The sequence below is a fragment of the Microchirus variegatus genome (assembly GCF_963457635.1).
Source record: "Microchirus variegatus genome assembly, chromosome: 12".
NCBI classification, from domain to species: domain Eukaryota; kingdom Metazoa; phylum Chordata; class Actinopteri; order Pleuronectiformes; family Soleidae; genus Microchirus; species Microchirus variegatus.
The window spans coordinates 20,365,004-20,508,392 of record NC_139813.1 but is presented as its reverse complement, the minus strand read 5'-3'; the positions used below and the strand labels follow the sequence as shown (position 1 = coordinate 20,508,392).

At 40.1% G+C, this 143,389-nt stretch overlaps 12 protein-coding genes across 15 annotated transcripts; 5 read left to right on the top strand and 7 right to left on the bottom strand.

Annotated features, from left to right (window-relative positions):
- Window positions 1-13,710: 13,710 nt before the first annotated feature.
- On the top strand, window positions 13,711-17,254 carry rd3 (retinal degeneration 3, GUCY2D regulator; the record flags this gene model as incomplete). The annotated part of the gene is made up of 2 exons (XM_083899129.1): window positions 13,711-14,000; window positions 16,897-17,254. The coding sequence occupies 2 exons, from the start codon at window positions 13,711-13,713 to the stop codon at window positions 17,252-17,254; spliced, it is 648 nt and encodes a 215-aa protein (XP_083755255.1).
- A 1,128-nt stretch (window positions 17,255-18,382) lies between these two features.
- Window positions 18,383-20,063, bottom strand: LOC310934792 (uncharacterized protein; the record flags this gene model as incomplete). The annotated part of the gene is made up of 6 exons (XM_083898589.1): window positions 18,383-19,216; window positions 19,302-19,391; window positions 19,479-19,568; window positions 19,661-19,722; window positions 19,823-19,972; window positions 20,060-20,063. 6 exons carry the CDS (start codon window positions 20,061-20,063, stop codon window positions 19,166-19,168), a joined length of 447 nt encoding a protein of 148 aa, XP_083754715.1. The 3' UTR covers window positions 18,383-19,165.
- A 2,194-nt stretch (window positions 20,064-22,257) lies between these two features.
- Window positions 22,258-29,783, bottom strand: rhag (Rh associated glycoprotein). Its single transcript, XM_083899028.1, has 10 exons — window positions 29,499-29,783; window positions 26,398-26,581; window positions 25,977-26,127; window positions 25,730-25,877; window positions 24,795-24,961; window positions 24,564-24,701; window positions 24,363-24,484; window positions 23,911-23,984; window positions 23,741-23,814; window positions 22,258-23,311 (listed from the first exon to the last, which is right to left on the bottom strand). Exons 1-10 carry the CDS (start codon window positions 29,674-29,676, stop codon window positions 23,237-23,239), a joined length of 1,311 nt encoding a protein of 436 aa, XP_083755154.1. The 5' UTR covers window positions 29,677-29,783; the 3' UTR covers window positions 22,258-23,236.
- A 16,673-nt stretch (window positions 29,784-46,456) lies between these two features.
- Window positions 46,457-48,700, bottom strand: LOC310934791 (cysteine-rich venom protein-like; the record flags this gene model as incomplete). The annotated part of the gene is made up of 7 exons (XM_083898588.1): window positions 46,457-46,584; window positions 47,566-47,648; window positions 47,808-47,902; window positions 47,990-48,132; window positions 48,300-48,390; window positions 48,517-48,611; window positions 48,691-48,700. 7 exons carry the CDS (start codon window positions 48,698-48,700, stop codon window positions 46,457-46,459), a joined length of 645 nt encoding a protein of 214 aa, XP_083754714.1.
- Window positions 48,701-50,506: 1,806 nt separating this feature from the next.
- Window positions 50,507-53,814, bottom strand: LOC310934787 (cysteine-rich venom protein TRI1-like; the record flags this gene model as incomplete). Its single annotated transcript, XM_083898584.1, has 7 exons — window positions 50,507-50,631; window positions 50,899-50,981; window positions 51,936-52,030; window positions 52,140-52,285; window positions 52,955-53,045; window positions 53,626-53,714; window positions 53,805-53,814. 7 exons carry the CDS (start codon window positions 53,812-53,814, stop codon window positions 50,507-50,509), a joined length of 639 nt encoding a protein of 212 aa, XP_083754710.1.
- Window positions 53,815-58,569: 4,755 nt separating this feature from the next.
- On the top strand, window positions 58,570-68,951 carry LOC310934994 (macoilin-1; the record flags this gene model as incomplete). The annotated part of the gene is made up of 11 exons (XM_083898816.1): window positions 58,570-58,661; window positions 60,731-60,872; window positions 60,981-61,107; window positions 62,407-62,530; window positions 62,773-62,951; window positions 64,096-64,573; window positions 64,657-64,815; window positions 66,093-66,263; window positions 67,228-67,354; window positions 68,062-68,236; window positions 68,761-68,951. Exons 1-11 carry the CDS (start codon window positions 58,585-58,587, stop codon window positions 68,949-68,951), a joined length of 1,950 nt encoding a protein of 649 aa, XP_083754942.1. The 5' UTR covers window positions 58,570-58,584.
- Window positions 68,952-71,825: 2,874 nt separating this feature from the next.
- nrbp1 (nuclear receptor binding protein 1) lies at window positions 71,826-79,933 on the bottom strand. Of its 3 annotated transcripts, none has more exons than XM_083899136.1 (18): window positions 79,407-79,933; window positions 78,912-79,172; window positions 77,924-78,046; window positions 76,640-76,741; window positions 76,455-76,544; window positions 76,304-76,344; window positions 76,060-76,154; window positions 75,867-75,950; window positions 75,720-75,778; window positions 75,394-75,492; window positions 75,166-75,298; window positions 74,937-75,027; window positions 74,779-74,829; window positions 74,474-74,609; window positions 74,311-74,364; window positions 74,136-74,214; window positions 73,489-73,544; window positions 71,826-73,406 (listed from the first exon to the last, which is right to left on the bottom strand). In XM_083899136.1, the coding sequence occupies exons 2-18, from the start codon at window positions 79,131-79,133 to the stop codon at window positions 73,311-73,313; spliced, it is 1,611 nt and encodes a 536-aa protein (XP_083755262.1). In that variant the 5' UTR covers window positions 79,134-79,172; window positions 79,407-79,933; the 3' UTR covers window positions 71,826-73,310. The 3 variants fall into 3 exon arrangements, with proteins under 3 accessions (XP_083755262.1, XP_083755264.1, XP_083755263.1); XM_083899138.1 differs by having other exon boundaries at window positions 74,151-74,214; XM_083899137.1 differs by having other exon boundaries at window positions 78,912-79,169.
- A 1,932-nt stretch (window positions 79,934-81,865) lies between these two features.
- Window positions 81,866-93,433, top strand: capn3b (calpain 3b). Its single transcript, XM_083898328.1, has 23 exons — window positions 81,866-82,407; window positions 85,293-85,362; window positions 85,501-85,619; window positions 86,431-86,564; window positions 86,667-86,835; window positions 87,786-87,869; window positions 87,964-88,055; window positions 88,206-88,283; window positions 88,853-89,013; window positions 89,117-89,286; window positions 89,392-89,403; window positions 89,611-89,819; window positions 89,895-89,931; window positions 90,804-90,827; window positions 91,035-91,121; window positions 91,513-91,587; window positions 91,675-91,732; window positions 91,803-91,870; window positions 91,954-92,022; window positions 92,102-92,180; window positions 92,280-92,396; window positions 92,489-92,547; window positions 93,266-93,433. Exons 1-23 carry the CDS (start codon window positions 82,060-82,062, stop codon window positions 93,290-93,292), a joined length of 2,346 nt encoding a protein of 781 aa, XP_083754454.1. The 5' UTR covers window positions 81,866-82,059; the 3' UTR covers window positions 93,293-93,433.
- A 153-nt stretch (window positions 93,434-93,586) lies between these two features.
- On the bottom strand, window positions 93,587-102,943 carry znf106b (zinc finger protein 106b; the record flags this gene model as incomplete). Its single annotated transcript, XM_083898583.1, has 19 exons — window positions 93,587-94,298; window positions 94,776-94,922; window positions 95,014-95,085; window positions 95,619-95,690; window positions 96,105-96,224; window positions 96,353-96,415; window positions 97,125-97,316; window positions 97,440-97,556; window positions 97,790-97,915; window positions 98,468-98,601; window positions 98,704-98,750; window positions 99,231-99,628; window positions 99,836-99,888; window positions 100,473-100,533; window positions 100,642-100,796; window positions 101,294-101,330; window positions 101,418-101,751; window positions 101,832-102,809; window positions 102,906-102,943. 19 exons carry the CDS (start codon window positions 102,941-102,943, stop codon window positions 94,239-94,241), a joined length of 3,204 nt encoding a protein of 1,067 aa, XP_083754709.1. The 3' UTR covers window positions 93,587-94,238.
- A 2,289-nt stretch (window positions 102,944-105,232) lies between these two features.
- Window positions 105,233-108,480, top strand: churc1 (churchill domain containing 1). The gene is made up of 4 exons (XM_083898798.1): window positions 105,233-105,353; window positions 107,334-107,469; window positions 107,962-108,032; window positions 108,123-108,480. The coding sequence occupies exons 1-4, from the start codon at window positions 105,315-105,317 to the stop codon at window positions 108,210-108,212; spliced, it is 336 nt and encodes a 111-aa protein (XP_083754924.1). The 5' UTR covers window positions 105,233-105,314; the 3' UTR covers window positions 108,213-108,480.
- Window positions 108,481-109,233: 753 nt separating this feature from the next.
- On the bottom strand, window positions 109,234-116,968 carry ttbk2b (tau tubulin kinase 2b). 2 transcript variants are annotated; one of them, XM_083899200.1, is made up of 15 exons: window positions 116,824-116,968; window positions 116,256-116,378; window positions 116,016-116,163; window positions 115,070-115,143; window positions 114,834-114,974; window positions 114,608-114,712; window positions 114,368-114,433; window positions 114,180-114,272; window positions 113,962-114,087; window positions 113,690-113,847; window positions 112,872-113,061; window positions 112,405-112,619; window positions 111,829-112,300; window positions 110,425-111,095; window positions 109,234-110,306 (listed from the first exon to the last, which is right to left on the bottom strand). In XM_083899200.1, the coding sequence occupies exons 2-15, from the start codon at window positions 116,322-116,324 to the stop codon at window positions 109,952-109,954; spliced, it is 2,883 nt and encodes a 960-aa protein (XP_083755326.1). In that variant the 5' UTR covers window positions 116,325-116,378; window positions 116,824-116,968; the 3' UTR covers window positions 109,234-109,951. The 2 variants fall into 2 exon arrangements, with proteins under 2 accessions (XP_083755326.1, XP_083755327.1); XM_083899201.1 differs by lacking the exon at window positions 114,608-114,712.
- Window positions 116,969-119,065: 2,097 nt separating this feature from the next.
- Window positions 119,066-130,313, top strand: mideasa (mitotic deacetylase associated SANT domain protein a). Its single transcript, XM_083898239.1, has 13 exons — window positions 119,066-119,524; window positions 119,923-121,647; window positions 123,586-123,795; window positions 124,218-124,560; window positions 125,040-125,106; window positions 125,334-125,476; window positions 125,568-125,671; window positions 126,158-126,233; window positions 126,362-126,450; window positions 126,902-127,045; window positions 127,152-127,253; window positions 127,752-127,921; window positions 129,302-130,313. The coding sequence occupies exons 2-13, from the start codon at window positions 120,160-120,162 to the stop codon at window positions 129,612-129,614; spliced, it is 3,249 nt and encodes a 1,082-aa protein (XP_083754365.1). The 5' UTR covers window positions 119,066-119,524; window positions 119,923-120,159; the 3' UTR covers window positions 129,615-130,313.
- Window positions 130,314-143,389: the final 13,076 nt, after the last annotated feature.

Here is a 143,389-nt window from a genome sequence, read left to right as displayed (position 1 = left end):
TGTCAAATTTTGGACCAATTTCTTTTTTTCAAAAAATGGTCACATTATGGACGACATAGTATAGAAGGACGTACTACATAGTATAGTATGACGTTTTTGCCAAGTTTTGGACCAAATAAATAGTTTTTCAAAAAATTATTCAGATTTTGGATTTTGGACGACATAGTATAGTATGTCTCTTTTGTCAAATTTTGGACCAGTTTTTTTTTTCAAAAAATGGTCACATTATGGACGACATAGTATAGTAGGACGTACTACATAGTATAGTATGACGTTTTTGTCAAGTTTTGGACCAAAAAACGTTTTTCAAAAAATTATTCAGATTTTGGACGACATAGTATAGTATGTCGTTTTTGTCAAATTTTGGACCAATTTTTTTTTTCAAAAAATGGTCACATTATGGACGACATAGTATAGTAGGACGTACTACATAGTATAGTATGACGTTTTTGCCAAGTTTTGGACCAAATAAATAGTTTTTCAAAAAATTATTCAGATTTTGGATTTTGGACGACATAGTATAGTATGTCGTTTTTGTCAAATTTTGGACCAGTTTTTTTTTTCAAAAAATGGTCACATTATGGACGACATAGTATAGTAGGACGTACTATATAGTATAGTATGACGTTTTTGTCAAGTTTTGGACCAAAAAACGTTTTTCAAAAAATTATTCAGATTTTGGACGACATAGTATAGTATGTCGTTTTTGTCAAATTTTGGACCAATTCTTTTTTTTCAAAAAATGGTCACATTATGGACGACATAGTATAGTAGGACGTACTACATAGTATAGTATGACGTTTTTGTCAAGTTTTGGACCAAATAAATAGTTTTTCAAAAAATAATTCAGATTTTGGACGACATAGTATAGTATGTCGTTTTTGTCAATTTTTGGACCAATTTTTATTTTTCAAAAAATGGTCACATTATGGACGACACAGTATAGTAGGACGTACTACATAGTATAGTATGACGTTTTTGTGAAGGTTTGGACCAAAAAAACGTTTTCAAAAAATTGGTCAGATTTTGGACGACATAGTATAGTATGTCGTTTTTGTCCAATTTTGGACCAACTTTTTTTTTTCAAAAAATGGTCACATTATGGACGACATAGTATAGTAGGACGTACTACATAGTATAGTATGACGTTTTTGTCAAGTTTTGGACCAAAAAAACGTTTTTAAAAAAATTATTCAGAATTTGGACGACATAGTATAATAGTATGTCGTCTTTGTCCAATTTTGGACCAATTTTTTTTTTTCAAAAAATGGTCACATTATGAACGACATAGTACAGTAGGACGTACTACATAGTATAGTATGACGTTTTTGTCAAGGTTTGGACCAAAAAAACGTTTTCAAAAAAAGAGTCAGATTTTGGACGACATAGTATAGTATGTCGTTTTTGTCAAATTTTGGACCAATTTTTTTTTTTAAAAAATGGTCAGATTTTGGACGACATAGTATAGTATGTCGTTTTTGTCAAATTTTGGACCAATTTTCTTTTTTCCAAAAATTGTCAAATTATGAAAGACATAGTATAGTAGGACATACTGCATAGTATAGTATGACGTTTTTGTCAAGTTTTGGACCAAAAAAACGTTTTTAAAAAAATTATTCAGATTTTGGACGACATAGTATAGTATGTCGTTTTTGTCAAATTTTGGACCAATTTTTTTTTTCAAAAAATGGTCACATTATGGACGACATAGTATAGTAGGACGTACTACATAGTATAGTATGACGTTTTTGTCAAGTTTTGGACCAAAAACAACGTTTCGAAAAATTGGTCAAATTTTGGACGACATAGTATTGTATGTCGTTTTTGTCCAATTTTGGACCAATTCTTTTCTTTTCAAAAAATGGTCACATTATGGACGACATAGTACAGTAGGACGTACTGCATAGTATAGTATGACGTTTTTGTCAAGTTTTGGACCAAAAAAACGTTTTCAAAAAAAGAGTCAGATTTTGGACGACATAGTATAGTATGTCGTTTTTGTCAAATTTTGGACCAATTTTTTTTTTCAAAAAATGGTCACATTATGGACGACATAGTATAGTAGGACGTACTACATAGTATAGTATGTCGTTTTTGTCCAATTTTGGACAAATTTTTTTTTTTCAAAAAATGGTCACATTATGGACGACATAGTACAGTAGGACGTACTACATAGTATAGTATGACGTTTTTGTCAAGGTTTGGACCAAAAAAACGTTTTCAAAAATTGGTCAGATTTTGGACGACATAGTATAGTATGTCGTTTTTGTCAAATTTTGGACCAATTTTTTTTTTCAAAAAATGGTCACATTATGGACGACATAGTATAGTAGGACGTACTACATAGTATAGTATGACGTTTTTGTCAAGTTTTGGACCAAAAAACGTTTTTCAAAAAATTATTCAGATTTTGGACGACATAGTATAGTATGTCGTTTTTGTCAAATTTTGGACCAATTTTTTTTTTTCAAAAAATGGTCACATTATGGACGACATAGTATAGTAGGACCTACTACATAGTATAGTATGACGTTTTTGTCAAGTTTTGGACCAAAAAAAGTTTTTTAAAAAATGAGTCAGATTTTGGACGACATAGTATAGTATGTCGTTTTTGTCAAATTTTGGACCAATCTGTTTTTTTCATAAAATGGTCACATTATGGACGACATAGTATAGTAGGACGTACTACATAGTATAGAATGACGTTTTTGTCAAGTTTTGGACCAAAAAAACGTTTTTCAAAAAATTAGTCAGATTTTGGATGACATAATATAGTATGTCGTTTTTGTCAAATTTTGGACCAATTTTATTTTCAAAAAATGGTCACATTATGGAGGACATAGTATAGTAGGACGTACTACATAGTATAGTATGTCGTTTTTGTCCAATTTTGGACAAATTTTTTTTTTTCAAAAAATGGTCACATTATGGACGACATAGTACAGTAGGACGTACTACATAGTATAGTATGACGTTTTTGTCAAGGTTTGGACCAAAAAAACGTTTTCAAAAAATTGGTCAGATTTTGGACGACATAGTATAGTATGTCGTTTTTGTCAAATTTTGGACCAATTTTTTTTTTTCAAAAAATGGTCACATTATGGACGACATAGTATAGTAGGACGTACTACATAGTATAGTATGACGTTTTTGTCAAGTTTTGGACCAAAAAAACGTTTTTAAAAAAATGAGTCAGATTTTGGACGACATAATATAGTATGTCGTTTTTGTCAAATTTTGGACCAATATTATTTTCAAAAAATGGTCACATTATGGACGACATAGTATAGCATGATGTACTACATAGTATAGTATGACGTTTTTCTCAAGTTTTGGACCAAAAAAACGTTTTTCAAAAAAATTGTCAGATTTTGGACAACATAGTATAGTATGTCGTTTTTGTCAGATTTTGGACCAATTTTCTTTTTGAAAAAATGGTCACATTATGGACGACATAGTATAGTAGGACGTTTTTGCCAAATATTGGACCAATTTTTTTTTTTCAAAAAAAGGGTCAGATTTTGGAGGAAATAGTGTAGTGTGACATTGAGGACAATGATTTTCCAAGATTCTTTTACAGGTTTGATTTTCTGAGTTTTTTTCTTTCAGGTCTGTTTCAACAATTTTTTTTTTTTCACCCCAGGTCTATTCATTTTTGTTATGTTTTAATTGCATGTAAACCATTATTTCACTACACTGTCAATGGCATCAAGTACTTTGACCCTATAAATTCTTTAGATTACCACAAGGTCTTATTGCGCTTCATTTTACAGTTTCTGTGCGTCGGCTTATCAAACGGCTCAGACTGTAACGAGCTGTGAGAGTTTTCAGCTCCCGCTGCAGATTCACTGACCTTAGTCCGCAGTCCCTTTCTTGTGAAATGTTACGCTGGACAAAGGCCAATGAAAAAAAGGGGACGTCAGCAAATCAGAGGGGTTTTTGTTCCACCACACTCATGTGATGTGTTCTGAATTTCCTTCCCTGCAGTCACACAAGAGAGGACAGATTACTACTCTGCTGTCAGGCTAAAAATTCACACCCCAGTCAAATGTTGGAGAACAAATCTGTTGCCGCTCATTACTTTGTTTCCAGGAACTCACTCCCCGCTTCCCTCCCACTGTTTTTCTTCTTCTTATCTCCTCCTGACATTTCTTGAAAAATTTCCCACCCTTTTTATTTAATGTGATGTAGAAATATTCAGACCCTTTACTTTTTCTCCTGTCCAGAAGGAGACGTAAAATAACCGTACAACTCTGAAATGTGTAAAATAAAAGTAAACGTCGAAAGCGTCCAAAATGCAAGTTTTAACAGAAAAAAAGTACTGAAAATAATATTTGTAAAGGTGCTCGTTCTGCAGTAATACAGGTTCCTGTAAAACAACAACTTACCACAGCTGTCATAAATGTATTAAATAAATAAATAAATAATAGGTATAAATAGTAAAAAATAAACTTGTTTTTACTTCAGAACATTCAGCAAAAAAAACTGTACATTGAGTTTTACGCCACTTAAATTGAATTTATTGTTTTGTTCTCGATGACCTGAAGCAACATTTCGCTCGGATTAATCAACAAGAACAAAGACACACGTTTCCTGGACCTTAACCGTGACAGATTCATCATTTTTTCATTCATCATGTGACCATTCCTCACATCACTTCAGTGTGGAGTGCACAAAGCCTGACACACGTGTGGTATGAGTGTGTTCCAGGTCGTACTCATGTTGTGGGGACCTGAGTGTGACAACGCGCTCACATAATGGGGACTTCTCTTCTTTATGGGACATATCAAGTCCTCACAATGTAAACGGTTACATTTTCAAGTGAAGACGTGTTATATTGTCAGGATTTAGGTTCATGTTGAGGTCAGAGTTAGGGTTCGGGCCTGTGCAAGTTATGGTTATGGTCAGAGTGACTTTCAAGGACATGAATGTAAGTCAATGTCCTCTGAAGTCATGGAAACCAGACTGTGTGTGTGTTTTGAATCAGTTTGACAGTCAAACAAAGAAGACATTCAGTCTGTGAATGTCTTCACTGCTCGTTCCTTCTCTGGGGGAGGAAATAAAGAGGCCTGATTGACTTTTAATGGTCTACACTACACTACAAGCAAAAGTCCATGTCTAAACTTGTGTGAATTCATTTTACTCCAAATGCATTGCTCCTCACAATCCCATCACATAGATACTCTCTCTCTCTCTTTCTTTGCTGCTATTCTTTGAGGTCCGTTTCCGTGTAATGTTATTATTGATACAGCAGGTGAGGCAGCGTGTTCTTTATTTGATCAAACATTCTTCAGGCTTTTCATCTGGAGAATGTGCAAAGCAACAATAACATTCCCTCCCTCCACACACACACACACACACACACACACACACACACACACACACACACACACCCACGGCCACATTGTTCTTCACCCTAAACCTGCAGAGCTCAGCGTGAACCTCCTGTGACGACTGTTATCTCAACAAAATGTAGAAGAGCTGAGCAACTCTTAGCAGCTAAAACCAGTGGAAACCTGCCATCTAGTGGTGAATACAAGTACTGACGAGGAGGAGCAATTGTTAAGGCCAGGGAGAATGTAAATGCTCTTTTAACCCATCTATGAATACATTCTAAAAATAATAATCAAATAACAAAATCCTTTGTAGGACTAAAAAATAAAAGTTTAACTTTTTATTGAATATTGTATTATGATAACGTTAATATAATAATGTTAACTTGTAGAGAGAAACATTATTATAGTTATTATGCCCATTTGATTTACTAATTTACTAAATAAAAGTAATATATAATTCACTTTGTATTTTGTGGCATTTGGTCATATTTAGCACTTTGTATTTGAGTAATAATAATAATAATAATGATGATAATAATCATGATGATGATGTTGATGATGATGATGATGATGATGATAATAATAATAATGATGATGATGATGATGATGATAATGATAATGATGATGATGATGATGATGATAATGATGATGATAATAATGATAATGATGATGATGATGATGATAATTATAATGATGATGATAATATTGATAATTATGATGATGATGATGATCATTATGATGATGATGATGATGATGATGATAATGATGATGATAATAATGATAATGATGATGATGATGATGATAATTATAATGATGATGATAATATTGATAATTATGATGATCATTATAATGATGATGATTATAATAATAATGATAATAATAATACTAATAAATAATAATAATTATGATGATAATTATAATGATGATGATTATAATAATAATTATTATTATTATAATAAAAATAATAATAATTATTATAATATATTTTATTTAAAAGTGCCTTTCTGTCACTCAAGGTCACTTTACAATAAATAATACACATGGTTGAAAACGGACACAAACATTTATACAGTTAAAACAGACACATAGCGTTATCGTTAAAACGGTTAAAAATATTGCATTAAATAATTGAATTAAATCAACTGTTTGTTTTACAACCAGAAGACTACGTCCATTTTTATATACAATCTACATATCACGATCCTCCCTCCTCACCATGTCAACGCAGGAACAAACATGTTAGCTGAGGATTAGAGGCATTAAAATGACATCACTGACTGCTGCTTTAACTGATCCACAGCGGACACAATGGTCCTCACAACAAACACACGGTGATGATTCACAGCAGAGTTAGTGGTTCAGGCTCTTGTGTGTGAAACACTGACTCACCACAGTCTGTGATGATGTAAGCGGACAGGTCAATGGTGGATACACATGCAGCACAGGTGACCTGCCACTAAAATGCACTCACTTCCTGTTGCCACTAGGTGATGCTGTGTCTGAGACTGAGACTTAAGAATTACATGAATAACATGTTTTACAGCTGACAGCATCTGAAGTTGTTAGGATAAGTTCATTAAGAGGTTCAAAAATAGCTGATGAATAAATAAATATATGAAATGATAGTGGATTTTGACAATATCAGGCAGCAATTTAAAACACAGATAAAATACTATAAATATAATATTGATTTATGATTGTTTGCTGGACTGCGAACAAAACTGTGATATTTAGGCTCTAAAATGTTGAATGTATTCATATATTATCTAATCATAGTGTCACTTTAATAAGAAACACAGTAGAAACACGTTTTCAGTGATCAGGCTCTAATGATGTGCAAATTAGTATAAAACATGAAATATTAAATCAATAAAACTGAGGTTTTGAAACCCCTTACTATGTTTAAGTGTTTTCAAAATCACAACTCATCTGTTTAAAGAAGCTTATAACATATAACCACCTATACATATATATATATATATATATGTATATGTATATATATACACATATATTTATTTATTTATTTAAATGTATTTAATAAATAACAGCAATAATTAAACACTTACAATAACCGGTAACAAAATAAGCAGAGAAGTATGACTTTTTTTAAATCAAATTATTATTTTTTTTTTTCAAATTCTAGATGACATAGTATAGTATGACGTTTTAATCAAATTTTGGACCAACTTTTTTTTTCCCCAAAAAAATTTCAAATTTGGGACGACATAGTATAGTATGACGTTTTTTTTAATCAAATTTTGGACCAATTTTTTTTTTTTCAAATTTTGGCGATATAGTATAGTATGACATTTTTATCAAATTTTGGACCAAATTTTTTTTTTTTTTCAAAAATGTTTCAAATTTTGACGACATAGTATAGTATGACGTTTTAATCAAATTTTGTACCAACTTTTTTTTTTCCCCAAAAAAATTTCAAATTTGGGACGACATAGTATAGTATGAAGTTTTTTTTAATCAAATTTTGGACCAATTTTTTTTTTTTCAAATTTTGGACGATATAGTATAGTATGACATTTTTATCAAATTTTGGACCAAATTTTTTTTTTTTTTTTCAAAAATGTTTCAAATTTTGACGACATAGTATAGTATGACATTTTTATCAAATTTTGGACCAAATTTTTTTTTTTCAAAATTTTTTTCATATTTGGGATGACATAGTATAGTATGACGTTTTTGTCAAATTTTGGACCAAAATTGTTTTTTCAATTTTTTTTTTCAATTTTGGACGACATAGTATACTATGATGTATTTTATCCCATTTTGGGCCAAAAAATGTTTTTCCCAAGAATTGTCAAATTTTGGACGACATAGTATAGTATGATGTTTTTGTCACATATTTTTTTCGGGGGCCCGCGTCTGATTTTCCAAGATCAACAAAACGACAAAATAAGCAGAGAATTAAAATAAAAAATACATCAATAGGTAAGTAAGTAAATAAATAGATAAAAAAAAGCAGGGGGATTAATCAGTCAAGAGATAAAGATGGGAGAGAAATGAAGAAAGTTAAAAAGAGCTCCCATCAAGTGAGTCATCCCTCAGAGAATATTTAATCTTTTCTAATTTTAGATAAGACATGTCATCCCTAAGCCAATGATTAACGGAGGGAGCTTTTGTGGATTTCCTGTATTCATTTTCTTTGTCTTTTTTTATTATCCTATGTTTTAATGTCCTATCATTTTAATGCGATCTGAGTGTCCTGAAAACATCAACAAGAGAAAGACGTTACAGAGTTCAATCCAGGTGCCAATATCATCACAGAGCGACACAAACTGAGACATAACATACTTACAGGGTCCGCGAAAACAAAGAAAGCACACGATTTAGTCTGATAAATGAATCTAAAGCGGACAAACTCACTGACAGTTTTATTGTGTCTCTGCGTGTGACATAACTACACTGAACGCCCTCAGGAAGAGTCCAAAATGTAATAAACACCACCTGTTTAAGTGACACACAACACATTCACTGATATGAGTCAGGCTCTTATAATGTGTCACATATGTGTGTGTGTGTGTGTGTGTGCACAGCAAACAACAGCAGCGTCAGGAGAGGCTGCTTCGCCGAGCGAGGTGAACACGGGATTGATAGAGGGAATCACTTAAGAGGATTTGTGCTGCCTTCTGTTTGGATTAACCTGCCCGCCATCTGTCCTGCTTTTAGAGCTGAGACACAGAACTACACTGCTGCTGCTGCTGCTGCTGCTGCTGCTGCTCATCAAGACTAGAAAAACACTAAGGAGTGTAGCAGGAAATTCATATAAACTCAGACATTGCATTCCATAATTGCAGCGTTTTATGTCTCACAAGACGAAAGGAGTTGGGGATCAAACCCCTGACCTGCCATAAAGAAGAAGACAACCCTCTCTGTCCACTGAATCACAGCTGAAATGTCTTACAAAATTAAAACTACAGATTCAGACCATTAACTCCTGAGGAAAAAGGTTTACTGACATTGTAAATCAAGCAAGTAATAAAATACTCATTTCACTCATTTACATGTGATGACTAACCAACACTCAGTATTTGCATTTGTGCATTTGTGCATTTACTTCACACGCAGTTGCTATTACATTTTAAAGCATTTTGCATTTTAATTATTAATAATATTATTCACTGACAGAAAGTGCTCACAGCAATTTAAGTGGTATGAAATGAGCTGGTTTTGTAACTGTTTTCCTGTCAACAGTGATGGTTGTTTATGCTTCGGCGCCAAGTTCAAAGTTCACGCAGCTTTTTTATTTCCGCAGAGGAAGCAGCAGCAGCAGGAGGAGGAGGAAGAGGAGAAGGAGGAGGAGGAGGAAGAGGAGGTTTTTGTGAACATGTGCAGAAGGAGAAGCATCTGGGGTTAAAGCGGCTCTCACACACCTGCCTACACAGAGAATGAGCCAACAAACCTTGATATCCACCTACACAGCGACTGCACATTCAATCTTCTCTCTCTCTCTCTGTGTGTTTATCCATCATCTGCATCACACACACGGACACTTCATTCATAGTGAGGACACTCATCGACATAATGCATCCTCTTACCCTATAACCCTAACCCTAAAACCAGGTTTTTATCCACCAAAAACACCCAAAATAAACCAAAATGTCCTCACTTCATAAGGTTTATATGATTTTTGGTCCTCTCGGTCTCACACACACACATTATTTAGACACCTTAAACAACAACAACTATCCCTGATCTCTCTAGTTCCTCAGAAACCAGGTTCTGGTCCGGACAAGGTCAGAAAAGGTCCCAAAGAATAAGAAATACAAGTACACACACACACACACACATCTGCATATAATAACAACCTAAATATAACTGCAACACGAACCATAAAACTAAAGTCTTACGCTTCAGAAAAAAGCTCTTTAAAGATGTGTGAAGATGTCCTCACAGCCTATTACAGACAAGTACATGCACACACACACACACATGCTGCGTTTATGTGCTGAGGCCAATGAGACTCATTATGAGCAGGAAGTTCATTTCCACAGGTGCACTGATGCCGCAGCTCACGCTAACCCTGTCCTTTAAAGTGCACCCTTTCATTTACCTCTCCCTCCCTCCCTCTCTCCCTCTCTCTCCCTCTCTCTCCGTCCCCTTTATCTCCCTCTTCATCTCCCTCTCTAGTTCCCGTTCGGCTGATGGAGCTCGTTGTGGACAAAAAGGCTTATGAGCGTCGCTATGGCAACGGCAAATCGTAAAAAAAAAAGAAAGAAAAGACGCTACATAAGCTCTTCATCATGGGCCGTGATCCAGTGGCTCCCATCAGAGATGCTGCTGCTCCTCCTCCTCCTCCCTCCCTTCCTCAAACCTCCTGCAACAAGTAGAGGCAGGTCAGAGAGGCTCCTGGGAGGAGGAGGAGGAGATAATACATTAGGACTGTGAGAGGACAGAAGAGCAGAGAGAGAGAGAGAGAAACCATTTCTCTTCTCTCTTTTCAATCAGCAGCTCTTCTTCTCTTCTCTTGTTTTCTTGGGAGTTTTTATTTTTTAAAATTTTGTTTCACTGTATTTTTTAATCTTTAGTCCAAGGACAACTTGAGAAAAAAAGAAGCGCAAACCCTGAGGTAAGACTATTCATTTCTTTATTTATATTTCATTATTATCACTGTGCGTTCATGCTCAGGTTACAGCGTGAACAGATGAGACGAAAATGTTTTTTAAAAAAAAGAGGAAAAAAAAGGACATTTTTCCTCGTCGCTGAATTATTTTTGTCCCAGGAACAGATGGACATGACACAGGAAGGAAAGACCTGACCTGTCGTCAGTTTGGATCTGCAAATATTCTGTTAAACAACTCAGCACATAGTTTCTTTTCTTGGTCTTTATTGTATGTTTTTATGTCAAAATATAGTAGATATTTCTTGGTTTTCTCTGGGTTTTATTGACCAAAAGTTGTATTGTTAAGGAAATATCCAGCACGCTTATTTAATCTGTAGAAAATATGATCATTTAACATTAACCCAACAAAAAAACGAGTACAAATATAAATATAGACGTACTTATTTACTATAATTTAATGAAATGACCAAATCTGGATTGAGCTTGTTCTCTTGACTTGTTACACAACACTTTCTCTTCTAGAAGGAACAGAAAGTCTTGTTGCCATAGACTCGGTTTGGACTGTACCATTATTTGGTCAACAGTTGTTTACAATGTTGTGCGTCCCTATTATTGTGGTATTTACTATTAAATGTATACAGATTACATTCATTTCATCTCTTTGAAAATTAATACAGCAACAGTTTTGTTTGTAAGTAATTGAATATTTGGGCCAAAACATGGTTTCTTCATCAGGCAGAAGTGTGAGAAACGTACTCGTACTGTTAATATTTATTATGCATTATTTACATTTTAAGAATTACTGCTTCTCCTTTGATCCTAATTATGCAAGTAGTTATTTTACTGACATTTACTCATTCAGTCTGTCTGTCCATGACAACAGCAGTGTTTTTATTTCTATTTTTCAAACCAAACGTTTAGTTTAGGTTAACTGTCAATTCCAGCAACATAAACTCATTTGAATAAGTTCAGATTTTTTTTTTTTCAGAATAAAAGCTCTGAACTCAAGATAAGTAAATAATTTAAGATCACATTTGTAAAATCATCTGATACTGATGCTGTAGTGTGTGTGTGTGTGTGTGTGGGGGGTGTGTGTGTGTGTGTGTCTCAGGTTTAATCAGCTCAGACTTAAGAGCAGGACTGACTGTTGTGAAAGCAGCAGAGACTCTTATATAAATCAGTGAACACATGAATGCAGGATTAGACAGAGTCACGTCACATTTTAGCTTTACATTTGAAAAAAAAACTAAACTTAAATGAATCCTGATTCAAGTGTGGATGCAAATCATCACCTCTATTTAAAGCTGTATATGTAACTTTTCCTTTTTAATGAACGTCACACAACTCAACTCCACACGACTTTCTCAGTTTTTCGTGTCTGTGGAGACACAGCTTAATCCTGCCGCAGACTAGAGGATTTCCAAATCTGACTTTCAACGTTTTAATCCTGAGAAAGCACAATCTGGACGATCCAGTCGAGGACTCGATCAAACGACGTGACATCTCGCAGAAACTCGCGTGATTTAACATGAATTCAGAATATAAACGGACACGGAGGCGGACTCACCGCGTCGTCAGTTAACAGCTGTTGTGGATGTGGATCAACTTACGGTTCGAAACAAAAGTATGCAACATCCGTGGGTTTCTGCTCACGCCCCTCAATATCAAACATGTTTAATACTTCAGGTTAATCCCTCATACTACAGGATAATTTGGCCAGATAATCTCTTCAAATCAGCCTAAAATCAGAACCCATGATTGTCAGAAGGACCACAACCTCCATTATCCTCTAATGGGAGGGGGGGGGGGGGGCTTTAATCAGATTTATGTAACGACTGAAGTATAACAGCTACGCTAGTAAAGCGCGACGGCAGCCATTGGCAGTTGGAATATGGAGCGAAAGTCGTCCTGTCTGAAGCTCTGCTGGGTCACCTGAGGTGTCTGTTACACAGGGCCGGCCCAAGCCTCCATGGGGCCCTGAGCAAAAAAGATTCAAAAAGATTCAAAATACACTCCTGTAATACAAAGATTAGACTTTTATATGTATAACAACATTTTATATTATATAAAAAACACAGCATTAAATAAAATAAACAAATACTCAAATAATAATGTAAATCAACAGAGGCACCCGGAACAAGGTAATAAAAATGGTTTATAAATAAAATATAAAGTTAAATAATCAAAAAAAAATGGGGAGAAAAATTCTAAATAAACTACAGCAATCCAAACTTTTTTTAGTTAATTGCTCTTGGGGGCCCCCTAGTGGTCATGGGGCCCTAAGCAGCGGCTCAGTTCGCTTATGCCTTGGGCCGGCCCTGGGGTTACAGAACAGCACAGGAGTTACATATTGGACCTTTAAGACTTAAGGGAATCAATCCAAGGAGAGTAATTTTTCAATAATGAATGTGAGCATGAATGCGTTTGAATCTATTAGTTTCTTTTAAAATGTTATATGTACAAAGAAAGTAAGAAAGAACACAGTGTCCTCTGGAGAAAACACATTTAATCAACGGAACTAAGTCAACGACACGTTTCTGTTTAGTTATCTGTCATGTTCGCTTAATTTTTATCTGACTCATATTTCAAGCTCTGCAATAATAATAAAAAAAAAGAAGTGCAGAGGCGTAAATGACTGTTTTGACCTTTTCAGACAGTCTCGTTACTTTTAATAAATGCACTAAATCTACTGTGCAGACTCGGAGCTTTTATTGTGAGCTGATCATCTCAGTGTGGTGACTCGCCTCTGATTGGCCTCCTCAGCTCAGTGGACCGCGGAGGAGGACGCAAAAAAAGGTCATGGCCTCCTGGTTCAGCTGGAACGAGCCCCATTACCGGGGCGCCCGGCGCGATCCGGCCGACGTGGTCAGCGACACCCTGATGCTGGAGTTCAGTTGGCAGCTGAAGGAGGCCGAGAGGCACCAGAGGGACAGGGACAACGAGTACCGGCGCATCAAGACCGGCGTGGACTACAGCTGGCTGGCCAGCACGCCTCGATCCTCCTACAGCGTCAGCACCGGGGAGAGGCTGGGCCTGGAGGAGCTCTGCTCCAAGGTGCCGCCGTCCTGCTGTGGACTGGTCATACTCAAGTAAGGACGTGAAGACAAGTGTTGAGACACTTTGTTGAATAAACATGATAAACGTGATGTTGTCCTATATTTCAGGGGTGTCTAACTATTTTTCACTGAGGGCCACATCAGCATACCATCATGGCTACCCTCAAAGGGCCAAATGTAACTGTCATACAGAATAAATGGAACTAAATGGAAGCAAATATAATGTAAACTACTACTGCAACATATTGCGAAATAACTTTCTGTATTTATTACGTATTCAAGTTACAAATATGATGTATTATAGGTGTGGTTTATGGTCAACACGCGTCTTAAAGCAGCATAGACCTATTTTAACACCGATTTTTGAGACCAATTAATCACTCGCGGGCCACATAAAATGACGTGGCGGGCCACATCTGGCCCCCGGGCCTTGAGTTTGACACGTGCTATACTCCAACTAACCAGGGCCGGCCCTATTAGGGATGTGAATCTTTGGGTGTCTCACGATTCGATTCAATTCTGATTCTTAGGGTCACGATTGGTTTCAAAATCGATTCTCGATTCAAAAATTGATACAATGCATAGTGTGTTAAGGCAAATTATGGCATCAAAACAATACAGTTTGTATAAGACAATGTGATAATGTGATCACACAAAGGCAAACTTAAGACAAAAGTGAACATTTATTCATTCAAAACAAATAAAAACTTACTTACTGTACAAAAAAAATAACTTGCACAAATAAAAGCTTAGACTAGCTGATTTTTCTCCCAGTAGTTACAAAAATAAACTGTACACAAATAACACAAACTGGTGTTTGGTTTGTGTGGTTTTTCAAAATAGAAACTTAAAGGCGCCATATGTAAGAACGTGGCCAAAAACGGTTACTACATTCAAATTCAAAATACAGAGGTCTTTTAGGTTTCGTTTTCTGACGTAACTGGCAACCCGTGGTTGCTCGGCAGCTGAGACACTACTGACTGCAATGATTGGTAGACTGCGGTAGGTGGCGCCACATGCCAAAACATGATTTCAAAACATAAATATGATTTGCAGTCTGTAAAAGATTTTTTTAATGTGAATATTTTGTCTGTACTGTTGTTGAGTTCAGTTTGTTATATGAACATTATTCCTGAGTCTCTGTGACATATTAGGAGGATTTTATGGCCAGTTGATTTAGATTTATTACATAATGCACTTTTAATTAGAAAAAAATGAAGAAAAAATGAATCGATTCAGAATCGTGGATGATTAGAATTGTGATTCCTATGTGAATCGATTTTTCCCCCCACCATTTGGTGGCCAAATTTTGGCACCAAGACAAAGTCATCATGCTCTTCTCGTGTCCTACTTTGTCCTTCATGTCCGTTAATCTGCGTCAGATTTCACCCTGAGCTCGTGTTGGGTCTCACGAGTCCTGTTTGTGTTGGACAAGAAATAAGCAGCAGCAGCAACAGCAGTGTGAGAGAGAGAGAGAGGTGATAATGTGGGTGAGGGAAGTGAGGAGCTAATGGGAGTCACACATATCACGACCCGTGCGCCTAGAGGAGCATTGACAGTAGATTTTTAATTAGCTGCGTGAAAGAGGAGCTCTCGCATGTCCCAGTGGGCGTGAAGTGTAACTGAGGGACCGTATTAAAGTTGGATTAGGCTGCATATGATATCACTCATGGACGTTGACCGTGGTCTGTCCTGTAAACCATTTTGTAACCAGAACAAGATTTAGTGTTAGTGAGTTCAGCTTGATGCATTTTTCAATGAGATATAGTGACTTAAAGTGTGGTCTACCAAATGGTTGAGTTGTACCTTAAAGGGTTAATGTTTAATGACAGAAAATTATAGATAATTATTTTATCTACATAATTATATACCATGGTTAAAATATATGAATAAATGAATAAATGAATAAATAAATAAATAAATAAATAAATAAATAAATAAATAAATAAATAAATAAATAAATAAATAAATAAGTGCAGCACCACACAGCACACATTCTCTCAAGGGATATTTGTCTGTAGTATGACGGTCAATAAATTCCTGATTGAGTTGGAAAATCAAACACGTCTTTATATTTCAAGTTGAACTCTTTTTTTAAAATTTATATTAAAAGAAAAACCTGTTTGTTGCTTCCATGTCGTATATTCCTGCTGATAAACCACATCAGATACGACTGCAACCACTTATTTTTGGTGGTTTTAATAATTCAATAATTATGTGGTCATCGTTTTATTTGATAATTTATTCATCAATTTAAAAAAGGGTAAAATGACGCCTTGTACCTTTTAATGAAGCTTTCACTTTATGTCTTAATGCTCTGGTTAGATACACAGTGATTATCGATCATACTCCTCTTCTCTGTGGCTCAGGTCTGAGCAGAACAAAGAAGGTAAATCATCAGTTGGCTGGAAGCCCCGAACAGTGGGAATCGGTTTCCCCAAACAGGCGTTTTTCCGTCTATTTAAAGGCTTGTCAGCTCCTCTCGTTAGGTCTTGTTAGGAGACGAGGGAGCTGCTCACACTGCTGCTGCTGCTGGAGGTGCTGATTACTGTGATTCACGCTGTCATTTGCCATCCCATGCACATTTATCACGTTTTTGTAATGCATCACATGGTTTTTGTGTGATATACCTTTAAGGTTCATGCAGGTTCTGGACGTCCGTCAGCCAGATCTGCAAAAATCGATTCAGTTATGTGTTATTTACTTTTCCCAGTTACAGGAAGCATCTGTGAATGTTCCATGGATGCAGCTGGAAAGTAGAAATAACCAAAAGTTACTTTGATGTGACAAGAAAAAACTACAGAATACAAAAGGATGAAACTTTCTCGACACAAATGTTTTCATAATACAAAGGGTAAAAACATTGTGAAAGAAAAGGACAGTAGTCAATATTTACCCTTCAGTAATCTGTGTGCTTTGTTGTGCCCAGGTTCAGAGAGGTCATGCAGGCCAATGAGCCCGAGGTGCAGGAGGTGTCCGGCCTGTTCCGCTCCGTCCTCCTCGAGGCCCTGGACCACCTGAAGGAGGAGCAGGAGGCGCAGCGGCTCGCTCGCCAGTGGAACAACAAGCGCGCCATGAGCATGTCCCTCGTGAACTTCCGGTCCCGCATCAGGATCAACCCGTTCGGGAGCACGCTGGGCCTGACCACGGCCGTGTCCGAGGGGGCGGGGCTCAGCGACCTCAAGACGGTGTCGGGGGACGTGGAGAGAGGGATGGAGGGGGAGGGCAGAGTGTGGAGCATGCCCGACTTCAGATACAAAGGAGCGAGCAGAAGTAGGGTGGTTTGATGAGGGGTCTTCACGGCTCTGATGCCGATCTCTTGGATGTTAATGCTGGTGTGCACCAAGGAAGAGAGGATGAATCCTGTCATCCATGTTTTGTATGAGACCAACTCAGCATTTAATCTACAGTCATTCCCAGAGACTGTCGGGACCCGCAGATCCGTTTTTTCCAGCCTTTCAGTTAAGAGTCATGCATTTTAATGCATAACATTAAGTTGCAACTCATTTCTCAAACATTTATCTCATGGAAATGGCTGGTTTATTTCATATTAGGTGTTACAAATAGTCAAAAATGTTACACTTAACACAGATTTGCATTTTAAAAAGTGGGTTGTTTGGGAAAAACTGATTTCATCTGTCTTTTTCAGATGAGCGGTACTTTATGACTACTCATTTTCAGCACAAGCACAAAGACTGTGTGAGATTATGACCTCTTACAGTGACGCCTTCAGACATTTTTAAGATTTTTTGGCATCGAAAACACAAAGATAAACTTCCTGCAGCCTGACAGTTTTACTTGATTCACAGGCGTTCTTCTTGCAAGAGAAAATGGTCATGTTACTGCACGTAATACTACAGGAATGAGAAGAGGAGAATGTTATCTTCATTTTATGAGATTTATGTCTACATGTTCCTCACTGTATTCACAATAATCAATTTTCACGTTCACATCATTTAGAGAGTGAGTCACACTCTCTCCACTGCTGCACTATTGTTCACCGTTCAAGGTCAGAGAGAACTGAAAGCTTCCCATCTGTGGTCTCTATCTGCGAGGAGGAGGAGGAGGAGGTGTCGCAGGAGGTGTTGCAGAAGAAAACGGTGCAAAGAAACGTTTCAATGACGCACTTCCACGTAAAAAATCTTTCCAGTAGTTTATTGCCGTTTTTTCCTCACAGCAAAAATACAACAGTACACGATGGGGTTAATACTCCATCATCATTTTTATACAAGTTGGAGACATTAACGATAACTGTGTTTTGTATTTCAAATTAATAAAAAAAGAAATGACTCATGAACGTAGTGATGAATGTTACGAGTGTGTCGTACACGCATACCAAGCTTTTCACAAACTAAACTATGATGTCGATACAAGGTTCACACTGATTCCCACTGTTTTTTATACATCATTTGACTGTACTAATTTAAGTAAAGCTGACAATGATTGACACAGCCACCAGGTTAAAAAAAATATATCTATCACTTTCAAGATCTTCATGTAGTTTACACATCAAAGTCTGTTCACAGGTCCTGGGGGAAGACTACGAGATATATCAGGGGGGGGAATATATAGTAAGTTGTGGCTTCAGAGGGAGTTGAATGAAAATCTCATTCACTTCATTGTATCATGTGACTCATGACGGCAAATATCAGAAATTTGTTCAGCAGATCTCTGCAGCTCCGTCCTTTCTGCACAAAGTTGTTCGTAGCATAAATCTGCGCGTGAAGAATCTGTGGTGGAGTTGCAGGGTGGATAATGGTAACATCAGCCTGACAACAACAACAACCTTGACCCAACGACAAACAGATTATCCCTCTGGGTCTGGTGCAGAAATGTAGATGACCATGTCCACTTTGAATGTGATAATATCAGTGCAACGCTGAATCTGTGCTGACCACATGCAAAGTCGAGATGTCAATCGCTGGCCGTTCATCCTATTTCAACTCTCATGTTCAGTAAAGGCTGAAGGACTGGGGAAACCAGGACACCGACATGTCGCTGTGCTGCGAGAGCAACAGCTCCTTTCCTCCAAAGGACTCAGTGCTGCCCCCGTGTGTCTATTCAGGGTATATTCACCACATCTTCCTTCCTCAGAAATGTCCTCGGTTTGGTTCTCCTGCAACGCCTCAGTCGGTGTTCCCTGAGTTCTGCGGCTGTGTCCAAGCCCGACTACAACACGAGCGGCGTCCACTGTGGCATCACACAGTAGAGTTCAAGAACTCCAGGAGTTCTGCACGATTCTTATCTCGCTGTTACAAAAAAAAGGGGACAGGGTGAGCCAAGGCAAATCAATTCACATAACAGATATGTGGACATTAGTTCATTAGACCTTACCTGTTTGTCTTTCTTTGACTTCTTCACTTTCATCTTTATTTTCTTCCCCGAGATCATGCTGTACTTGCCTTTTTTCTTGTCCTTCAAGTACTGAAAGAAAAACAACGTTCAATCTGGAAGTTTCTTAAATATTGTGCTTCAGTGAGTTTAAGCTCAAAGGTGATAAATGTATTTTACCTTGGAGATCTGTACAGGTCCTGCATTTTCCTCTCCTCCTTTGGCTTTCTTGTCTTTTTTGCGCTTATGCCGCTTTTCTTTTTTCCCTTTCTGTTTAACAACACACAAGCACATTTTCAGGGAGTGACTTAAGAACACCTGCCATCCCCTAAAAATTCAAAAATTGAAGGAAATGAATGTACTTTTTTGTGTTGTTTCTCCTTTTTCCTTTTCTTAGACTGCTTCCTGGATTTACTGCGGGAGTCTAAAACAACAACAACAAAAATAAGATAATTTAATCATGGATTTTATGATGATTATATTCATAAAATGTGCAATCAATTTTTAGAAAAGTTGTCGCTTACCACTGCTACTAGAGCTACTTTGACTGCAACTGGATGAGTGTGATGAAGAGGAGGACGAGGAGGCCGATGATGCGGATGAAGATGACGAAGATGAACTGGAGGAGGAGGAAGATCTACTACGGCTGCGCTTCCGCTTCCCTTTTTCCCGCCCTTGGTTATAAAATAAAGAAAATATATTTAGAGATTAGAGTAAAAGGTTGAAACAAAACCACATAACAATGAAGCTGATAAAGAAACTCATTTGCTCAGTTTCTAGTATTTTTGTAGACAAAAATAATTGAATGTATTCATAATTGCAAATGAGACAATTCACAATCACATAGTGCACAACTATAGTATGTATTAGTATATTATGATATTGTGAGAAAAACGACAGAACACACATTAAGCTAAAGGAAACAGGGAGAGGACAACGATTTGATGGTTTTCAGACCAGTGGTGACGATGTTAAGAGAAACAGAGACAGACGACAGACGTCTGCTGCACTAATAGACTCTTTGATCTGTCTGTGTCTGTGGTTGTCTTGCCTTCGCTTCTTGATCTCCTCCTTTCTTCTGTTCTGGAACTTGAGCTGGACACTCGACACTCTGCTTTAGTCGACTACACAAACACATATGAAAGAAAGTGAAAAAAACAACATTAATAGATATGGTACACACATCTATTGCTAAATAAAATTAATAATTTATATTGACAATTGATTAATCAGTTTGAGTGTTTTATCAATATTAAAACAAGCTTTTTGGACTTTTCAGCTTCTTAAATATGAATAGTTCCTGGTATCTTTGTGAAATTATTAAAACTGTATCTTTCTGGTTTGGACATTTGAGATCATCATCATTTCCAGGTTTGGTAAACACTGATCAACATTTTCTGACATTTTACAGACCAGACACTTGATTAATCAAGATTATGAAAATAATCCTTAGTTGCAGCCCTACATCCATCCAAAAATCATATCTGCATATCAACACCAGTGCTTACGCCATGACTAGTTATTAAAACAGTTGTCAATATGCAGATATTCAACACAACAGTAAGCAATATCACAAACCTCATACATATACCATCATGTTGCAATTAAAATAAACTTATTCACCTTACAATTCTTGACACACTCTTTAAACTACATAATTCAGTATTTAGTTCAGTCTTACGTGCATTAACTTTACTAGAATCAACACGTATGTGTCGACATCTGTGACAGGATCACTGAAATCTCACCTGCGCTGCTGTAAAATCTAATAAAAATACACACATTAAAGTTACGCTATTACTTCAAATTAATATCCTCAGGGGAAACACTAAAGTATGTCATTTGTAATTGTTTCGGTGCAGTAATTGTAATTTATCTGCTGTTTAGCGCGTCAGTAACATGGCTTTACCAAGCTAAAGCTACAAAGTGCTATAAAGATATTAAATAAACGACTCTTATTGATTGAATGAGGAGTGTTGTACTTACCATGGTTTAAACCTCAGGTAGTTAACATGCCGTGTGTTCACTGACAGCACAGCTGCTCAGAGAAAAACCACGAACTTTAGATTTATTCGCGTGTATGTGAGTGTTTTCGCTCGTTAATTAGCATTAGCTCACATTCGGGGCAGACATTTTGTATCCCGTGACGCACCGCGGCAGGCGACGTTCCGAACAAGAGAGTAAGCAGGTGATGGGAAACCGTCACAGCGCCCTCCACCGGCCACCAGGACGACACGCTCTCATTCATATGCTTTGTACAATATTTGTGTCTTTGAACGGATTCTGTACAGTTTGTCGTCAGTTAGGACTATATTCTTGATTTGATGTGAAAAACAGTCATAACTTAAAAGTTTTATAAGAATAATAAACACAAAATACTTGAAATTACATGGAGTGAATACTTGAATGTATATATAATGTAATATAAAATGATTCATTATTATTACATACCATGTTTACCTTTTAAAATGTAAGTTGGGGCTGTAAATAACACTTTTTCAGACTTTTTATACTTTAAAGTTGTCAACCTAACATCACCCAATTTACAATAATACATCATAACAACAACAAACAGGATATTGAAATTCGGGTGGGTAATAAAAAATCAATTTATGTTACTTTGAACAGATAAACCAGCTGTTTGTTGAAGAGATATACTTGGTAAATCAATCATAACTTAATTTTGCGCATGTTTTATACAAGATTTATAGAATAAATGCTACTTAAAATGCCCCAGAAACATCTGCAAATACTCAAACTTATCTCTCGTAATGAAAACATGCCAAAAAAAAAGGAAACACATTTATTAATTTTTACATTTTTAAACGTTAAGATTACTGTTGAAACCCCGTACACCTTTATAAAAACACACACAAACTCCGGTATTGTACAAAAACATATTTATTATGACATTATTAGTATATTATACAAAAAAGGCAAATGCCCACTGTATAAAAATACATGATCTGAATGTGTTTTTTAATGTTTTTTGGCACGTCAACGACAAACCAAATTTTTTTTTATTAACAATAAGTTTCATTTAATTGTAGTCAGTTTCATCAAAGCCCTGATTTAACACTGAAAATAAACTGTCCCCCTGTTCCTAATCCTGTGAAATACACCAGAGGTCATGAGAGATAAAACGAGAATGAAAATGTACAAGAGAATAGTGTAACATGAGGGTGGAAACAGGTTATTTACCAGTGTTCATTTTTTCTTTGGCAGACAAACTGTACCAGTTGCTCTTGTTTGACATATCAGGGCTTCAACGAAACGTTCCATGTCAGTCCATCTAAATACACTGTATATACATGTTAAGAATACATGATGTTAATAGTAAAAAACAAAACAACAGTCAGGACAGGATGTAACACACGCTTTACACACACACAAACACAGAGGTTCTTTAGATAAAAGAGTGTCCTGCGACTATCCCTGCCCACGTCTGGGCTCCAGTGAGGTAACGTGAAGCAGCCGATCAAAGATTCTCCGACTCGTCCGCTTCAGCAGAAACACTAATACCCGGTGGTGTGAGGAAATAGTCACGAAAAAAGAACGTATAAGGAAAAACACACACACACACACACACACACACACACACATACACACACTAATACTAAAATGTGCTTGTTATTAATATAAAATGACAATAGAAACACTTACAAACCCGTAGAGGTCATAAGACTAATACAATGCTGTGGCCAATGACTGTTGTAGGTATGTATATCTATATATATATTTATATTCTAAAGCATTTCAGAGTGTAATTGGGATTAATTCACAGGATTTAAAGGATTACTGCCACTCCAAATGACAAATTTAAGTGTATTTTGGTGGAAAATTGATCAGCGGTCGTCCTGAATCTGAATTGGAATCCTTTACTTGTTGATTTTGAGCTTAATAGAAGATGAAGATGATGATGATGCCGGGGCAGATAATTAAACCTCTGCTTTGTTCTTCGAGTGATCGGCCTGAGCCAAACTCTCCTCATTCTCCTCCTCCTCCTCAGGAACCTGCAAAACATGAAATAAGATGTGTTAATTTTCCTTTGTAATAATAAAATAGTGGTAATAAGGACAAAATAATACAGTAATATAAGGATTTTTCCAAAGATATATCCAAGTAATACTTTGGAATGAGAATTTCTATAAGAAACTATCAATGGAATACATTAACATGGACATATTTACTGTATTATAGAGTTTAAAATCAACATTTTCTATCATTATGCACATTATTACCCTAGAAATAAGACAGTATTATCATCAGTTCTTCATATCACTGTGCTGTAAATGAGTCACATCAGTGTGATATAACCCCCAAGAACAACACATATCCAATAAATTCAAAACCCCTGCATCTACAGCAAAGTCTCCCACTTTTAATAATATGTGACAGCCAGAAGACGAGAGTCGACATTAATGAGGAGCGGGATTTCTCACCTCCCAGTAAAGAGAGTCATCGAAGCAGTTCTGGTCTGGAGGCTGACCCCAGAACGGCAACTTCATTATAAAACCTGGAGAGGAGAAAATTAATTGTTTGATCAGGCCCCAAATTTTAAAGGAGGGAATGATATGAAGTCACACAGGTGTCTGAATGTGACGTGTTTCACCTGTGATGACGCCTCCAACCAAGGCGAAGCCGAGGGATGAAGCCAAGGCGGCAGCTTGCATGGCAGCGTTGCCTCTGAAAAATGAGAGCGGAAGAGACAGGACTGTGAGAGCTGGACAAGGTGTGTGCATACACTCTTAGAAATAAAAGTGCTTAGCAGAACCATATACGGTTCTTCGGCTTGTCCTCATAGGAGAACCCTTTTGGAGGGTTCCACCAAGAACCCTTTTAAAACCCTTTATTCAGGAAAGGGCTTTTAAAGGGTTCTCTGGATCAAAATGGTTCTTACTGGAACCATTAGTGTTACCAAGAACCCTTGAAAAACCCTTTCTTGTGGTTCCAGGTAGAACCTCAGCCCTTGTAGAAGAACCCTTTTGGAACCCTTATTTCTAAGAGTGTAGACATACTGTCACTTTATATTACTGCACACATGCTGAGTAACACGGTCCTCACCCTTCTTTCTTCCCCATAGCAACAGCCACAATACCAGCCAAACCGCCCAGGATGCCAGGCATGCCGTGCAGATTGTGGACGCCGCAGGTGTCCTGGATGCCCAGGTTGGACGCCAAGATTGGCTGCAGAGGAGGAAAAAAGATTGGTTAAATATACTGTACATTTCAATATTAAGAAAGGAAACATCTTATTTGAACTCACAGTAAGGAATTTGAAGCCGAGGGTAGAGACGATGCCAGCCACGAATCCAATCAGCATGGCCCCGAATGGCTCGATGTTCATGTCGGCACACGTTCCCACAGCAACTCCGCCAGCCAATGTGGCATTCTGAATGTGCACCTGTAATAAAGATAGGAAAACAAACATATAACTGGATATATTCTTTAAAAACTGATTTCTAGAAATGGCTTAGAGTAAAAGGTTTTTCCCCACCATGTCCAGTTTTCCTTTGTGCTCCACGAGGCTGGACACGGCGTAGGCAGTGAGCACACACGCCGCCAGGGAGAAGTACGTGTTGACCACAGCCATGAGCTGAGTGTAGCCCGGGTCGGCGATGGCCGAGTTAAAACTGGGCCAGAACATCCACAGGAAGACGGTTCCTGTGTTGGGAGGAAAGAATCCACTCTTGTTTCAGTCTTGTTGTTCAAATACGAAATACATTGTCAGTGCAAGGACTCCCTGTTATATCAGTCACAGATAATTCATACAAAGAAAGACAGCAATGAACTTTCATCGGGACTGGGACTGGGTCATGAACCTGTACCTTCTTGCTGTGAGGCAACAGTGCTAGCCACTTCTCCGCTGTGTGGCACCAACACTGAACTCCTGGAGATCTAATTTCAAGTTATAGAGAGTATGAATTATGGCGCTTTTCCACTATACAGTTGTAGCACGACTTGGCTGCACTATAGTGATTTTCTTTCACATGGCAGTACAACCAACTTAAAGGTGCATTATGTAATAAATCTAAAGCAACTGGTCTTAAAATCCTCCTAATATGTCACAGAGACTCAGGAATAATGTTCATATAACAAACTGAACTCACCAACAACAACAGTACAGACAAAATATTTGCATTAAAAAAAATCTTTTGCAGACTGCAAATCATGTTTATGTTTTGAAATCATGTTTTTGGCATGTGGCACCACCTACCGCCGTCTACCACTCATTGCAGTTGGTAGAGTCTCAGCTGCCGAGCAACCGCGGGTTGCCAGTTACGTCACCTAAAAGACCTCTGTATTTTGAATTTGAACGTAGTAACGGTTTTTGGCCACATTCTTACATATGGCGCCTTTAAACGCTTAACGAAACATTACACGTGTAATCACGTAAGTAACGAATTGAGATAGTTAGTGGAAAGTTCTTACCGATCATCGCGAACATATCAGAGTGATACACAGATCCGTCGTTATCGTGTCCGTCTCGCAAAGCTGGACGGTAAAGGACTCGAGCAACAGCCAGGCCAAAGTAGGCTCCGAAAGCATGGATGATCATGGACGCTCCAACATCATTGGCCTGGAGAGGAAAAGTAGATTTCAGTAAAATTCACTTTAAACGCAGAGGACATATGCGGTGTCAGCACTGATATACATGCACGTGTCGTCGAGTACTCGCCTTGAGAACGTTGGCCACCAGATGCTCGTTGATGGAGAAGATGGTGATCTCCAGTACGGTCATGATGAGGAGCTGCACAGGGCTGGTCTTACCCAGAACGGCTCCGAAGGAGATCAAGACTGTAGCTGTGCTGAAGTCTGCGTTGATTATTCTGTCGGAGGTGAGAGGACACAAAGTTATTAGAAGAACGGGAAATGTGAAACAACCAGAGCAGGAAATGGGACTCAAACGTTCTAAGACTAGCTCCATCTGCAGTTCCCACAGGAGGTTTAGGAGTGTTTTTATGGGCAGAAATGCAATATATCGATACGTTTATCTTTATAAATGTATAATCAAACAATATTAATTTGGTTTTCGTGGCCAAATAAGCCCTTTTGCATTCTTACCAGTAGATGTCACTCATGTTAGGAGAAAGTCTTACTTGAAGATGTTGACTTTGATCTTGCCGTCGTCCAGGTGCCACAGGCCCTGCATGAGGAGCCCCCACTGGAGGCCGAAGGCGGCCAGGAGCAGGTTGATTCCCACGCTGCTGAAGCCATACCTCTTGAGGAAGGTCATCAAGAACCCGAAACCAATGAAGATCATGACGTGGACGTCCTGAAACACTGTGGAGAGGAGAAGGTCAGAGGTCAAGTGCTGCAGACCCAGCTAAACGAGGACATACAATTGAATCAGATTATGAATTGGCATTTGCTACCACTTCTTTCCTATTCATGGGGATATTCTTTTGACTTAAATGATTAATAGTTTACTGGTTTTTACGGGACTTCACGTCAGTCATTTCCTTCCACAGGAGTCGTATTGTCAGCGGTGAACTGGAAAAGCAATTAAATCACAGTAAGAATGGGACAATGTTCCTGCTGTTTCTGTCGAGTTTGCGGCCCTTTCTTATTAAGCGCATACGATTCAGACTCCGGTGTCAGGACCTTCTGCGGATTACTCCCTCCAAGGGTCATAGTGGAGACGGGAAATCACGACTCCTGTTTTCCCAAAAGTGAGAGTTGATGAGCGCCATATGGAAAACATGTCAAGGTGGTGGTGGGAAAGTTCTCCATTTCCTTCACGTACGATGGTGGCTCTATTGTGTGGACTAGACACACTTTTGTGTACACTTTTGATAATCACTGCTCGACCAAAACACGACGAGTTGTTCTCGGAGTATAAATCTTAGATTAACCTTTTCATTAAACCACAAAGAGCTGTTTTTACGGTGTGAAAACTGCCGTGACAAGCACTAGCACTACTTTATCGACTTGGACGTTTACTTGATTGACTAAATTTGGGCCAAAAACAGGTGTTAAAGTTGGTGGAATGATTGTTCCATGATTGTTGTTTGTGGAAAACAATTCAAGTTGCAGGCAATAGACACCCATTGGTTTGTGGTTTGCAAGTTTGGCAAGTGCCATTTTATATTTTTGGAATTAGGAGATACCCTATTTTTGTGAGAGGGTGGAGCTGGGAGTGTCACACACTGTCAGACACACAAAAAAATCAGGGTAAAATCATTACGTAACGCTGCTTTAAAGTCATATTTCACGACATTCTCCAGCGTCTGATCAAAAGTAAATACATCAAATCTCGTGTTGTGAAATGAGTTACTGTAGAAACAATAGGGTTATTTTTCCCACTTTGAAAAAAGGCCTTTCGTAATTCGCGGTTGTGGTCGTCTTAAACTTCTCTGCGTTTTTTTAAAAAGCTGATGTGCACAGCAACAGTCAATGTGTAAAATAATAATTTCCCCCCTGCCTCCCAGTCTTGCTTCTCTTGAAGTGGATTTGTGGATCACTGCAGATACAGAACTGTAGCTGGCGCTGAGCCCAGAGATGTTAGGTAATTCCGAATTCATCGTAATCTAGTGACGATATGGGTGAGCTGAGTGAAGAGGAAGGGTGAATCCCCCCTCAGGACGTTCTGCAGTGCAGTCTGTGGAGCAGCAATGTAATCAGTGCAAAGAAAAATGTAAACATCTAACTTTTTTTTCCTTCAAATGCTGGAGCAATGCCTATAATTGCCTTTGGTGTTTTTCTGCAGATCATCTCCAGAGTCCACTTAATTAATTAATTCTGCACATATTCACATGCTTCAACCTTTTTTTTTTTTACATTACCAAGTTAGGGCTGCATCATTTAAACACATAAAATTATATTTTGTTCACATGCATCGGTCACTTCAACATCTCATAAAGCAAATACTTGGAAAATAAGACGTTTTATGATCCAGGCGTGGTTGTTACACAATCTTATGATAAATAAAATGAATCAACATTACTTCCATGAGCTATTTTTGAGTTTGATTGATTAGATCTATACTGAATACATTAATTTTTTTATGAGAGTTGTTTTGTTGTTATTTTTGCATAGCTGTGGTCCTTGTTGTTTTGACACCGTCACGCCTCGTGGTGTCAGTGGAATGTTTGGACTCATATTTCTGCATAATGGCATTTGGTAGCTAATGTATTTTTTTTCTTAACGTGTAAAAAGTCTAAATAAAATAAGACAATGAAAGTGATCTCAGCGAGACACCTGTTCAACAGTTTTCTGATGCAAAACACCTAGTCCAAATTCAAACCAAGCATCAGAATGGGGAAGAAAGGAAACTAAAAATAACCACTTGTTACAATCATGATGCACCAAGGAGCAGAAGACCACTCTCTGTGTACCTAATAAAGTGGCTTGTGAGTGTGAGTTTGTATTCTGGATTATTTTTTAGGTGACTTTGCTTGGAAGAATCTTTAATAGGGAATAAAAATCAACATTTTCCATCCCAGTTACATATTATAAATCCAGGATAATGTCATTAATTATGACTTAATAGCATTCTTAAATGACCTGTGTATGCACTGGCTAACTCATTCCATCTGACCCTGAAGATATCCTCAGCCTCAGTACTGACTGCTCAGTAATCTCTATTGGTCACACCTGCCCCACCCATGATCCGGACCTCTGTGCAGTTAAAGTGCAGTTATATGAGGCTGCAATGTCTAATGAAGATAAGGCTCAAAGAAACTGCAACCACGTCAACTGGATTCATTCCTCGCGATAAACAAAAACACCTTGACAAACATGCTTTTTTTTACCACAGACTTATTTTCTCCTCCACAGACACTCAGCGCCTGTGATCTCTGCCCCGAGAGACGTACAAATGTAAGTCACATGTGACCTCCACAGTTTGAGACCTGACACTTTTCCCTGCAGGATCCTCACATGCATGAGTGTCTCTGACTGTGAGAATGTGACCCCCGTGACTCCTCTTTATTGAATTCAGCAGACACAAACAGCCCTCAGACTTCTTTAATTTATGTTTGCAAGGTAATTGGAAACCTAACAGGACTCTGATGAGAGACAGTGGCCCTTTTTTTTCCAGGTCAACTCAGCAACTTAAAGACAAACTTCACAAGGATTACCCTTTTTTTTTTTAACCCAAAACTTCCACATATGCAAAAAGCATCACACGCAATTGTCTCATCTATGATTTTTTTCCCCTTGTCTCCTAGCAACAGAGCCTCCATCATCGCAGACTTACTGGGATAGAGCTCCATCGGCTTCTCCTCGTGGTGAGTGCTGTTGGACGGCTCCTCGTGCCCGTGACCTTTGCCATCGTCGTAGACGACAAACACGGCGAACAGAATGATGGTGATAATCTCCAGAATCAAGGCCAGGATGGGGAACTTCAGCCTCATGTTGGTGGCGTACGCAGGCATCCTGAGGCACTAAACTCTTGCTTATCTCGCACACGGCGCGGCCTTCACACACACACACACACACACTTGCGCGCGCGCACACACTCTCCGACACTGTAACTGCCTGGTTTCTAGAGGTTGTGCTGTGTCAAGGGAGGGAAGAAGAAAGTGGTGTCTGGTTTTAAACTGATGTAGATTTGGTGGTGGCCAATGAGACGGCAGAAGACCGAAGCCTGGATGGTTCACACCCCCCTGTCTGCATGTTTGCTGCTGGGGATGGGTTTCCTCTCTGGTCTTCAGAGGGGACAAAGCAAAACACAAGCGTAATGACACTCATCCAGTGAGCGGACACGGGAGGAAACAAAACTTAATGACTGTTTCTTCCCACTCATTTTCCACTGTCCACAGTTGTTGACATATTTATATTATTCCTTTAATTTCATACTAACCTTCAAATACAAAGAAAATCTTTCAAAGGAATTCAAGATTTCCGTCGTTTGTCTCATTTTTAATCGTTGCTGTTCCTCCTTTCAGTGCATATTTGAGAATCTGATCCTCTTTGACTGATTTTTGACACATTTTTAAACCGTACTAGTTAGTAAAAGTCTTGAATTTGGTGGAAATACAACTTTGAAAATTGAGATTCAGAAAACAATATTAGTACTAAAACATAACAGATAAAAGTTGTTTTTTAATGTCGTCACAGATGGAGGCGGAAGCGGATAATTTCACCAAAAAGAGAGAATTTATCATCTTAGCACCAAATAAACTAGCCCGCATTTGAAACAATGCATTACTTAAATAATCCTAATTCTCTCTCTCTCTGACATGTCGTTAAGCTGAGATGTTAAATACCTTAAAGTCCACTGTATACACATTTTTGACAAACGGAAAAGACTCAACTACTCACCCCTCCCTTTCCCGAGGGAACCACCACCGATGGGCTCCACATAGTAGACACTCTGGAAGGTTTGTCCATCTGGGCTTCTGTAGAGAAACATGGCAGCCTCCATAAAGCATTTATAAAAGTTCATATAAAAGTGTTTCTGTAGGTAAAGTGACACAATGGCTGATTTTATGATTATAGACTCATACACTGGTCCTTTAAAGCTGTAAAAATATGGCAAAAACTCTGTTACAATCAAAGCATTGTTTTGTTTTTATATCTGCGGTGCCATAGAGTGATGACATTTTATGTAACTACTGATGCAAAGGAAAGCAGAACAGCTACGCGAGTAAAGCAAAGATGACAGCGAACTTTAGGTTAAGGGATTAACCCTGGTTCTCTGAAACGTCCAACAAATGTTGAAAGAGAACGGTTGGATTATGGACCCTGGACTCTGGGGTCTCGGCTCTACTTGGGTTATTTTGCTTTTCCATTAGGGAAAGTACCTGGTGCTTTTTTTTTAGTCACGAGGTTCCAAGCGAGCCGAGCTGATGCTTAAATGTGACTTAAATGTAACAGACTGCCGGTTCAATGAGGGTCAGAGAGTGTCGTCACTGGAAGAGTCATGAGCGCGACGTCCGACGAAGGAATCAAACCGAACAATGACGAACTGTAGATCTGTTAAAAAGACTTAAAAAATGCGTTAATCTCCAACATTTAGCAAGGACATTTCTAAAATCTCAGTATTTAAAAGAGGAGTCTTGTGAGGCGAGTCGTGCTAGAACTTCCATCCATCCATTATCTACCGTTTTATCCTCCACCGGAGGGTCGGTGGAGGAGATCTCAGCATTACAACTCACACCTACGGTCAATTTAGAGTGACCAATTCACCTGATCCCCAAATCTGCATGTTTTTGGACAGTGGGAGGAAGTCGGAGAACCCGGGGGAAAAACCCACACATGCACAGATGCAAAACTCCATGCAGAAAGGCCCTTGTTCCAACCGGGGCTCGAACACAGGTCTTCTTGCTGCAAAGGCAAGAGCGCAAACCACTACACTGACCGTGTGGCCCGTGCTGGAACTTGTACAGGGTAAAAGCATCAGTCATAGCAGTGTTTCAGTGTGGCCTCTTTGACAGAAGCTCCTCCAGTTGCTTCATGTGGTTTTAACATAACGGGTAATATTACTACAGCACTCATGAGCCCAGCAGGTTACTTCAACTTTTATGTCTGGACTCATTGTTACAGATTATTTACGCCGCTGCCTAAATTTCCCACTGGAACCCGTGTTCTGATCCAGTGAGTTTCTCCCACAGAGACTGGGGGGCCTCTCGCCCCAAACTACCACGGGTTAGAGGTCCCTCAATTTGGGCCAGGAGTTTTTTTTTTTTTACGAATGAATGGAGTAGTTAATCACTGCCAGAAACACATTTCTGTTTGTCTTGGATTTGATTCGCCCTGAGAGTTTTTTTCCCCAGACCCTTAAGGAAATGACTTCCAAACGATGAGAGATATGAAGAAGTCGGAAGCTCTGCAAGCATGCTGTGCATACGTTGAGGAACAAGCCCCTCAACGTATGCACTACACTCTTACAAATAAGGGTACCAAAAGTGTTCTTCTACAAGGGCTGAGGTTCTACCTGGAACCATTTGCTTCTGAAAAACCCTTTCCCGAAGAAAGGGTTTTCTTGGTTTCTTGGTAACACTAATGGTTCCAGTAAGAACCATTTTGATCCAGAGAACCCTTTAAAAGCCCTTTCCTGAATAAAGGGTTTTAGGTGGAACCTTTATAAAAAGGTTCTACCTGGAGCCAAAAAGGGTTCTTCTAGGACAAGCTGAAGAACCTTATATGGTTCAACATAGCACTTTTATTTCTAAGAGTGCACTGAGTCCTGCTGTAATGTTTTGCTGAACTCGAGTGTCACACATGCTTTAAACACAAGGGAGTGAACGGCAGCTTGAACAGCAGAGGATTTGTGGTTCAACTGTCACAGTCATTCACTCATGACAGCAGCAGTTACTCCCAGAAACTCCTTCTTCTTCAAATTTTTTATTTTTTTTATAACCACAGAATGAAAAAAAAAAACATCTCCTGAGACCACGAGGAACATTCGTCTAGATGTGAACCTCCAATTTGCAACCATTAACCAATTATGACGTCTATATTTCGCCTGAGAATGAATTTTTCAGCTCTCCGCTGTAATCAGTCAGAGACTTGACAGAGAGCCTGAGAAGTGTTTACTCAGTCAAGACTGTTTCAGGGACAGAATATTGTTGTTGCTGTTGTCAGAATGTCTTCTCTAATTTGACTTATACAAGAACCAGCTTCAGATTCTCGATTGCACTTCCAGGATCAGGCTGCAAAACCCATGTGTTTTTACATGCTGGTGTACAAACGCATTACTTTTAAAGATGCAGTAGACTGAGATGTTAGTTGCCAGTCTTTAATCTGAGCTTGAATGTAACTAATAATCATGAAAGGCTTTAAATCAGGGGTCTCAAACTGGCGGCCCGGGGGCCACATGCGGCCTCCCCAATCGATTGCATGCGGCCCCCACACTTAATATCATGTTATAATGAAAATATTGCCCACGACCACACCTTCTTTTAAACAGTGTGTAGCTGAGGCACAGCTGCCAGCGAGGTGATAGAATATAATATATATTTGCTTTATAACAGTAATAATAAGACATTTGGTCATAATTATGAATGGCATTGGCCGAAACGGCTCCTGACACGAATTATAATTACAGCTGTCCACGCTATTATTTATGTAATTTAAAATAAATGTTTGTTTTTGATATTAATACATTTATTTTGCATCATAAATAGTATTATTAAGTACCCCCTCTTGACCACAATGGATGCGCATTGGCCCCCAGGTTCATTTGGGTTTCAGACCCCTGCTTTAAAGGTTGCAGCAGCATCTAAAACAACAAACTTGTAAAGGAAAAACTAAAGTGGAATCAGTGGATTTTGCTCATGAATAAATCAAGCAAATGAACATTTGTGCTGTCAACGCGTCGTGGGATTTGGTTGTGACTGCCGAAGATAAAAGTCACTGTGACCTCACTTCTCTTATCTGTGTGTTATACAAATCATTTTTGATTGATTTGATATTGGTGACTGTGAGATCTCATCAACACCTCTAAGAAATCCTGGTCTTACATCATTAACCGAATGTCTCATGAACATCTTAAGGAGATTTCTTCAGATTTGGTACAAACAGCGTTCACAAACGCATTGTCAGCACAGGCGTACGACATCTGGGTCGCTTTTTTGCAGTGAACTCTCAATCTTTTTTGGAATAATCCGGCAGTTAATTCATTAAACAAACACTGATATTGCTGGGAGGAAATAAAAGCGTTGGCTGATTTAGGCTCAGAGAATGAGAGACGGTAACTGTGAAAAGCTCAAGAGGAGGAAAAAGGCTGCGCACACTTTCATCAGCTAAAATCAGCTTCGGATCTAGCCTCCCCGTGAACTTCACATTCCAGGAAGGTCATTAAGCGATTTATCTCAACCCCGCCGTAGAGTGTAGATCTGTGGAAAGTAAACAAGCCATCAGACGCAAATGTGCTTCATCCTTTGTCTCAGATCTCCACGTGCCGTTATGCAACTTACACGACAAGTGGAGTGTGCAGATGTTCCTGTGTTCACTGAGGCTCACGTGGACCGTTGGTGTGATGATAGATGTCCAGTTAAGTTTCAAAAAGCAGTTGTCTTTCAGTTTGCTGGAAGAAGTCAACAAGGAAGTTTGAATACACTGAATAGCCACCAGGGGGCGACTCTACTAGATGCAAAAACAACTCAAATTTGAATGGAGGCAGGTGAGAAATGTAATTTTATGCAAGTCAGAAAGCATTTTCCTGAGCAATTAATGGTCTCACTTGCTATTTTCACCTCTTCTTCAACAGATTATGATGTCAATTTTGCAGGAAAATAGATGCTAAAGCCCAGCACATTTGAGAGGAGACCATGCGTTTACATGCAGCATGTGACAAGCTAGACTAAAATCGAGCTAGGCTTAGTCGGACTAACCTGGATAATGCGATTCATGGTCCGATTACTCGCTTAGTCAGACTAGAGTTGGACTAGTTGGCCGTTCTGAGCATGTAACAACATTTCCTCGCCCGGTCTTTGACCCAGAAGAAGAAGGAGACGCCACATAAACTGTATATGTTCACTGTTCACTGTTGAACAAACGAGAGTGAAAGCGAAGGATAAGAGTCACTTTTGGATTAATGAAGCGATGAGATGTACAGCAGGTTTAGGAAACATACAGAAGCACAGCACCATCCATCTCGCCTTCCATACGCACTAGCTTATAGAGAGAGTCAGACATACACAATCAGATATACAAAAAGCAGGTTATCCAATTGCCCTGTCTTAGTCGGACTAAGGCCTTAGCTGGATTAAACTGAGTATGTAAACGTACTGACAACATGGCGCTGCTCAAATCGCAACATTCTGGCAACTTTTGGTCAGGACACTTCTGTGCAGACTTTTCTCTGAATCACGGTTTTACAGCAAACTGCTTTTTCATCAAAGGAATGTTTTAAGATTTATCAAACATGTGCTGGAAGACGATCTCAAAGGGCTGTTTTTATGATGCCGGCTTTTAGCGAAATACTTAAAAAATGTAAGCATTAAACTGCAGCTGATATTCGTGCATGGATCGTCCTCCTCCCTGTTCTGCTCATTCTCATGCAAAAGTCTCATCAGCACAACATATTATCACTTCTTATCACTGCCTAATGAGGAGCCCCCTTTTTTCCTTCACTCTGCATGACCCCTGCACTCGTGCAGAGCTATACATACATGCGTGTCTGCGGTCGGTTACTCGGGGGGATCAGCGCTGCATTCCTCTCCATAGGATCTCTCCATATAGAGATATGCAGAGTATGTGACTGATTGGAAACAGAGCCCGTGTTGGTCTGACGGACAGAACCCAGGTCCTTTTTTTCCTCCTCATCAATCAAAACTTAAAAGCTATCATTCCCTGACTGGGCGGGGTCACTGCCTATATCACATATACGTATATAGGCTACATTTGTGCGTGAGCTCCGGCTTTTTGCATGTGCAGAATCCTCATAGTGTAACGTAATTTATGAAGCCCCCCCGATAAGTAAAATGGAAGGGAGTTTTCTCATATGGATGTCGGCTTTACCTCGATATGAAATTCTTTGAAGTTTCCTGATGCAGCCACTGGGGGAAATAAAAAAAACGTCTGTTTCTGTTTCTAATCTGTTGCAGCTGCAGCTAGACTTTCCCATAGCTTAAACGCAAACATATTACAGTTGAATAAGAAAAAAATGCTATATGTGTGTCTTGGTTAGGACTGGATGTTGAGCTTTGACACATTTTGTGGTATCGATTGGGTAATTTATGTCAAAAAAATGCAGTATGGAATAAATATGAGAGCAGAAAGTTTCTCCATATTCCACTAGGTCATCTCAAACTATACATGTATAATCCTTTTTTTTTGTCAATACCTTGAGTTGGTAGAGCTGTATACTCTTCAGATCTGGCTGTTACATCAGGACTAAGGCCTTTCTAGCTCTACAAAGAAAACTTGAAAATTTTAGGTAAAAGTAAGTCAGAATATTCACTCATTTTCAACAGCTTAAGTCATGGAGTAAACTGGAAAAATATCTCAACTGACACCGGGAAAGAGGAAGGGTACACCCACCTCTTATCAGCCTCCAGCCTCTGACACAAACATCTATATTCACATAGAATAATTCAATTCAAAGAATTCCATTCTGCACGACTCTGGACTATGGGAGAAAGCTGTAATACATACATAAACATATATATATATATACAGTATATATATGATAAAATTAATGGGTTTTTACAAATTAAAGGCTAAATCCTTATCTTCTCAGGTTGTTCCAAAGTCGAGGGGCCCCTGTTGGTATTTTAGCCGCGTCCACCTGAAGATCTGAGAGCTGAGAGCTGGTTCACACAGAGGTCAACGTGTCAACACGTGGTGAGAACATACAGAAGTTCCACACAGACACGCGGCTGACGGGATTCAGACGGGAACCTTGTTGTTGTGACACTGTGCGTCCCCCACTATAGAAGACATAAAAAAAAGTGACAGTATTTTACAGCATCATTGTAATTACCTAATAAGTGTGCCACGAACCACAGATTATCACCATCATCCGTCAACACGCCAACGTTCTTACTGTACATACAGTGCTGTGAGGGTATGTAGTTAAAACTACTGTCTGCGTATCACCACGGGGAGGAAGGCCAGGGCCACGATTTAACTCAAGGACACTTAAACAGGTGTAAACACTGATTATTGAGGAGTTATGAAACGGCTCCTGTCACTGCCGTAGTTGAGTCATCGTTTTCAAGCGTGCGACAGAAACACTCTCGGGCATTTCCTCTGTGAAAATTAGACAAACATAGTGTATGTGGGCACATGTGTATGAACAACAACAAGAACAATCACAACTCCGTCTCAGTCATGTTAACGGTGCGGTTGTGGTGGGTAACTATTTTTGATATATAGCATAGCATAGTGTGCAGGTGGTTGGTCTAAGAGGGCATGCATCTGTTTCAGAAAGCCTAACATAAATTGTCAGATACGGCATCGATGCCTCCTCCTCTTGCACGAACAAGCCTCGCTACACCGGCGTCTGGCTTCACACACAACTGCAGCACTGTTTGAAGACAGGCTGAGAGCAGGTGTGTGTGTGTGTCTGTGTGTGTGTGTGTGTGTGTGTGTGTGCAGAGGACTTAGATCTATTATGTTACCGCGTGTCGAGTAAAGGGCATCAGTCAAACCAGAGCGCGGACATTTCTGTTTGCGTGAGAGCATGTAGGAGTATGTCGAGTATTCTGAGCCTCTGAAGCTATGCTTGCTATTTTTTAAAGAGTTTATGTCTGTTTAGATTAAAGAGTTAAATGTTTACATTATGCACAGATTGCAATGTTCAGGAATGTGTTTGCAGCCGTGGACAATTACATAACACTTTAATGGCATTCTCTGACTTACAGTCTTATACATGAAGACTCATCATGTCTGCAAATTAAGCCATGCATACTTACTTACTGTACATGCATGCATGCAACAATATGCAGTCTATGTGTGTGTGTGTGTGTGTGTGTGTGTGTGTGTGTGTGTGTGTGTGTGTGTGTGTGTGTGTGAGACCAGCTGGCTGAGGCAAGGGTGGCGTCGTCGTGGGACTTCTCGTTTCCTTCGAGTTACATAGATAAGTACGATCAAAGCTGAATTCAAATTTTTTTTATGTTTGAATGTGAGGGGAAAGTGACAAGAAACAGTGACGGTGACGCGTTGCAGGTCACAAGGGTCAACTTCAGCCTTCAATGCCAGTGCTTTAGACACATTTAACATCAAAAATGATGATATTAATTGTTTACCAAATACAATAATCCTTCTCTTTCCAGATTAAAACGCCTACGGTTCGATTTCAAATTTTTTTTTAATCTGTTGTCTTAACGGCGTCAACGTTAACATTAACGCATGACACGTTTCCATGACGACTGACCAGAAAAAGACGTGCATGACGTCATGTTTACGTGCCGCGGCACCGGAGTCCATCCACCGCTTACCAGTTAGCTCCGTTAGCTCCTTTAGCTCCTTTAGCGCCGTTAGCGCGCCTACAGTGGAACTGGAGCAGTGTGTTTATTAAAGGAAAAGAGCAGTGCTACAAATAACCAGGGTACCTGTGTACTGAGTATGTGTGCCTCTGTTTTTAAAGTTTAGCGTTACTTTAGAGACTCATTTTAACAATCGGGGAGTCACGTAAACATGACCGCACGTGCGTCTTTTTCCGGTCAGTCGTCATGGAAACGCTTAATGCGTTAATGTGCGTTAGCTTTGGCGCCGTTAACGTGCCCAGCACTAAATTCATACATCTCTTTTAGAGCTTTTGGAATCTTATGATGCATTGTGCTAGTTTTTTTTTTTACCCATGTGTCATTTCACTGGACTATGAGTCTGTAATAAGGCCTCTATTTAAACGAAGGCTACGTTTGAAGAGGAGCAAACTCAAAGGAAACCGTTGGACAATTATGACGGGATTATCTGTAAATCTAAATGATCCATAACATCCATGACCACAGTGGTGTACTTAAACGTTTAAGTCTGACTGCCCTATATCATATTTCTGTGGATCAGAACTTTTGACAGCACATCCCGATGTCACGTTGCTGCTGCTTTCTTTTTTTTTAAAACACTGCAGCCATGTCGTAATGGCTTTATCTAGCGCGGCGTTCTTTAAAGGGCGCCTAATTGAGGGCGTTCGCCGCACCCTTTCCTCGCGCGGCAATCAACCTGCAGCGTTATCTGCACATCTTAATAAAAACTTCAATGATTGGGCCACAGCCCAGGACTTCCCACAGAAATAGGGAAACAAAGAAGGAGGGGAGGGGATGGGGTGGGGGGGCTAAAAAAGAAAAAAAAGCAACGGAGAAAACATCCTGACCCCAGCGACTCGGGGAGTGGGCTCTGAATGCACAGGATGTCGAGAGATTTGTGGTTCCAGTGAAGTAGAGAGAGGGGGGAAAAAAAAGAAACTGACTTGTCACGCAAACAGCGGTGCAGAGACCACACAAGTGGGAGGAGCTTTGTATATATGATATATGATTCATGGGTCTTGTTAAACCTGGGGTATTTAAAACATTTACACTATGCACAAGTGGTTGAGCCCCATCAGAAGAGCCGGAGATCCAAGTTAAAAGCAACTCACTAATAAATATGGATTTGGTAAGACTGCATACTTGGGTTTATACATGTTTGTCCACATGTAAGTTATTAAGAGGTCGCGGCAATAATAATTATCCCACATGTGCAGCGTATATACGGTTAATTTACTGTTGTTTGTTCTTCTCAAGACAGATTTACTCCTCGAGCCAAATCTGTGATTCAGCAACGCCCATAAATTCACAGAGACGCGGTTAAGTTGACATGTGACAAACCGTGGTTGGGTTGTACAAACACACGAGTGAGAGGATGTTAGTCGTGTTCTCAAGTATGCGCTTGAGCACGTGCACGCACACCGTATAAGGTTAGGGATTAAAGTGTAAAATACACAGCTGCATTCACCGATTTTATATTTCACATTTGTTATGATTGATTTACTGCGTGCAGAGCTATACTGTATACAGAGGTTTCTCTTCAGTTAAAGATGAAAAGCTGTTTTTAATTATATTTTTTATTACTGACTCTTGATCATAAACACTCACTGTTATATCTTGTGATATATAAGGAAACTTAGTGAATGGAATCATCAGAATGAAATGGCAGACGATTGTGTGCAGATGTGATGCAAACCAACACATGACGAAGGCTTATTTGGCTTAAAATATGACCCACGATGGGAGACTTTGACCAATCACAGGACAGTTTAGAGGGAGAGGACGCTCCTATTGGCTGTTTTTTTTGACAGAAAACAAAATGAGAAACAAATTAGCCCAAAAGAATCTGCCAAATAAATAATAAAAACAAACATAAAACATACTTTCATTCTTCTGCATTTCCAGATTTCAACTCACTCTTATTTTCTTATGTATGATCTGCACACGTGTAAGTGATTTGATCCTTTTATTTTATTCATATGCGTGGTTATTTTTGTCTCTCACTGTGCGATTGTATTATCCAATTCAATCCAACCCAACTTTATTTATAAAGCACTTTAAAAACAACAACAGCTGACACAAAGTGCTGTACATCGGAGATCAATAAAACAAGCAAAACATAAACAATAAAACAATAAAATACTGTATAAAATATATATTTTGTATATATATATAATATATATTTATATATTTTAAACCTATGCACATAAAGTGTGTGGACCTTAGGCTGCCACAGGTAATGTTTAAATATGTAAACATGTTTACAGAAAAATAGAATAAATCGTTATAAATCGAGAGAACACGGTATATATCTGTGTGTGTTCTTGTATGGGTATCTTTGTGAGGACCAAACAACTTATAAACCTAATGAAGTGATGATATTTTCTTCGCATTCTCTCTCTTTTAACCCTCAATAAAATGTTATGAGGGTTAACACCTAGTTTAGGGGTAATGGGGGGAATGTGTTATGTCAGTGAGCGTCCTCACTATGAAGGCTGCACAAACACGTGTGTGTGTGTGTGTGTGTGTCTGAGCGTGTGAGAACTCTTTCGAGGGAAAGAGTCTCAGGACGCAGATCCTCGATATCCAAACCATAATATTTAACGACCTGGAGTCGAGTATCAGCAACTGAGCAGTAATTCTGCAGACGACAGTTTTAAGTATGATGTTTCATTTGGCTGCCTGTGTGTGTGTGTGTGTGTGTGTGTGTGTGTGTGTGTGTGTGTGTGTGTACAAACCCACTTGAGAAGACTTACTGACGGATTTAAAAGCTTCAGCTTAAGCAACTCCCCGCGCTTTCTAAGACCAGAACTTTTGACCTCTCTTCTCTGACGTCACGTAACTGCTGAACAGGGGGAAAAAAGGTATGAGCTGCTCTTTGAGTGATAAACCACGATGGTGATCGACCCTTGATGGTGAAGAGTATAGATCTGGTCCCAGCATCTGTCTGACAGTGGCTAATGGTGAACAGATTTACCAAGATGAGAAAAAAAAACGGAATGTGTGTGTGTGTGTGTGTAAATGTCAGACAGGGCTGTGTGTGATTACTCTGTCAGCAGCGATAAGCACATGTGAATATTTTATTGAGGTAGAGAGAGAGAGTGGTAAAACAACCGTAGAAACTTCATCAACAGCACTCTGGGGGAAACAGTGACCTACTCTCATGCAATATCTGTCAGTGTCATGTATAAAGTAACTTAACCCTTTAAGATACAACTCAACCATTTGGTCGACCACACTTTAAGTCACTATATCCCATTGAAAAATGCATCAAGCTGAACTCACTCACACTTAATGTGACTTGTTCTGAATGTTGTACTTTATGAATTATGCAAACCAGGTTTATTATGAACAGACATATCAACATTTTGGTCGAGGTCTGTATCTGAAATACTGTAGGGACTAATTTAAAAAAAAAACCTAAATATAAATATAAAGTTTGTATAATATATTATAAGATATAATATATTGATTGTCATTATTGTTATCATAAATAAATAAAATAAAATAATAAAAAATGCAAATAAATATTTTTTTTTTCTTGGGTTAAAGTGATACTTGAGTACAAGTAAATTACATTGGTAGAAGTTGAAGTCATTTTTTTAGCACTTTTATGTTTACCACATTAACAATGTATAGAGTGTATTTCTGATTCATTTAATGTTATATTCATTGAAAAAAAAAAAGTGCTTTTCCTTCAAAAAATAAGGACATTTCTAAGTGAGCCCAAACTTTTGAACGGAAAGTTAAAAAAGTACAGATACGTAGACTACACTGCCAAGAAGGATTGATGGATTTCCACCTTTTTTCAGTCATTTCATTCAGGAATATTATTCAAACACATTTGCATAACAAAACGTGACGGGGAACGACTCTGATCGAGAGAGAGAAGCCATTTTAAATCTGAGTGTTTGCAAGCAGCTGCCTTACTTTAGCGTAGTGTGACTGTACTTAATAAAAAGCAGGAGTTTGATGGTGTCCAGCAGCCACACCTCGTTCTTCATCTCTATGAAGACATTCAATGTTCAGTTTAGATTTTTGTGCACTGATCTACTTGTAAAAGTACTGTTTTTTTGTTTGTTTGAAATTACACAGCAGTTTTCAGTACCTTCGTTTCTCATTTAATCACCATGAATTAAAAATCCTTAGAAAATAGCAGTTGCTGCTTCAGAGTCCACCGTTTCTTTTTATTGTTTTAGTTTTGCCATACATCGTGTTTAGGATACACACACCACTTTAACCATTTCCGCTGCTGCCTCGAGACCCGTCCTCCAAATGTTTGCTTTGTGAACGTTTGCTGCAGGACCATTGATTGCGGACGACCATCAAAGTAAGAACAACACCCGAGGGGTGATGGTTGACATGAAGCAGGGGCCTGGTCAACGGCTGTCGTCATTTGAAAATTACAACCTCACTCTCACTCTCAAGCAGGGTGGCAACGACACACACACAAAAAAAAAACATACCGTGGATGCAGTCGTCAGACTTTTGAGTTTCTCGGGACAATATAGGGAAGTGTGTGCCTACTATAGAACCTACAGAATAGAAATCAAGTGTGTGCCATAGTTACAGTTCACCTTCCTTTTGACCTTTGTCAATACGTGTGGAGGAGGAGGAGGAGGAGGAGGAGGAGATCTGTTTTCAGGGGCCTTTTCAGTTCAGATGTTGACTCGTGTGTGATGAAAGCTTAAGAGCCAATGGAGCCTGTTTGTGAGTTTTGTTGTGCTGCATCAAAAAGCACTGAGTGAAAAGGAAGGAAGCTGCTCTGCTTTCATTAGAGGCCTCGCTGAACACTTGTGTAAGTTTATATTTCTACACTTGAGTGCAGTGTGGACAGGCTGTTTATATATATATATATATGCTATGTTTATATAAATATGTGTGTGTAACTTGTATTCTTTTTATGCAAAAACGGAGACATAACTGCACATCTTTTGCATTGTAAACATTCAATACATAAATATTGATCGGTGTTATATATAATAATACAAAATGCCTTCATTTAAATTAAATTGTACAAGGCATACATATACAGTATAATAAACATAAAACGGCAACAGTAGCAGAGAAAAAAACAACGATACAAAATAAATTAGGATAAATGGATCATTTCCTGAATTTCAAAAATTCATTAAAATTATTCCTTAAAAGGTTTGCAAATATTTTCAACGGGTCCTTGTTCAGGGTGATGCCGACTATTATGATGGTGAATTTCAAGTCATTCCAAGATACATTTTGTTTTTGAGACTACAAAATGCCTATATTGTCATTTAAATTAAATTGTACAAGGCATACATATACAGTATCTCATTGTCTCATTTGTGACATTTTCATCAGTTCTCTGCACTGAGGCCCTAAGATCTGCAGTCGTAAACCAAGAGGTTGTTATGTTTTTGTTTTTTTCAGCTTCCTGTTTGGAATCCAAAGGGACCGAGTTGCGTCGAGATAACGGCTCAGACTAAATGAGCTGTCTTTAGACTGCACAGACGGATGTCACTGATCTCCGAGTGTATTTTCGGCGCTCTTGCCATACGAACATGTTTTTATGCGTTTCCTCTAAACTTATTTCCTGCCCTCTGTCTCCTCATCAGCCTCAACTTTTCACATCTTCTAGTTTCTACTCTCCTAAAGTTAGTTTCAGCCAATGGCAGAACTGTCACTAGGTCACATTGTTGTTTTATTTATACAGCTTTAGCAATACAGAACGTGTTCATATTCATGTTCCCACCATATTACAGTATCTGCCCCTGCGCAGGAAGACAAACTGACGCCAACGCCGTAAACATTTTCAACCACTGAGGCTCGCTGCTGGGGTTGATAAGGCCCCACAGGATGGCACGGCCGGGCCTTATCGAGCTTGGTCAAGCCAGAGTTTCTCTGCTATCACTTGATCCACCGGCAGTGAGCGAGAGAGAGAAAACTGTCTCTCTTATCTCCCCTCTGCTGCAGAAACTGACCTCAGGTGACCCATCTGGTGCCTTCATTTAAAAGGACCAATATGGAACCTTTCAGAGGGATAATTGGCAGAAATTTGATATAATAATCAAGGTAATTGTATGGTGATAATTTTTTAAAGGGGAAGTAATATTATGGTAACCCCATGTTATTTGGGGCATGGTAATTATCAATTTGGATTCACATATGTGTAGGTATAACACTGATGGTAGCCTATAATAATTCTAATTATCAAGCTTTGACCTGGACTTTACTTTGGAAACAACGTATTTACTTGATATTTACGTAATACTGTAAATATCAAGTCCATACTGTGTATATTCTGCAAATGGTCGTAATGCACATTCTACATTCTATTTCAACTAAGAAGGTAATGTATGTTTATTATCTTTATCGTTACTGTCTTTCTGCTGAATTAACAAACTATCATTATTATTATATGATTACTAAATTGCATTAGAAATAAGATGGAATTGCCATTATTTACTTAATAATTATATTAATAGCAGCACTGCCTGGTATAGAGGAATAGAAATATGAAAATATTATTCTGCGCTCCTGTTTCTTTTACCATGTTTACCATGTGTACAGTGTGTGTTTTTGTTGTTCTTACTATGCAGCACTTTGAGAGTAGTTTTTTCAAATGTGCTCCAGGTAGAACCTTTTTTATAAAGTTTCCACCTGGAACCCTTTTAAAACCCTTTATCCAGGAAAGGGGTTTTAAAGGGTTCTCTGGATCAAAATGGTTCTTACTGGAACCATTAGTGTTACCAAGAACTCTTGAAAAAACCCTTTCTTTGGGGAAATGATTTTTCAGAAGCAAATGGTTCCAGGTAGAACCTCAGCCCTTGTAGAAGGACCCTTTTGGAACCCTTATTTCTAAGATCGATGCTAAATTGAGTGAATAAAATGAGCAGTGACTGTTCTAAAAAGGTGTGTTTTGTCATGATTTGAAGGTTCAGCGTGTAATTTCTGACATCCAGTGACCAGCCTGAAGATTGCATCAAACATGAGGACGTCTCCAATCAAACCCTCCCTCTCCCAAGCCTGTCAGAGAGCTACAGTGGAAACTCTGGCTTGGCATGCAGACAAGAATACAAAAAGTCAGTCCGCATGTTTATCTTCAGTGAAAGACGTTTGTTATCACATGGAAATGGTGCTAATTCCAACACAATGGCAGTGCGTGTGACATTACGGGCAATACGGTTAGATATCATAACAATGCCGGGGCGAGAGGGGAATTTTTTATCAGCCAAAATGAACAATCTCTAGTTTTAATTACAGATGAAAGTCGGGCTCGCGTGGGTGGAATCCAAACAGCTCAGCCTATCAAATGCAGAGTGAGTGAGTCTAATTCACACGACCACCACCTTATTTGAAGCAGGGGTCTGCAGTACTCTGATGGGCAGCCCAAATATTTTCAACGGATCCTTGTTCAGGGCGATGCCGACTATTATGATGGTAAATTTCAAGTCAGCTAACTGTCAAAGTGTATCAGGGCAAATCGCTAATTTCCTGAATTTCAAAAATTCACTAAAATGATCCCTTAAGAGGTTTGCAAATATTTTCAACGGATACTTGTTCAGGGTGATGCCGACTATTATGATGGTAAATTTCAAGTCATTCTGAGATACTTTTTGTTTTTGAGAAGAAAATCAGTTCACTGTCAAAGTGCATCAGGGCAAATGGATCATTTCCTGAATTTCAAAAATTCACAAAAATTATTCCTTAAGAGGTTTGCAAATAAACTCAACAGATTCATAATGGCTGTCGTGCAGTAAAACGTGACTACTTTTCACTCCTTTTATGAGTAAATAAAGTGCCTCAAACAAACGCAACCTTAACTAAAACACTCTCCTTCTTGTGCCTTCACTTGGCAACATTACTATTTATGGTTCATTCCATGTTTACTGACCTATACAGTTCCCCCCCCCCTCGATTGCCTCCGAGGATAACGGAAGCTGGTGCTCCCTTACCGGTCCCCCCTGGAACAACAAGAGTGGAGACAAACGTTCTGCCACCATGAACATGCTCATGCCAGCAGGTGTGGTCTCAAGCTCTTGGCTCAGGTTTGGGAAATTGTTAGTGGAATTAAAGTTGTTTGCATCATACACACAGTCAGAGGTCTCCTGTCTCTGTGCGTCATGTTTGTCCAAAAAGCTAGTGTGCCAAATTACATTTCCTCTTCAGTCTCGGCCGATTGCTGAGCAGGTCAAAGTGCTGTGCGTGTGCGTGCGTGCGTGTGTGTGTGAGTGTGTGTGGATACACAAAACAAACACACGCTTTAATGCGGAATATGTTTATTGATAACGACTGGCGAGTCGTGGGCGACAGGTGGTGTTTAGATAATCTGTGAGCTACACTTGCAGGAGGCAGGACACCAAGAGGCCACGTTGGCGTTGCTGCAGCCGTGCTGTTTCTTCAAATCTGGGCAGTTACTGTACTTATCAGAGTGGGGACAGGGGTTGGCTGGGAGAGGAATGGAAAAAGAAAAAAAAAATGAATAGATATGTCTGATAATGACTAGTATTTTTTTCTCGCTTTTAACCCTCCCTTGGCTTCAGAAATGCTAACATACCCATAATAAATACGACCCACAGGAGTGTTTCCTAATGCATCATGCCCACCAGGAGCAGAGATATGACACTGACTGTAGTCGAAAATCAAACATTTATTTTAAGATCTACGATTTTATCACCCTATTTCCTCGTTTTGTTTCTCCTGCTACATTTGTGATAGATGAATTTGTGTATTTGTGTGATTATTTTCCTGTCTTTAAATGTAAAATTAGATGTTAAGGATGCTTAAAACCTGACCTACAGAGAGCAAAAATCTTAAATTAATGTAAAAAAACCCCAAAAAAAACACAATGATAAAAAAAAAAATGTTTATCTAGTGTAGACACCTTAAGGTATAGTTGCCAAATAATACATTTAAAAATAAATATTAGGAACGTATATATGTTTTTATAAATAGTTGGTTGTGCCACCTGACATTTTTTTTGTTGTGAAGTTAAAAATACTGTTAAAAAACGAGTTAAAACAGTTAGAATAGTTATTCAATATATGAGAAATGTTCAAACACATTGTTCTGGACTCAAAAATATGCATAACATTTATTTTGAAAATACTTTTTAAAAATACTACTTTTTAGAAGCTTTATTTGTCATTGACCCATATATTAATGTAGTTTTCATTTGTAGGGTGAAGTGGGTGTTTTTCTTATCCCATGAGGCACTTTGATTTACAATAATTTGCAGCAAAAGTGCCACATGAATAAAGTCTGATATTATTTACTTATACAAAGAATAAATGTTGTATTTTCGGTGCTTTACAGATGAATATTTTAATTGTTTTTGACTGCTTTTTTAAGCTTCTTGCTCCTATAAACAGTTACTTTACATTACTGGCGATTCCCTGATTCTGTGTATTTTTTTTTATTGCTACTTACTGCACAGTTTGTTGTCGCAGGCGTTGGGACAGTCACCACAGGAGCGTCCTTGTGTGTAGGGATGAGTGTACTGGTAGTTACCACTGTAACGTAGGCCAGAACATTAAATATTATTAAAAGCAGGACATCAGATCCAAGTCCTAAGAATTAAAGGTGACTAAGTACTTTTCAAGATTATTGTATTAGAATAGAAACCATACTGTCATGTCGTTAAATCGTTTTTCAGAAGTGTGTTCACTTACGGTGGGCAGTAGTGACAGACATAGAAGTACTTGTATCTAGAGTTGGGACAGTGGGCCACGGCACAGCCAATCTGGTTGGACCTGTACCATACAATCTGAGCGGAGGGGGGAACAAAAATAAATAAACTCCATTTAAATCCTTTTTTTAAAAATTCTGCATAGTCCAAGCAGTTCAACCTCACCTGCGTGAAATGTCCGACCACTCTCCCGTTGACCGATCCTTGTCCGTATCTCCAGTCCTTCACCTCGTCGTACCAGGACTGGATGGCGGCGGACCACGAGTCCTTTCTGCTGGACATGTACAGGTTCTCTCCGCAGCCACTAGCTGCAAGTCAGAAGAGAGGAGAGGAGGAAACGTTTAAATGAGATGTAAAGTAAACTGAACCTGGTAAAACTTTCTTAATGAAGCTGTGCAAGATTAAATCCCACGGTATTTTTTTTTTTTTCCAACAGTGCCACTGAAAATATTTGGTGTCATATTAATAAACTTACTGCTGATCACTCTGGAGCTGTCTGGACTGTGGTTCATGGAGCACCTGTTGGCCCATCTCGCTGCATTGTTCGCAGCCTCATTGTTCCAGTTCTGTGGGAAGCAAAGGGAAAAAAAATCACATGCAGGTAAAATAAGAAACTCAAGCACTGGTAAGTTAGATCAATGGAGCACTTTTTTCGCTGAAGTGTGCAATGTACAATGCATTTTTTTTTTTACCATTTTCAACATGTTGCTGGCAGTGGGACTAACACCTCTCCTCAGGGCATTATGCTTGTTGACAATCTCACTCTGCTCTGCAGAGGTGGCCAACACTGCAACATTAAAAAAAAGATGTTGTGAATTATTTAATACACGGAATATTAAAAGACAGTGAAGTAACCTAACACTCACCTGCCTTCATGTACGGTCGTCAAAGATGGGAGGAAAAAAAGGAAGAAAAATGGATGTTCATTTATTGCACATTAAAGCTGTAGTGTGTAATTTTTTAGCTCCGTATGACTCTCTCCTTTTGTTGACACAAAATAACTTTAGGTCAAAGAATTAACCCCAGTTCTCTGAAACATGAGTTGTCCTTTTAGTGTACAAAAAGTTCAAATATCTCTTGAGGGGGGGGGGGGGATGATTTGTACAGTTACAAAACAAGAATACATTTCACAATTTGCTCTTAAAATTGCCGCTTCTTTTTTTTACTCACCTGCTCTGCCCAAAGAGCAGGCAAAAGGCCGGCGGCGCAAAAGAAGGCGAAGGCGTACATCGTCGTGGTTCAGTCCAGGACTCTCTCTAGCTTCCAGCGAGCCACAGGTGTCATATTTATATGCAATCTCACACACACACACACACACACACACACACACACACACACACACACACACACACACACACACACACACACATTTAACACAATCTGTAAAGGCTTTTTATAGATAGCATTTTGCCAACATGGCGACAAAATGGGTGAGAAATCCTTGAAAACTGCAGGTTTGCGTGTACATTGTGACAAAAACAGTGCTGAATTTGGCAAGTGAGGCCCTGGAAAGACACAGAGAGAGGGATATTTACATAAACGTTTCCAGTTAAGTGTTTAAAAAGTTTAATTTGCCTGAATGCACAGGTTACAATAAGAAAAATATTACAAAAGGATTGCCCTAACACAACCATATTGTTAGTGTACTGGACTTTATTATCAGTGGTGTGTATTTTTAGCCACTGGCAGCAGGTGTGGTCTCAAACTCTTGGCTCAGGTTTGGAAAAACGTTAGTGGAATTAAAGTTTTCCCCTCTCTTTCACTTCTGTCTGTTCTGTGAGTGTCAGCGTTGTAATGTAACCAAGTATAAATACTTTGTTATTGTACTTAAGTACAAAATGGATGCGTACTTTACTTTCGAGCAACTTTTACTTTCACCTCATCACATTTCCTGAATAAATTGTGTACTTTTACTCCAGTACATTTCCCCATAACTGTCTTTGTTACTACCAAATACAATCAGAAGAAGAGTTGGTATTGTGGTCTGTATTTATATCGAGCTTTTCTAGTCTTGAGCTGCTTTACACTACAGTTTTCACCCATTCACATCCTTCAACATGGGGTTAAGTGTCTTTGCTCTTGTGAGGAATTGAACCCCAAACCCTCCAGTTGAAAGACAATTTGCCCTACCACTGAGCCACCATAGCCCAACTATTAAGGAGTGATCCTAGCTGGAAAAGACCCAGAGTTATACCTGAGCAACTTCCCTTTTGCATTCCTCCAATAGACAAAGAGTCTGCCTTTCCAGGCCATGTTTTCGCACCTCTACACACTATCTATCTATCTATCTATCTATCTATCTATCTATCTATCTATCTATCTATCTATCTATCTATCTATCTATCTATCTATCTATCTATCTATCTATCTATCTATCTATCTATCTATCTGTGTGCCGTGTTTGTCCAAAAAGCTAATGCGCTAAATTAAATTTCCTCTTCAGTCTTGGCTGATTGCTAAACAGGTCAAAGTGCTGCACGTGTGTGTAAGCTGCAGGTTTTTGGTGTGTGTGTGTGTGTGTGCGTGTGTGTGTGTGTGTGTGTGTGTGTGTGTGTGTGTGTGTGTGTGTGTGTGTGTGTGTGTGTGTGTGTGTACACAAAAACAAACACACGCTCTAATGCTGAATATGTTTATTGATAAAGACCGACAGGTCAGAGCCCATGGGCGACAGACAGGTGGTGTTTAGATAATTTCTGTGTCGCACAAGCAGGTGGCGGGACACCAGGAGCCCACGGTGCCGCTGCAGCCGTTATTCTCCACCAACTGTGCACAGTTATTGTACAAATCAGTGTGGGTACAGGGGTTGGCTGGGAGAGAAACGGAAAAAAGAAAAAAAATGAATAAATGTCTGACAATGATTACTTTTTGATTGCTCTTTAAAGATAAGGAGTGGGTTAAATTAGCTTCATGATACCCATGTTTGTTTTTAACCCTTAGTGCTAAATTGCCGTGGGAATAATACACAACTCCTTATATGGACATCCTGGGGCTGTGTGGTCACAGGTCACATATTCAGGGTTTCAAAAATGCACTTTTTTTTCTTTCATCTTGATTCATTTCATATCGCCACTTACTGCACAGTTTGTTGTCGCAGTCGTTGGGACAGTCACCACAGGCGGCTCCTTCTTTGTAGGGATGAGTGTACTGGTAGTTACCGCTGTAATGTAGGGCCAGAACATCAAATATTATAGCAGGACATGGTGTCTTTCTTACCCCCCCCCCCTTTTCTACACCCAAAGATAACCCATCATTTATACGGAAGGTAAAAACACAATGAATAATATTCATTTCCTATCATGAGAACGCCGCCATTTGATCCCAGAAAAACTTGAAGCTGACTCATCTGGTATAGGTTTGTTAATTTATGTCCAGGTTTTTTGACTCTTTTGTAGACTCTTCAAGCATCGAACGATCAAGATTTCGATAAACTAGTGCAGTACAAGTAGGAATGCTAAGCTAATGCTAATCCAAAAAGAAAAAAATTGTGTTGTGCCTAATGAGGTTGCACAGTGTTTGCATTATGTTAGTCCTAAGATAATGCTAATCATAGCCTCGCTAGCTTACCTTTGGGAACAGGTTCGCCAAGTTAGCAGCATGCTAATGCTAAATAAATATGTGCTTGCGTATTGGTGAATGGACACCGATTTCGTCGTTTCAGTATAACACCATGTTCTGCGTTGAACCGTGTGAAAATGTCTCAGCCACCGTGAGGATGGCCTCTTCACTCCCACCTCCCCGCTACAGACAGCGCAGCTGCTGCTGATGAGCCGCTGACTGCCTGGTGTAGCGTGATAAATTGGCAAAACTTTAAATTACTCCAAAAAATTTGAAAATCAAGGATGCACACCATTAGACCATGCTCAACCCATATCCAAAATCTTAGGGCGATCTGACTAACGGTCAGCGTGATATGCCTGTCACAGACACACAGACAGACACACAGACGCAACTTGCTTTATAGATAGATTGACACACTACATGTGACAAGAGGGAGCTTGTAGGAAACCTTTCGGACATACTGTACAATACTGTGCAAAACTGGACAAATCATGTTATTCAGAAATATGAAAATAGATACTGTCATTTCATTTCCAGAATTGTGTCCACTTACGGTGGGCAGTAGTGGCAGACATAGAAGTACGGGTATGTAGCGTCAGGACAGTGGGCCATGGCACAGCCAACCTGGTTGGACCTGTACCAAGCAACCTGAGCGGACAAAAATAAACAAAATATAATGACTCCATTTAAATCCCCATAGTTTTTTTATATTCATCACCGTCCAAGCAGCTGACGGTAAGACGCAGTTTAACAGCACCTGTGTGAAATGTCCGATCATTGATCCTGCGGGTGTTGCTCCTTGTCCATATGTCCAGTCGTCCACCTCGTCGTACCAGGACTGGATGGCCTCGGACCATGATTGCTGGTTGCTGTGCATGCGCAGGTTCTCTCCACAGCCGCTAGCTGCAGTCAGAAGAGAGGAGAGGAGGTTATGGATCAACAAAGTCTCCACACACTGACACACGTCTGCAGACAGATTCCTCTCCACTTTCTCACTCGTTGTTCCTCATCTTTGGCCGAAACATTGTTGTCACTTTAGGATGTTTCCGTATTAACTTTTTTCTTACATATAGAACCTTTAATCATATTTTAAGTATGTATCTTATATTTAATTCAGTCCAGACACATGAGAATAAACACATACTACCTATATTAGTCTGCTTTTATTCATTGAATTTAGTGTCTTTACTATATGTACCATATCAGAAGTTCTCATTATTACAATTTTCAATACAATCTCTTAAAGGAAAGAGGTTAAAGCAAGTTGAACTGATAAATGAATGCCCTGTTGTTGCTGTCGTGTGATCTGTTTCTAATATATACTACAGTATTTGTAACTACTGTCTCCCAATTGCATGTATGACACTGATAATGTAACTCTGTCTTAGACATTGGACTAAAGGCACGTTCTTAAAGAAATTAGATTTTAATGTCAGTGTAAAATACAGGCTAATAAAATGATGTGGCTTTATTGTTAATACTGAACTTGGTAAAACATTGGGAATAAAGCTGTGCAAGATTAAATCCCACAGTGCAGCTGACTAATAATTGGTGTTATATGAATAAACTTACAGCTGATAACTCGGCTGCTGCTGGGGCTGTGGTTCATGGAGCATCCATTGGCCCAGGTCTGCGCATTGGCCGCAGCCTCACTGCTCCAGCTCTGTGGGAAGCAGAGGAGAAATCAGACACCAGCGTAATCTGGCATATCATCTACACTGCCGTTCAAAAGTTTGGGGTCACGTAGAAATGTCCTTATTTTTGAAGGAAAAGCACTTTTTTTAATGTTGTTAATGTGGTAAACGACTATTCTAGCTACAAACGTCTGTTTTTTAATGGAATATGTACATAGGTGTATAGAGGCCCATTTCCAGTGTTCTAATGGTACATTGTGTTTGCTAATCGTGTTAGAAGACTATTGGATGATTAGAAAACCCTTGTGCAATGATGTTAGCACAGCTGAAAACAGTTTTGCTGGTTCTTTGACGAAAGGGCAAAATTATTATTTTGAATTTAAAAAAAATCATTATTTCTAATCTTGTCAATGTCTTGACTCTATTTTCTATTCATGTTGCAACTCTTTTGATGAATAAAAGTGTGACATTTAATGGAAAACACAACAATTGTAAAGGTGACCCCAAACTTTTGAACGGTAATGTATGTTTTATCTTAAAAATGCATGAAAGAAATACAGTTAAAGCAGTGCACTTTTCTTGTATCTTGTTTTTGTTTTGCATTTTTACCATTTTCAACATGTCGCTGGCAGTGGGACTGACATTTCTCCTCAGGTCATTATGCTTGTTGACAATCTCAGTCTGCTCGGCAGAGGACACTGCAATGTTAAAAAAGAAGAAACAAAAGATGCAGATTCACTCATATTTATGAATTAACTACACTGAAGTAACTTATAGCAAACACTCACCTGCCTTCATGTAGGATCGTCAAAGATGGGAGAAAGAAAAACTGTGTTAATTTATTGCACATTAAAGCTGTAGTACGTAACTTTTCAATACAATGCAGAAGCTTCTTCAATTCAGCCTCAATTTCTCGGTATAGCAGCGTTAGCATAACAGCAAACTTTAGGTTAAGGAATTGACCCCGGTTCTCTGAAACATGAGAATGAATGGCTCTTGAGTCGTCCTTTAGTGCGCTAAGTCTGGGTGGCTGCGGTACCAGCTGTGGCTTTAGCGACACACCGGAGCTTTAAAAGTATACAAAAACGTTAAATATCTCGTTTTCGATTTGTTAGAGTGACAAAACAGTTCCAGTTACTTACCTCCAACAGAGCAGGCAAGAGGCCAAAGGCGCACAAGAAGGTGAAGGTGTACATCGTCGTCGTCGTCGTGGGTTCAGTCCAAGACTCTCTACCTTTCCGAGAGCCGCAGCTGTCATATTTATACGCAAACTCAGGACAAACACAGAGACTCGTGATAACGGAATACAGTCTCAACGGATTATGGGTTTCCAACACCCGAACCATGAATCCTTGAAAACAGCATCGTGTCTGTGTGTACATTTTTCACCATGTGACGAAAGCAGGTGCCAAATTTGTCGAGGGAGAGCCCTGGAAACACACAGAGATGTTTGCACAAGTCAATCATCATAACATCAGATTAATGATGTACTACCTCCACGCTTCTAAAACGCCTCAATGAAATTTGAGTTTCTGTTATTTCGCAAAAACTCAGCTCCACTGTTCAGACGTTGTGTAAAACAATGAATAAAAACAGAATACAGTGACTTGCAAACCCTTCGCGACCGATATTCAGTTGAATTCATTCAACAACAAAAAAGATTTTTCTTTTGCAAGTATTTACTTATTTTGAATTTGATGCCTGCAACGTGTTCCAAAAAAGTTCAGACAGGGGCAACAAAAGTCTAGAAACACTCAAAGACCATTCCATGGGTGAAGAAGGTATACGTTCGCGCAGATGCTGCACACATATCGCGGGACACTGGTATACTCGTGCGTCAGGTTCCTGTAGTATCCCGCTTCGCCATCGGGTGGCGGTACAAGTCTGGACGCAGGGAATAGGACAGGTTCCTGACAAAGAAGAAGAGAACAATGCTAGGTTTTCGAGGGTTGCCAGGTCGAGGCTTAGATGAATATCCTTCTTCTTCTTCTTCTGTTGTCGAAATGTTGTTTCTGCTTCGTGAGCGGGGCTCAATACTCCACCTAGCGGTGAGTGATTGCATCATGTAAGTGCGCGTTAGTACACCAGGGTTACGATTGGGTATAAACGGCGCATCCCTGAAAGAACAACATACAAAAAGAAAGCAAGCAAAGAAAGGGAAAATTCAGCGATTAGTGAATTCTGTTCTCAAAGCGCTTTGATTGAGAGTCTAAAATACATTAAATATATAATTTTGAGTTTCAATGTTTTGTACTGAGGTGCTGAGGTGGCACCGTGGTATGGGAGGTGCCGGATCCACTTCCTATAGATTCCGGCCCAGTCTTTATCCTGGGCTTAATTTGAACCGGATCTGGCCAAACACACTCCGGCTCAAATTAAGCCCAGGATATAGGTGCTTTAACAATGTTCCTTTGAGGTCGTGAGAGGTGAAGGCGTGTCGCCTGAGAAAAGAAACACACTCTTAAGGTAGATCTTGATCACATATAAAGATAGCATTGACAAATTAAGTTATAATTTAGGCTAAATTAGCTAATAAAGCTAATTATGACACAAATGATTATATATGGTACACTGTAGTAATAGTAATGCACTATCTATTTAAATATGTGACAATTGGCTTATTTTCATTTTTTAAAAACAAGGAACAGACCTGACAGATGGACGTTTTCTTTTCCCTGGTGTAATCAACTAAAATAAACACAAACATTTTCTATGAGACACAAAATACACAAAAAGACAAACACAAAAACTGACAATAAATGAAAATAAAATGACACAAAAACCAACTCTACACTAGAGTCAAAAAGGCCTCAGACAGAAGCAAAATCATGACTTTATATTATAAACAGATATTATATTCTTTGTCTGTCAGCATTTCACTGTTGCATACGCACACAATCAAAAATAGAAGCAGGAAATGTAAAATAAAAACATACAAGAATAATTATTATACAACAAAGGAAGGTTAAGTTAAATAATTATTGAGACAAAACTTCATCGATAGAATTAATAAATAGCTCACTCTCTCTCTTTAATTTATTTAATTATGTCATGCACAGCAAAACAATAAACCATTAAGATCATAATACTGCCTCCTACTGGCCAGCCGGTAGTATCAGCTATGAAATCATTCCGTATATTCAAAGTTTCAGTCCACATATTCAAAGTTGAATTCCATATATTCAAGTTTCATACTATATATTCAAAGTTTAATTCAATATATTCAAGTTTGTCTATATATTCAAAGTTTCAGTATATATATTTAAAGTTTAATTCCATATACTCAAAGTCTAATATATTCAAGTTGCATTCAATATATTCAAAGTTTAATTCAATATAAGTTTCATTCTATATGATCAAAGTTTCATTCCATATATTCAAGTTTCATTCTATATATTCAAAGTTTCATTCCATATATTCCGACTTTTGATCCATTTATTCTAAACTAAATAACACAAATAAAGTGTAAAGTGTTCCATTTGTGTGAATAATAGTCATAGTAATAGGCGGGGGTGGAGAAAGACCCAGAGCATCGTGGGGGCCCTCCACATTTATACCTGAGCAACTTCCCTTTTGCATTCCTCCAAAAGACAAAGAGTCTGCCTTTCCAGGCGGTGTTTTCACACCTCTTTGTCTATTGGAGGTGTCAGAGGAGCCTATCTATCTATCTATCTATCTATCTATCTATCTATCTATCTATCTATCTATCTATCTATCTATCTATCTATCTATCTATCTATCTATCTATCTATATTTTGAAACACTGGTGAGTTTCATTGCTTTGTACTGAGGTGTTGAGGTGGCGCCATGGCGCAGGAGGTGCCGGATCCACATCCTATAGGTAACAAGCCAGTCTTTATCCTGAGCTTAATTCGCACCAGATCTGGCCAAACAGGATCTAGCTCAAATTAAGCCCCCGGATAAAGTCGCTTTAAATGATGTTCCTTTACATTGTGGTGAAAGTGGTGAAAGTGACACGCCTTCACCTCACACAACCCTCAGCCTGGAAAAAGAAACACGGTCTTAAGGTAAATCTTGATCCCAAATACAAATAGCAAGGAAAAATGAAAAGTACACTGACAGAATCAAAAAGATAAACATTTAAGAATAATCTAGCAAAACATACACACTGGAAATATGATTTATTTATTTTTTCCCTAAATACAGCTTATTATGTTAATTACCACACAAATGATTATAGATGCTTCACTGGAGTAATATTAGTAAAGTATCTCTTTAAATATGTGACAATTGGCTTATTTTAATACGTCTGAAACATAATTTTCTAAAAACAAGGAACAGACGGTCCTGACAGATGGACGTTTTCTTTTCCCTGGTGTAATCAACTAAAATAACCACAAACATTTTCTATGTGACACAAAAAGACAAACACAAAAACTGACAATAAATGAAATTAAATGGCACAAAAACCAACTCTACACTAGAGTCAAAAAGGCCTCAGACAGAAGCAAAATCGTGACTTTATATTATGTCATGCACAGCAAAACAATAAACCATTAAGATCACAATACTGCCTCCTACTGGTCACAGCCGGTAGTATCAGCTATGAAATAATTCCATATATTCAGTTTCAGTGTATATATTTAAAGTTCAATTCTATAAATTCAAAGTTTAATTCCATATATTCGAAGTTTAATTCCATATATTCAAAGTTTAATTCCATATATTCAAATTTTAATTCCATATATTTGAATTTTAATTGCATATATCCAAAGTTTCAGTCTATATATTCAAAGTTTCAGTCTATATATTCAAAGTTTTAGTCTATATATTCAAAGTTTTAGTCTATATATTCAAAGTTCAATTCCATATATTCAAGTTTCTTTCTATATATTCAAAGTTTAATTCCATAATATTCAAAGTTTCATTCCATATATTTAAGTTTCATTCAATATATTCAGTTTAATTCCATATATTCATGTTTCATTCTATATATTCAAAGTTTCAGTCTATATATTCAAAGTTCGATTACATATATTCAAGTTTCTGTCTATATATTCAAAGTTTAATTCCATATATTCCGACTTTTGATCCACATATTCTAAACTAAATAACACAACTATATTTAATGCATCTATAGTGTTCCATTCGTGTGAATAATAGTCATAGTAATAGGTGGGGGTGGGGGTGGTGTCTGCTCTGCTCAGGGCCCCATAAAGGACCCCATAAAGCCTCGGTGCAGTCCTGGTTAGTACAGTGTGTTCTGTGTGTTCGTCTGCTCCCCTCCTGCGACCAACACTTGTAGGTACAGCCTCCGGAGCGCATGCGCAGAGCCGCTGCTCTCCTGTATTTGTTCCCAGACATCATCATCATCATCATCGGCAGCAGAAGAAGCAGCAGCAGCAGCATCATCGTCACAGGTTGAGCTGAACATCTTCTTCTTTAAAGAACGATAGCTCTCTCTGTGCGTGTGTCGATCTGCATTCATGTATTCACTCTGTGTTTGTTTGGTTTGTTTGTGTTTGTGCGCCGTCATCAACAACAACAACAACAACAACACGCAGCAGCAGCAGCAGCAGCGGTTGCGGAGGGAGAGGAAGCCATAAGATGAAGAAACGCTATGTGGACGCGAGCAGGCTACGGAAAATGAAGAAGCTGAGGCTGACGGAGAAGCTGTCTGAGAGGTGAGAGGATGATGCTGCTTTTGTTGTGCTCTTTGTGTGAGATGTCACCTGTCGTCTGCCTCCTCTTCCTCTTCATCCTCCTCCTCCTTACATCCATCCATCCATCCCATCATCATCATCATCATCACCATCACCACCACCGCCGCGTCCTCCAGCAGCTCTTTGTTGTCATCAGTGCAAATGTGCAGACTTACTTCATGCGTGCATTGTTGACAGAAACAGCGGATTTTTCAGCCGCCGGCCTGTCTGTGTCTGCGTCTGTTAGCTGTGGTCAGTGAACGCATCACGGCTTTTATTTTTAAAATAAAAAGCCAAAAAAAAAAGCGCAAAAACAAAAACAGTGTATTTTTTTTTACAGCAGACACAAATGCATTTTAATGCTGCTTTGTTTCACAAAATCACCTAAAATTTAAAAAAAATATTTGTTATCATTTAGAAAATTTGATTATTATTATTTTCTTTACAATTTGCAGAATATAGCTCATGTGTTGTGTTGTTTTTACGCTTTATTGTGAAAATCACCTTTATATTTATTAACAATTATGTCACCAATTGCATTTTAAGCAAAATGTGACCTTTTTTTTTTTTTTTTTTTTTTTTAATGTCTAAAATGTTTGTCCTAAAACATTAAAATAAAGTATTTCCTTTGCAAAAAACACTGAGAAGAATATAAAAAATATTGTAGTTAAACTGTGAGTTTGCTCATATGAAGATTTTAGGATGCTACCATGCTTCTTTTGCCCCACCCCCTTCACTATTATTTATTTATTTTTTTGCTGAGAAATAATAATCATTGCCATATAATCTGAGAATTTTGTGAACCATACTAGTGAAATTAATTAAAAACGAGGTTATTTTCTCAATTCATAAGCAGAATTTAACCTGGATTTAAGATGCTGTAGTAATTTTTTTTGTGATAAAATATTAAAAAAAAAATATAGCATTACCTTCACAAATGTCAGTTTACATATAAAAAGAATAACTGTAAAGGAACATTAAAAACAGTGTAATTTAAAAAAAGAAAAAGGCAGATTTGAGCCTGGCTGTGTAATAGGACGCTGTAGTGCTCCGTCTCGTCTCCAGATGAAATATCGCCATGGTAACCAAACAAAGAAGGGGTGATGTGATAGCAGCCTATGGATGGGCAGAACAAAGGAGGGAAACCACAGCTCCCCGTTTGGCTCGCGGTCGTCTCGTAAAAGCGAACGAGGAGACGGTTATTGTTCTGTGGTGCCTCTGCTTACAACGTTTAAGATGCAGCTGCTCGATTACAGGGTTACAATTGTGTGTGGATTCCATCTCAAGTGCTTTATTAGCTTATGTGTGTGATTAACGCTGTGGCTGAAGAGGCTTTGGTGCGTCTTGAATGTTCTTCATTTATCTGAGGCAGGGGTTACATTTAAAAAAAACAAAAAAACATTAGGGAAATTGATATTTTAAATCAGTGGTCAGCAACTGGCGGCTCGTGGGCCAAAACTGGCACGCCAGAATTAATATCCGGCCCGGTAGATTAATTTAAAAAACTGATTTTTTTTAATCAAAAATAAAACTGCCTTTCATTCTGAAATTATATGAACTGAGCTTTAAGTAATTTAGATTTAGGGATGGGAACCAGTATCGGTCCGATACTGGTCAGAATCACTGGCTCTAATATCGGACAGATAATTAATGTAACATCTGATAGAATTCATGTTTCACTATGCATAGAAAAATGTAATTAAAAATGTTGTATTAGCATTTAGCATTTTAGCTGAGTCATGTTTGGGACTTTTTTGGGAGAACAGTGTTTGTTGCACAGCTGGAGAATGATGTCTTTGTAATGACTCGGCACAAATGCGTCATTAAGAGCTTCATAGTTAGTCATAAATGGTCTAAAATGACTGTGTTGGACAGATATCGGTATCGGTAGATATTCCAGTTTGTGGTATCGGTATCGGTATCGGTATCTCTGTTTAAATTGGAAGAAACAAAATGGTTAGTAGGAGAAACAAAGCAGCTTTAGCCTGGTGAAGATACGATCCGTCTTGTTTTAAATCAATATAAACACACATGTCTGCGTGTTATTCCAGTGCGTACACCTTCCTGAAGTTCATGATGATGTGGACCCTGGTGCTGCTGGCAGACTTCATCCTTGAATTCAGACTGGAGTACCTGTGGCCGTGCTGGCTCTTCTTTGGCAGCGTTTACACCACTTTCCACTGCCACGGCCTGGTGAGCGCCCCCTGCCTGCTGTGTGATGTCGTTTTGTTGCTCCAGCTGTTCGATGATGAAGATGATGATGATAACCGCATTTAACTGACTTTCTTGTGTGTTTTGCAGGTGATTTGTGTTGTTTTTGTGTGCGCTGCCTTCACTCTGGACATCTTTTGTTTGATTTTCGTTCCTTTGCACTGGCTGTTCTTTGTGGCCAGCACCTACGTGTTATTCAATTACATATGGCACACAGGTGAGTTTGTTTGTTTCATTGTTCGGAAGCATATTGCATTCACCTAAAATTTCCTTTTTTTCAGGGTGTGTTTTTATGAGATTTTTTGTGGGGGGATCAGTTTTTCTGAGTGAATGAAATATCGGAGAAGCTTCCCGTCTTGAAAGCAAAGTCGTCCCAGTTGTTCAGTTTAATCCAGTTTTCCTTTGTTAGTTTGTCGACTTTGCGTAGGCACCTCAAGACTTTGCAGTTGTTCAGACAGAAAGAACACTGGGATCTACTGGAGATTGCAATGTTTCCTCAAGGTCATTTGAGTAAATACGGCAAGCTTCATGGATATAAAACCATGCACTTGAAATGCGTATAGGCTGGCTACGTCGTGACACAGGAAACAATCAGGAGATTGTTAAAAATACTGGATTACCAGGGGGAGCAACTAAGCTTCCTCTGGGGAAGCGTATTGCAACCAGATCAAAAAAACCTAAAATCTCGTAAAAGCAGACTCCAAAAAAAATCTCATCAAAAAAACCCAAAGAAATTAGCGTAAAAACAGACCCCGAAAAAAGCTTTGTAAAAACAGACCCAAAAATTTTCGTAAACAGAGCCCGAAAAACTAAAATCTCGCAAAAACAAAACCTGAAATAAAGACATCTCGTAAAAGCAGACTCCGGAAATAAAATCTCGTAAAAACAGACCACAAAAAAAAATTACGAAAAAAAAAACAATCTCATAAAGACAGACCTGCCAATTTTTTGTCGAAAAACAGAACTTCCGAAATCTCGTAAAAAAACAGACCTGAAAAAAAATCTCATCAATATAGACCCAAAGAAATTTGCGTAAAAACAGACTCCGAAAAAAGTCTTGGAAAAACAGACCCAAACATGATCGTAAACAGAGCCCGAAAAACGAAATCTCGTGAAAACAAAACCGGAAATAAGGACATCTCGTAAAAACAGACTCCGGAAAAAATATCTCGTAAAATCAGACTACGAAAAAAAATCACGTAAAAAAGACCGCGAAAGAAATCTCATCCCAATTTTTTTTGTCGAAAAACAGAACTTCCGAAATCTCATAAAAACAGACCTGAAAAAAAATCTCGTAATAACAGATCCTGAAAAAAAATCTTGTAAAAACAGACTGTGAAAAAATGGTTTGAGGTGAATGTAATACGTTTCCATGTATCAAATGACTCATTACTCATAAGAATGAGTATTTTGCTGAGTGACTCATCATACAGCTCATTTAGCAGACATTCATTGTGAGTAAATATCACAGAATACGTCACCATTTCACTTGTGCTTGTGTCGTATTTCTTTCCAGAGAAGGGCATCTGTATATCCACCGTGTCCCTGTGGATTCTGCTCGTGTACACAGAGGCTTCACTTCGACTTAAAGACCTCAAATCCTCTCACGCCAACCTGTCTCATCTTTTTGCTGCGCACTGGTACGTTTGATTTGATTTAAGAAAAAAAAAAAAAAAAGAGTTAGCACTCACTGTGCCTTCAGCAAAAATGAAATGAATTCTCCAGCAGAAAATTAATTGAGCTGTCATTAATAGCATTTGTATCAAACCTCTGTGGGATTAAGCGATCACAGCATCATTTAATTTAACAGAGTAGCCGTTAATAACAGGAGTCTGTCAGCCCGGGGATGTGTATATTTTAATACTCCTGCGCTCACCTTTAGCATTGGATATCCTGTCGTATATCTGGGCTTCGACGCCACCTGCTACTTCACCAACATCTTCAAGCTGCGCATACAGAAGGCCGTTCAGAGCGAGAACGACTTCCACATGCACCTGCTGCAGCACTCGCTCCCTCCAGGCCTGCAGGGTTTCCCCAAGACTGGAACAGACGGCAGCAGCGGTGAGTTCTCTGCATGTTCATGACATTCATCCATTCAGCTCAGGCATGGTCAACTGAAGCAAAAGAGCAATTAGAATTATACATAATGTACAGAGAACAACACAAACATACTATTACTGAAGACTGTCCCAAAAAAAAGAAATCTCCTAAAAACAGACCACAAAAAAAATCACGTAAAAATAGACCAGGAAAAAAAAATTAAAAACAGACCCAGAAAAAAGATATCTCATAAAAACAGACCCCGAAAAAGTCTCATAAAAACAGACCCAAAAAATTATCGGAAAAAGACCCCAAAAAAAGAAATCTCGTAAAAAAAAAAAACAGAAACAAAGAAATCTCGTAAAATAAACCATGAAAAAAAAATCACGTAAAAACAGACCACAAAAGAAATCTCGTAAAAACAGACCCCGAAAAAAGAAATCTAGTAAAAACAGACCACTGAAAAAATATAGCGTAAAAACAGGCCACGAAAAAGTATGTCGTAAAAACAGACCACGAAAAAAGAAATCTCGTAAAAACAGACGCCAAAAAAAGAAATCTCATAAAAACAGACCATGAAAAAATAATCACGTAAAAACAGACCACAAAAAATCTTGTAAAAACAGACCCCGAAAAAAGAAATCACGTAAAAACAGACCGTGGAAAAAAAGAATGATGTAAAAACAGACCAAGAAAAAAAATATGTCGTAAAAACAGACCACCAAAAAATCTTGTCAAACAGATCCTGAAAAAGAAATCTCGTAAAAACAGACCCCGAAAAAAGAAATCTCGTAAAAACAGACCCCGAAAAAAGAAATCTCGTAAAAAAAAGACCACAAAAAAAAAATCTCGTAAAAACAGACCACCAAAAAAAATCCCGTAAAAACCGACCACGAAAAAAGAATGTCTTAAAAACAGACCACGGAAAAATCTCGGAATAACGGACCACGAAAAAAAAATCACGGAAAAATAGACCACGAACAAAAAAATCACGGAAAAACAGACCACGGAAAAAAAATCACGAAAAAATAGACCACTATTTCGTTAAAGTTCCAAGGTAGAACTCTTTGTAAATGTTTCTGCCTCCTAATTTGGATTCATATCCCAGAATTCCTCTCACATACAGCTTTTTACTCATCATTTAGTTTCTTTTGTATTCCCACAGGCTCTAAATGGAAGACGAAGCCCGAGTCGAGTCAGTATCAGTGTCAGAACGGTGCCGTTGTGGCTCACGATGAGGCCCACATCGTGGACTGCCTACAGATCCGCAGCGAGGAGACAACGCCAGAAAAGGCCGGAGCGCCGGAGGTCAAATCGACCGAGACAAACCGACGGACGATGTCGTCGTCGTCGTCCAAACACAGCACCAGTGAGTCCAGAGATGTGGTCCACGGCGGTGCAGCAGGAGCCGAGTCCTCCGCAAACGCAGAAAATCTACCTCAAGAGGAGCAAGGAGGCAAAGGCGCGCGGGCGGCCAAAAGCTCCTCGCCAAAGGCTCGCAGGAGCAGCACAAACACTCCTTCTCCACCTGCGACGAGGACCGAGAAGAAGCAGAGGTCCTCGAAAACGGTCAGCCCAAACCGGGACGTGACGGAGAAGAACGCCACTGCAGCTCAGAACCACAACACGGAGCAGATCAGCAAGTGAGTCGCGCACATGATTCAGACTCAGAAATGAGTCAAGAGGTGGTGAAAACATGGTTTGACATGTTGGATTTGGATTTCAGGCTGGAGCAGGAGCTGAAGAAGCTGAAGGGCGAGCTGCAGACGAGCAGGCAGAGCGAGCAGGAGCTGCGGAGTCACATCTGCAACCTCACCAACAGCGAGAGGAGCCTGAGACCTGAGGTTTCCCTGCTCAGACAGTCCAACATGCTGCTGCAGAGCAAGTGAGTGACAAGTCTTTTAGAAAGCACCTAAAAGGCATACTTGAAGTATCTTAAAGGTCACATAGAGTGGTCCTGTTGCACATATATGTTAGTTATGGAGGTCTACTTACATACATTAACTTGTTTTTATGGTCAAAAATCTCCTAGTTGCTGTAAACGAGCCGATAGAAATCCTCTTTTCTGACGGTGTTTCCGTTGCGAGATTTGAGACTCAACTCTCTCACCCAGAAGACAGAGTCTTGTGATTGGCCAGTACCCGGAAGTACACCCGCTCTAAAAATAGCTTCTTCACGACTCCCCGCCGCAGTCCCAGAGTCAGACCCAGAGTCAGAAGACACTGTCGCTCGTGAAACACCTCCACAACGGACGTTATTCTTCTTCTGCGGTTCAATGTACGCGACCGGATGTGCCCGGACAAGTGCCCGGAGCAGCACGATTTGCTGTTCCGGAGAACCGGTGGTTACGTAACCGGACCAGGTTTTTTCAGAGATCTCAGATTCAGTGTTCTCAGCAATGGCTGAACTGTTTGTTTAGAACCTTCTGGGCTTCGTAAACAAGGTAATGACTAAAAAACAGCGTTAATTGGAACTTCCGGTCTAGGTCCGCTTTAACCAGAAAATTACTTTGGCAGAAGTTGAAGTCACTTCTTTTATAAGACGACTTAAGTAAAAGTCTTAAAGTATATGACATGTACTGTACTTAATGGCTCAATGTGTAAGAATGTGGCCAAAAACGGTCACTACATGTAAATTCAAAATACAAAAGATTTCGATTTTCGATTTCGTTTACTCTGCCATTGTAGCTCAGACGTAACTGGCAACCCATGGTTGCTCGGCAGCTGAGACTCTACTGACTGCAATGATTGGTAGACGGTGGTAGGTGGCGCCACATGCCAAAAACACGATTTCAAAACATAAACATGATTTGCAGTCTGCAAAATATATATTTTTAATGCAAATATTTTGTCTGTACTGTTGTTGTTGGTGAGTTCAGTTTGTTATATGAACATTATTCCTGAGTCTCTGTGACATATTAGGAGGATTTTTATGTCTGTTTATTACATAATGCACCTTTAAGTATCAAAAGTAATTTAGTAAAAGTATTAAAAAATGAGAATTGAGTCAGGCTCAGTGGCGAGTTGTCCTTCAACTGGAAGCTTGTGGGTTCAATTCCTGACTCTGCTAGATGAAAAACTGTAGTTTTAAAAGCAGCTCATCAAGACTAGAAAAGCTGTATATAAATACAGACCATAATACCAACACTTCTTCTTCTTCCAGGATCCTGTGTTTGTCGAAGAACAAGCAGCGGGACAAGCAGAGCAGCGTGATGCTGGAGAAGAAGATGAGAGCGGAGACGGAGGCCAGACTCTGCGCCGAGAAGCAGCTGGCCGAGCTTCAGGCTCAGAAAGTGGAGGAGGCGGCGAACGCGGCGCGGAGCCTGACGAACAGGTAAACCACACCCGAACAACCGCGTTAATGCTTTTGGTTTGTTGTTGTTGTTGACGCGACATTTAACAGGTTGTTAGTTAAAGACTGCAAACAGGAGGAAATGGAAGAAAAAAAAAACACTGAATTAAACACAGTTAAAGGTCCAGTATGTAACATTTACGAGGGTTAAATACACCACTCATAGGTATGTTTGTACAAGTGTATAATAATTCCTAATAATAAAAACAGAGGCACACATACGCAGTCCACAGGTACGCTAGTTATTTGTAGCGCTGCTCTTTTCGTTTAATAAACAAACCGCTCCTGTAGGCGCGCTAACGGCGCTAAAGGAGCTAACACAGCTAATGGAGCTAACTGGTAAATGGTGCCTGGACTCCGCATGCACGCAAACATGAAAACGCGTTGTGCGTTCACATGCTTTAGCATTGACGGCGTTAACGTGCGTTAGCGTTGACGGCGTTAACGTGCGTTAGCGTTGACGCCGTTAACGTGTTTCAGCGTTGACGCCGTTAACGTGCTTTAGCGTTGGCGCCGTTAACGTGCTTTAGCGTTGACGCCGTTAACGTGTGTTAGCGTTGACGCCGTTAACGTGCCCAGCACTAGTTTTCTTACTAATTTAGTCTCTAAATATGAAATGAATATCATATTTACACTAGTGTTGCAGCAGAGGAAAAAAATAAATAATAGTTGTAGAACGTGCTAGCATAGAAGTCGGGGAGGTAGCAGGTTGTTTAGCCTACTGTTGTCGTTTTTAGTTTGGCAAATCTTGGCGTTATTTTCCTTAATTGACTTTTTAATCTACTAATTCAGCTTTTTTCCTCAGATCTTTAACATGGGGAAAAAAAATCTTCATGACGTTAAGAGGATGCAAAACAGTCAAAAAAGTCTTTGTATGTCTTTCTTTGTGTGTGATCTGGCTTCTCTTACCACTGAACACTGTCATTCTCTCCATCTCCTACACCAGGCAGGAACACTGTGAAACCCAAATGTTAAGGAAAAGGGTTAAAGATCTAGAGACAGAGTACAAACAACTACAGCTGGAGTATCAAGTGAAAGAGAATCGGGTGGTAGATCTAGAGGGTGATGTGGAGGTATCTGCTTTACTCTATTTGAGAATGAACTTTGTGAGTTTCAGTCTTGTTGTCTTGTGAGTCTCGAGTGGGTCCAGTACTTTGGTTGTGTTCAGTTTTGGTCATGCAGTAGTTTCGCTTTCTTTTCTTTCTTTTTTTTTTGTCAGTTTATGATTTTTGTTTCTGTAAAGTGTTCTGTTGGAAGGTTTCTTCACAGCCTGCCGTCAGCATTCTGCACCTTTATTTATCCATCACATTAGTATTACTGTATGGTTATTTCATCAGGTGTGTACATATTTAGTTTGCAGTGGCCGTTTCTCAATTACCCAAGTATGCAAGGATGTACTTGCATACTCTCAGAGTACCGTACTCGCTGCTCGCAAGTACAGAGGTGCATTATTGAGAAACGGCCATAACTCTCCATGAAGCATGCTGAAACAGAAGCAATGTTATTCTCTCAAAATGTCAAATAATCGTCCGTCAGAATCTCTCTCATGTTTCCATCGTCATGTGAAAGTTGATGTTTTTCTTATTCGTCTGTGGTGCCTTTGGTTCCCTGAGTGTCTCAAACTACTCCAAAGAAATACTTTAAAAAAGATGAAAAATTGACTGCTATTCTCTTGAAAAGAACACTTAAGGAACCAAAGAGCCGACTCTCTCAGGTGGTCACCGGCTCTTTCCACTTTCGGACGGCCGTTTCTAACTGTTGATCTTGTTCTTGGGTTCAGGCTTTGGGGAAGTACCGCTGTGTGGAGAAAGAGACGGACATGCTGCTGTCCACTCTGTCAGCCATGCAGGAGAAAGCTCAGCATCTGGAGTACAACCTGAGCGCCGAGACCCGCATCAAACTGGACCTGTTCTCCGCTCTGGGAGACGCACGCAGGCAGCTGGAAATCGCTCAAGGTTCGTATTCATACACATTCTGTGTGTGGACATGTAGACTCACTCCGTCAAATAACAGATTTTTTAGCGAATTGACAAAATGCTAAAACTGTTTTCCCTTCAGTTCCAACAAGCAGCCACAGTCAGAAAACTTGAACCATCCCTTAAAATAGGCTGCACTTCTTGCACCTTATGCTGTACAATAGGGTTTTGAATAAATGTCTTATTTGCGATTATTTAAATTTTGCGATATGATTCGCGATACGAGAAAGAATTAGTATATATAAATTCCAAACGACCAACTTCCTGTTTGGTCAAGTTCATGTACGTTGACGTGTTCAGAGTCGGCCTCTCGTGTCACATATAAAGTTTTGAGCTGATCGGTCAACGTACGACAAAGTTACGGGCCACTTCCTGTTTAGCGTCGAATGGTCAAAAATTTGACCCAAATTCCACACCCACTCTTTGAATCTGCTTAACACTTTTGGCATTTTTTCGGAAAAATAAGAATTCCACGAATTCAATCAACTGTTTGTCTTCTGCAGATAAAAAGCTGAAGCAGGACCGGGAAATCAGCGAGATGAAGCAGAAGATCGCAGAGGTGATGGCCGTCAGCCCCGGCGTGTCCTACATGGCTCCTCGGCCTCCGGTGCCGCAGTATCTCACCAAGTTACTCAACTCTGAGCGCTACATGCTGAACCCTCGAGCGCTCATGTACCAGTGTCTGAAGAAATAGACGAACGAAAACAGATTTTTTTTTTTTTTTCACAGAGCTAAATGACATCTTCTTCTTCCAGCGTAGGAGCGTGGGAACCAGAAACGAGTCGAAAATGCCTTTTAGCCGGCACTGACGGTGCTAAACGTTGATTCTGTACATTTTCTCTCTCGGAAGACGCTCAACCAGACGTGTGATATGCAGATCTGCTGTCGGCCGCAGTTTAAACATGTAAAAGAAACAGAACAGTGTAAATCATCAGATGCAACAGAGCCGGGGAAAAGAAAAAAAAAAGAAAAAGAAAAAAGCACAACGTCTCTCTCTACAAGTTCAGACACTTGGAGCTTTGATGACATTAAAATCCGGTGCTGGTTTCAGGCGATTTTTACTCAACAGAAGAGAAGAGTGAACGACTCATTTCCTAACAGCCATAAATGTTCTGTCCAAACAAAGATGGACTCCAATCAATCTGCCTCTCTCTCTCTCTCTCTCTCTCTCTCTCTCTCTCTCTCTCTCTCTCTCTCTCGCTCACCTCTGTGGTCCAAATGATCAGAAAATGAGAATGAATTCTTTACAAATGATTTGTGGATATTTGAGTTATAAATATTCCCACGCTGACAATGTTTTACCCCCAACGCAGCTTTAAAAAAAAAAAAAAAAAAAGACATATTTTTTAATGGCATGGAAAATGATTCATTATCATGTGTTTTTTTTTATTGTTGTCGCGGAATGATCTTGACCTGCAATGACACAAATTATTTTTTTAGCGTTTGTTAGAACAAAATCATCTCAACGGGCACACGCTAATAATTATACATATATGTGTATACAAACATGGCTGTGTTCTGTTCCACTAATATTTGTTATTATTTTACATGACATGCCAAATATCAAGTGTGGAATAAGGCTAAATTATTATTCTAAAGGTGACAAATGATAATACTGAATTATGGCCTAACCCTAGACATATATAAATATTTTTATGTATTTGAAACACAATAATTTCACATGCATTTTCTTTATTATTAACCATCGTCCGCATACTCGATGTTTACCATGAAGTATGCAACAATTATTATTATTATTATTATTATTATTATTAATAATGTCGGTGCCTGTAAATAGAGGATTTTTTTGAAAAAAAAAATGAAATTCAGACTAAATAAGAGTCGTGAGGTTTTTTTGTTTTTTTTAAATGAGACGTTTCAGAGTTGGAATAGTTCTATTCAACGATGATGAGTCATTGATTGTTCCGTGTGCGGCAGCTTTCTGTAAAACCAGAGACAAGTGTGAACAATTGGCCATAATTCGACTTTGTTTGCGTTTGAACGTGGAGTTGTGAATAACAAGTCATACCGGTCATTGATTTAATTACTGTGCCTATAATATACATTACTTTCAAACTGGAGAATTAAAAAAAAACAAAAAAAAAAAACACAAATTTAAATGTGAAAGAGTAATGTGTTTGAATTGAAGTGCTATGTACTGTTTTTGTAGTTTTTTTCTTGTTCGTGTTTCTATGAACCACCATGTACAGAATTGACGACGATTGCCGCTGAAAAACACTCATGAACTGGATGTCGCCATTTTGGTAGCTTTTTATTTGGAGTGTGTTTCTAGGGCGTTTTATATCAGAACAATTTTTTAGTCTCGCTGTACTTTTATTATCGTTATTATTATTATTATTATTATTATTATACTGCTGTAATTTTGTACGGCAAACGTGTTTGTCAGCATGAAATGTGTTTTACCCGACTACTATCCGAGCACACATTGTGACTTAAAGTATGTACATGGATATACTTGCACAAGGGCTACTACAAGTTTCTTAACATTTTGATCCGAAGTCATTGTTAATTCAGTCGCTGATGCTCCGAAGGGTCGACGTCACGCTCCTGTAAAACCAGGATTGGGTTTTGTATAAATAATTGAAACAAGTGGATTCTGTCATTTGTGTGTCCGTGTTTACATTTTAGAATTGAAATGATGCAACTTCATAATCAAATTTTAAAGAAAACCGACAAGTATTTTATAGTTGATATTTAAATTCTGCTTTATGTGGCGCGTCATGTTCACTTTCAACGGATCAGTTTTCGGTCGTTTCAGTCGTTTTGATTTTGACTGTTTTATAGTAAAAGAGGTGAAAACGCAATATATTTAAGTCATAAAGAATATCCTCGTATATATATATATATATATATCAACACATGCACACATATATACCTGTGTATATGCGTTTATATATGCACACATATACATATGTACACACATACATGTATGCATATGTACACACATACATGTATGCATATGTACACACATACATGTATGCATATGTACACACATACATGTATGCATATGTACACACATACATGTATGCATATGTACACACATACATGTATGCATATGTACACACATACATGTATACACATATACGTATACATACACATATACATAAACATACATGTATACATATACATACACGTAAACGTACACGTATACATACACATACACCTATACATACGTATACATATACATACACACGTATACATATACATACACACGTATACATATACATACACACGTATACATATACATACACACGTATACATATACATACACACGTATACATATACATACACACGTATACATACACACGTATACATACACATACATACATACGTATACATATACATACATATGTATACATATACATATATTATATATATATATATCCATACATACACACACATCTACGCATATATACATAAACACATACCACAGTCTTTGACAGTGAACTATCATTTTCAGCATAAAGTCCGTAGTTTTTAATCCAACAGCCATGAACTTGTGACACAAACACACAAGACGACAGCAAACAACGACTTTTAAGTGCTGATAAGAGTAATTTCTTTTTTTTATTATTATTATCATTTCAGGAGGTGAAAAAAGGGGGGGCAGGGGGGGTAAATGTGTAGCAGAAAACAGAGCACAGTGTCCAGCATACAGTGTACAAGATGGTTACAAGCATGCCAGGCTTTTCCTGCACATGTATCCCACAATATCTACAGAGAACAGACCCTAATAAATAGGTAGTCACAGCATAAAGGAGGCGGGACTCCATCAAGGGTCTGACGTCGCCGCCGCCGCCATTTCCAAATCATCACGCGTCCTTTTCAATGGTGTGAAGAAGGACGCGGTTTCCAACAGGATTATAAAAGTCTACAGTAGTGCAAACTAGCAGAGAGACCATCAAACGGGTAACAGAAAACATCTGTGTGAGCCAGATACGGAGTTGTAACACCTCCAACACGTCAGAGACGACAATCTAAATGTTAACTGCCTAAGCTGACAAATCTCTCTCTCTCTGCATATTTTTACAGGGATCGATCGCCTTCACCGATCAAAATGCATTAAAGAAACAAAAAAACAGCTCCTGAAGCAACTGTACGCTTACATGTTTCCCATTTCGACAGAAGAGCTTCCATGCTTCAAAATCACTCTTCACAGATCACGTGATTAACCGTTAAAGCGTCTTCGTATGGGTGTCAAATCGAATCGAGAAGCGCCGCAATGGATAAGTAACAGTTGGGCCACGGTTGACGCTTCCTTTGTAGAAAACAACAGCATGGCTTAGAGGAGGAGAACAAACAAAAGCACACCAGCTTACAGCACGCACACAAGAAAAGATGCACAAATAAAGATGGATTTTTAATATTTTATCTGTATCTCTTCAGATTTGTGTTGAAGCTCAAGTAAAAAAAAAAATTATGTTGCGTTTGTCGAGAGTCTCGAAAAAAAACCACTAACACGTAGAATGATGCCTCAAGAGAAAAGGTGTGAACGACCAAAACAACCAGACGTAACCAAACGACCACAACACCATTATACATACACTTCAGTATGCTGGGACCACTAGTTTTCATTTCATACAGACGACTATTCAAGGATTTTTATGTAAAAATGTTTAAAATACACTTTTTAACACTGACTTAAGGAAAATACCGTTGTTATCCTGGTTTCTTTGGCTTATTCTGACATTCTGTCTCTACGCAGACATGAACGAAATAAGCCAAAAACATTTGTATTTTCCGAAAGTTTGCAATTCAGTTTTCCTCTTTTAAAAGAGAAGCAGATGGCTGTATAAGGTGGGAGGGGAAGAGAAAAAAAAAATAGATGAAAAAATAGAAAGCGAAAAACCACTTAGTGGCAATTTTTCCCACCAGAAGATACAAGGACAGGCTGCAGGGCTCTGCAGTCAGATCGAGGCTTCCTCCTCTGTCCTTGCAAAGCTTTCCTGCAACTCAGAATCGAAGCAAAAAAGAGCAAGTCCTGCTGTGGAGGACGAGGAGGGGATGAAAGACAACCTGGGCAAGTCCACTGCTACGAGGAGACGGTCACCGGATTCAGAGAGCCGTTCCGACTGTAGTACTTGGAAAAGGCCTCTTCGAGAACGGACGTGAGTCGCGGCTGATCGCCCTGCAACGAGGAAGACACCGTTACAGTGACGACGGGTTTAAAGTTCACATACGGGACAGGGTGATGGATGGTATATATCTACCTCGCTGATAAATCCCAGCTGAACAAGCTCCACGGCCAACTCCTGCACATTCTCATCTGGAGGGAGGTAAATGTATGACTTTTTAAGAGCACGGTAAGGCTTAAGAGTTTTACTTTTTGGAGAATTTGCAGCACATGTTTTGATAAACAACTTCCCCAATGTGATGTCGGATTTAAAAGGTGCATTATGTAATAAATCTAAAGCAACTGGCCATAAAATCCTCCTAATATGTCACAGAGACTCAGGAGTAATATTCATATAACAAACTGAACTCACCAACAACAACAGTACAGTCAAAATATTTGCATTAAAAAAAATATTTTGCAGACTGCAAATCATGTTTATGTTTTGAAACCATGTTTTGGCATGTGGCGCCACCTACCGCCGTCTACCAATCATTGCAGTCAGTAGAGTCTCAGCTGCTGAGCAAACACGGGTTGCCAGTTACGTCAGAAAACCAAACCCAAAAGACCTCGGTATTTTGAATTTGAATGTAGTAACTGTTTTTGGCCACATTCTTACAAATGGCACCTTCAAAGGCTTTTCCACACATAGTTCACTGCAGTCTTATTTTAAAAGTTCAAAGTGATAGATAATCCCAATGTGTGTGTGTGTGTGCGTGCATAGCATTTAGGAGGTGATCTTACAGGAGGAATACCCACTTGGTAACAAATCACAGCTCAAGTGCCTGTTCAGTTTATCCTCAAGCTTCAACAGCAAGGTCAGCTGAAGAGAGAAGAACGATAACGCCGTTTAAAAAAAAAAAAAAAAACAAGGAAGCACTTTCAATCACAAGACACAGAGGTCACAGTCACGACTCACATGGTGCTTGGCGCCTTCGTCAACAGGCTCGATATTACACTGCATCTGAACCACCTGACACATGAGCACACAAAGCACGAGTGAGAACGGCTTTCAAAAAAGAACTACTATGATTGTTTTTAAGGTGGAATGATACAATTATTTCAAATATTAAAAGTCCTACCTTCCTGGTCTCCAGCTCTGCAGGTTCAGGTGTCGGGGTTTTGACAGAAGGGGGCACTATAGGAGACTTCACCGCCTCCTGCTGAGGTTGCTGTGGGCACGGCACCCCGAACGCAGTCAGAGGATAGATCCCATTCCTGATAAATCAAACAAGGAAAAGGTTTTCAACTCTTTGCAGATGCTGACTAGAGGCTACCAAAGAAGAAAGCTTACAAATACAGGTCCATCTGCAAAATATAATTTCAGGGATTAACGGTTTGTTTCAGTATAGGACGATGAGCATGTCTAATTTCTAGTTTTCCTTACCTTACGTCTTCAAGGAACTTGTCCAGCTCAAGGGCAGGAAACTGGGAGAGTCTGAAATACAGCACAAACTGGGATTAACACTGAATAAAGTCAAAGTCAAAGTCGCTGAATTTATGTATGTATTTTCCTTCTACCAATGACTGGCAGTGGCGACTTACTTCATCTGAACTCCTTCCTTGGCCTCAACAATCACCAAGTTGGGGTCCATTTTCTTTGTCATTTCCTCTAAAGCGTTTTCTGGAATCATATCTAGTAAAAAAAAAAAAAAAAAACATTTTTATTAGATATTAACCACTACTTCTATGAAATCCATCAGTATTCTTATATTGCATATACTAAATCTTGTAGCAATAAACCATTTCATAGATGTGTGTATTTGTGACTCACGCTGATGGCTAACGATGCAGTGCGCAGCCAGAAGCTTAAGTAATGGCACCTCAAACAAGGCTTGGTGAAATAGCAGCTCCTTAGCTGTGGGTCGCTGACTGGGATCTATCTTCAGACATTTCTGGATAAATTCCTGGAAAAAAAATTTAAGAAAATTAATATCACGTTTAAAAAAAATGAACAACTACAACTCGGGAGTGACCCTTCCAGTCATTTTAATCTGCTCACCCGTTGCAGTGGGTCCTCTAAGGACTGAATGGCACTGTTTATGGCTTCTTGGGACACATAAGACGAATCTCCATTACTCTGGATTTCCAACACAGCCATCTGAGGAAGCGATGAAAGATAAATACATTTTACTTTCGTAAAAAATAAAAAGTGTCATATCATTATCTCTACTTCTGTGAAAGAGCTTAAACGCACTAAGGGAATGCATTGACTTGTTAGGAATGCAGTGCAGCATAACTGAACAGCTAATCTTATTGCGTTTAGCAGAAAAGGGACGATTGTGCTCGAGACTCAACAGCTCAGAGACAAAGATGATTTCCTCTCACCTCTAAGGCGCACATTCCAAAGGAATAGATATCCACGGCTGTGGTAACGTTGGCATCAGCTGAAAGAGAACAAACGCTCATCAGAAACACCAACGCACACTGAGCAACTGCACTGGAGGAAAAGAATCCACCGGCAGAATATCTTACCTCCATATTCTGGAGCAAAAAAGTGAAGGCTTTTCTTTTCTTCCCGACAGGTTTTCACATGGTTGTTAATGGTGTCCGGAGCAACTGAAACAGTGGGGGAAATGGACTTAACAACACTAATAATGCATGCGATCTAATCACTCTCAATAGATGCATCTCAATACCAGGTTCCAAAATGATCCGCGAGGCCTACCTGAGCCGATCTTGATCAGGCCGTTGTGCTGAATGAAGATGGTGTCACAGGTCAGGTTGCCATGAATGATGGCAGGTTCACAGGAGTGCAGGTAGCTGGAGACATGAGAGTAATATGGTTAAAATGCTGGTTTTCAAAATGTTTATTTATAGCACTTAGCAACAAAGTAGCGTGGTCTTGGACAATGAATTATTTCACACAAAACTACGCAGATGACTAAAATGACCTCTTCCCTTGAACTTACCTGAGAGCAGAGAGTATTTGTGTGCACCAGCGCTTCCAGGCCTGTAAATAAAATAAATAAATAAATAACCTGTTATATTGTGCAAGAGACACCAAGGTAAACAGAATGTGTCAGAATCGTTTCCAGGGAAATGCATTTCAAACATTCACACCTTTTCATTCATGGTCTTGTGGTTTTTCTTCGTCTTTTTCAAGAACTGTTTGAGACTTCCCGAGGACATGTATTCTGTGATGAAAATGACCTGCGGATACAAAAAAACAGTGGAAAATGTTACGCAAAACAAATATCTTGATGTTTGTCCTTTCCATGAATAGAATAGAAGAGATTATTCCTTACCCTTGCTCTATTCTCTTTCACATCGGCCCAGTATTTGTGGAACTTCACAATGTTTAAATGCTCCAACTGGATCAAATTGTCAAACACTGCTTTAACTTTTTCCTGTAAAAAAAAGAAAAAACACAGAAGAAACTCCTCATTAAAACATAATGCCTCATATTTTCACCTGTAGGATATACTAGGGTTGTGTCCACCGACTCTTTGTGTTGTTAAATTTATCAAACTGAGATAAAACGGGATGTTTGGCCACGGGTCCAGTGAGATAATGACCAAAACTGGACAATGCCTTCAAATAATGGAGAAGCAGCTCAGCCAGAGGTCAGAGGTCAAAGTGGTTTGAGATGATAGAAAGGAGGCAGTAACGCTAATAACCATTGGTTACAACAAAAGGTGTGCAGAAGACCGACTCTCAATGCACAACATGTTATGCATATTAAAGCAGATGGGACCACACCAGAAACTTTATTAGGCCCACCTACCTAAACCTAAAGAAGTGTTTCCATTCTGTTTTAACATTGAGGTATAACACCATGCAAATTGTAGCTGGGGAAAAGCTGTGCAAATGGTATGTGAGCAGCTCAAACAACACGTTACGTACCTCACAGCCACAGAAATTACAAACAATTTCACAGAATTAGACCCTTTTTCAACAGAGATTATGTTCAGTGCAACCAAGCTGTGTGTAAAAACAGGTAAACTGCCTCCAAATGAAGCGAAACCATCAGGTTAAATGCCTGACATGGCAACAAGTATGCAAAAAAAGGGCTTCTGCCACTGTTTGCTTATACCTTCCCCTGCACATTTTGTACAGCTGTTCCCCTCACTAATTCAGTACAGTGTGTTCTTTGCTGCGCTGCTGGCAGCAACAAGTCTGACCACTTGTCAAAGGAGCTTATAGCCAATGGGGAAATGAAAAAAGGAAGGCCTTACTCGCACTGTTGGTAAGATCACACCAAGAAAAAGAAAAAGCACCAATCAAAAACAGTGCTAAATGCCATGTTTAGATATTTAATTCCTGGCAGATATTAACACCCACCTCTTATCACACCACATATGCACTATAAAAATGCTTCAGCTATGTCTTTAGTCAAGTTCAGACACCCATCTTGTGTGTTCCGATCAAGTGGACAAAATTAAGTCTCTTGTGACTACACATATGATAGATGTGTGTCAAAATTGTATTTTGCCTGAGTGTACAGATGTTTCTCTGTGTGTGCGTGCATCAGTGTCTGTACATAAAAGTACAAGGTCTGTGTGCTTTCTTTCGTCCAACTGTGCACTCACCTCTTGCAGTTTGAAATTCTTCCTCTCTGAGAACATAACCTCATTCCACACCACCTCGACTCCTTCCTCCGTGTCCATGGCCAAATAAGCATTATCGATCCCTGGGACGTTACGCTGATTCACCTTCATGAGGAAAATTACACATTGCATCATTTGCATCTATACTTACACTTATAATCTTAAGTTCTGGAGGTAGAAGTATATGAGGTACTTATGCAGTAGACGGCATTGTTTCTCTCTTCTTTTTATTTATTGTTTTGATGTGGACAGCAGAGAACAACCCGTTGCTATAGTTTGAGAGTTTCTAAAACAACCATGATGTCACACAGCCCTTTCCTTAGGCACCAACAACACAGACGCTGTGTCATGATGAGAAGGCAGAACAGCTGTTTGGATTATACATTCAAACGTGTATTTTTAGCATGGTAAACCACTGAAATTTTTATTTTGTTTCTTCAGGCTGGACTTTCTACTTGGGCTACGACCCATTTTCTCTTCTGACCCCATTCATTCAGAAAATGTGTAAATGAAATGGACTTTTCAGTATGAAAAGTGGAAGCAGCAGTCGGCCACAAGGGGCTAACGGCTAAAAATAATTACATTTTGTAAGTTACGTTCCCATTTTAAGGAAAATAGACGATAAATAGCATATATGAGTGAACACTGTGTGACTAACAGCGAATGTCTTGAATTTTCTGTTTCAAAAACTGTCGTGTCACCAGTAAAACTGCAAATCTTGAGATTTTGCAGCAGGAGTTTGTTTTGCAGCCAGGAGACAACGCCCACTTTTATATCCCCTCAGAGTAAAACATCATGTAATCCATGGTTCACACCTTTTATCATTCTCTCCAAAACAGGCATCACGTTAAATGCTGTCTCGATTGTTGCAAGTAACGCACTGACATTGCAAACATGAGCCCATTCCCAAAGAACTCGAACTAGGTTTTCAACAAAGGGTACACATCTGTGCAGACAAACGCCTCCTTACCTCTTCTCTGCGTTTCTGCCATCGTCCACACGGACTCTCCTCCAAAATCTCTGACTCATCCTCGCTCTCCTCTTCTTCATCCTCTGTGGCAGCAGTAGCTGGAGGCTGTGTCACCATGGACACAGGGGGAGAGACCGATTGACCTGCCGGTGTTGCAGCCACAGGCTCCGGCTTCGCCTCCTGGGCAGAGTCCGGGGCCTGCTTGTTGTCTCCCTCAGACATCCTCTCCCTCTCTCTGTTGTCAGGCACAACCGCCTGCTGCTGCGTGATTTACAATAAAAACACGCACCGTGAGCACCACAGGCCGCTCGTTAAATAACTATAAAACTAGACACACATAACACGTAGCGGAACAACAATACATCTACTTGTTAGCTTTAGCTTGCTAACACAGGTGCATAAAACTAACTTTGCAAAAGAAGTTAGCTTGCTTAGCACTGTACAGGAAAGGCCATTATAACCATTATATCAAACATGAGCAGAAGTAACACGTACGTGTTAAAGAGGGTAAATGTGACGATGCCAGCTCCAGTGTATCAGACTCCCCCAGAGGCAGACCTTTCCTGGATGGTCACTTTGCTCAGCTTGGCTGAAAATCTCCCGTTTTTCGGCAGAGACGCTGCTAGCTCCGTGACGCAGCTAGCTCCTTTGCTAAGGCGCGTTACTGGTGAAAAGACACGAGACAAGAGCGGACACCGGCGGTGACGAATATCGTGGGTTTATAATCACTTTCGAGTGGTTATATTATCGTGTGTGTGTGCGCTAACTAGCAAACGAGCTACTCGATTCGCCGCTCGGTGGTGTCAGATTTAGCAGCCCACCCGCCCCTCACTGCTTCTCAAGACTCCAGTTCCGCTAATGAGGAAACTGCTCAAAATAACAACATCCTAAACACATTCACTTGTCAAATTAACAACACAACCGTTCGGACGAACTCAACAAAAGAGACAGAGGTCCGAACTGTCTCAGTAACTTCATGTACGCGGACAGAACGGCTGACTGACTCGGGAGCTAGGTTAACGTTTAGCCCGGTCCGATATGGCGTCAATTTACAGATGCAGTAAAGGGCTGCGGCTAACTGTGGCTACCATACCGTGGCTTCTCACTCTGGTTGCCAGGTCTTGTTTGTGCCATCCCCCTTCAGCAACATGCACCACATTTACGTATTTACCCTTATTTTATAACATTTTCCAGTTCTGATTTGTATGCCAATTTTAATAATACGAATTTAATGATAAGATGCTGCTGCTACTGAGCAGGAGAAGCCTATTTATAATGAGATAACTTATGATAAATGTGAAACTAACCACACTGTGAAACATTTCACCTCAGGATGAGACTATTTAATTTATTATAACGTGTAAACAAAATGTTTTGGTAGGTATATGCTTCGATACTTTCTGACCTGCCAGGCATGTGAATATACTGTATGATATGTAAGACCATTAATAATTAATGAGTTAGACACATGTTCCACTGCACAGAGTATGTCGGGGCGTGCCTGTGTTCAGATGGCCCCTTACCACTGGGAAGTCTGTAAATGTCGGTCAGTGCTGGTGGTCTTTAACGTCAGTTGGCAGACACTGCCTCCTTCTGAATTCCAGTTCTTTCTCACATCCAAATTTAAAGTAAAAAAAATAATCATACAGCTTGTTCCCCCATTCATTATCAATGGGAACGCCGTGTACAATCTCTCTTGCACTTATCAAAGGCAGATGAATTTGCCTAACACAGTAACCATAGCAACCCACATCAAAGACAGATGAGGAGGAGCAACCATTTATGACCTACAGTCAGTTCAGAGTGTCCAATTAACCTAATGGTCCACTGTGTGGCCACATCCTACCATTGGAAAGGAAATAATGTCAAATACCTTATTTTACCACTAGGTGTCAGTGTAGCTATCATTAATCCAAGGGGTGCAAGGGAAGTGACACATCAAATTCATGCAACACATCTCAACCCAGCTAAGAAAACAACCAATGCATAATAATATTATTAATAATAATAAAAATCATATGGAAAATTCAGAATATTTTAATGTCCATATTTCTTTCTTTAATGCATCGCACATTTTAGTCATTACACACAGTATGAATATATTCATCGAATTTACCTTGTGATACGCAGCCACACAAATGTGACCGATTATCTAAGTTGTATTAACATTTGACATTGGATAAATATAATAAGCAACTGTCAGAGTTGTGGAATAACGTGAAGCAATGTCTCAAAAGCTTTGAGTGTAATTAAAAAAAAAGTTAAAATGATCTGCTTTGTTCTCTTGTTTTCTGATTCTAATGTTAAAGGTGCCATATGTAAGAATGTGGCCAAAAAACGGTTACTACATTCAGATTCAAAATACTGAGGTTGTTTAGGTTTTGTTTTCTGACGTAACTGGCAACCCGTGGTTGCTCGGCAGCTGAGACTCTACTGACTGCAATGCTTGGTGGGTGGCGCCACATGCCAAAAACATGATTTCAAAACATAAACATGATTTGCAGTCTGCAAAATATTTATTTAATTGCAAATACTTTGTCTGTACTGTTGTTGTTGGTGAGTTCAGTTTGTTATATGAACATTATTCCTGAGTCTCTGTGACATATTAGGAGGATTTTATGGCCAGTTGCTTTAGATTTATTACATAATGCACCTTTAATGTTGTAGTCCATGTGCACATGCGATGCTGAAATGTTCCTTTCTTGGCAAAGTCTGACTTTTAAAAGAAACTTTAGTCTCGGTTTAACTTCCTAATAAAATAAGGAGTACAAAAAAATATCCGTGCTTGGTTAATGATCATTCTCACCACCTCTTATGACCTCCATGACAGTACTTTTTAATGATTTTTGTGATAGCAAAGTGCATTCATGGTATATATTTCAGACAACACCCCTGACGGTCAGGGTCTCTCTCTGAGAAGCCTCCTCCCCTCCTTAAAAGAGGCCTATATTTAGGTGCATGCACACAACAGTGACTGTGTGAGTGCGAGAAGCCGCATGCTGGCTGGGGACTGTCCACAGTATTTTAAAAGGAACTAAAAGTGATCACCAGAGTCAGGGAGGAGGGCACAGGAAGTTTCTTTGGGCTGTTTTGCAAGTTCATTCTCTGTTTCTACAAGTAAGGAACTAAACTGCTCTCCGGAATAGAAATGCCAAAGACGAAGGTAAAGGCTCATAAGATGGGGGAGAGAAAAGCTGACAAGAGAGTGCCAGTTGTGGAAGAGACAAAGGTGAAAGTGCTCCTTGAAAGTGAAGCGTCATTCGAGCCTGAAGAAAAAGCCGATTATCCCACTGCTGGGGCAAACTCCATCTACTCTGCCATTCTGAGCCGAAATGAGACGGTCAAAGATGCCAAGCGCCTGAAGACATTTCTGGAGCTGCGGGACAAATACGTGCAGAAGAAGGTTCTGTTCGAGGACCCCCTGTTCCCTGCCAATGAATCCTCGCTCTTCTACAGCCACAGTCCTGCCATGAAGTTTGAGTGGAAGCGGCCCTCGGTGAGTGCCAGTCTTTCATCATTATCGCGCCCATTAGTGAAGGCCCAAGATACACTCACAACGTGTTTGCGAATGCTCTCCGCTCAAATCTGTACGTGTGTCTCATCACTTACTCCGCCGCGCACAGATTGGATGTCACTTTGTTGATTGGGCTGAATAGCTGTGGGTGCATTCTTCAAGGTTATCACCTTCTACAATCACAAACAGCTGATCGAGGAACATTCTCTGCCATGAGTGGGCAGCATAGTGTCTGAGCAGCGTTGGGCTCAGGTTTTCACATGTTGTTAAAAACACGCATCGTTGATTGACGTTTGGTTTATTGGAAAAACTCTGACAGCAAATGGGTCTGAAATGCAGCCATTATACATAGACATACTATATGTCCCATATATGACAAATGTAAACACTGATAGACTAACACTTAAGGGGTGCTGACATAGGGCAAAAGGTCACCAGTTTATCAGTCAAACAACCATCCACTCACACCTATGGACAGTTTAGATGGTCCAATTTGCCTAATCCCCAAATTTTGCATCAGGAAACTGTAGAAAACCCACAAACACAGGGGAGAACATGCAAACTCAAACTCCAACCAAGATGAAAAATGTGTGATAGAGCGTATGGCTATATGAATACAGATCATTAACCATTTTATGATAAACTTATGAATAAAATTCAATCAATACATGCCACAAAAACACCTCATGTAATACCACTTGTATCATTACTATTGTACACACAAACATAAATTACCACAAATATTGAAAAATAGTGTTATTTTAAAGGTGCCATATGTAAGAATGTGGCCAAAAACGGTTACTACATTCAAATTCAAAATACAGAGGTCTTTTAGGTGTCGTTTTCTGACGTAACTGGCAACCCGTGGTTGCTCGGCAGCTGAGACTCTACTGACTGCAATGATTGGTAGACGGCGGTAGGTGGCGCCACATGCCAAAAACATGATTTCAAAGCATAAACATGATTTGCAGTCTGCAAAATATTTTTTTTTTAATGCAAATATTGCAACTGTACTGTTGTTGTTGGTGAGTTCAGTTTGTTATATGAAGTTATATGAGTCTCTGTGACATATTAGGAGGATTTTATGGCCAGTTGCTTTAGATTTATCACATAATGCACCTTTAATTACTCTCTACTTTGAAAACAAGCATATATATTTTAAAAAAATATATAGTTTTAATATGTAGAATTGTGTTCAGCAAGCGACAGATAACTCATTTATGTGTCTGACAGCTTAGCCTGTCTTAGGTTAGCTTAGCGCCAATACTAGAAGAGGACACAGTCAACCTGAATAAACAAACTATATTTGTCCACTGTTAAAACTGTTAATTTGTGAGATTTAGAAATGCTGATAATATATTTTAATACCCAGGGGAGAGTTAAGCTAGCACTTCTCCACTCCATTCCCTTTTTAACGCTAAAAATTAAGCTAACTGATCCTAGCTTCATGCTAACTCATAATAATGCAAATAATTGTATTTCCTTCGCTTGTTGACCATTCACTTACACAAGAAGAACGTTGTTTATTTGCAAACGAACGAGACCAAAACAATATTAAATTTCAAATTTCTGCTTCGTTGAAACCCAGCGCAACATGAAACTGTAATTGCTGCATTAACGGCTGATGAAATTGCCTCGAAAAACACTGACATGAGATCAGCGATACACGAGTCACATCAAGGGGTCAGCACAGGTGTCCGCTCTAAATATGGAACATGAGGCGGCATTTCTACAGCTGTAGTTATGGTCAGATGTGTCATTACAGGACTTAGGTTTCTGCCAAGGTATCATGTAAATACACTCTGAATAAGAGCCAATCTTTATTTTTAATGTTTTTAATGTCCTGGGAACAAATGGGATACTAAGCCATTTCTTGCAAAGTTCATAGGTTGGACCTTTTCCATTGTCCTTCCAAATCCAGAGGTTAAAAAATCACCCATTTATTCCCATGACATGAAATTGCTTCCATGACAACAACCAATAATATGGCTTTAAAAGCATAAATATATCCCTGATGACAGCTGTTTAATTTGTCAGAAGAGAAGGTTCCAGATTCCTACTGAAGCTGTCAACCTCGCTGCCCTGACAGCGTCATGTAGTTATGAGGTGAGGTGCTCAGCGCAGCATTAGCACTTGCCCAGAGTGACTAAAGAGTCGTGACCCGCTGACCTCCAACAGCTGACTTTTCATAAATATGCAGCCAATGCTGAGGAACGAGCCATCGCGGTCCAACGTCCAGCACAGTCTGGGAAAAACGCTCCAACTCGTTTCCGGTTTCAGGGTCAAGTGCGTGCATCGTAAATCACGTCAAGCAGGTTTTAAATCGTTACGACGCTCAAATGTTGACCACTGCAGAAAACGATAAATACAATTTTTGTACTGAGCGAAGAACTTTATTAACATTAAAACATTTACCTGCCAAATCAATAAATGGGACATTATACGATATTATCACTTATCTAGATAAGGCGCCATATGTAAAAAATGTGGCCAAAAACAGTTACTACATTCAATTTCAAAATACCGAGGTCTTTTAGGTTTCGTTTTCTGACTTAACTGGCAACCCGTGGTTGCTCGTCAGCTGAGACTCTACTGACTGCACTGATTGGTAGACGGCGGTAGGTGGCGCCACATTCCAAAAACATGATTTCAAAACATAAACATGATTTGCAGTCTGCAAAATATTTTGTCTGTACTGTTGTTGTTGGTGAGTTCAGTTTGTTATATGAACATTATTCCTGAGTCTCTGTGACATATTAGGAGGATTTCATGGCCAGTTGATTTAGATTTATTACATAATGCACCTTTAAATCGTGGTGAATATATAAAATATATAAATATACCCAATTTTTTTTTTTTTATAACAGGAAATTTGTCAAAGCCCTCACTTCATCATAGATGGAGCCAACAGGACTGACATCTGTCAAGGAGAATTGGGTAATTTTGGAGTTTGAGTTGTAAAGTAACTGCATTTCCTCCAATACTTTTTCACAGATTTTCTAATTTTCTTTGTTAAGCCTGTATGTTCAGTATACAAGACAATAAGAAAAATAAACATGTAACTGCTCCTGACAGGTGACTGCTGGCTGCTCGCTGCCATCGCCTGTCTGACGCTGAACGAGAAGCTGCTGTACAGAGTGATTCCAAGAGATCAGAGCTTCACTGAGAACTACGCCGGCATCTTCCACTTCCAGGTTTCTAAAATTCCGACTTGCTCAAAATCATTCCCCTGTGTTTTTTTTGCAGTGACTCAGTTTGGGTTTTAAGTTTTTGAGTAATTGCTGAATATACATAATTTACGAAGGAGGATTAGGGCCAACCCCAAAGAAAAAAAAACAGCTGAAAAAAATTATTTTTTTGTGAATGATTTTTTTTTTTGTGAATGATTTTTTTTTTTTGGACCGGACTTTTTTTTTTCTTGTGCTGGATTTTTTTTTTTGCATGATTTATTTTTTTTTGCCTGACTTTTTTTTTCTTCTAGTGCCGCATTTAAAAAAAAAAATTCGGATGTTTTTTTTTTTTGGTTGGCCCTAATACTCTTTCAAGTAATTACAATTTTCATAATGTATAATTTTTCAAGGGTTTCATCTTTCATTATCAGGTTTTAATTGGATTAGAATAAATCATTCATTATTGAAGGGATACAAAAATAACACAATTTACAAATTGCACTATTTGACAAACATTTTCCAGATAAAATCTTACTTATTTTCCAAATGCCTGCATGAGAATTTATCAGTTTTCAGTGTGATATTGTTTTGTGTGTTGGATTTTAAAATAACAACCAAAATGGTATTTATACAGTAGGTTAGACTTTTATTTATTTAGTAACTGTTGGTCTTGTGTTAAGTGGCAGTGGAGTGAATTTTATACAGTTTTACCAGTATACAAATATTATTTTTTCCAGATATTTCAGATCTAAAAGTAATCAATTTAACATTTCGGCCAAGAAATAATTCACAAATTATTATCGAAGGTGTGTTCACCTTGTGCTGTGCTTTTCAGTTCTGGCGTTACGGGGAGTGGGTGGACGTGGTGGTGGACGACCGCATTCCCACCTGCAACAACAAGCTGGTGTTCACCAAGTCCTTCAGGAAGAACGAGTTCTGGAGCGCTCTTCTGGAGAAGGCTTACGCAAAGTAAGATAAGTCTATTAAAAATCTATGGCTCAGAAAACAAACAAACAACAGGTCAGTGCACTGACAGAATGACTGACCTCTGACTCTCTCTCTCTCTCTCAGGTTGCACGGGTCTTATGAGGCCCTGAAAGGCGGGAACACACTGGAGGCCATGGAGGATTTCACGGGTGGAGTCACCGAGTTCTTTGACTTGGTCGAAGCGCCCAAAGATCTCTACAGCATCATGAGGAAGGCGCTCGAGAGAGGCTCGCTGATGGGCTGCTCCATCGACGTGAGTGGGTGGTGGAGACTACGGTCGAATAAGAGCGCGGAATAATACAGGAAGTGTAACATTATCCAACCTGAGTTTGACTTTTGCTATCCCACTTGTAAATCGTTTTAAACTTTTAACCATCGTATAAATTTTATCATACACTCTTGGGAAATAAGGGTTCCAAAAGGGTTCTTCTACAAGGGCTGAGGTTCTACCTGGAACCATTTGCTTATGAAAAACCCTTTCTTCTGGAAAGGGTTTTTCATAAGCAAATGGTTCTTGGTAACACTAATGGTTCCAGTAAGAACCATTTTGATCCAGAGAACCTTTTAAAACCCTTTTCATGAATAAAGGGTTTTAAAAGGGTTCTTGGTGGAACCCTCCAAAAGTACGAAGGAGTATTAGGGCCAACCAACCGACATTTTTTGCTTTGCCTGACTTTTTTTTTTTATGAGCCAGATAAAAAATTTTTTGCCTGATTTCTTTTTTATGAGCCCAAAAAATTGTTTTGCCTGACTTTTTTTTTTTTTCATGAGCCGGATTTTTTTTCATGAGCCGGATTTTTGCCTGACTTTTTTTTTTTGAGCTGGATTTTTTGTTTTTGAGCTGGATTTTTTGTTTTTGCCTGACTTTTTTTTTTGCCTGGATTTTTTTTTTGTGACAGATTTTTTTTTTTTTTGCTGTTTTTTTTTTTTTTTTGGGTTGGCCCTAATACTCCTTCGTACAAAAGGGTTCCAGGTAGAACCTTAAAGGGTTCTCCTACTTGGACAAGCCAAAGAACCTTATATGGTTCTACTTAGCACTTTTATTATTAAGAGTGTAGATAAATCCATCCATACCATAGTGTTCAACTCAAGAGTTTAACCGTGTCATAATTTGAATATTTAACAATTTAGTTGCACTTGGTACTAAATATTTCCTCTTGACATTATGTGTATGTATATATTTATGTATGTTGTACCTCTCAGGTTGTCTCAGCCAGTGAACTGGAGACTCGAACTGCACAGGGCCTGATCAGAGGTCATGCCTACTCCATCATAGGCCTGGAGGAGGTACAGTTAAATGTTGTCTCGCTGTAACTGCAAAACAAGCAAAACATGTACATGATGCACTTTCCCACTAAAACTAACGACTTGTCACTGTCAGTGCGATGAAGTTGCAAAGGACTCCAGAATCCGCCTGATTCGCCTGCGCAACCCTTGGGGCCGCGTGCTGTGGAAGGGGCCGTGGAATGCAAGGTGAGAATTTATTGCCTCAGAGCTTTGACAGTGTTGCTGTGGCCCTGATACATAATGTGTCACTCGCTGCACGTCTCAGGTCCGAGTGAGAAAGTTGCAGCCAAAGAATGTTCACGCGGTTTTAATCGATGTGGTTTTATTTTTCCATAGTTCAGAGGAGTGGTCGACTATTTCCATCGCAGATAAGGAGAACTTGAAAAAACAGACGGTAGAGACCAGTGAGTTCTGGTAAGTGAGAGTGTTAAGACGTTTATTTAATTTTGGTCCATTTATGAATCACTTTTGACTTTGGTAGAAGTTGAAGTCACTTTTTTAAATAATATTACTTAAGTAAAAGTCTTGAAGTATATGACATTTAAGTATCAAAAGTAATTTTCTGACATAAAATGTACCAAAGTTTTAGAATTAAAAGTATTAAGAAAGGATTGAGCCATGGTAACACAGTGGTAGCGCGAGTTGTCTTTCAACTGGAAGGTTGTGGGTTCAATTCCTGACTCTGCTCGCCTATATGTGTCTTTGAGCAAGACACTTAAAGACCATTACCAACTCTTCTTCTGATTTTAGTAAAAAAAAGATAGTGGAGTAAAAGTTGCTCGAAATACAAATAACAAAGTAAAGTACAGATACGTAAATTTTGTACTTATGTACAGTCACAAAGTTCATGTAGCCCAAATTACAATCTATAAAGAATAATACACCCCCCCCCCCCCCATGGGAAGTGACCCATTCCAAAAAAAGATGGAAGAAGAAGATAAAGTCCTTCTCCTACCTGCTTCCTCTTTCGTGTTCCCCTCCAGGATGTCTTTCGACGAGTTCAAGAGGAACTTCACCAAACTCGAGATGTGTAATCTGACCCCCGACGCCCTGCAGGGTGACGAAAGACACAGCTGGACTGTATCGGTCAACGAGGGTCGCTGGGTGAGAGGAAGCTCTGCTGGCGGCTGCAGGAACTTCCCAAGTAGGTCTTGGCTTTTTTTTTGGTAGCTAGGCCTCCACCATGTATCTTTAAGTCTCATCATAAAACTCCAACTCTGGAGACTTAATTTCTTGTGTTTTCCCAGACACATTTTGGACAAACCCTCAGTACCGGATGCAGCTTTACGAGGAGGACGATGAACCAGAGGATGGAAAGGTGGGCTGCACCGTCGTCGTGGCTCTGATGCAGAAAGGCCGACGGAAGCAACGCTTCCAAGGAGCTAAATTCCTCACCGTCGGGTTTTCTATCTACGAGGTACAAGAACTTAAACACGGCCACTTTTTCCTCCTGGTATCTTCACACAAATCTGCATCCACTTGAGTTAAACTTCCTCTTTCATGTCCTTGTGTGTCTCTGCAGGTACCAGAGGAGGTATGGCCACCTCAGTGAAGGACATTACTTTCCATTTCCAACTTCCATCTTACTCATGGCCCTTGGCCCTGACTAATGAGCTTGTCCATACGACTGCTCATCCATAATATCAAACTAATGGAGACATAAAGTACCTCAGGGAAAATAGAGAACCTGAGAGAACCTTCTACATCTCACTATGTCCATCTTTCTCTGCCATACCCACAGATGCTTGGGGAGGATCAACATCTACAGAAGGATTTCTTCTTGTACACAGCCTCCATAGCGAAATGCAAAACCTACATTAATCTACGAGAGGTGACCGAGCGCTTCTGTTTGCCTCCCGGGGAGTACGCCATCATCCCCACGACCTTTGAGCCCCACGAGGAGGGCGAATACATCCTCAGGGTTTTCTCTGAGAAGAAGAGCACGTCCGAGTAAGACATAACGTACAAAATATAGCACCGTCATCACGTCGTAGGAATCCCTAATGGGTTCGTTTTTCACCACAGGGAAGCGGAGAACACCATCGAGACCGGCCAAACGCAGGTTTGCAAGTTGATTAAAAGAAGTGGGAGGGACAAAGTGGATTTATTTGAATAACTGTGACCAATATTGCAGTGGGGAAATTACGCAGGCGCATCTCCAAGACAAAAACTGTCAACGGGTGCTCACAAGATGAAAATAGTACACCAAAGAAAAGTGTAAATACAAAAAAAATATCACATGGTGATCATAGCTAGCTAGCTAGATACTGTTTTGGAAATTCTCTGCTGCTGCTGTTGGTAAAGAATGAAATAGAGACTTCTGCCGGCCGACAAGGATTTATTCTTTTTTGCAAAGAAAAGGTCAATCAACTCACGAGTGGTTGAAGATGAAGAAAGACCCAGAGCATGGCAAGAGCTAAAGCTTTATACCTAAGGAACACCCCTCTCACATCCCTTTGTCTGTTGTAGGGGTCTGCTCCTCCAGGCCGTGCTTTCAAACCCCATTGTCTATTGCAGGTATCAATCCTTAGGTATCCTACAGGATGTTGTATTTAGGTGCAAAGTTGAGTCTAGACATCCTAGTTTGAATACACAAAAGGACCTGGTATCTTGTGTTAGGAAAGGGGTGTTGGGCAGCTTGAATTTGCCATTACACTACGTAGCTAGCTAGCTAGCTAGCTAGCTAGCTACCCATAGCGCTATGTGGAAACCACTGTGACTACTATCTGCTTTCACGCTGCAATATCACTGTAACTCCGAGTTTTCATCCAAACTTTTGCACTTGAAATTTCCATCTTTTCCCAACGCACGTGTTTTTCACTCATTTCTCTCCTCACAAGTTTGACTAACAGACCTCAACGTCTGAGTGTTTTCTTTTCCCTCCTTTTCATCTCATTTCATCCTCCCGTTCCTCCTTGTCTTATTTGGAATCAGCAAGGCAAGAAAAAGAAAGGAAAGGTAAAGCACGCTCTGCTCCCCCCCGCTGCTTCATCCGTCCGTCTGTCACATGTCAGCTTTGTTGGCAGCTTTTTTTTTGCCACCATTGAAAATACAGATTCTATATCGTGGAAGATCTATATTAACTTTCTCTTTTCTGTTTTCTTTGTCTTTTAACTTTCCTTCTCTCCGCTCAAAAACCCCCGACCGTTACCTACTACATGCCAGCCTATTGTGTTTGTGTCAGACAGAGCGCGCGCCAACAAAGAGATCGAGCATGACGGCATTCAAGGGGAAAGGAGGAAGAAACCAAAGGTACAGAGTTCAACGTGAATGTGTGTGTTGATGGCAATTTTGTGACCTTTGACCTCATCATAATTGCCTGGCACCGATGACTCTGTAATGCAATCTTGACTAGGTCAAATAACATCACTGGGAATAATAAAAACCAAGTTTGAAGCCAAATGATCTCAAGTGGCTCAGCTGCACCTGTTTTCCCTCGAGTGCTCGGTTTAGTTGTGCATGTGCTGCTCTCCTGTGGTAGAGTGAGGAAATGCACAGACACAAACTTGTAAAAATCTATTTGAATCTACAAGTTTGAAAGTTCAGATCATTCTCTATGCAGATGATACCATTTTCTTACTCTTACTATTATTTCCAGCAACAAGTGTCTTATTTTTCTTCATTTTTGTTTCAATATCCTCAGCATAAACCGCTCGAACCCGAGGAGACCGACGAGGAAAAACATTTCAGGGCCATTTACAAACAGATTTCTGGCGACGTGAGTACCAGTGAGACCGAGGACGATGGCCGGGTGGACGCAGTGTGTTTTAATTTGAGTTGACACAAAACGTGCTTTCCCCACCAGGACATGCAGATCTGTGCCAATGAACTCAAGACCATCATGAAGAACGTCCTCGCCAAACGTGAGTGTGCCGGAAAAGACGAGCCGTCATTGGTGTAATCGGTCTCAAACCACGTTACTTTTTCCCACAGATAGTGAAATAAAGTCGGAAGAAGGTTTCAGCCTGGAGACGTGTCGCAGCATGATCGCTTTAATGGACGTATCCTTTCAGAGACAAAGTGTGAAAGTGGCACTCGATCAAAAACTGTACTTTGGGTTTTTCTATGACTGCACGTCTTCCAGACGGATGGCACAGGAAAGCTGAACCTGCAGGAGTTCAATCACATGTGGAAGAAGATCAAGGAGTGGCAGGTCCAGTGTTTTCCAGTCACTTTTAATTTAACTTTACTTGTTTAGTTTTAACCTAACATCAGTGTCTTCTTGTTTACAGTTGATCTTCAAGCGATACAACAAAGACAAAAGTGTCTCAATCAGCAGTTTCGAGATGAGGAACGCCGTCAACGACGCAGGTGAGCGATTCAGCTCCTCCCCCCGTCCCGGCTTTTCTAATTTGCCACATCCTATAAATCACGCAATGACTTCGGGTTTCTTCGGTTCTCCACGTGAAGGTTTCCACCTCAACAAACAGCTCTACGACATCATAGCCATGCGCTACTCGGACGAACACCTCAACATCGACTTTGACAGTTACATCTGCTGTTTCGTGAGGCTGGAGGGCATGTTCAGTGAGTACAGGAACACATGGAGCTCAGCCTCAAACTACATGAGCTCAAGGTTTCAATAAAAAACATAGATGAACGTGTTGATTCTCTTGCAGGAGCTTTCAATGCCTTTGACAAAGACGGAGACGGAATCATCAAACTCAACACCCTGGAGGTACAGTACATCATATATTATCCTTCTGATCTTCAAGATTTGGTGTTATTTTTATTAGTTAGTTAGTTTTATTGTATGCAACATGATTTAAATTAGTAAAAAAAAGAAGTCAGTTATGGTCTAAGGGACCTGTAATAGTCCCTAATTTATTCAATGACTACAAAAAATAAGCTAACGTTTCCTTGTTTTCGCTAATTCAGTCTCAAAACTGTATCAACGACACTCTGATATACACAATCGCGTGTCATTACCGCCATTTTGTTTTCACTGTGATCTTCAAGCCTTGCATTTAAACCTGCAGTTGTTTATTTTAAAGGCGCCATATGTAAGAATGTGGCCAAAAACGGTTACTACACTCAAATTCAAAAATACCGAGGTCTTTTAGGTTTCGTTTTTCTCCGCCGTTGTAGCTCAGACGAAACTGGCAACCCGTGGTTGCTCGGCAGCTGAGACTCTACCGACTGCAATGATTGGTAGACGGCGGTAGGTTGCGCCACATGCCAAAAAACATGATTTGCAGTCTGCAAAATATTTTTTTTAATGCGAATATTTTGGCTGTACTGTTGCTGGTGAGTTCAGTTTGTTATATGAATATTATACCAGAGTCTATGTGACATATTAGGAGGATTTTATGGTTGCTTCAGATTTATTACATAATGCACCTTTAAGACTATTTCACTCATACTGATAAACATATTCTTTGTCTGTGTCTTTGCAGTGGCTCCAGCTGACCATGTACTCTTAAAATCGACCGCTTTCCACAAACCTGACGCAGCTGCGGACTTTCACGCTCATATTTACAGAGGCAGTTACAGAGTGTGCGAAGAAGAGCCTGTGAATGTGAACGTAAACGATATAAACAGACAATCATTGCGCGCGAGTCAAAGCACTGAATCAGCCTCGTCTTTTTTTTTTAAGAAGAATTACTCTGATGTCTGTCCGTTTATTGCTGTACACACACAGTATGTATTAATTACAAATGAAACCACAAAGTATTACATCACACAATGTTCACTTCTTTCGATTGCTGCCCGGGAAAAAGAGCAGTTTTCAAGCATGTTCAGCAGCAGGTTTTGTAAATAATTCTCTCATGATCAAAGTTCTCTCACGTGCAGGAGTGACCATAGACGAGAGTCTAATGAAGGAAACTCAAACTATGGAGTCAGAAAAGATAACATGACAAAAAAAAAAGAAAAGAAACCCGACTTGATGATTTTGTAATATTTAGACACACAAACACGTTATACATTTTTAACAGTAAACCGTTTCTCTGTTCGAGTTCCGATAAAATGATCCCTCCAACACTGTGGAAGACGTCAGAATGAAATTCTCGACGGCAAGGGACTGAATGTTTTATAAAGCACCAACTCCATCAGCACCAGCATCAATGACCTGTGATAGTTCAGCTCAAGGGATTAAAGGAAAATCTCATTTGTGAAGGTTTAAAATCACTAACAAAGCGTGAAGATGGAATTTGAAAGAAGCCCATTAAGCTGCAACCTAGCAACCTTTCTTGATGTATGTAAACAAGACTCATTTTAATGGCAAATTATTTCCCAAAAAAGAGATTCAATGATGCAAAGTATGTGACCTCCATACAACTGGAAATCCTTTCCTTTTGACAAAATGAGAGACAAAAAGCTGAAATACTGTAATGGATGAAAGTCCCAGCATCATCTGCGTCGTCCACTTCAGTCATGACTGAATTTACTGTCGTTCTCCACGTGGCGCTGCATGTGAACCGGCAGCTCCTGTGGGAAGGAAGAACATCATCGGACTGAGAAGAGTTTTCATGTTTTTTTGCTGAATAAAAAGCCTCATGCTTATAAAGTCTGCCCCACACACTATAGAGGATTTTGCAAATCTGACGTGACATGAGAGACCGCAGACCCGATTTTCAACGTTTTAGTCTTTCTGAGAAAGCACAGCAGACTTAGACGATCCAGTCCAGACGCACGACCACACACTTTGATGATTAATCGAACGATTTTAGGGAGTAGGTGATCTCACACAAACCTCAGACTTCAGAATGTAAACAGACACGGAGGAGGACGGTCAGTTTGATATCGGGGAGACTTTCGTTGATGCTCAAATCATGTCTGTTAACCCCTCACTCTACAGGATAATCTGTTCAAAATCAGCCTAAAACAATCATGATCGTCAAAGGCCATATCCTCTAAATTGGGGGGGGGGGCAGGGCTTAACAAAATGATCCATTATTCCGTCACCTGCTGAACCGAGTGTTGAGTGCTGAAGAAGGAGCTGCAGTCTCTCCAGCGACACTTGACCATCTGCAGGTTCCTGTTGGTGTGATCTCCTAAAAGATGCTGCACCAGATGCTCTGCCATGCCGAATATCAGAGAGCAATTATGCCACTGGACGAGAGACAGATGTTAGTTAGACAAAGGGGGGGGAAAAAGTCATATATTGAAGAAGAATCATTGTTCTTCAAAGCTCAGTCCTCACCCAGCAGCGGTGGTTTTCCATCAAGTTTAGCTTGACTGCCTGAATGCTGCCATCATAGCAGCCGGTGTAGATCTAGAAATAAGGAATAAAACAAAACATTCAGCCTTTATTTGTATACATATAATAATGTATATTTATACACACACACATATACACACACACACACACACACATATATATGTATATATACACACATATACATAGCTACACATATACATATATACACACACTCATATATACGTATATACATATATATACACACACATATATATGCACATATCCATATATACACATATATATACATATATAAACACATATACATAAACATATATACATACACACACACATATATATGCACATATCCATATATACACACATATATACACATATACATATACATAAACATATATATATACAAACATACATACATATACACATACATATATACAAACATACATACATATATATACATATATATATATATATATATATATATATATATATATATATATATATATATATATATATATATATATATATATATATATTTATTTTTTTTAAAGTAACCTCCTCCAAAAAGAATGGTCAAGAATGGACTGACTTACCACACTCTTATGGATGGACATGCACATCACCATGTCACTGTGACCGCCGTACACCTGCAGGCGGTCGTGGGACTAGGAAGAAATAAACAGGTCAAAGATACAAAGTTATAAAATATCTTTGTATATACAAACACAAATGACGTTTTCACATAGTCACAAATAGTTAATATAAAGTTATAAAATTATAAAATTATATTTTAGATTATTCAGAGTGGCCACATTTTGTTTTAAAAACACTTTTATTTTGTTTATTACATAATGTCATGTATGTTCATTTGTCTTCATTATTAAACTACACTTTAAAAAGTAATAAAAAACAACAGTGAATGAGAAGGCGTGTCCAAACTTGACTGATTAATAGTTGGTTGCACTATGTATATTTATATATTTATATCACTGTCTGTCAGTAAGGGGAATATTGACCAAAATCCATAAGTGTGTATGTCAAAAACCTTGTAGAAAACAGCTTGGAGGACGTGTAAATACCTGTAGCTCATACACTCGCACCAGCTTATCCACACAGGATGTGACCATCACTTTACCCAAGATGGAGATTGACGTTATGGCATGATTGTGACCCTTGTAGATCCGAATCAACTCGCCCGTCTACAACAAAAAAAAATAAAAATAATAATATTTATATACATATATAAAAGGCTGACAACACTCATTTCTAATAAAGACAATGAAACATACAGGGTACATTTTAAAATGATTACTCATCAAACACTTACATGAATATTGTGAGCGTGAACCGACGTGTCACTGGAGCCGCTGAAGACCAGGTCGTTCACCACCTGGAGACAAACACGACCGATTACTAATACGTTCATGTCGGAGAATCTGCTGCAAATGTTTAAATATTATTTAGAGGATAAAAATTAACCTTTTAAAATCATATCTATAGACAAGTAACCCGAGTTAACGATTATTTAGATTTGCACTACCGTTCAAAAGTGAGGTCACTTAGAAATGTCCTTATTTTTGAAGGAAAAGCACCTTTTTTTTTTTCTTCAATGAATATAATATTAAATGAATGAGAAATACACTCTATACATTGTTAATGTGGTAAACGACTATTCTAGCTGCAAACGTCTGGTTTTTAATGGAATGTGTACATAGGTGTATGGAGGCCCATTTCCAGCAACCATCTCTCTAATGTTCTAATTACATTTCTAATTAATTAATTAATTAATCAATTAATTAATTAATTGATTAATTAATTAGTTAAATACATAAATAAATAAATAATTAAATATATAAATAAATAAATAAATAATTAATTAATTAATTGATTGAATAATAATTAATTAAATAATTTCATAATTAAATACATTAAATGAAATTTTTATTTTGAATTAAAAAAAAAATATTTCCAATCTTGTCAATGTCTTGACTATATTTTCTATTCATTTTGCAACACTTTTGATGAATAAAAGTGTGACTCTTAATGGAAAACACCCCAAAAAACTGTATAGGTGACCCCAAAGAGACTCAGTCCCTCACCTTCATACACAGCACAGTTTTGGAGTGACCCTCCAGCGAGCGCAGCAGCAGGCCGTTCCTGGAGTCCCGTACACTGATGGTGCTGTCGTAGGAGCCGACCAGCAGCAGGCGACGGGCTCCCTCCTGCGCCGTGGCCAGGCAGCTCACGCCTCGGGGGCCGTGGCAATCGAACGCATCCAGCTGTTTCAGAGTCTGACGAGAATATGACGCGTGAGAGTTAGAGAGGGAGGCGACGATCCTCGTAAGTGTACATGAGAATGATTGATCGGAAAATAAAAAATTTACATTAACAATACTTAAACCTGAGTAAACTACCTTAGAATCATAGGTGGCGACTGATCCGTTGGCGAGTCCGATGTACAAAGTGTTCCAGGCTATTTGCAGACACAGCACTCGGTCTGGTAAAGAGATCTTCTCCAGGCACTTCTTTGACTAAAGAGTGTGTGTTTGTGTGTTAAAAAGAAAATTAAAGCATTAAAAACACAGGAAACTAAACTAGAGAGGGTACTAGGCTTACAGGCATGTGTGTATAGTTTTAGCTGGTTCTGTTGGTCCATTACTGGTATTTTAAAGCTATAGCAAAGGCTACAATTTAAATAAATGAGTCTGTGCATAGCAATAGATGAATAACAGCTTGTTAAGGATCTCGGACCAGATGTTCGCACCTTTAAGCTGTAACAGCACACAGTCTCGTCGCTGGATCCCGTGAAGAGGCGAGCAGGGAGCGATGTCACCAGCAGGCAGTTGACTTTGTGTGTGTGACCGTCAAACACCGCCTTACACTCCCTGGTCTGGAAATGCATTAATGAGGAACATAGTGGGTTTAAATGAGTGCTGGATTATTTGGTTTTTGATACCAGGTACACTACCGTTCAAAAGTGTTAGGGTCACCTCTACAATTTCTTTGTGTTTTCCATTAAAAGTCACACTTTTAATCATCAAAAGAGTTGACAAAATGAATAGGAAATATAGTCAAGACATTGACAAGATTAGAAATTATGATTTTTATTCAAAATAAGAACCAGCAAAACTGTTTTCAGCTGTGCTAACATCATTGCACAAGGGTTTTCTAATCATCCAATAGCCTTCTAACGCGATTAGCAAAAATGTACCATTAGAACACTGGAAATGGGCCTCTATACACCTATGTACATATTCCATTAAAATCCAGACGTTTGCAGCTAGAATAGTCGTTTACCACATTAACAATGTATAGAGTATTTCTGATTCATTTAATGTTATATTCATCGGAAAAAAAGTGCTTTTTCTTCAAAAATAAGGACATTTCTAAGTGACCTAAAACTTTTGAACAGTAGGGTATTTGTAAAGTAGGAGTAACTCACCACCAGACAGTAGGCCCGCGCCGTGTTGTCTCCCGAACACGTGTACAACATGCCTCCGTGGATCTGCAGGGCGTGGACGGGCCCCGCGTGATTCTGGAACACTCCCAACGACGGTTCCACGTCTTCGACATACTCTGTGATTAAAAAAAAACAAAAAAACACTTGATATGTTTCCAACACCTTCATTTTTGTATGCTTTTTTTTTTTTAATGAAAGAAAGAGAAACATTTCCTCACCGACGGGAGCTTTTTCATCTTTGACTGGCAACTTAATGGGAACTTTTCTGAGAGATCAAGAAGAAAAAGGTTGGTCATATTTCAAATAAGACATGCAATACTGTTCAAAAGTTTGGGGTCACTTAGCAATGTCCTTATTTTTTTTTAAAAAAGCACTTTTTTTTCAATGAATATAACATTATACGAATCAGAAATACACTCTCTACATTGTTAATGTGGTAAATGACTATTCTAGCTGCAAACGTCAGGTTTTTAATGGAATATGTACATAGGTGTATAGAGGCCTATTTCCAGTGTTCTAATGGTACATTGTGTTTGCTAATCGTGTTAGAAGGCTATTGGATGATTAGAAAACCCTTGTGCAATGTTAAAAACTCAGTATTTCTAATCTTGTCAATGTCTTGACTATATTTTCTATTCATTTTGCAACTCTTTTGATGAATAAATGTGACCTTTAATGGAAAACACAAACAAATGTATAGGTGATCCAAAAAACGTTTGAACGAAAATTTCAGAGCTCTACTCACCTGTCTTCTTGTTGCTGAGACGTCTGTGTGCTTGCAGAACACAACTCCAGACTTGATTCTGGATTCTGCGGAGACTCTTTTTTAAGGGGAACATCCAAGACGGCGTCAGTCGAGTCCTCGTCTTCCGATTCTTCAAGGTCTATGACCAGGTCGGACCGCTCCATCATTTTGACAGAGTCATCGTCGCTCTCATTACCGTCGCTGCTCAGTGGCACTACTGCGGCGGTCGTCTTTCCGTCTCTTGCAGGAACAGTTTTCCCCGACGCCGACCGTCTTCCTTTAGTTCGATTCCGCTCCGTCTCTTCCTGAGAATCACTCTCGACCGTCCACACTGCTTCCTGTGCTTTCCTTGCCGTCTTTGCACAGTCCTTTAACCCCTTCTTTGACTCTTGCGCCTGCTGCCTGGCAGATGATTTAGTGTTCGTCGGTGTAGAGGCAGCAGTAGGAAGCGTGGGAACAGCAGCAGCAGCAGCAGGAGGAGGAGGAGGAGGAAGTGTGGGAGCAGCAGGAAGAGGAAGCTTGAGAGCAGCGACGTGCGGTGGCGCGAGCAGCAGTGGAGGGAGCCGGTCAGAAGGAAATGAGGGCACGGGGAGGTTTAAAGGCACTTGAGGTGCAGCAGCAGCAGCTTTAGAGGAGTCAAACTGATAGGCCTGTCCAGCTGAGGGTGAGTGTGGTTGAGAGACAGTAGACAAAATCATTGTGGCAGGTGATTTCTGTCCAGGTGATATGAGGAAGGCACTCGAGGAAGGACGAGGAGAGAGTCTCGGTTGAACAGGAGCAGCAGCAGCAGCAGCAGCGTCTGGTAATGAGGTGCTGGCTGTCTCCGCTACGTGGGATGCTGCGGAGTAACCTTCTAAAACAAAAGAAGAAGATATTGTTACCTATGTAATGTTTGAGTGGGCTGGGAGAAAAGTGAGGGTGAGGAGCAGGGAGGGAGGGAGAGTGGGGCAGCAGTGCTGCAAGGGTCATGTCTCTCAAGTCTGGGATAAGGAGCATCAATCCGATTGGACAAGAGGGTGAAGTCAGCTGAATTTGAATATTTTACAAATATCAGAACATGTATAATTTAAATATTTTACAATGAACTGTGAAGATCTGCTCCTGGATACCATATATTTTGTTTAAACAGATTAAATAAAATTGGTCTGGGTAAAAATAACAAGTTCAGGACTAGGTAATGAAATCCAGATATTGTTCACGAATACTAGCGAATACGAGGTTTCTAAGTTGGTGTAACGTTACCTTGCATCCCCTGCAGGATCTCAATGCGCTTGGTCCTCAGACTGTCGACCTCAGCAGTAAACTGAATGGGCAAAAGAAACATTCATGAAAAAAAAAGGTGGTCAGCCATGTTTTTTTATATTTTAGATTATATTATATGGACATAATTTCTTCTTTATTATACATGTACCTGCTGTCTCAACAGCAGCAGTTGTTGGACTTCCGTGTATGCAGCTTGCAGGGCGATGCGAGCCTGGACGAGACTTTTGTCCAAATCCTGCAGCGAGCGGCTCAGCTCGTCCTCTCGCAGAGACACAGCCAGCAGCTGGTCCATCTGATCCTGGCCTGGATTTAAACAATAGGTTTTAGTCTGTGTTCCATGTAAATACTATATTTACAGAAATGTGGGTACTTTTCTTTTTTATTGATGCTGTATTTAAACAGCCTTGCAAACGATGAGTGATGGGAATATGATTATAGCTCTAATTGAATTTAAATTGATTAATCGGTTTGAAGCTTTTTTTCATGATTAAAAGAAGATTTCTGATTGTTTTAGCTTCTTAAATGTGAATATTTTCTTCGTTTCTTTGCTCCACATAACAAAGAAATCATTAAATCTGAATCATTTTGGTTTGTGGACAAAACAAGACATACGAGAACATCGTCATTTCCAGGTTTGACAAACACCGATCAAGGTTTTTTAACATTTTATGGACCAAACGATTAATTGAGAAATTAATTGTTCGTTGCAGCTCTACTGAAAATAATGATAAATAATCCAGTGAAGGTCACACATTAAAGCTCTTTGTAATATTTTAAGTGACTAATTGCACATCAGTTACCTTTGTTAGCTCTTTTGGTTTTTACACAGTCATCACTCTGTAAGAAAATGAACAATTTATTTACAACAATAAAAATGTCATTTTGCAAATTATGTGTACGAATGAACAATATTATGCTACTCACGCCGTTGTGTTGCCGCTTTTTGGCGTCTCCCAAAACTCGATTCTCCCGTTCCTGGTTTGGTTCCACTTTGATGGGGACTGCTGCGACTGTGGGAGCGCTCCTGTCACCTCGCTGCGCCGTGCAAGGCTCCTGCATCTGAGAATCGGGCTGCGTCTCCCTGTGGGAGCCGGTATCCGTCGTGTCCTGGGCCGGAGCGGCTAAATCCAAGTGTCCGTCTGAAGGACTGTATGGGATCGAGTCCCAGTGGAAACCCTCAGACAGAGGCAGGTCAGCGTCCTGTGGTTGTGATGTGCCAGCTTGGTTATAGGAAGGTTTGGACAACTTGATTCCAAACCTGTGAAAACACAATATACAACATAAATACAGACATATGACAAATACATTTGCTGCTCCCCCTGATGGTGTTTTCCTCACCTGGGCCTTCCTATGAACTTGTCCTGCTTCTTTCTTTTTACTTCGCCGCAAATCTCCGTCGAGCTCCGTTTATTCTTGGCACCCGACGGAGCGAGCAGCGACTTACTTGGCGTCGGTTTAAGCCCGGCCTTTTTCACTTCCTGACTTTTTCCCGATTTGTGGGCAATTCGAACCTTGTTCTTGTTGTTCGACGGTCCGCCGGCGACCGCCGACGCCGCCTCACTATGCCGAGCCGTTTCTCGCCCCGCGTTGAAAGCCATCTGCTTCGGATTAGCAGATGCAGCGTTGGAAGCACCGACACCAGGTGCAGTCCCGGCACCTGAATGTGGCTCTTTTGGCGCTGCGGTCTGACTCGCCGCTTCACTGTTCTTCCTTCGCGCTTCGCGTTCCGCTCTACACGGCTCCCTCAATCCCAGCGCTCTTCTGATTTCCTTCATCGAGGGGCCGTTGGCGTCCTTCGCCGGAGCTGCGCTGGTGGTGGATGTGTTCGCCGGAGCGGAGTTAGAGGAACAATGTGAAGCATCGAGTCCTGGCCGAGAAGATCCAGCACACTCATTCTGGCCTTTATCAAAGACAACTTTTCTAGTATACTGCCTGTAATCGGTGTCACGATGACCGGGGCCACACCACGTTTTTTCAGTCGCGTCAGCCGGAGCACTTCCTTGTGTGTCGCACTGTCTCTCTTGTTGCGTGTGCTGCCGATTGACTGGAAACTGGTTGTGGTGAGGAGAATGAGGGAAGTCTTGAGCAAAACCCTGATTCCGAGCATCTTCTCCCGTTTCCGTTTGGTAAAAAGTTATACGCACACCGGCCACTTTATTCTCTTTGTTTTGGACGACAGCGTGGTTTCCTCCCGTCTGGTGAGTTTGAATCCGTCCGTTAGTCCACGCGTTCACTTGTGCGGATTTTCCTTGTTGTTGCGTTTCTGCCGGCCTCTGACCCGCCGCCTGCTTCTTATTATTCCATGTTGGTTTCTTCCTGCGAAGGAAAGAGTCGTTCACATGCACTCGTTTTAAAAAAACGAAAAAATACCTTTTTGATTTTTTTAAACAGACGAGCAAAATAAATTCTTACGTATTTAGAGTATTTTTTCTCGTCTTGAGGTAGTTCATGGTGCTGCTGGTCAAAGTGTCACGTAGATACAGAGGCTTTGAGCTCATGCTCCTCAAGTTGGCTTCGTGTTGAGCGGTTGCGATGTGCTGGCTGTACTCGGGTAAACCCACGGAAGTGACCTCACACACATAGCATTCATGCAACGCATTCCTGTTCATCAACACAAAAAGCAGAACATGTTTGGGTTTTTGTCATTGTCAAAAAACACCAACATTTACCTGGGCTACTTATCCTGAAAAAAAAACATGTAATCTCCTACTTCACTATGACAGTTGTGTGAAGGGGTGAAAGTTATTTATATAATAAATGTTTCCCTGTGTCGCTGCTCAAAAAAAAAGAGCATCAAAAATGAAACAGACAACAGTATCAACATCTGATATTAAACATCTGGGTATCAGTCCCTAATTTTGGTTTATCATTACCGCTTTTTTAAAGCGGACCTAGACCGGAAGTTCCAATTCAGCTTAAGCTTAAGTTTTTTCTGGTGTGTATCTGCAACATTACCTCATTTATGAAGCCCTGAAGGTTCTAAACAAACAGTTCAGCCATTGCTGAGAACGCTGTGTTGTATTGTAATCTCAGGCTCAGCGAGCCTGAAAAAAACCCTGTCCGGTTACGTAAACAGCATTTCTCCTGAACAGCAGATCATCCTGCTCCGGGCACTAGTCCGGGCACATCTGGTTGCATACATTGAACCGCAGAAGAAGAATAATGTCCGTTGTGGAGGTGTTTCACGAGCGACAGTGTCTTCTGACTCCAGGTCAAAGTCATAAAAGGGACTGCGGCGGGGAGTCGTGACGAAGTTATTTTTAAACATTGTTAAAAACAATGTTTTGATAATGAGTAGCAGTGCATCCACCGTTCCAGAGGGGGGAGCTGCGCTTCTGAGAGCTGGTGTGCTAATTATATATATATTGGCCAATCACAAGACAGTTCGGAAAGACTCTACGCTGGCTGGCCAATCACAGCACAGTTCTGTCTTCTGGGTGTGAGATTTCAGTCTGAAACGCCGCGGCTGAGGAGAGCATCAGTGAGGAGAGATTTCTATCGGCTCGTTTACAGCAACTTGGAGGTTTTTGACCATAAAAACAAGTTAATGTATGTAAGTAGACCTCCATAACTAACATATGTGCAACAGGACCATTCTATGTGAGCTTTAAAGTAATTTAACTTCAGTACGTAGGTATCTGATCTGGACATATCATCCTGATTTACTAAATAAATAATAACGATTTGCCAATGAAATCATGTGTTCATCAGTCTTCATATTGAGGCAGTGGCTACAAATAAATCATCATATGGGTCTGAGAAGTACTGCGGTATGGTTGTTGTTTTTCTGTTGACGTGTGGAGATCAATTCATGGACAGTTTTTTTTTTTTTTTTTCAATATCTGACAAAAATATAACTCACTTGCCCAGCACCGTCTCCAGCTCTTGGTGATGTAGCATACTGTGCATATGCTCCTGGGATTCCTGGAGTTGAGAAATACAGAATGTGTCGAGATTACAGGTCATTAAAAGGGATGTGTGTGTGTGTGTGTGTTCAAAAACCAAACATTATCAAGTGCTGCTGCTGTGTGCATATATTTCACTTACATGTTTCGGATAGCGCTGGCAACACAGAATACACAATACGCTCCATTTGTTATTACGGTTCTTTTTCTTCGCAGGGCTTTTATTCCCTGGTGAGGGCTGAACCTTTGCCATGGCTGAAATAAGAACAGCACAGATATGTAAACACGGCGATTAATCAGCAGCATTAAAGACTTAAGCAAATCGAGTCAACAGGGGGTTAAAAGAGTGGATATCGTGCGTGGCATTTACGTTACAAGCAATAAAAGGCTGCAGAAAACGACTCTAAACTTGAAAACAAGACACATACAACGTGGTGACAACTAGCCTGTGCTCGCTAACAAGTTAGCTCAACAGTTGCAAGTTGACATTATAGTTAAAACGTAAAAAAAATAAGCCGTTAGAGCAACTTTAAACGCGTTTAAATGAAACGGTTTGCACTCCTCGGTGTGACCGGTGAACAATTCAGAAATACCATGCAGATTTCACACGGCGACAGGACGCCACACTGCTACTCATAGAAACGCCATGTTTGCTAGCACGCGTTACGTCAAAAGTACGTCCGTGTCAAAGCGTTTGACGGCAGAGCGGGTTTTCGCAGATCTGTAAGTCATAGCACCACCGCGGGCAACGCCGCTCTGTGTCGCGACTATGTTTTGTCGATCTGATACGCTGCGGGGACCGTCTGAAAAATGCGGAAGTGGAGTTTTTTAAGCTTAAAAAACATAGCTCGTTGCTCGTTGCTCGCGTTTTTGTTTTTATCGTTAACTGATTTAGACACAAGTTTTAAAGTCAAAAATGTGTAATGGCTGTGTACATAAAGAGTACCCGGACCGGGTGAGTTCTGTTCACTGAGGAACATACAGTTAGTTATGAACAATAACCTTACTCGTAAAAATATGTAGCTGCTAACGTTCAATTTCCTTGATGCTAGTTCATTAACTTCCTCTAATGCTTAGGCTAAAAACCTTTTAGTTACTTTTATGTCATTTTAGACGAAAACGCGAGTTGCATCTAGTGTCAAGTTTATAGTGACATGTAGTCTATTTTGGTGTATGCTTACTCTGCTTCCCTCTCTCTTCTGTAAATTTGAAATATCTTTAAAATGTTCACATGTTAGCTCTGCAAGTGTGCATGGTTTCCGGTTAGAGTTGTATACATTTGCATTTATGCTTTAAAGATGTAACTTCACAAAGCACTGGTCTTACTCTCATCACTGTAGTAGCAGGAAGGGTGTGGTTGTGGTGACGAGAGAAAAAAAAAGGCAATGACTCCATTATATTCATAGACACCAATAATGTGACAAAATCAGTCAGTTATGGTGTTCATTTAACCTATTTCCATGATGACATAATAATTAGAGGTTGAATAATACAGGGTTTTCTATAGCAGATGGCCAGGGGCTGATAAATGAATACAAATATAAATGTAATAATATGAAACAGAAAATATGCTTAGATTAAACATTTATTTAACAGTGGCACTTATGTAATGCCTCTTTCAGTCTGTCTTATGTGATTTTAAATACAAATAAATAATATGAACCGAATTCATACAACCGCTATTCAAAAATACCAGTCTACCTCCTGTAGTAACTTGGTTCCATGAAGTAAGAGACACTCTCCAGCATCTGGCACTGTTTATTCAGGAAAGTTACGCCAGCAGTTACATGATCACTCTAGACTATTCTAGCATTTGTCTATGCTATGATAATCATCAATGATGCAAAGGTCAAAGGTGGCCTTTAAAGATAATATCAAAGGTCATCACAGGTCCACGACACCACATTCCTCCTGTAGGGTCTGAATGCGGCATCCACCTCTTTCGGCCATCCATTCCAACACCTTACGCAGCATTTGTGACAGCGTCTGATCTTTAGCTGTCCACTGCCTTATTTGAGCTGTATTGAAACCGCTTAATTCCTGTGCATTTTTACAACAGCCTCTGTGGCCACTGCTATTCTAAAAGCTCTGTCAAACGTCAGGTCCGATTCGGACAGTAAACGTCTCTGAATCCTTTCATCGTTCACACCGCACACGAGACGGTCCCTCAGCATCCGTTCCAGCGAGGTCCCGAAGTTACAACCGTGAGCCATTCTTCTCAAGTCGGCCACGAAAGCAGCAACGGATTCCGATGGGTGCCGGAAGCGCGAGTTAAATTTATAAGTCTGAACAGTCTCGCTCAGCTTAGGGTCGAAGTGCTCTTTCATTAGCGTTACCAACTGAGTGTACGTTTTCGAGCTGGGCTTTTCAGGACTCACTAGGTCTCTCATGAGCTCATGTGTGGCTGGTCCCACCACACTTATGAGGACAGCTCTCCGCTTATTCTTGTCATCAATCCCATTTGCTTCAAAAAACTGATCGAGGATTTCGCAGTATCCTTCCCAGGTCTGTTTCTTTGCGTCAAATGCAGACAGGTTGCTCGTCAATGCTGCCATGTTTTACGCTTTCTCCTCTCGTCGGCAAAGATGAAGTAACTTGGTTCCAACGACGTAAGAGACACTCACTAGTATCTGGCACTGAAAAAGGAAAGTTACGCCAGCAGATACATGATCACTCCAGCCTTTTCTACCATAAGTCTAACAATATACCTATAGCTATGATAATCATCAAAGGTACAAAGATCAACAGTGGCCTTTAAAGATAATGGTCATCACAGGTCAAAGATACCACGCTCTATAATTCAAAACTGAATTTGGGGGAAAAAAAGCTAAATAATGCTGTAGTTATGCAGCACATCCTACTCCATACTATGTAATAGTGTTGTTTAACTGTGTTATACTGATGGGTGTTTGTGTTATGTCTGCCTCTTTCTCAGGGGAACACCTGTCTGGAGAACGGTTCCTACCTGATGAACTACCTGAGCTGTGCCAGCTGCCATCAGAGGGACTTCGTACTGATCAGCAACAAAACCACAGCTGACGAGGACGGAGAGGAGATCATCACGTATGACCGTGAGTCTCTCTTCTCAGCTCGGGAGTTACACAGCGGCAGCTTTCTAAACAAAAACATTTGAAGTCAACGAAAATGACGTATTCAAATACATATGCAGTTCTTTAATATAGAGTTGTTTCCACCTTTTGCAGCTATAACAGCATCCACACAGGCACTGGTGTTGGAAGTCCAGTTTATCCCACAGGTGCTCGATGAGGGAAATAAAGGTTGTTTGTTAAAAAGCAGATGAAATGTAGTTGAGTATTAATTCAAAAGGAAAACATGAAAGCACTCCAGTATAACATTTTATTGCCATATGGCGCCCTTCTTTAATGTGTGTTCTGGCAATAACACAAGTTTCCATAGGAGTGGAATTAATTGTAAGTAACCCCACTTTCCAACAGGGGGAGACATGACATGTTCCACCTGGGAAAGAAATTATAAAAGGCATTAGTTAGCACACAAGATAAAGAGTTAACAATAATAATAATAATTGTAATTTTTCCTTCCAGATGTTTGTAAAAACTGTGACCACGTCATCGCCAGACATGAATATACTTTCTCTGTCGTCGATGAATATCAGGTGAGCAATGCTGTCTGATTCTAATGTGAGGAACACAACAACCTCAGGGATAATCAATCTTTGAATCTCTGTGTGCATTGTATTATACAGGAGTACACGATGCTCTGTATGCTGTGTGGAAAGGCAGAGGATTCCATCAGCGTGTTACCGGACGACCCCAGACAGTCCGCTCTTTTTTAAGCCTCGAATGACGCCAGTCCTGCAGGTCATCGCTCACATTTTGCTGCAACTTACACCAACGCTGACATGTTTTTGGCTCCTCACCTCAGGTCCCAACCATTTGTATGGTCCATTCACAATTTAATAGTACATATACTGCATTAAGTTCTTTGCTTTTTATGAACTACTGTATTAGCTAATTAAAGAAAAAATTGCTTTTTTATGTCAAATTACTTATACCTCTGTATGTTATGGACTATGAATTGTAAAATAAACATTTTATCTTGCCTCTCGGACCCTCTGAATTTGACTTATCTGTAAATCCGAGTCTTTAAAGTGATCAGAAAAAAATACCGTATCTGTATCTTTCCATACTATGTGTTTAATAAACACTGATAAATCTGAATATTCTGGTAGAAAGGGGCTTGGGGCTTATCCCAGTTTGGATTCACAAACACTCTAGTTTTATTGGAAATGATAACTTGGATCTCCTCGCTCCCCTCTCTGGATTCAGTCACCAGCTCACTGGTCGTCTCCCTGTAGCTGCTTTGTCAGTGTTTTTGTTGTGGGCCGTCTTTTCTGATTTATCTGATCCAACAGTGCAGCCACAGTTGGCGCTACTTTCCGTTGATAGTTTATTTTATCTAGCGGGAACACAGAGATGCATGCGGGCTGTCGATTCAGAGTAACCAGGAAACTGCGAATGTCACTTTCTGTTGCTGTGAATGCCACAAACCAAATTCCACTCAGTTGTGTGTTTGTGTTGCGGCAGAAATCTCAGACACGGTAAACAAAAACCGAAACCGACCTGCAGAGCTAAGAGAAAGCTTCAGGTGAACTAAGCCTTACATTGTTATTCAAATGTACATTTCTTTTAAATAAAATGCAACAACAGCGAGTCATGATGAAAAGGTTCCCCTCTTTAATCTGCTTTTGTCTCTCGTCCTTTTCCCGGGAAATAAAAATGCACTTTGTTGTTGCGTCTACAGCATATAACGTGGTGTATTTTTGATCAGAAGCAGTTTAATAAAAACGCAGATGCTTTAACCGATAGGTAAAAAAAACAAAACAAACAAACATAAAAACATTTGCAATGATACTCATGCACTTACGATACAATACTGAAGTATGAGTGCGCTTACTGTACATTTACATTCTAAGATGCTGATGTCGTTCGCGTGGCAAATATATTCTAGCAAAGTAAACGCGCACTACAACACTGTGATTTGCCAAAATGATGAATTGATTGGTTATATAGTAGAAATGAGCAGTTTTAAAGGTCAATATGGGACTTATGACCTTATCGTGGTATTCTGTTTGTGGTCTTATTTACTATTAGTGTTCTTACAGTGAGTGCATGGTTTCTGTTAGTGTACGTCATAATCTTAATAGTACATTATCTACAATTAGCAACATTTTCTTTTTTACATCCCTCAAGTATTAGACATGTTTTTGGTCTCATATACAGTACGTAGAGTCTTTCAGGAAAGAATGAGATGAGAGGTAAGAGTTGGCAATCTCCTGTTTTTTCCCCCCCGCCGCAGGTTTTCTTCACCTTTTTTTTATGTTTCAACATCAAGCAACGTTGTCATATATTGTGAGAGCCATGTCCAATAGATGAATAAATAAATAAATACAATTTATCATACATTTTACATTACGTACAGTACATTCCCTCAAGTAAATACTGTATTTACACATGCTAATCAGCTCGGCTGGGATGTGACGCAGCCTCTCGCTTCAGTCTTTTTCTGAGTCAGTCATCGAGTACCAGAACCTTTACCTTCATGGATCAGGCGTCTCCCTCTGGAGCTGTGGCTCCACTGACACTGACCGGGACCCTGACCAGGGCCGTCTTGCGGGTGAGCGTAGCGAGGAGGAGGGGACCCGGACAAGCTCGAGGGAGAGCGGCTGCGTCCCGGTAGCGTGACGCCTTCGCGCAGTTCCTGGCGGGAGGGGGAGGAGCTTAGCGAGCGCTGCAGGGAGGAGGAGGAGCTGCGGGGGCGGGGAGGGGGGCTGAAAAGCATCCCGCTGCGGTCTTGCATCAGCTGGGTCAGACTGGCCAGGAAGTCTGCGTCACTGGTGCTGCTGGCACGCACTCGTAACCGCCGCCGTCTGGAGGAGGGAGGATACAAAGAAAAATAATAAAATGTCTCATCCTCCTCGTTCTACAAATCTTAAATCTTGGAAAAAGAACAGTTTAATAAACACCATGAGTGTGCAGAGCTCATACCTGCTGTCCACACATGGACGGATGGGTGGTTTTCCAGGCGGCGGCCGAGGCAGAAACCTGCTCGTGAGCTGCTCGGGTATAAACGTCGCGCTCACAGGACGTGGGATCTTACTTCTGCTACCTGACGACGAGGACAAGGAGAGGGGGTCTTCTCCCACACAGTCAGACCTGGAGCCTCGCTCGGAGGACAGTTTGTCCCTAGGCAGAGTGCAGGGCAAGTTGTCGCAGGACAGAGACGGAGAAGGCGAGTGGGTGGGGGAGCCGGGGACGGGGCTGCTCCAGCGGTGACGCCTCTCCATGATGAGGTCCGGGGGTGCGGCGGCGTCTCGTACCGGGATTCGGCTCAGTTTAGGAGACGAGGCAGAGTCTCTCCTCCTCAGCACAGCTGGAGGAGGTGGAGAGGAGGAAACCGTGACAGTGCTCTCCACAGCGCCTCCCACAGTGTCGGCTTGGGGTTGCTGATTGGGCTCCGAGGAGCGATCGGGCAGACCAGAATCACTCTCTGGGTCTCTGTCGTTGGTCATGTGAGCTGTGGGGCCTTTGGCCGGACTTGGCTCCAACCTCCCGGCGTCCTTTATGATTTCTTCCGAGAGTCGGTCAGATTTACTACACGGAGCCTCCATTGGAATCGCATCACTCCGCTCTTGTACAGGCGACTGTGGTCCACAGCTCTGGGAATCGCATATAAAACATGATGATAAAAGGAAATTATGAGCATTTACTTTTTAAAACTCACAAAAGAGCACATCTAAAAATAGAACCAACACATTAAGGTCAAACATGTGACATTGTTCCTCAAAAGATGTCAGAAAACAAATATTACCTATGAAAACACACTCATCTGCCAATTCTTCATGTAAACCTGTTCAACTACTTGTTCACACAAATACCGGCTGGAGTTCAAACCAAGAATCAAACTGGGAAAGAAAAGTGATGGAAGTAAGTTTGAACATGGCACGATTGTTGGTGGTGTGCCATGCTACTGTAATTTGCACACATCACTATCCCTAGGGTTTACAGTGAAGGGATATCCATTGAGAAGACATTTTTTCTGGACAAAGAGGTCCAGAAAAGAGGTCTTTCTGTGTCCTTCGCCTCCCAAGGTAAGCAGAAAACCATCTCCCAACACCTCATTAAATACACAATATGACTATTCCCCCTCATATTCATGTCTATGCATGTCTATTACATTTTCTGTACATGTTTACAAGGTTTATTTGTTAAACCTTATTATTTGTCTGAATAAACACTGTTTAAAAATCTGATGAAAAATCCGAACATGAAATCAGTTGGCTGATGTAAAACACAGCAATTTCACCTTCAGATTTATCATAGTATACAACTAAATATGTACTTTCCTTTGTTCTCAGTTACTTATACAATAACACACTTAGTCACTCCTACCTGGTCTATGTGGGGTCTTCCCATGATGATAGAGGGCATTTGTCCCAGCATGCCTGGCAGCCTCCTGTGGCCCAGTAACCACGTGCCAGGCATAGCCATCTGAGACAGCACAGGGCTGCTTGGTACTGCAGAGGCATGGCCCCCCTGTGGCGGCTCAGAGGAGTGGTTGTCAGTCTCTGCAGGTATGTGGATGGTCAGCTTGTCCTCTTGCACGGCTTCTGCTGTAGGTTTGCTTCCCCCAGAACCGCTGCCTTGCTCCAGCTCCAGCATCACCCACTCCTGAGAGTCTCCCTCTTGGGGCACAGGACTGAGGTTTACAGCCACATATCCACTGTTCACTGCACCCTCTTCAGGATCAGGCGTTGCCGTGCCAGTGTGGTCCTCGTTGCAAGACGGCGTCGGCTGTCCCTTTACCCTCTCGGTGATGGATTTCTCTCCGACTTGAGAAAGGACTGGACGCTGTTTGCCCAGACTGTAACAAGAAATCGTTAAAACATTACAAAAACACAGTACAATTCTGTCTGCTTTTCTTGTTTTTAAATTAAATTTTATTTCTCGTAAATTTGTTGTACTAACTAAGCTTCAAGGAAGCGCTCGATGGTGGGCTTGGGTTCGGGTGCGAGCCTCTTTTCAAACGCTAAGCTCTGACTGTGTCGTATCCTCCGGAGCAGCGGCGCAGCCCGATCCAGGAACATGGTTTCCGATCTGACCCGTCGAGGAGAGCTCTGCATGGAGCCTGTGTTGGGACTCTGGTTCCCCTGGTTCTGACTGTGTTCGTCCTCACTCACAACCTGAAGAAAAGGCACAAAAATAGCTATATATTGTACTTGTATCCCCAAACATTGATTCCTTTAAATGTGCTGAAGTTTCAGGAAGACTGTGGGTGAGAGTACACAAGCACTTTAAGATTCTATCCAAGGTCAAAAGGTAATGATGTAGACAAAATTTTGATTTATGTTTTAATTTACTTATACCATGGGGTGTCATTTATATAAAAAAAAAATAATACAGCAATAGGTAGGAACATTTACAGTTGCCCTGACCTTCCTGGCTATCTGCTGAGCTTGTTTATGGTTGCGGTTGCGGTCCATCTCCTCCCATACATCTCCACCCGGGGTGGTCGGCGTGGGGATGGGGGGGCAGTTGTCAGCGTCACTGAGGCGCTCCCCTTGTAGGACATCCTCAGTGTTCTCCCGCTGCAGCTCGCCCGGCAGCACGGAAGCGTTGGCCATGCTGTGGAGGAGAAAGAAGGTCATGACGCCACTTCTAGATCACAATTTAGAGCAGTGATTTCCTCTGTGATATCTGACTATACGCACTCCGAATCATGTCTGAACACATGTCTTAACAGCATGTAATGATAGTTTACATAGCACAAGTTAAAGTAGACAAATTATACCCTATTTCTCCAAGTTAACCTAGTTCCCTGGTGTCCTAATGAACATGTCTGTGACCTGCTTTGGTCAAAATACCTTAAGGATGAAGCACCACAGCAGTTCAATCACCCTGCCAAAAGTTTTGAGTGCCTGTCTCTTTAAATGCAAATGAGACACAGGAAACTACGTCAGCGTCACCGAGGCTCCAGCAGCTAACAGCAGTTAGCATTTGGAAAAGCCATCATTCGTCGACTCTAGCCGGCACATCCTCTGTAAATCCTCTGAGGCTGGAAGTTTGTGGAGAACTCTGTGCTGCACTGTGCAGCCAGACAGAGTCATCTTTTTCATACTTCGCCTACTCATAGAGCCTCCAGAGTCCCAAATATAAGTATTAAAATTATTAAAAAGTTGATTTTGCAATTTTGATTAAATTGCAACAATAAGCATAAAAGCAGTTGTAAATGTAAATGGATAAATGTAAGCACCCCAAGTACGCTGGCGTGAGGCGGGTGAGCTGCTGAGCAGTGGTGGCTGTGGCAGTGATTGTCAGCACGTCTTCGGAATCACATTTCTCCCAGTCATAAGGGTCATTCTCCAGCACGTTGTGGCTCTTCATAGCGTTCTCAAACATTGACATCAAGAGCTGTCGCAGACAAAAAGAACACATACATTAGCTTTTGACAGCAGGAGAGGGGGGGGGTGGGAATCAATAAAGGCAAGGATAACTACACTGAACAATAAACAAAAGATAACCAACCTGATAATCAGGTTTAGTGAAGTAGTCCAAGGTCAATATGTGATCCAGGAAAGCACCGAACTCAGAAGGAAGATGCTTCAGCATGAGCCGATGGTCATATGTGTCTTTAAGATTTCCTACTTGTTCCTGGGGGAGAAGCGGAATAGTAAGACTTTCAGTTGACACACACACACACACACAGAACTAAAAAAACTGCAGTTAATCATAAAGACACACACTTTGTCTTTAATTTTCCTCCAGGGAAGTTGCCCAACCGTAAACTCGACCAGCATGTAGAAGAGCGACCAGAGGTCATCGTGACGACCCATTTCCTGCAGATTCAGACACAGGAAGTAAGGCGAGGAAGCAAGTAAATTTGAAGTGATTTGAACATACTAGACTGCTGTTATTATGCATCTCTGGTCACCTTATTCTTGTGAGCATTGATCGAAGCGTATCGCACAGTTCCCCTGAATCCTGCCACAGGACGAGGCTGAAAGAAAGAGTGAGTAAAATACACAATAATAAGTAATACAAACACACTGCCTTCCAGTCAACAGAGGACAATTTTTTTTGAAACTGCCTTTTCAGACATGAAGTAATTTACACAGGCTATAATTAACAAAGACAAAGCAATGCTTTCAAGACGCTGGCACAGAGTACTTACTGGACGGACTTCCTGGTTAGAGTTGGTAAATTGACGGGCCAAACCAAAATCAAGCATATAACAGCATCTGCAGGTGCTGGCTAGTCTTCCCATTGCAAAATTAGACTGCACAGACATAAACACAAACATGTCGAGATTAAACGGTTAACTGAGAGTCACACGATGCACCATGCTATAAAAGAAAGTTATCAACGTATCAAGCATAAAGGGTTTGAGGTCAACTCACTGGTTTAATGTCACGGTGCAGGAAGCCAACAGAATGGATGCTCTCAATTGCTTCTAATATCTGCTTGCCAAGTCTCAGAGTTGTAGAGACAGTGAAGGTGCCGCGGGTCATGGTTCTGCGCAGATCTGCCAGATTCCTCCCCTTAAGACAGGAAACCATTGTTAAGTGTCGTATCCGTGATGCAGAACAATTAAAGACCTAACCCAGCATTCTCTGGATATAAAAGGTTTTCCTACCTGGAGTTCCATGACCACGTAGTTGAAGCGATCGTTCCTGCCGCAGCCCACGAAGCGACACACGTGGTCTTTGCCTGTCCATGAAATAAGGTTTATGGATCACACGGGAGATAAAGCCTCACTCCCCAATACACCGTTTGTACATTTCAGTGCATTAAAGATAAAATACCTGTGTGCAAAATGTCATAGCTCAGTTGTAATTATGCTAAATATAAAAATCTCAGCTGGTATAAATTTCAGTGTTGATATACAATTTGCTCCATAAACATTATCTCTGAAATTACATAAAGTACCCATAGGGAAAAAGACCATGGAAGCTACTGCATAGCAGATAATACAGGTGTTTAATGCAGGGTTTCTGCAGTACTTTAATAGGAAAAAAACTACTTACATTTCTTCTTACTTTTAGCAAATAAACACAAAAATGAATTTAAAAATTCATTTTAGAGAGGAATTCCCAAACAGACCCCCTTTCACACTAGGGGTCTAACCAATATGGGTAATTGGGGCAGCTAATGGTTGCTATATGTCAATTAACCTGATTAAATATCAGTGGCGGATAACTGCAATTAACGTACACATTTACGAAATGATAATACACAGATATTATTGAACAACACTTCTTGGTCTGTGTTGCAAATCTGCATTTTGTATCTACATTGCAGTGCAATTCTATTGTCACATAAACTTTTAGATGGAATGTTTTACTTTAGCAGCATTTGTCAAGTTACTGAGAACAAAATTGACCAATGTCAAGACAATCAGCCAATGCCAAAACAAATGATTTAGTAAAATGGCAAACATCAGCCCAATTATCAGCAAAACTACCAAGACCATGTTGATGTAGAGTTGTGTCTACTGATATCCTGCTAAATCTAACTAAACTGGTGAAGTGTGTCCATATCTGTGCCAACTCAGCAAAAACACATATGACAGCATCACTCACCCTGCAGCTTCTTGAGCACAGCTACCTCCATCTTCAGCACCTGTTTGGGTTGCTGCGCTGACTCCACCTTCAAGGCAACAGTGGCCTGGCTCAGCTGATCCAGGACCTCGTAGATCTCCCCAAACCCGCCTCCACCGATCTTCCTCGCCTGGTTATGAAGAAGATGACTCGTTGTCAAAGAGAAACCTGCGATCCTAATATTTTAAACTCCCTGTGATTTGGTGACCGACGACCACTCACCACTTTCCATCTGTCCCTGACCACGTCTGCCACTGACAGGATGTCTGTGTGCTCTGCAGCTCCACTCATCCTGAGTGCTCTCAGCCGCAGCCTGCACCTGGCATCAGCGGCGCAAGCCCCTCACTGAAACACCCAGAGAACTGATTTAAAAACACCATTTGTTTTAATTCACTCAGTCATACCACACTACTGAGCATCCACTTGATTAAAAAAAAACTCCAACTGACTGTACAGAAACGTGTGGAGAATAATTGAAAGGTTAGCCACACCTCGCGTCTTTAAGTGTCACGGATGACGCTATCCTATGCTACCTAATGGTCAATAACAGCAGCTACTCTTTAGTTATTTATTGTGTGTTTAAGTGTGTGTCATAATAAAGAGCCATGTGGTAATAAATTGAGAACACCCGGTCGTTTGAGAGGATTAGTTGTTAAGACGCTAAGCCCGTAAAGTGACCGCAGCAACAGCAGCAGCGGCGGTGGCGGCTCCAGTGGTCCTGTAAACAAGCTAACTAGCATGTTTGCTAACGATGACCGTTGTATATCCAAGCTCCCTCGTTCGCTCTTACGTCGGTTCGTTGCGCCAGAGTGGTCGCAGTTAGCGCTCGCAGTTCGGCCCCATGCTCCCGGTGTGACAGCTCATTCACACCCAGCGGCGGTGTGGCTACTGGGAAGGTAACGGGACCATGGCTGGTGTTAAAAGGCAGCTAGCTTGCTAATGGATGCGGAGACGAGAAGATGCCCCCGTGCGCTGGTTCACAACAGCAGCGGCGGCGCTGACGTCACGACAGGGAAAGACCAGCAGAGTCCAACCTCCGTCATAAGGAGCAGCATCACTGCACTAAAAACTCTGCATGACACGAGGGCGTGACATTGCATAGTGTTAATAAATACTGTATTATCACCAATAAGTTCAGTCATTGGTCAGAAATGATTGTTTCATCAAAAAATCACCTTTATTCTCCTGTAGTCCACACAATGATTAAAGCTCCAGTGTGCAACTTCTGTCACCAAAACATTGCATTGCTGGCATCACTGCAGAGCAAGAAGAGTGAATCAAAGACAAGAAAGGCACATTTCCACTGCATCGTTCCAGGTATTATAGAACCGAGAACCAGTGGCATGCATTATTTGGAAGGGGTGACATTTACTGTAGGTCAATGTGACTTTGTTTTATTTATTTAACCTGATAAATAGTAAATGTACACCTACAAGGGAAAAACTTAAGATTTACACAGTAACACAAACACAACATGTGTTCATGTGTATGATAAAATAGTCTTCATTATAATTATACAGGTGTAAAGGGACATCCTTTACAGCACATGATCACTTTCTATCACAGAGATGGGCAATTTATACACAACACTAATTTCCTCTAAGGCATAAACTCAAGGCTCGGGGGCCAGATGTGGCCCGCCACGTCATTTTATGTGGCCCGCGAGTGATTAATTGGTCTTAAAAATCTGCGTTAAAATTACCATAAACGTTGACCATAAACTACATTTCCCACAATGCATGGCGGCGCCATTAGATCGCAGTGTATCATTGTATATGCATCATGCAACGAGTGAAATTGAATAAGTAATAAATACAGAAAGTTATTTAGCAATATGTTACATAGTAGTTACCTTTATTTTACACTATATTTGGTTACGTTTAGTTACATTTATTCTGTATGACAGTAACATCTGGCCCTTTGAGGGTAACCAGTATGCTGATGTGGCCCTCAGTGAAAATGAGTTTGACATCCTAAGTACACCCTTTGGGACACTCGACACACTTTGATTGGAAGGACGCCCACAGTAAACAAAGTTTCAAGGGCATCTTATAGGGCACTTTGTCAGTTTTCTGCACTAGAAAGTCACTCCTTTAGAAAACAATCCATTTTTAACTTCCTTATGTTTTTAACAGTCTGGAGCATGGGTGTCAAACTCATTTTAATTCAAAGGCCACATAGAGTGCAATCTGATATCAGGTGGGCCAGGCCAGTAACAGCATACTAACAGGATAATAACTCCACACGTCCCCCATTGTTTTATTTACATTTCTTGAGGAAAAAATAAATGCAATTTCAATAATATTATGCCTAAGTTAACCATGTACACTTGTACATTACAACTTACAGATCACAGTGGCATAAAACATTTAGTCGCATTAATCTGGAACTGAAAAATATAGAATTTTACATTATGATGAGATTGTAATCATAGGGTGAAATTTTAGCATATTCATCCTGTGGGCCTGCACATGTGTCAAACTCAAGGCCCGGGGGCCAGATGTGGCCCGCCACGTCATTTTATGTGGCCCGCGAGTGATTAATTGGTCTTAAAAATCTGCGTCAAAATAGGTCTATGCTGCTTTAAGGCGTGCGTTGACCATAAACTACATTTCCCACAATGCATGGCAATTGCGTTACCCGTAAAATGACGGCATCGCCGCTGGCTTACTGTAGCTTCCACTTTTGCCAGATATTAATAATATTAAGTACAGCACATTAAAAATAGTCTAATTTCAGTAGCGACTGTTGCTCAGGGCCCTCAAAGTCGCGTCTCCGCCCCTGCTGTTTCAGTCCACCGCAGACCACCGTTTCCGTGCGAGAGCGAGCTGAGACTCCGCTCTCCGGGGCGGCCACGACAGCGAAAACAAACGTACACGGATACAGCGATGGGAGTGGTCAGACAATCGGATTGGATAACAGGATGTGAGTCGAGCTGTTTTGGGGTGAGGCGGTGCGTTTGGGGGTGCACAACTTTCTCCGCGTTAGCGCAGTTTTCCCCTGCGTTTTATACGCTGCGAGAGTGACTCGAGTCGACTGTACGCGGAGCCGCGGTCGAAGTTTTGGAGATCGGCGGAAAAAAAAACCAACACCCGTGCGGGGGCCCGACGCGGCGGCGCACACAGTACTTGTCACGCTCTCCAACGGACTCATGTGCGGTTTTACCCGTCGGTTCCGGCGCAAAGAAAGTTATGGACATGTTTTCCTGGAAGTGCATAGCTTCGCGGACACACCGTGCAACACCGAAACCGCGGTGTTAAAGCGCAGCACGCAGTGTGCGCGGACTTTGGAGTGTCATTTTTGTTTTTCCTGTTGTTGATTGTAAAGCCGCCTGTGTTCGCCATATTGTGCGCCGTGGAACTCGAGGGAAAGTTGTCAAGAGTTATGACATTTTGCTGCGCACTATCCCTTCACGGGGCTGCATGCAGTCGACTTTGATCAAAGTGACTCCATGGAGCGGACCATGGAAAGTCCTGCGCACCAGTGATAAGGTAATACCACTCTGTAATCTGCTGTGTTGCCTCACAGTAGCCAGTTCTTCCTTGTTGCTGATTGTTGTTTCTTTTTGTGTGTTTTTTTTTTTGAACATAACATCACTGGCTATCGCTCGGGTGATTGCACGAGCCCCTTCGTTTCCTGTATTTCTTGTTATGCCAAATGGCAGCTGCACTGTAAAGCGCCTCCTTATTGCTGCTGGCTGTTTCAAAACTTCAGCCTGTGCATGTAAACAAACAACGTAATTCTCCTCTGTTTATGCACAAGTATCTTATTATTTCTTGGACATTTTAGGCCTTAGTTTCCTCTTGGTGAAAAGTTTGCATGCTTGTCCACAAATAATAATAATAAAAAAGAAGAAGAAGAGTGTCTAACACCTCCTTTCTCTCACAAGGTCTGGCAGCCAGAAGAGGATGTGAAGAATGGACAACGCACCTCAGATTTGACTTGAGAAAGGAGGATTGCATATTCCCCACCCTGCACGTTCCTTTGGGATTTATATTTCCTCCCAAATACCTCCTGCACACAAACAAAGAATTGCTCGGCGATCACACTACGACTGCTGTAGCACAACACAATAATCATCTTTGTCAGCGCTGGAGTTTTTCCCCCCACATCGTACAATATTATTATGAGTCTCCCTCCTCAAGTTAATGCTGACAAGAGCGGCAAGCACCGGGCTGCAGCCATGAAGGAGACTGTGCAGCATTCAGGGGAGGTTTATTATGGTATGGCGCCTCCTACTTTAGAGTCAAGCCACAGTGACTCTGCGAGCAGCTCTGGAGTTTACAACCCAGAGAAAGGGCCCCAAAGTTTACCGCACTACCAACAGGGTGCTCCAGTAAAGTGGATGCCCCAGGACTCCAGCTGGTCTCAGGAAGGCCCCGTGCCAGCCTGGGGGCAAAACTTTCCCCCCTACATGGGTGGAGTAAACGTCAGGGGCCAGATGGCGTTCCATAAAGGAGCCCACGAAGGTGTAGCTCTGCCAATGGGGGGAGAAAATCAACTACCGGGGCCTGCCGAAGTCTACAGAGAGACCAGCCAGGCTCAAGGTCAGGGAAGAGGGCTTGAGTGGGAGCAGCACGCCGTGGCTGCAATGCACCAAGCTCAGCTGCAAGCATACCAGCATGGCCACAAAAGTGTGGAGCTCCAGGGCCAGGCTCATGTGCAGCCGCATGCTATGCAGGCGCCGATGCTGCAGCCCTTCCAGGCGACGTACAGACCCAGCAAGCAGCAGTTCTCATCTGGCTATTACTCGGTGTTTCCGGGGAACAAGGCGATGCCGAATCTGGCCTACAGCGAGCAACCTAAAACTCAACAACTGCTGCATCAGCTGCAGCAGCAACAACAACAACAGCAGCAGCAGCAGCAGCAGCAGCAGCAACAACAACAAAAAATGCATCATCACCACCAGCAACAGCAGCAGCAACAACAACAACAGCAACTGCAGCAGCAGCAGCAGCATCACATACAGCTGCAGCAGCAGCAGCAGCATTTGCAGCAGCAACAGATCCAACAGCATCAAATGCAACAGCAGCAGCTGCAGCACATGCAACAGTATCACCAGCAGCAGCAGCTGCAGGGGCGACAGCAACAAATGCAGCAAATGCAACAAATGCAACAGCAAAACGCGCAACAGCAAGATGCAACGCAGCTGCAGGTGCAGCCGAAACAGCAGCAGCAGCAGCAGCAGACCCAGAACTTTGCGGCGTATCAGTCTCCTGATTCTTGTCCACCCGAGCTGACAAAGGAGAATGTCCAGTCAGCGGAGCTGCAGTCTCAGACGTGTGACGCGTCTGCCGCACACAGTCCCGAAAAGGCGGCCACAGACGCGGCGGAGACCTCGGGTTCGCAGGCGGCCGCCCCTCGGCGCTCACGTCGCCTCTCCAGAGAAGGACAGTCCCCGTTGGGTCCTCCTACGATAAACATCTGGTCGTCTCAAGGCCCCAAAGAGCCTCTGCAGTCCCAGAACGGAGTAGCGGCCGCGCAGAGGGCAGAGGAAAGCCAAGTGACAACAGGTGGGGTCATCCAGATCAGCCGCAGGAGACGGAGGGCGTCTAAGGAGATCAACTTGGAGACTCTTGCACAGACGGCATCGGAGCGGCAGAAAATCATCAAGGTGAACAAATCACTCTTAATGTTGCTGTGCTCATGAGGGCAAAATCTGGTTGAATTGGAAAGTGGCTGCATAAAGAGGAAGAAACCCTGTTTCTATGCAGAACTTCCCTGTGCTTTACAAAATCCTCGTGCTCTGCCATGTTTACTCGATTCCCACAGCCGTGTACGCAGTCAAATTTGTGTTACTGCATACTTTTCACACACCAAATACTGGCGCAACCTGAAAAGCTGCTGACTATTGAAACTCGCGCTTTTCGAATTTTTTTTTGAAAACATTGTAATGCTGTGAGAAAAGCGACACCCTTTAAAACCTTGTTATTCAGGGTTTATGGCGATTACATTCGCAGCGGCACACCCATAGGAACCCAGCTATTTTCTATTTTGGCAGCTCAGGTGAAACACAAAAAAAGTAAGTTAAGTTGTGTTTTTGTGTGTGTTTAGTCATCATTAGGGACCTTTTATCGCTCTATCCTCGGGGGGGGGGGGGGGGGGGGGGGTGTTAGTCGTCTTGTTGTAGGTTTTAGGCTCAGATATTTGTACGCTGGATGTACGAGCGGAGGAGCTGCATGTCTGCACACCTCCACATTCCTCAGGCTTTTCCCCAGTCACTCAGCAGAACTAGGGAGGGGCCAAGCTGTCAACCTGCACGGCTATACTCCTCAACACACCTCAAACAGGTTTAATATTACTGTCAACGATCCACAGACAGAGCCAGGCGTCCCGTGGGTGGAAAACGGCACATGAGATTTGTTTAACTCAAGGGTTGGTGTGTGGTAACCGTGTGCCTGAAGTGTAAATCACACACACTCCAGCAAATAATAAAAAATATTATCAGCCTGACCAGAAATACCAGAGATGTACAAATGTTTTGGACAGAAGTGTGGCTGGAATAAAACCAAAACATTGTAATCCTTGCTGTAGCTTTAAGGCTCTTTGGATTGTATGAGTTTAATTCAATTTAAATTGTTGTATAGTGGGGAAGAATTGCTTTAAGAGTAGAGCGGAATCAATGAATCGATTATTAATCGATTACTAAACTATTTTGATAATCGATGAATCAGTTTAAGGGTTTTTTTATGATTAAAACAAGATTTCTGATTGTTTTAGATTCTTAAATGTGAATCTTTTCTTCGTTTCTTTGCTCCACATAACAAAGAAATCATTAAAACTCATGTCCAGGTTTGACAAACACTGATCAAAGTTTTTTTTTTTTTTCTGTTGATTATTTTCTGACAAATAATCGACAGATTAATCGATTATGGAAATAATCAATAATAGATGCATCGAAAACTAAAAGTAATGTAGTAGTTGGGGTCATATTATACCCTATTTCTCCAAGTTAACCTAGTTCCCTGGTTCTTGGTCAAAATACCATAAGGATGAAGCACCACAGCAGTTCAATCACCCTGCCAAAATAGCCCTGTTCAGAACACTCTGTTTAGTAGTATCTCTGTAGGTCCACCTTAAAGGTCCACCTTAAAGGTCCACCTTAAAGGTCCACCTTAAAGGTCCACCTTAAATTAAAAAGTAAACACTAAACTTAATGGACAGGAAATGACATCAGCCACAGAGGCTACTGGGAGCTAACAGCAGTTAGCATTTGGAAAAGTGATCATTTGCAGGCTCGAGCAGGCACATTGCCGTCATATATAACATGTATCCACTGGACAGATAAATCCTCTGAGGCTGGAAGTTTGTGTAGAACTCTGTGCTGCTACAAAGCGGAGCTCCGCGAGACAACAATTCCAGCAATTTAGCGCATTGTGACGTCCCAATGAGCGCGGAAGTCAATGTTGCATGTTTTATCTCCTGTACTTAGACTGAGGAGGACCACAAAAACACGAGTGAGTCATCAAAAAGTTGATTTTGCGCCCTAATGTGTACTCTGTACCCTTCCAAGTCGTCCTGTAACGTGTTTCCGTCTCGTTCCCTTTAACAGGAGGACGGTTCAGGCAGACAGACCATGGTGCCGCTGGTCATCCCCGTCTCTGTGCCCGTGCACAAAAGTCAAACCAATCCTCAGGGAGGCTGGGCGCCGGGACGACCCGGCCCGGGCGAGCGGCCTGCGGGGCAGGCCGACCACAAACCGTCGGTCATCGTGGCTCGCCGGCGATCGCTCCGAAACTCGTTGTCCGAGAGTTTTGGTCAGGTTAGTGGAGAGTCGCCTTGTTTTTTTCTTGATACCTAAAAGCGAGACCACCACTTTCTCAAGTTCATCAGAGAACTACGGTGGCCTTCACATGTCAGAAAGGATGTAAACAGCCTCTTGAATCTCTTTCCACCATCTGTAAAGCAAGCTCCTGCTTCATAATGAAATGAAAGTCATTTGGAGCTGCTGTTTAAACGGAACAGCTCAAAATGGCAGCCTCTGTAAAGCTTTTTTTTTTTCCAAGTACATATCAAAGGCAATTTGTATTTATAAAGCCACTATAACATGTTCTGTTTCTGCAAATATTAATGTTACACACTGGACCTTTAAATGCCTGCTTTGTTTACTGTGATGTTAGCTAGTTAGCTCTAGCTAGAACAGCGTTTTTAACACAACATTAACAACGATGCTCTTTAATCCAGGATGGAGAGAACGATCCAGGGCTGGACGAGGACGGGAAACCCAAATTTAAGCGCCGCCCTCGCCCGGAACCCCTCATCATCCCTCCGCCCAAACCATCCACCTTCATCCCTCCGTCCATCTACTCCAGCATCACTTCCTACCAGAGCAACCTGCGCTCGCCGGTCCGCATGCCGGACAACCCCCTCACGCTGCCCCCTTACACTCCTCCACCCATCCTCTCTCCGGTGCGTGAAGGCTCGGGACTTTATTTCTCCACCTTGATGACCACCATGGCCGTGGGCAGCCAGATTTTGCCTCCGCCACCTACGCCCAAGTCTGCCACGCGAAGCCTGTTGCGCTCCAGTAAGTTCTGCTTCTTTTTTATTAATTTTTACCAAAAAGGTACATTATTGTTCAAAAGTTTTGGGTCACCTATACAATTTTTTTTAAGTTTTCAATTAAAAGTCACACTTTTATTCATTCAAGAGTCAAAATAACTGTTTTCAACTGTGCTAACATCATTGCACAAGGGTTTTCAAGGGTTTTCTAATCATCCAATAGCCTTCTAACGCGATTAGCAAACACAATGTAACATTAGAACACTGGAGAGATGGTTGCTGGAAATGGGCCTCTATACAGCTATGTACATATTCCATTAAAGACGTTTGCAGCTTGAATTGTCGTTTACCACATTAACAATGTATAGAGTGTATTTCTGATTCATTTAATGTTATATTCATTGAAAAAAAAGTGCTTTTCCTTCAAAAAATAATCACATTTTTAAGTCTCCAAACTTGTATTTCTCAGAAAATGTAATTTTTTTTTTTAATTTTGTGTTTCAGCAAGTTCAGATATCACGCCGCCGGTCCTGCCCTTAATCAGCGATGCTACACCAGTTAGCCTCGAACCGTGAGTACAAGTCAAATCACTTTATTTAAGTTCTGAGACTGAAGCGTCCTTTAAAAAACCCTCTTACAGACGACAAAGACATGGACGCTAACCAATACCTAACCCCTTTTCTATCTCTTTTGCCGCCATCCAGAGGGGGAAAAAAAGCTCAAATTTACTGCGTAAACGGAGCAAGTCGTCGTTTAAAATTCCCAGAAATAACTCTAGCTCTTTCTTGCATCTCTCAGGCGGATCAACATCGGACAGCATTACCAGGCAGAAATCCCGGTTTTGCAGGATCAGCCCTCCTCCCAGTTTGACCAGCAGAAGGCCGACCTGGTTTGGACCCCTGTGGACGACTCGCACCTCAAACACGGTCACCAAGAAAGCAGTGCGTATCTCGCGTTATGCTCCACCCCACTGTCTTGTTATTGGATGTATTTAAAGTGAGCTTTTATCACCACTTTTGCTTCACTCCCCAGTGGGCGATTTGATGAACATGTCTTGCTCCAGTGTGCTCAGAGGGGGAGGAACCAACCAGGAGCTGGTTTTACACTGTTTACATGAATGTGGAGGTGATTTCCTTGTAAGTACTGTAGCTCTACATATATATATATATATATATATATATATATATATATGTATGTAAATCCACTTTTAAAGGTGCATTATGTAATAAATCTAAAGCAACTGGCCATAAAATCCTCCTAATATGTCACAGAGACTCAGGAATAATGTTCATATAACAAACTGAACTCACCAACAACAACAGTACAGACAAAATATTTGCATTGAAAAAATATTTTGCAGATTGCAAATCATGTTTATGTTTTGAAATTGTGTTTTGGCATGTGGCGCCACCTACTGCCATCTACCAATCATTGCAGTCAGTAGAGTCTCAGCTGCCGAGCAACCACGGGTTGCCAGTTGCGTCAGAAAACGAAACCTAAAAGAACCTCGGTATTTTTGAATTTGAATGTAGTAACCGTTTTTGGCCACATTCTTACATATGGCGCCTTTTAATTATCATGCTTTATTGTACATTTACTCACCGCGATTGCTGACGTTTCAGGAAACGTTGGGACGTCTGATGCTCCAGGACCCGCTCTTCCCCAAAGGCCATCACCTGGCAGAATATCACTACTCAGGCGAGTATTTACTCTCCAGGAAATAATCTGTACCATTTCCACTTAAATCACCTCCATCACCAGGTCACCTTTATGTCTTGCTCTCTTGTTTCCTCATTCTCGTTCCCGCTGACAAATGAAAATCTCAGGCTCCGACAGATGGACCGCAGAGGAGAAGCGCTACTTCAACAAAGGGATCTCTGCCTACAGGAAGGACTTCTTTATGGTGCAGAAACTGGTACGCTTGTAAAGGTTTACCCCTGTAACATAAACAAAAAATTAAAAAATCGAAAAATCAAAAGTGCACTGTGTATCAGTATCGGTATAATTACGTTAAACAAACGCAACCTTTTTAAACAAAACAAAGATTTTCCTCTCGTTACTGGACCTTGACTGCATTTTATCGAATGTGACAGCAGACGTATTGGAAACTTGTTGGTGATTACAAACAGGAAGAGGCAGCTCTTCTTTCTTTCAACACACACACACACACACACACACACGAGAGAAAACATGAAGAAAATTAGAATAAATAAACCACATCCTCTTTGAGACAAGAAGTGACTGGATTTATGGGAAATGTGGTCTTTGTTTTGTAGGGACAGCGTCTGCCATTGTTTTCATGAACAATGTGTGGATGTGAATGAATACTAACATACAGTAAATGTGTGTGTGCGTGGGTTTTAAAGGTGCAGACCAAGACCGTGGCGCAGTGTGTCGAGTTCTACTATACGTACAAGAAGCAGGTGAAGATCGGTCGCAGCGGGGTTTTAACCTTCGGGCCTCCGGATTCACCCGTGGAGAAACACACGGAGAGCGTGGTGGACGTCAAGGTAAAACGCGTTGTAATCATTCTGTTGCGTGTCGCCGTCGGTTGAATGATGGATTTTAAGCCAATGAAAAGTGCTAAAATGATAATAACAATCTCTTTGTTTGCAGAGTTCCCAGCAGACGGACAACAAAATGCACATTTCTTATGACCAGATTAGCGAGAGCAGCCAGCAGGCCAGGGTGGCTCAGTCACTACAGTCACATGACTATGTAAGTACTTCACTATATATGTGTGTATGTGTGTGTGTGTGTGTGTGTGTGTGTGTGTGTGTATGTGTGTATATATTTGTATATGCATATATATTTATATACGTGTACTGTATATGTATCTATATATGTGTGTGTATATGTGTGTGTATATATGTATATATATATATATATATGTGTGTGTATATGTGTGTGTATATATGTGTATATATATATATATATATATGTGTATGTATATGTATGTATATATATGTGTATGTATATATATATATGTATATGTATGTATGTATATGTATATATGTATATGTATGTATGTATATATATGTGTGTATGTATGTATATATTTGTATATATGTATGTTTATATTTGTATATGTGTATGTATATATATGTGTTTATGTATATATATGCATGTGTATGTAATTTTGTGGAACAGAGATAAGTTGAATTTAAACAGGAGATAAAAAAAGGTTAAACGTCTTCTTCTTCTTCTTCTTCTCAGGCCGGAACAGTGCTGGTGCTCAAAGAGCCAGAGATGGTGAAGAGAGAGGCTCATCTTCCCTCCACAGTCGCTCACAGGCCTCAGACCGAGGCTGCGGCAAAGAAGAGCAGAGCGCCGCCGAAGCCTCCGCAGGATCCTGACGCGGTGTTTCCGTGCAAGAAGTGTGGCAGGTACGGCCACGTCCACACACACACACACGCACGCACACACCGACACACTTCACTGCTTTTCATTCACAACTCGAGCTCGGATTTCATTCAATCGCTAAAGAAAGTTGTTGAAAGAGTGGAGCTTGCGTGCAGGAGTGGTAGTTACAGTTAATGACATTGTTGTGATTGAATTTAGAGTTTACAATAACAGATTTCATGAGACTGTATTGAATAAATAATCATGTGCACGAATGATGACAATAAACAGATCAGACTCTAACAGACTAAAGCAAATAGAGTTGATTAAAGATGTGACAAAACCTACAGTTATGAAATAATACATTCAATTGTAAAGTATTACTTTAACTTCTTAGTTAAAGGTGCCATATGTAAGAATGTGGCCATAAACGGTTACTACATTTAAATTCAAAATACAGAGGTCATTTTCTGATGTAACTGGCAACCCGTGGTTGCTCGGCAGCTGAGACTCTACTGACTGCAATGATTGGTAGACGGTAGCGGAAGGTGGCGCCACATGCCAAAACATGATTTCAAAACATAAACATGATTTGCAGTCTGAAAAATGTTTTTTTTTGCTGTACTGTTGTTGTTTGTAAGTTCAGTTTGTTATATGAACATTATTCCTGAGTCTCTGTGACATATTAGGAGGATTTTATGGCCAGTTGCTTTAGATTTATTACATAATGCACCTTTAAAATAATACTTAGTGGCATTTGTCGATACAATAAGGGGTGATAGTATATGTAAATTACCATGTCAAAATAATAATAAACAAATTTATAACCTTATACAGTGTTAAACAAATATATTAGACCACAAGAAAATATAAATATTTGAATTCTGAATTCACCTTTTTATGCCCAAATTCAGAAAAGTCAGAAATCCTAACATTCATCCACTAAAACTAATTTGTCTGTTCAGTAATGCAAGTAAATAACTGTAATTTGACATCTTAATCAAGAAATAATAAGGTGTTTTTACTATTTTCTACTATTTTTGGGGGGGTAAAACACATTAAAAATTTAATTTTGGTTGCCATGCCACCATTACAGAAATTTAAAAAGGTTATAATACACGTGTTAAACACTGTGTATATAATCTTAATCACAGTCTTCTTGTAATAAGGGAGCGACCTCTTTTTTTACACAGAGTGACCCAGGTCACACAGACACAGTTAAGAGTCAAAGTATCAGGTTTTATCCACACGTTCCTCATGTTTCCTGATTGATTACTGATACGTTTGGACACCTGATCCAAACTAGAAGAGGCTCTGACCTCCCGTGACCCCAACAGACCTCACCAGTTTCACCTAAACCCACTGCACGGCAACCTTTTTTCGTAGCGTATTGTAATGTACATGCGTGTTTCTTTCTGCTCCAGGGTGTTTTCTAAGGTGAAAAGCCGCAGCGCCCACATGAAGAGTCACGCCGAGCAGGAGAAGAAGGCCGCGGCGCTGCGTCTGCGGGAGGAAGAGGAGCACGCGGCAGCTCAAGCTCGAGCCAGGAAGGCAGCGATAGCGGCGGCGGCGGCACAAGCGGCGGCACAAGCGGCGGCGACGGCGGCGGCGGCGGCGGCGAGTCATCAGGGAGGAAACGGAAACGGGAACGGAGTAACGGAGCAGTCGGAGGTCAGCAGCCACGAGGAGTCGTCCGTGGGGGAAGACGACGACGGCGACGACGAAGACTGGCACTGACGGAGAAACGGAATGAAAATTAACGAGATTGATTTAATATGCAAGGGGAGCGACGGGAGACGAGTCTTCTCACTCGGTCGTCGACTGGAACTGTCTGATTGACTCATTAACTCGGCTTTACTCGCCCACGTCACACCAGGCGCAGTCACAGTCCCCCCCGACTTTACACGTTCGTATCTTTTAAATATTCAGAGGTAAAAAAAAAAAAGTTTATTTTTTTCTAAATGCACTTATTATACTGTTATGCTTCTGCTTTTCGCCAACGTTGCCTTTTTTTTTTTTTTTTTTTAATATATCCATTTATTTAATGGAATATGTCACAAAACAACAAAAAACATGTCGTACTTGCAACAAAACCCAGATCAAAAAAAAAACATACAATCTTTAACTTTATAGACACGGAACTCTCTATTTTTGTTTTGTTTTAAATAAAGAAGTGTTTGTATTTAATATCTTTCCTCTTAGGAAAATGCTGTGTGGAAAACTTTTACCTGATTACCACCGTTGACTTTTCACACACACTTTTACAACCTGAGGGACTGTTTTTTTTGAATGATGTAAAGAAAAAAAAAAAAAAGAATTATATATAAGATTGCCATATATTTATGACACTGCATTTTCCAATGATTTTGATAATATAAAAAAAAAAAAAACACAATCATGTCAGCTGCAATATGACCTGTCAATTGAAAAGTTTATTAAAATCTTTAACGGGTTCTTATTTTTCATTACTGTGGGGGATAGTGTGTAAGACTTTTTTGAACCAGCAGGGGGAGGCAGAGGTTCAGTTTGTGTCGTATTGGGATTACATCAATGTCTTAATTCACATGCAGAACAAAAGGAGGGAAATCCACCCATAGCTGCTTTATGTGGTCCATGGTTTTTTATCCATGTTAAAGGTTAAAGGTCCACACATAGGCCCACCCTTAAAGGGACATAACACCCATTTTTTCCCCCACTTGGTCAAATGAAAAAGTAAAATGTTGAATTCACATTCTGTTGGAGGGTTTTTCCCACATCTTTTGCTCTTAAAAACTAAATCTAATTGACAGAAACGCAGTGAAGACGGCCTTTATTGATTGGGAGTTTGTTTGTTTGTCTGCCCGTTAGCAACATAACTCGAAAAGTCGCAGACGGATTCAAAATTTTGGGCGTGATCCGTCGACGCTATCACTATTTTTATTTATATTTGTTGGGGGCTGAGCTGCCTTGGCGGAGGTCTGCGCTCTCCGGGTGCTTCTAGTTACTTCCTGTGTTTTTGAGGGAATCAAGTAACACAATTTATCTCTGGATATTAGTAAAAAAAAAAAAAAAAACGATATTTTTTGGGTGAAGTGGCTCTTTAAATATGTTTGCCTACGTATATAATTACTTTAAAATGAGAAATAGTTCCGTTTTTCTAGAGTTTTACAACACCATCATGTTTCTACATCATCCGTAATGGAGTGTGTTTGAAGTCGACTATGTTGACATACAAGAAGGTTTCTAGTATTTAAAGGTGCATTATGTAATAAATCTAAAGCAACTGGCCATAAAATCCTCCTAATATGTCACAGAGACTCAGGAATAATGTTCATATAACAAACTGAACTCACCAACAACAACAGTACAGACAAAATATTTGCATTAAAAACAAAAAAAACATTTTGCAGACTGCAAATCATGTTTATGTTTTGAAATCATGTTTTTGGCATGTGGCGCCACCTACCACCGTCTACCAATCATTGCAGTCAGTAGAGTCTCAGCTGCCGAGCAACCACGGGTTGCCAGTTACGTCAGAAAACGAAACTTAAAAGAACCTCGGTGTTTTGAATTTAAATGTAGTAACCGTTTTTGGCCACATTCTTACATATGACGCCTTTAAAGGCCACTATAGTTTACTGGGGGTGAGCAAAAATAGTCCAGTCCTCTTTCTTCTCCTACATTAAATGTCACACATTTTTACACACTGGATCTTTAAATGAACAGATTAGATAACAAAAACGGTGGTTAGGACGCTATAAATGTGAGTTTAAAGCCAATTAAACCCACTAAGTGGAGTTTTTCACCAAATAAAAACACAGATTCTGAGATTTTATTTGACCTTTGTTGTAAATCTACGGTCGTCTCTTTAAAATGGCTGCAGATGACACAGTGAGGAGCCAGTTTTGAGTCTTGTGTGTGTGACGGAGTGTGTTTGAGGTTAACAGTGAGGATCAAATGTCTTCTCCGCAGCTCTGGGCCTGGTAATGAGACCTGGTTAGGAAAAAAACAAAAAAAAACTATAGCAGGGGCACAGAAAAATGAAGACATTACAAAGAGAAAGAAAGAGAGAGAGAGAAAGAGACTGGTGTGGAAGTGACGTAGACAAAGGCAAAAGCACTGGATCAATGTCACTAAATAAACGCCTGGAAGACGGATGACAGGATCGATGGCTGCGCTGCAGCAGGGCCGAGGTTAAATCTGACGTGGAAATATAGACGTTAAAGTTATTTATGTTGAGCCGCTGAGATGAAAACACTGATTATTTTCTGGACGTGACCTGTGAGGACGCAGGTCAGTGTCACAGAGACACAGAAAGACACTAAACAAATACATTTTGTTATAGGAAAGTCATTTTAAGGTAAACTTATTCATATAGCAAACACCAAGTCAAAGGTTATATATGAAAATATGTGGAGATAACACATAGATGGAAGCCTATGATAATAATTCTCAATATACCAAAGTATTACCTGGTATATTACTCATTATATTACTGTTATATTCTCCTTACAACCACACTCTTATTACATTAGGAATAAGATTATATATAACCATTACCATGCTGTACTTTACTGTAATAAAAACATGCAACCATGATATTTAAACAAGAAAACACACAAGATAAAACAAATATCCCACTATAGAAATATCTTAAATAAGTGTAAATGTACGGATATGTAACTTTTTAATCACCTTCCATATGGAGATGATGTATCAAATGAGACAAATATAATTGGGGAACACGTTGTTTTTTTTTTGGTAATTTAATTTAAAACAAATCACATTTAAAAATGTAATTTGAAGCAATCGTTAGAAAGCCAATAAATAATGCAAATTAGTTTGGCTGCTTTTCTTTGTTTCCCCTTCCTCCATTTGATGAAATAAAACAATTTAATCATAACATATTATAGACAAAAAAAACTTGAACTGAACTGAGCATATAACATGTAAATAAAAAACTTAATTTAATTAATTTGAATTAAATTTTTTGGTTAGTGCACGGCAAAGGATTTATATAAGTATAAACTTACAAAAATAAGTAATAATTCTTTATTAATCCTCTTAGGGAAATTCCTTCTCTGCATTTAATCCAATTCCTCAACTACACTCTTAGAAATAAGGGTTCCAAACGTGTTCTTCTACAAGGGCTGAGGTTCTACCTGGAACCATTTGTTTTTCATGGGTTCTTGGTAACACTAATGGTTCCAGTAAGAACCCTTTTGATACAGAGAACCCTTTAAAACCCCTATCCTGAATAAAGGGTTTTAAAAGCGTGATAGTTTCACTGTTTCTTTCAGGGTTCTCCTATGAGGACAAGTCTAGGAACCATATATGGTTCAACTTAGCACTTTTATTTCTAAGAGTGTAGAAACCTTCAAACCCTAGCCTTTTGACCTGGTGGGGACTCTAACCAGCAACCACTTCCCTTTCCACTGATCCCTTTGTCCCTTATCTGTGTTCTTTATTTGTAAAGCAGTTGTGAGGCTCAGGGATGTAACAGTGTGGTCTTAATTAATTTTCCCGATGACTAAAAATGGTTCGGCACATTTACAGCCGCTGACTGACGATGAAGCGGCTCTTCCTCTTCCTCTTCCTCCTCCTCTTCCTCTTCCTCCTCCTCTTCCTCTTCCTCCTCCTCTCATTATCTCTGCAGCGTCGCTTACACACAGCTGTCCTTGACGCCACAGCGTGGCCGTATAACTGACACACCACTCGGCTCAATCTCAACGTGCGGTCGATGGCCTTGAGCGATGTAATCTGCTCGCCTGACCCCCCGTCCCCTCCACCACCGCGTGACCCCTGACACCTCCGTGCCTCCCGATCGGTTATTGGTCTGTCATCCTTATATCCGAGGCTTTGCGGCTCTTTGGCCGTCAGGTCGCGGCGCTAAGGAACATAAAAGAACATAAAAGAGCTCTGCTTGTAGATCAGCTGCCACTCTGTCCTCTCACAGACGCTCCCTTAATGGAATTAAAGCCATCAGTCAGCGTTTCATGCTGCGGTCAGCACCGTTACTCTCTTATGTTTATGCAAATGGAGCCTCTTCTACACTATATGGTCCATCTCCAGTGACGCTGACATTTTTTTGGAATTTGAATCATTTATATTTGAATTTAAATGGCTAAACTTGAATGAATGGATTAAAACAGTGAATTTGAATGACATCATTTGAATTTGTATTGTTTAATTCTGGTTATAATGGTCGTCTTTGAGTGACGAGGCTTCTTTCTCACCCCCCCCCGCTGTTAGCATCAGAGCTGCAGGAGGAACATTCTTTTTTTCTTTTTTTTTTGCCTCGTCCACGCCGGTACCAAGTCCATCATGTCCTCCCCGAGGGCCCATATTGACTTCAGCATCTTAAAAGGAGTAGATCAATATTTAAGGGGGAAGGCGCTCGTTCACCGCCTTCCCTCTAAGAAGTGGATGCATGCCTCTCAGGTCTGAATGGTAAATACATAGCGGGAGGCTAATTAGCTTAGCTTAACATCAAGACGCGGAAAGAGGTGGGAGAATTAACTATTGTAGCTGCAGTGGGACTGTTGGATTCAAACGGAGAGATTTACCAGTGAAACTATCACGGTTACACTGTGCAGTCACTTTGGAGGTCGGAACAAGGGTCTTAGCATGTTAGCATGTTAGCATGTTCTCCATGTGTGTGCGTGGGTTTTCTCCAGGTTTCTTCGGCTTCCTTCCACAGTCCAAAAAGGGATCATCCCAATTGCTGCTTTCTAGAGCCTGTCCAAACAAATGGAATGTGGGACTTATCCTACCTGAATTGTACTAGCTCCTACTTGAAAGCGTTCCAGGCAATGGAAGTCGAATGTTAGCAAACATGGACGATCGCGTCGCTTTCGCTTTATGTTAGAAGAGGCATTTTGACCGTCAGCAATTCAGTCTACTCACATACACAAGCGAGCCGTGTATGTAAAAGCGATACATATCGATATGTAACGTCCTGAGTGTACTTTTACCGTAGCCTTACATATCTTCATGCTAACAGATAACGACGACGACATCATTCCACGCCATAACATGAAAAACAAGTTGTGATAAAATTGCTGTGTCTAAAACAACTATACGCGCAGTAAAGTCAAGTTTATAGCCTATTCATGTGACTCCATGGGCGCCGCCATTATTCTCCGACTTCATTTTGATGAAGTGGGCGTAGGCCGATCAGTACCCGACTTCGTAGGAGTAGGGGGTCCCACTTTGACAGGCATTCCAGTGCACTTTTTCTAGTTGGAGGTAGGATAAGTCCCACGTCCAACTGGTTTGAATGGGCTCTGGAACAAAGCATAAGTTCCCCGGGGTCCTATGTTCCAAGAGGGGAACATAGGACCCCGGAAAAGGAAGTGAGGGTTAGGGTCAGGGTTAGGGATAGGGTCAGGATGACATGGGGAGAAGGATTGTCAAAGTGTGGGTTAGAGTTAGGCACAGAAAGAGGATAAAAACAGAACTTTGGACCCGTTAAGGAAAAGAGGGGAACATAGGTACCCCACCCGTCCAAAAACATGCAGATTTGGGGATTGGGACGCTGTAAATTGAGTGTGAGAGTGAATGGTTGTTTGACCAACCTATGTGAGCTGGGATTGGCACTAGCTCCCCGCCGTGACCCTCATGTGGAGGATAAAGCGGTAGAAGATAAATGGATGGATGAATTATTAAAATCTAACATATTGGGTGAAAGAGAATGAGTTGTACTTCCGATGTGGTGCGAGGACTATTTACATACAAAGAGAGTGTAATGTAGCCTGAAAACTGAGATGAAGCGTTACAGTAAGTCATCGACTGCAGCAGCTGCATCAGACAAGCCTGTGTGTCCTGTTTTGTCCTCCTCCTCCTCCTCCTCCTCCTCCTCCTCCTCCACGCTAATGTCATTGTTGACTTAAGGAGAGTCTTCCTTTATTGTGAAATTCTGCAGAATAAGCAGCGTGGGAGGGCGACCTTGGCTGAAATTTGAAAAATTATCCATGGGTTGAAGAGGTCGTGGTTTTCAATCAGGCCAAATGGACTCCCCCGTCGCCGTAAGTCCTCATATCCCGACTGCTGCCAGTCTTCAGGCTCAGCCTTTGCTTCGCTGAGGCAACGCTTATAGACCATTTGTCAGGAAAGCATTGATATACATAATATTCAACTGTTTAACATCTGTTACACACACAATCTGCTTAATTTCAAATTTTAAAGATATATGAGGATATAAAACAGTAGTTCATCTTCAAAGTGTTGCTTTGGCAGAGTCCGAGTGACTTTTATTCTCCATCTCGTGCCCTTAAATCAAGTTTTAATGTACATTTTCATCACAAATGTCAACAGTCATGTCCATCTGAGGACTTTTTAAATATGTTTTTTATATATATATATATATATATATGATAAAGTGCCCTCCACTGAAAACCCATCACATCAGTGCGTTTATTTTTTTTTTTCCTCCCCTTGTTGCTGTAAGGATGTTTCACTCAGAAACCTTGTGCTGACATTTTAGCTTGGTCAATGTTGGCCTCAATCTCGCCGTGATCCATCTCCTGCTCTCACGGATCCAGAATCAGTCATCCATCACAAAGTCATCAACATCCAGCCTTCTCGTCTCAGAGCGGAGGTGATGTAGTGGCACCGATGCTCTGATTTATCCCTGTGATTCGCCCCCATACACACACACACACACACTCACACACACACACACACACACACACACACACACACACACACATCACCGCAAAAATAATATGTCAGCTGACGTTAGTGGAGATGTAAACTGGACCTTTTGGTACCTGATTTGTTGATATTGGGAATTCTTTAGCGTTATGGCTTGGGGATCAATCCAGGCAGGACGCCAGACCTCCATTAGTGAACACACTGCTCTCAAAACTGCACGACGAGGCTTCTGCGAGGAGCCGCCGCTGCTTCCCTGAGGGGTTTTCCTCAATTTACCTCTTGCACCTTCACCACTGGGCATTAAAATTTCAAAGTTCTAAGTGTTGGATTATATATATATATATATATATATATATATCGTTAAAACAATATACATTAGCAGCACACCACAATTTAAATATCATTTATATGACATGTTTGGTCTCTCGCAAGACTTTTTTTTAATGGTAAAACAAAAAAAACAAAAAAAAACGTCTTTTAGGTAACAGTGTAGTCGGGTTTAGCTGTGGTGTCGCACTGCGCACAGGAAGTGATTTGTTTCATGTCAAGAGTAAAAACCCATTTTTTTACTCTTTGGCTCACTATCAGGCGTTGATTTGACTGATTTTTGTTTATGGTTTTTTTCTGTTTCTATATTTTATTTATCTCTGATGTGCAGCACTTTGTTGCCGCTGCTGTTGTTTTTTAAAAGTGCTTTGGATGGGATTGGGTTAGTTTGACGGGATAAATGTTCCTCCTTCTTTGGCTTCTGGCGTATAATCACAAATGCACCCTCAGTCACGTCTGATAGTATTGCTTCACAGAGCCTGTTTTCACAGTTTTCACAGTTTTCACAGAAATTTAGCATGCAAATAATAAATCTGTAAGGCCAAACAGATGCAGAATTAGACCCTTAAACACACCTCGACACATGTTTGTGTTCTGGGCATTTAATTTCTAGAATATTGTTAAAAACGTATGCCAGGTTGTGCCAAACTGTTCTCATTTAAAAAAATAAATAAAAAATTGTCTTATTTTTTACTCTACTGTAAACAACGTTAACTAAAATACTCACACTAACACCCCTACGGCCAAAAATGTCACCTCATTGAAACCCATTCAAATTAGCTATTTTTGATGCATCATGACAAAATACTTGAAAATTTAAGGGTTAAAACTTTTAAAAATCATTAATGTTGGTTTAAAAAACTAAAAAAATTAAATTAAATATATATATTTTTTTATGAACACATGAAGGTACTCTCAGGCTGCAATAATCAAACCAAAAATAATCCAGTTTGCATGAAGAATACTGAAAATAATTAATTTATTGTGTTTTTTAGACCATAAAATTAAGGTGCATCATGATAAAACTTAAGAGATAAAAAAAAGAAAAAAAAAACATTAATATTTGATATGTATGGAAAGGACAGATGTTGGTTAAGAACAAAAAAATACAATAAAAATACAAGAAAATTATATCTTCATTTTTACAAGCACATTTTGGTGCTCTAGGTGTGTCAACGTAACTTTTTTAAAGGCGCATCTAAGTGTTAAAAACTAAAATCACAAAACATTACATACTGGAGCAGTATGAACATGAAGTTTTAGTTGGTTTTTGTGTTATTTCTGTCAATAAAACAAAGACATTTATCAAAGAGGTTTTTATATTTACCATCATCATCATGACAAGTTTAAAACCAAAAACCATCATCCACTCCAGCATTAACTGCAGACTTTACGACAACAGTGATTTACCGATTCACCAACGATGAGCTCGTTAACTGTGTTCGTTGCAGAAATGTAGGCAGCATCAGACAAACTCTCTTTTTAGTTTGACTTTATAGTACGTTCAGTCGATAGCATCATCTGGAACAATCTAAATCAGACGTATTATCTTCTAATGTCTCTAACAACAGGCTGTTATTTCAGCCTCTCGCCCGATTGTGTTATTAGACAAAGTCGATTTGCTCCGTTCAAGTGTTTACACACGTTCAGGTAAATACACTGTCACTGTCCATTACACAGAGAGACTCTTGTTCTGCTGCTGCAGCTCTTAGTTTAACTCCCTAAGTGTTCACATCTGCACTCCCAACATCAACAAACAACCACAGGCATTTTCTACAGATGGTGAATGGATTTTTTAGAAGAACGTGTTCGTAATGTGCGGATAAACATGAAGACGTTTCTTTTACGTGGCTTTTTTCAGGTACGAAATGTTGGTGAAAATGGACGTAAATTGGCACGCGAATCAGAAGTGGCGACAATTTTCATAACATAAGGGAAATACGTAAGAAAAAGTGGTGCGAAATGGCTCAATAGCTCCCCCAAAGGTGAAATCCAGTAGGACAAAGGCAAAACGAAGATATGAGTGTATAACTGTGAGTTTATTTCTGATTTTCTTCTGTCTGTGCTTCGCTAAACAAGTTCAATAAACATAGGTCTATTGGGTCCATGGCCTCAACTCGACAGGAAGTCGGCCATTTTGAATTTGGAGTCCGTCTTAGCTAATTTTGCACGTTTCGTAAAATGAACGAAAACACGTGAGCGCGTTAATCGTAGCAAAATGAAATCTCGCACATTCAAAACAGCAACTGCAATTTTGGCGAATTTCGACCATTCGCCACGAATGGCGACGTTGACCAATCTGCTAGAAAATAGCACCACTTTTCATGTTTTTCGTAAATGAACGAAAAAAAATCTGAGTGCGTTAATCGTAGAAACGTAAAAAAAAAAAAAAACTTTGAAAAAATGAATAGTTTTAAAAGATCTCGCATTCAAAACAGCAACTGCAATTTTGGCGAATTTCGACCAATCGCCACGAATGGCGTCATTGACTGACACGTTGACCAATCTGGTAGAGTCCGCGCAATGCTGCCTTCAGCTTTAATTGTTAGTCGTATTGTTTTTTTTACTTATTTAATATGATTTCCAACTGTTTTTCTTTATTAAAAGACTCTCCAGCAACACATAGTTAATATGTGGGGAACTCTGAAGTCTGAGTACAAAACTATTTCATGGAAACTGAGGAAGAACTGAGCAACAACGTGTAAATCAATAGTTTCTCTCAGCTCCGGGCCATATATTCAAGAAATTGCAGGATGCAACAGATGATCTGATTAATCACGTTGGCAACTTCCAATAAAAATAATTTTACGGCTCAGCAGACCGCGACGACAGTGCAGGGTGGCTGAGCCGTATTTTACACCACGTTTGCAGTTTCCAGTTTGTTTAAGGACGCAATTTCATGGAAACAAGTGCACACTAATGACCACAATTAGGCGACAAATTGAATTTAAAAAAATCACACACACACAAGTGTACATTCATGCACCTGTGTTCAAGTGAGATTCACAGCTTAATCAATCACCGGGCAATGAATACAGTTCTCTGATCAATTATCTACAAGGTCGTGTCAGGCTAATCCAAGCAATCGCTGGGGCACAATAATGCTTAGCAATGCAGCAGCCAATTACTCAGTGAATGATGTCTTCAGACCTTTGTTAAGTGCTTTCGGTCTCGCAGCTCAGGCGAAGGGTCGATTATTACCATTTTAATGTGAAAATGTACAACGGGAGAAGCAAACGCTGTTGTGCTGTGTCATAACAGTCAGAGTAAAAAGAGAGAGAGAGAGAGAAAGAGAGAAAGAGTCACATTTGAATTTTAAGGCAACCTTTATTTCTAAATAAAAACAAGGTCAAAGAAAGCTCCAGGGCTCTATGGTGATAAATTAAGAACAAAACACTAATGATGATGATGATGACAAAATGGAATAAATGTTTAAGTCTAATATGTTTATAATCGACCACTTTATGTACAGTAATGACCTCGACATGTTCAACCTTTTAAAATCCATATGTACCTGAAACGCTTTGGCTTAAAGACTCACAAAGATATATAATAATAACATAATAATAATAATAATAAAGGCTTGACCTCAGTGGATGTTTGTAGAGGCAGACATATTTGTCTGCAGATGTTCTTGCTGAGGTTTTTATGATGAATGAAAATTGCTTATTTGGTAATTCTATGTTCTCGTATGGCTGCTGTCTTGACTTGAAATAAGAGATTTTTGGTAACACTTTAGATCAGCGAAACACATATTCACCATTAACTAGCTGCTTACTAACATATTTAAGTCGCATACTAGCCCTTTATTAGTCATCATTAAGCACGTATTAACACCTTATTCTACATAACCTTATTCTACCTCTATTATGACATGAATTCAGATTTTTCCTACATTTTAAGGTGTTATTATGTGCTTAATATTTACTAATAAAGGGCTAATATGCTACTTATATTCATGTTAGTAAGCATCTAGTTAAAGGTGCATTATGTAATAAATCTAAAGCAATAAATTGGCCATAAAATCCTCCTAATATGTCACAGAGACTCAGGAATAATGTTCTGAACTCACCAACAACAACAGTACAGACAAAATATTTGCATTAAAAATATATATTTTGCAGACTGCAAATCATGTTTATGTTTTGAAATCATGTTTTTGGCATGTGGCGCCACCTACCGCCGTCTACCAATCATTGCAGTCAGTAGAGTCTCAGCTGCCGAGCAACCACGGGTTGCCAGTTAAGTCAGAAAACGAAACCCAAAAGACCTCGGTATTTTGAATTTGAATGTAGTAACTGTTTTTTGGCCACATTCTTACATATGGCGCCTTTAATGGTGAATATGTGTTCCCTAATCTCATTGTGGGTTTTTTTTCCTGGTTTAAATTAAATACATTTTATTTATAGGTGCTTTTAAGCTCTCAAGGACACGGAACAATGAATAATTAAAAAAAAAGAATTAAGAAATACCCAAGATACAAAGAAACAGGTTAAATAAGGTCGATGATAGTCATGCATCGTCTCACACTGAGGATTTAAAGATGTGAGAGTTCTAGCGAGTTCCAGAGCCGGGGAGCCAGGCAGAGGGGACAGTTAAGTCGTAGGACAGATTTGGAGGCAAACGCTGTGAATGGCCTTGAATGTTAACAAGAGGATTTTGAATTCAATGCGGAACTTAACCCAGGGGATAGTGGAGCTGCTGCAGGACATGAGTGATGTTCTGGATGGAGGGAGGGGGTTCTGGTTCTGGTGATGATGCAAGCAGCTCATTGAGGGATTTGTGATAAGTGGACTAGGCGAGAAGAGACAGATAATCTATAAGATTTATATTACATTAAAGTAGAGGCATCTGTTGTTTGTTGGTTGTTTCTACATAGGTTAAGGTTAGGGTTTCCTGTCCCATCACCAACCTACCAAAAGTGTTGCTAACCTTTATTTCTAGTTTGGTCTGTTAAAGGTCCACTATGTCACATTTAGGAGGGAAAGTTGAGAATATATTGCCCATAAGTAAGTTTGTCTACAGGCCACACCGCAGTGGTTTCTAGAAACACAGTTTTTTTTTTCCTCTAAACAAAACTAGTTTGCCATGAAAAAGTGAGAAAATATTCATAAGGATGTCAGAGAGTCCCGCTAAACGACAACGAGACTGACGCATGAATAAACATATATAAAAAACGATATATTACGGCGGTCAACGGTGCAAGCAACATTTGCGAAAGAGAAAAAGAAAAATCCTGCATAGTAATACATGTGGAAAATGGTCAAATAAACAAAAACACTGTTACGTTACACATCATTAAATTTGAAACGTCTGAACTTCCACACACTCAATGACAACATTTCCACCAAACAGTATATATATATATATATATGTGTGTGTGTATATATATGTGTGTGTGTATATATATGTGTGTGTATATATGTGTGTGTATATATATGTGTGTGTATATATATGTGTGTGTATATATGTGTATGTATATATGTGTGTGTATATATATGTATGTATATATGTGTGTGTATATATATGTGTGTATATATGTGTGTGTATATATATGTGTGTGTATATGTGTGTGTGTATATATGTGTGTGTGTATATATATGTGTGTGTATGTGTGTGTGTACATATATGTGTGTGTGTATATATGTGTGTATATATGTGTGTGTATATATATGTGTGTGTATATATGTGTGTGTATATATGTGTGTGTGTATATATATGTGTGTGTATGTGTGTGTGTACATATATGTGTGTGTGTATATATGTGTGTATATATGTGTGTGTATATATGTGTGTGTATATATGTGTATGTATATATGTGTGTGTGTATATATATAGATATATATAGCTATATCTATATATATTATAGATATATATTATAGATATAGCTATATCTATAATAGTATCTATATATTACACACACATATATCTGTATACGTATATATGAATATATAAACGCATATATATGTATATATAGATATATACACACACACACACACACACACATATATACATATGTATAAGTATACATATATACATATATTTGTATATGTATATGTATTTGTATACATATACACATATATACAGTATATATATGTGTATACATATACATATATATGACATCATCATTTTCTGAAAGAGAGAACAAATGTCTCTCTTCTTGCAGATTACGTACAGGCCTTTAAAAACAAGCCTTTCATTTGTACTTGTGTGCAAAGGAGACAGTGAACAACCAAAGGTCGACCTCAAAAAGGGACTCGGCTCATCCTGAACAAGCCGTCTTTCCCACAAACATCGCGGTGTGTTTTTAATCAGACTGTGAAAAGTCAAACTCCATCACGTACACTGAGTTTATGCTGAATAATGAGGACCAAAAAACATAGAGAGAGGGAGAAGAAGAAGAAGAAGAAGAAGAGATGACCATGTGAGATTCGAAGCAGCCAAACTTTTCTGGAGATGCTCTTTCCTCCGCTCACCTGCTCTTCTGTCATCATTAAACCCGACGTGGAGCTCACTCACACCCACGTCGTTAGGGTGTGATTTGCCATTAA

Excerpts from the sequence above, each read along its gene's own strand:
- mideasa (XM_083898239.1), top strand. The coding sequence starts at position 120,160 with ATGAGTCTCCCTCCTCAAGTTAATGCTGACAAGAGCGGCAAGCACCGG. Across the intron at positions 124,561-125,039 it reads GCGAAGCCTGTTGCGCTCCA|CAAGTTCAGATATCACGCCG; the intron begins GTAAGTTCTGCT and ends TTTGTGTTTCAG. Across the intron at positions 125,107-125,333 it reads ACACCAGTTAGCCTCGAACC|GCGGATCAACATCGGACAGC; the intron begins GTGAGTACAAGT and ends TGCATCTCTCAG.
- nrbp1 (XM_083899136.1), bottom strand. The coding sequence starts at position 79,133 with ATGTCTGAGGGAGACAACAAGCAGGCCCCGGACTCTGCCCAGGAGGCG. Across the intron at positions 75,951-76,059 it reads CCTGATCAAGATCGGCTCAG|TTGCTCCGGACACCATTAAC; the intron begins GTAGGCCTCGCG and ends CCACTGTTTCAG. Across the intron at positions 75,493-75,719 it reads TTGGAATGTGCGCCTTAGAG|ATGGCTGTGTTGGAAATCCA; the intron begins GTGAGAGGAAAT and ends TCGCTTCCTCAG.
- ttbk2b (XM_083899200.1), bottom strand. The coding sequence starts at position 116,324 with ATGAGTGGAGCTGCAGAGCACACAGACATCCTGTCAGTGGCAGACGTG. Across the intron at positions 114,088-114,179 it reads GGAGGAAAATTAAAGACAAA|GAACAAGTAGGAAATCTTAA; the intron begins GTGTGTGTCTTT and ends CTTCTCCCCCAG. Across the intron at positions 112,301-112,404 it reads GAGCGCTTCCTTGAAGCTTA|TCTGGGCAAACAGCGTCCAG; the intron begins GTTAGTACAACA and ends TTCTTGTTACAG.
- churc1 (XM_083898798.1), top strand. The coding sequence starts at position 105,315 with ATGTGTAATGGCTGTGTACATAAAGAGTACCCGGACCGG. Across the intron at positions 107,470-107,961 it reads GGAGATCATCACGTATGACC|ATGTTTGTAAAAACTGTGAC; the intron begins GTGAGTCTCTCT and ends TTTTCCTTCCAG. Across the intron at positions 108,033-108,122 it reads CTGTCGTCGATGAATATCAG|GAGTACACGATGCTCTGTAT; the intron begins GTGAGCAATGCT and ends TGTATTATACAG.
- capn3b (XM_083898328.1), top strand. The coding sequence starts at position 82,060 with ATGCCAAAGACGAAGGTAAAGGCTCATAAGATGGGGGAGAGAAAAGCT. Across the intron at positions 89,932-90,803 it reads TCGAGACCGGCCAAACGCAG|CAAGGCAAGAAAAAGAAAGG; the intron begins GTTTGCAAGTTG and ends ATTTGGAATCAG. Across the intron at positions 92,548-93,265 it reads TCAAACTCAACACCCTGGAG|TGGCTCCAGCTGACCATGTA; the intron begins GTACAGTACATC and ends GTGTCTTTGCAG.
- rhag (XM_083899028.1), bottom strand. The coding sequence starts at position 29,676 with ATGCCTGCGTACGCCACCAACATGAGGCTGAAGTTCCCCATCCTGGCC. Across the intron at positions 23,985-24,362 it reads GCTATGGGGAAGAAAGAAGG|AGGCAACGCTGCCATGCAAG; the intron begins GTGAGGACCGTG and ends CTCATTTTTCAG. Across the intron at positions 23,312-23,740 it reads ATGACTCTCTTTACTGGGAG|GTTCCTGAGGAGGAGGAGGA; the intron begins GTGAGAAATCCC and ends CATGTTTTGCAG.